Source organism: Gorilla gorilla, chromosome 16 (assembly GCF_029281585.2).
Source record: "Gorilla gorilla gorilla isolate KB3781 chromosome 16, NHGRI_mGorGor1-v2.1_pri, whole genome shotgun sequence".
Lineage (NCBI taxonomy): Eukaryota > Metazoa > Chordata > Mammalia > Primates > Hominidae > Gorilla > Gorilla gorilla.
In genome coordinates, this window is record NC_073240.2 from 93,611,222 (window position 1) to 93,755,400 (window position 144,179).

A 144,179-nucleotide genomic window follows, 5' to 3' on the forward strand; every position below is an offset into this window, starting at 1 on the left:
GGTCATAAAGATAGTCTTTCCAAACAAATGTTAACACTAATAAATGCTAAGTAGTTATAATGCCCTCTTAGAGTTTGGAAGAGTTTGAGACCATTTGGATTTTACGAATCTCTAAGAAACCGTCCAAGGAAACTTAAATTACTGTTGTCTTTTTTATCTCAATAAATTCTCTCCTAGCAAAGAAAAAAAGTTATCCCAAAATATGTAGTAGTCTCCACGCTGCTGCATTCAAGGTGAAGATAATTATTCTTACAGAGAGCTGAGCAGTGCGGGATGACTGGAAGACCTCACCAAGGACTTTATTTGTGGAGATTTGGAAAGTCTCTTTATCATGATCCTCATACTTGTCTACCCCTCCCCCATGTTAATGTATCCTCTGTGTTGCTTCCTGCACGAAATCACCAGCAGTGGTGTCTGAGCGATGGTGAGGTAGCCGGGGACATAGCCCGCTCTGCCTGCGTTTGCTGTTGAGACCGGGACACCATGTGGATGTGAAGCCACTGCGTATTTTCTTTGAATCGCCCCCTCACTCCAAAAGCTGGGGGTTTGCTGTGATTCTCAGCCATGAACAGAGACATCCAGGTTGGGTGATGATGAGGTCGTCACAAGGTGAACAGGATGTAAGAAAGGAGCCCTGAAGTGTCTCCAAGGTTTTTGGCCCAGCGGGGGAATGTGTTACAGCCTGTTTTCCTCCCCTGAAAATTGCGACATGAATATTAGGTAGATGCTTACAAAACATCAAAGAAAGGTTGAAAATTGTCTGCAAAACCAATTTTACTAAATATGTGTGCTCATATCGTTTACTGAGAAAGAATATTAAGCTCTGGCAAAAAAAGAATCTCAGTGCAGAGAAAATAGGCATAACAAATTTTAATAACTTTTTTCCTGATTACAGAGTAATTAATGATCATTGTAGAAAATTTATAAAACAGAGAAAAGTATGAAGAAAAATCAAGATCAATGCCAATTTTACTACCTTGAGATAAATGCTGTTTTATAAATAATTATATATATTTATTTATCCTTTCTATTTTTGCATTATCATAAATAATAAAGTTCTCTATGAAATGAGCACTTACTTTATGCTAACATTCTGCTAAGTGCTTTAGACACATTATCTTAGTTTATTCTTACTAAAACCTGTGAATTATTATTATCGTTCCCATTTAACATCAAGGAATTAAACAGACCAAGATCACACAAATAGCAAAAGATAAAGATGAGTTCTGAGCCCTGATAGGTGTGATCTCAGAATCAACTCTAAACCAGAACTACTCAAGTGTGGTCCAGGGACCAGTGCTGATCTATGAACTGTATATTACTGGTCAATGCTGAGATAAGTATAGGAATCCAGGACAAGCATTTAGATGCCTTTGTGGCAACTTCACATTGTGATGTGCATAATCACTGACTCTTATTGATGAAGGGTCTGGGGGCACACAACTTGCGTGGCTGGCGAGGGGCACCTAGTGTGAACTGAATACCAGTCAGACAGTAGGACACTCACTCTGAAATCAATTGGAGATTTCAGAAGAAACAAATTCGGTCCTTTGCCACAAATAGTTTCCAAAGCATTGTTCTAAACCATTATATTGCCTCCCTGGAGTGAAAACAAAGAAATCAATGTAGCCGAGTAAGATGCTAAGAAATAGGAAGATGCAGTGTTATGAAGCTCAGCTTCAGAAAGAGCTTTGTTGCCCACAAACTCTGTCATTAATGGTGAGTGATTTTTGGCGAGTCCTTGCTCCACCCAAGCATAAGACAGTGCCGGTGAGGACTTGCCTGCAGAGCTGAAGATGGGAGAGAAAAATCCTATGATGGGCTTTTCCATTCTTACTGTGGCAGATGCTACCGACTGTCCCCACCCCCCTCCATCTTTCCCTCCCTTCTTCCAAAACTGAGTCTCAGCTGAGCACACAGAAGCCCAGAATAAGGATTTGTTCCCCACATCCCTTGCAGCTAGTGGGGGGGGGCACAGGACAGGGTCCAGACAGAGGGGTGTAAATGGGAGCATCTCTGGAGGTGTCAGGAACTTTCCTCTTTCTTCCTATTATCTCTGCTTCTATTCTATTGCTTGGAACCTGGATTTGATGGGCCAAGAGGAAAGAGTCTCACCTTGGAGATGGTGGAAAGGAAGCTGGAAGGATCAGAATCCCTAAGGACTTCGCAGACTAACCACAGCAAAACCAGTGCTGGCTGCCTGCTGGATGACTGGCACATGAAGAAGAAATAAACTTCTGTTTCGAATAAGTCACTAGCATTTTGGGTTTATTGTCCCTTGTAGCCAAATCCAATCCAAACTAGTATACTGATGCAGCCAAATTGGTCTCTTGATCACCCTCCTGCTCCCAGCTTTCCCTAGTCTGCTCTGACACATCTGATCTGAGGACTGGGAAGAGAGGATGTATAACCACACAGATGGCATTTGAGGCAGGGGAGAAGTGGAAGAGGATTCCCAAAGGGACATTTTGCAAGAAACTGACTTGGCACCAAGAGTCTCCTTCCTCTGTCCAGTGTTTGGTGCCAAAATCCCAGCGGGTCGACATCCTGGCAAACGCTGCCATGTCTTTGGGGACTATGCCACTTCGAGTTTACTTTAGAAACAGTATTTCACCTGGCATGCTCACAAAGGTATTGTGACTGTGGCGACCTCCTGTTGCCACTGGTCCCTAGTTTTGTGCTGGAGGTGGCTCATGCTGGCTCTTCAATACAGTCATTATTAAAAATGGAAATATATCAACTTGAAGTTAAAATAAATTATATCAAAAACAAAGGCAATAAATACTCAGAACTCATCACTTCCTAATTTCATTTTCCACCCTTGACCATGATCTATGTTCTTGAAGTTATCTTGTTTCTTGTATGAATATGGTGGGAATACTGTGTCATGCTGGGCGGTTCACATCTTTTCCTAACTCTGCCTTCAGCAACGTGACGATGATGGTTTGAAATTGACCATGATGGGAACAGGTATTGACTGGGGTTCTTTCCTCCTAGATAATGTGGGGCCAGAGAGGAATAAAACTCCCTATCCCTTCGGAGTTTCCAATCTCACTGAAGTATCACAAACATGAAATAAAATATTATGTATGAAGGAGAACTAGAACTGAACTCAGCTAGGAGGCAGGAGAGCTAGAATCTGTTCTCAGCTCTGAAACAAGTGGTGGGACTGTGGGCAAGTCTCTTGGTCTCTCATCACAGCGTTTTTCATCTGGAAAATCCCACTGGACTCCAAGCTCCACCAGGGGAGCAGCTGCGTTTACCCCATTTGCTGCTACATCCCAGCCCTCCAGCATAATTCCAGACATGTAACAGGCAATGAAGCAATGTTTGTCAAGTGAATGAATGAGTGGGAAAGCACCATCTCCACCAACCCTTCCAGCTCAGAGAATGCGGAGGTCCATGATCCAAACTAAGGTTAAGAGAAGTGGCACAAGACTGAGAGCCAGGGATGGTCAACACCGGCCAGTTTCCTCAGATGCCTACAAGGAAGGGGCCATGCTGGACTCTGGGCAAAGGTGGGCAAGCCAAGAAGTTGGGCAAGCCAGGAAGTCTGACTGAGATCACAGTGATCATTCCTCAAAGCCCTGGTGAGAATCGTGAGTGGACATTCCTTTTAGTTCTTCTCTGTTGTCTGGTACCTGACTTCATGCTTTGGTTCAATACTGCCTTGAATGCCAGCTGAAGAGTTTGTTAAAATCCCAGCAAAACAAACAAACAAACAAACAAAAAAACATTGAACCATCCCCCTGCCCACTGCCACTTCCAGCTCGCTGTGGAGCTCATTCTCACACCCCTCCCAAGATCTCTTGCTGGTAGTCTCGGAAATATTTACAGCAATCGCCTGAGTACATTTCTTTTCTTTCCTTGGCTAAACTATAATTTTGCTATTTAAAAAAAGTTACAAAAGGAATGCAAATGTTCCCGTTAACTTTTCCATATTCTTACCACTCTAGGAGTCTGATTTTAAAGGCGAAAACGTTGCATTTGTGAGAATACTCAAATTTAATGTAAATTTCTCAAGATAAGGCAAGTTCTCTCATTTATTAGCAGTGCAGAAACACAATAGCCAATGAATCTATCCCGACTATGATACTCTACCTGTTGACATCACCCTCCCATCCTACCCAGTCCCAACACACATACAGTTCCCCCTTCAGAGATGATGAAAAAGCAAGACCATTACCACTTTGTAGTTATTTCACATTCTAAATTGCTCTTGGAGCGAGTTCAAAGGTGTTAGGTCAGAATTTTGAATGCGATTGTTATTATTTATTCTTAAGGTTTTTTAAAGTCTGAATTGATTGAAATAACTTGTTTTTTCCATGTGGAAAGATGAAAACAGAGATTTATTACTATAGTCTCACAAATGATGAAGGGTGTGCAGTGAGTGAAGATAGATTTGTTCCCAGAATCCTCACATGCCAGAACTAAGGGCACATAGTCAGAATTAAAGAAGATGCCTGTTTACAAATCTATTTAGAATTGCCCCACGTGCGGAAGAGGATATTGGCCATCCCACAGTTCCACATGTTGCTGGGTCAGGGTAGGAAATCAGCTTCTTTGAGCCTCAGTTTCCTCAAATGTAAAAGGGAGATAATGATATCTATATGAAAGGATTGCCAGGATTAAATCAGAGAAATAGCCCAGGTCAGCGCCTTGAACTTGTGTGCGCTCCCAAATGTTAGCTCCACTCCCCCTTGCTCCCTCCCCCGTGTGACTTGCCCCCATTTCCAGCCAGTCACTTGGACAAGTTATTATCAATACAGACCTTACTACTCCCAAGAAGTCGCTCAGGTGAAGATTCTGCATAGCTGGGGTGGAGAGGGGGAGTTTAGCCCTATGTGTAAATGGTAGATACAGTTTTAGAGTTTCCACGAATTCAGGCTTTGGGTGGTTCCCCATTCTCCAGGTTGCAGCTAGAAGGACAAACATGCCCTCAGCCAGTGTCAGACACAAGGAAGGGGTGTCCATGTGTGACCCTGTTGGGCTCCTTTGAGCTTCTGAAAAGCCTCTTGGCCCTCTGTCCCTCATTACTACAAACTGCCCAGGGCCTTACCAGTTGCCTGAATACCTTATATACTCAATTAATTTGAGTTAAAATGTTAATGGGTGGTAATGGCCTTTAATTTGCCACCACTTCCTCATTTTAACCCAAACATTCAATGACTTAGTCTACAGAAGTGATGGCTGTAGGACCTTCGGGCTTCTTGGAAAATCCAAGGCAGGAAAAGAGACTTGCTTAAACAGAGGGGTAAGCAGGAGGGGAGGGGTCAGGGTGGCCGAGTCAAGCACATGCCCATGTGGCAGTTCACATCACCAGTCTGACATTCTCCGCCAATCTCATCAGTCTTCCTCTTTCCAGATTCCAGGAACAAACTCATTTTGCAGAGGCAGCAATGGGTGGTGTATGTACACAATCACTTGTTAAAGGAGCTGGCCCAACAAGACCCAAACCTAAGTGATCACAGATAGCAGGTATTCTATAGTCAACGATCACAAGGGTCCCCCATCACCCTCCAAGAAAAATCCCACTTCAGTGACTCTCATTGCAAGGACAGCGTCTATGTGAGGAAGCTAGCTCTACTTCCGAGCAGGTATACTTGAGAGATATCGCTCTGTGGGTCTGATTACAGGGATCTCTCTATGTGGAATCGAACCATTCAACAAAAGCTTCCACTGTTTCCTGTCCACTCATATGACTCTGGTCTGGTGGGTGCAAAGAAGGAAGACTGAGCCTGGGATGAGAACATGGGCCACCTAACAGGAAACGGAAATAGATTCTGCTGTAATCGTGGGTCACCTAACAGGAAATGGAAATAGACTCTGTTGTAATTGTGCTTGCAGCAATGAGGTTGACCCGACCTGGTGAATTTAGTATCACGGCAACACTTCCATGATGTTCTGCATGGTAAGAGTGCAGTAGGTAGAGAAGTAGAGAAGCAGAGAACAGAGGAGAGAAAGGTCAGTTTCTTCTTGCTCTTTTGGGGGATCTTATTAATCAATTACAAGTGAGCCAGGAGACCTTAGGTCTACTGCAGCTCAAATCCCCTATCATAATTAGACACCTGAATGTCTGTCTTCCTTTTGAACAGTGAGCCACTAGAGGGCAGGAAACCCGAGGTGTCTCTCTCCACTTGGTGTCTCTAGCTCCTAGCACAGAGCCTGGTACAACGTAGGTTAAATATTGCTGCACGTTGGAGTGAGTGGAGGAGCGATTCAAATACAGAGCAGCATACCAGGCGCATCCTGTACTTTCCTCTCCCTATTCAGGTATCCCAACCATTCCCTTCAGAAAAACAAGGCAAAATGATGACAAAAACCACTCCACACCTCCTAAACCACCCTTCAAGCAAGACAAAGGGAAAGATTTTGGCATTTTGAAAACTTGAAATAAGGATGGTTAGACCCCGTGCCAGCCACACTGATGGGAAACTCTCCTTTGACGTCTCATCCCTGCCTCTAACAGACAGGGAGAGTGACGTCCAACATTGTTCTCAACATCAGAAAAACCTCACCCCAAGAAAAATACATGGTATTTTCGAAGTGCTTACTGTAAAAGGAGCAGGGTGCACTGACTTCGCCAAGGAATGGGAAGGAAATGAAGCGCTGAGGTGGGAATTAGTACACGCTTCCTCTGGGGAAAAGACATCTGCTCCTGGCACTCCTCAAAGGAGGTGATGCAGAGCTCTCCCTTGACGCTGTGCTGCTTCCCTAAACCATTCTCCAGGCTGGGTGATGGGACCTCTTCCTGCAGGGGAGAGCCTGCCCTGGCTCCCAGGGTCAACAAGGGCAGCAGCCCCCGGCTTGGAAGCCTCCCTCCTGCCCCTCCTTACACACGAAGGGGCAGAAGGGCTCTGGGCACAAGCAGTGCTTTGGTAGAAAATCAGAAGGCCCTCTTACATCCCCGGGGGCGCCATGAAGGGACTTGGCTGCTGCCAGCCCCTCGCCAAACTCCTCTGAGCGGTCCAGGGGATAAGGCCGACCCGCCCCTCCCATTCACTGGGGTGTGGTTTCCAGCACTTAGGACATTCCATGTAGCTTCTCCAACAGGACTCCTCCTCCCCACACTCAAACCCAAAGGACCCTTTCATAAACCAGATGATCATTTCCGGAAAGTTACATTTCTTAATTTCAGGAATTGTTCCAATTAGTGCAAAGAAAATAAAAGGTAATTATCTAATTCCAGTAAAACTTAATGGGGCCCTTCCCACCCCTGGCTAATGGTTGGTGTGAAATCTAATTTGACTTAAACTGTCTAAGGCTGTGAAAGTGTAAAATATTCGGAAGGGTGGGGGGCATTACCCCTTGTGGGAGCCATATTTTTCTAGAAGGCATTTTGATCAAGACAGGGCTCCCGCGGTTATTGATTTTAGGGTCATTGAGAGTCCAAGAACTGGGGAGATGAAGGCCACCCGGCGTCAGCACCGCGAGGGCGGAGGGAAGGCGGGCGCTGAGTCTCCCATTGGGGTTCTAGCCGAGGGTTCCAGCCAGGATTGCGTGATCTGGGGGCAGCTCGGAGAGCTCTCCCGACCCAGTATCGGGTCTATAAATGGAGATCAAGATAAGCACCTGGAGGGAGTGGTTTCTCGAGGGCTGAGAGCCTCGCCGACAAACTGTAGTCGGCATCTTCACCGAAGTTGGCCTGTCTTGGGTATTTCTTCTCTCCTCCCCTTCCCCCACCTCCCCTCCTAATTCAACAACTGCTGAAACATCTGCCTGGCTGAAACCGCCTTCTCGCCGCGCGCTGGGGGCTGTCCCCAGGTGTTGGTCTTTGTGTCGAGAAAACTTTGCGAGGAGGCGAGGGAGCTGGACAAAGAGCGGGCGAGGGAGGGCGTTTGCCAGCCTGAGGGGTGCGCCGGGCGGTGCGCGCACTTCCCTGGGCTCAGCTCCGTACCCGGTCGCTCGCGGTGGCCAGAGCCCAGCCTCTCTAGGCCAGGAGTGGCGTCCGGCTGCATCCCCGCGCCCTCGGGAGCTGAATAAAGCCAGGCGGGAGAAGCAAAGGCTAGCGCCTGGACGCTGGAGTTGGTGGGAGGAGGCGAGCAGAGGCGCGGAGCAAAGCTGTCAAACTGCGCGCGGAGCCGGGCGCGGGGCGGGGGAAGGGAGAGGAGGGAGGGAGGGGCAGGCGGGAGCCGGGAGGGAGCGAGCGGGCTCGCCGCGCCTGAGCAACCCCTGCCTGTCGCTGCCGCTGCCGCTGCCGCCGCCGGCCCGGACTCGTCCGGAGCGCAGGGTATCTGCCCAGCTGCGCGCGGCGCGCGGAGGCTCCGGCGTCCGCCGCTGCGCCCTCCAGCCCCTGCTCCTCGCGCCGGCCCGCGTGGGTCCCGGCGGGCGCGAACCCACCATGCAGCTGCAGTTCCGGAGCTGGATGCTGGCCGCGCTCACGCTGCTCGTGGTCTTCCTCATCTTCGCAGACATCTCAGAGATCGAAGAAGAAATCGGGTAAATAGCTGCTCCCGGGCCCGTGCCACGAGCCCTGGCGGGATCTCTCCCTCCTTCTGTACTCTCCACCCTCCGACCCCCTTTGTGTGCGCCGCGCCCCGCTGTAGCTCCGCTGGAGAGATGGGGACGGTTTGGCAGAAGGTGGCGGCGACAGGGGCCCGGGACGGTTTGGGGAGAGGAGGGTGGGGGCGCGGCTGCTGTGGGGTGTCCCCGGGCGGGGTTCACGGGAAGCCCCCAGCTGGCCCGCGTCGGGAAGCGGACTCGCCCACCCTGCCCCCCTGCCTGGCGTGTCCAAGCGCAGTGTCGCCGGGGTCGAGGGAGGGCGCCGGGGAGTGTCTCGGGCGGGCGGAGGGGCCGAGAGTGGAGGGAGGCAGGAGTTTCTTTGTCTCCAGCACGGCCGCTTTCTCGCCTTGGCAAAGTGGGCAGGGGGCGCGCAGGGATCTCTGAGCTGGGGGAGGGGTTCCCCGGGCCGGAGCGGAGGGCGGGGTTCTGCATGGGCTACTGGGAAGCGGAATGTCCCCTGCACACACAGACAGGCACACGCGCCTCCCGCCGGCCCGGGAGCCCGGCGTAGGAGCTGGCACCACTAGAGAAGGACTCGCATAGCTGGACTGAGACCCCCGCCCTCGCCTGGCTTTGGACGTTCAGCCAAGCCGCGGCGACCCCGGCGACCCTGGGTTCCTGTGCGCTCGCAGCGCGGAGACGGAGACATTTCGGGAAAGTCTACTGCCGCCCGGTGGGCTTCTGGGCCCTAAGGCGGGCGATCTGGCCCTTTTTTTCTCCCGACCTCGCCAGAGGTAGGGTGGGACCGCGAGCCCGGATCCTCCCGGCTCCGGACTTCCTGGAGTGCGCACTTGAGGCGCGGGACGCACCGGCTGTGTGTCCCAGGGGCTGAGACTCGCGCCCCGCCCCGCAGCCTTCGGCTCGCCGGGCCGGGCCCCTCTCCAGAACCTCCAAAGGGCGGTAGACGACACGTGGGGAGGCAGCCGGGGTTCTGAGGAGGCCCGAGGAGAGCTTCCTGGCCCTGGGCAAGGGGAAGGTGAGGTCTCAGAGAGGGCAGAAGGTCTCTTCCTCTGTGGGATTTGTGCTCTGCCAGGCGCTCTTCTCGAGTCCCGCGCCGCGTGCGCCCCTCCTTTGTCCCATTTGTTACTTCGTTTGTTATCTGTGCTAGTTGAGGGTCCGCCACACTGTCAGTCCCTCAAATGGGAGATGCCAGTCCTGGGCCCAGGCGGGATGCCGAGGCCCCAAGGACAAAAACTTGGGACAAGTGCCGCTTCCTGCTCTCATTTTCTCCCTGCCCCTGCCCATCTCCCCGGAATTCCTTCTGTGAACTCCGCTGGGCTTCCAGAACCCCTCTCCCTGCCTCTTTCTCCTCTCATTCTCGGTTTCCCCAAGAGCTCTGAAAACTTTCACAAATGCTGCGCAGTTAATACACAACGTGCCACCAACTCCCACGCAGAGATAAACATGCTACTTTTCATAGCTGCTCGCCTCAGAAACGTGGATCGGAAAGGAAATCGGGCAAGTCACGTCTTGGGGTAATGGAAGATGCGGTGAGGAGGGCCTTCCTCTAGGCTCTTCGGCTTCTTATTCCGGATGTGGGCACTGCCCGGCTCAGATCACTTGCTGACCTTTGCCCATGTAAGAGGGAAGGCCCGGCGCTGCCCATTGTTCTGTTATAAAAACATAAGTGCTGTGCTTATCCAGGCACCCCTAGGTCAGCCATTCACTGAATTCTTACCAAATACTTTCCACATGCTGGGAACTTTTAATTTTTAAAATGCAATCAGGAGATCACTTTGCACATAATGTTGCACTTTCTTGCCAAATGCACGGTGAAGCCTACGCTCCCCACATCAGGTTGTTCCCATATATGTACACACCCCTGGGACTTATCTCACTTGAGTGCTCCCTGCTTCTTTTTATCCTGTCTCTGCTGGGCCAATCCTAGGAAAAAAACGGTCAAACAAGTACGATGTGTCACCTCCTGTGGCATCTTCCTTCCCTCTCTTGTCTCTCGTCCCAGGCTGACCACTGGCTTGACCAGTCCTGACCAGGCCTGAGACACCCTCTCTCCCAGGCTGATGTAGCTGCCTTAGGTCAACACTGCATATGCCTTTCGACTGGGATGGCCACTCTTGCCCCACCCACGGTCAGCCCCACACATGTTTAATCCAGAGGAATGGAGGCATATTTTGGGATTCACCACGGCTGGAGGAGGAAACACATGGGCAGAGCATGGGAATCCCAACAGCACCTTCTGTCTGCTTACAAGTGAGGGGTTTTTTTGTTTGTTTGTTTGTTTGTTTGTTTTTTGTCTTTTCTTTTTTTCTTTTTCTTTTTTTTTTTTTTTTTTTTTTTTTGAGACAGAGTCTCATTCTGTCGCCCAGGCTGGAGTGCAGTGGCACAATCTCGGCTCACTGCAACCTCCGCCTCCCGGGTTCAAGCAATTCTCCTGTTTCAGCCTCCCGAGTAGCTGGGATTACAGGCACGAGCCACCACACCAGGCTAATTTTTGTATTTTTATTAGAGAGGGGGTTTCACCATGTTGGCCAGGCTGGTCTCAATCACCTCAGGGGATCTGCCCACCTCAGCCTCCCAAAGTGCTGGGATTACATGCGTGAGCCACCCCTCCCGGCACAAGTGAGGTTTTAGCACTAAATTCATTCTTGGAATTACCCCAACTTTGAGCAGCTGGGCTCAGTGCCCAATAAGAGCCTTGACACAGTGGCCAGTGAGGGGCGTCAAGAGGGCTCCGCCTTCCTCACCATATGCCTTCCTGGAGACCTCGAATCATACTCAGGCACAAGAGGCTTTTGCACCACCCTGCCCCTCCATCCCCAACTTACTCCGGACCTGTGCTAGGGAGGATTACAGATGATCTGCGCGTGTCGGCCCCTGGGAGAAAGCGATGGCTCTGTAAAAGGATGGCTGTTTCTGGAAAGTAATGAACAGTGGGACCCTGTGATCTGTTGGAAGGAAGGAAAGATAGAAGGAACCTCTTTTGGGGGTAACTTTTTCAAGGATTAAGGAATTTTAAAAAGTGAAAGAAGAAAGTGAATTACATGTGTATTATCTGGAGGGATAAAACTGAGATTTACTTTTCTGAAGCTTTTGATTCTCTTTTTTTATAAAATGAGGCTTTTAATGTGGTGGTCTCAGAGGTCCTGTCCTGCCTGAAAAATTATACATCATGAATTGAGGGGCAGGGCTTTCTTTGAGAGGAGTTTTCTGAGACACACATCTCTTTTCCTTAGTGATTATTTTCTAAAGTTCCATTTCTGACTCTCTTGCTCTCATTCAGCTGGAGCTGACTAAGAAAACAAAATGTAGAAAGATAAGTTCTCTGCAAAGCACTTAGAGAGTCCTGCCTGGTAGCCAAGGAGTGAATTCAAATTCTAAGTCAGAAATTGGGTGGGGCTTTGGTAAAATAGCCCCTGATCAATTCATGCACACTCCCAAGTTTTAGATCCAATTCGACCAAGTTGTAAGCTAAAATCTTCTGATTGTTTCTTGGCCTTTAATCTTGAGTGTAACTTCCACTAGGGGATTGTGAGGCGTAGCTGTCTTGCCCAACATGGTGTCCATGGAACTGGGCACACAAGGCATTCAATAAACATCTGTTGGATAAATATTTTCCTGAGTCTGGCACAATGATGGGCACACACAGCATCCTTGGGCAAAGTTGAAACTCAGAGCTGGCCGGGAATGGTGGCTCACGCCTGTAATCCCAACACTTTGGGAGGCCGAGGCAGGTAGATCACCAGAGGTCAGGAGTTCGAGACCATACTGGCCAACATGGTGAAACTCCATCTCTACTAAAAGTACAAAAATTAGCCAGGCATGGTGGCGGGTGCCTGTAATACCAGCTACTCAGGAGGCTGAGGCAGGAGAATGGCTTGAAACCTGGGAGGAAGAGGTTGCAGTGAGCCAAGATCACGCCACTGCACTCCAGCCTGGGCGACAGAGCGAGACTCCATCTCAAAAAAAGAAAAAAGAAAAAGAAAGAAAGAAAGAAAGAAACTCACTGAGCCTTGGGACAAGAAGAGAGCATAGGGCTCTCCCTGTAGAAACCTTTCCTTTTTATCAGTTAGGGTGAATTTGACACTGAGAAATAACATCACTAATCTGAGATCACAGCCTGGCTGGTTAAGGGCAGGGCAGGCTTGCACAGGTCTCCTCTTTTGTAACCCAATGTCCTAATCCTCATATTAGTTCCTCTACCCATAAAAGAATTACAGAAATCTTGTTAAAGAGAAGTTGAGTGACTAGTAAAGATAACAATAGCAATTATGACAACGGTGAAGATGATGATCATGGTTAGCATTTACTGCGTGCTTCCTAAGAGCCAAGAGCTACTCCAAGTGCTTTATAGATGTTAACACATTCCAGCCTCATGGCAATCCAGTGGTCACCTGCCAGTGGCACTGTTTGTAGAGCTCTGTGAGCCAGATGCTAGGCTAACTGCTTTGAAACACATTTGCTGGATCCTCACCAGAACCCTCTAAGGTAGGTACCACTTCTATCCCCATTTATTGATGAAGAAACCGAGGCCTGGAGAGGTTGTATACCCTGCTGATAAACTTGTGATAAAGCAGCTGTATGGAAGGCCAAAACCCATGCATGCTCTTGACCATCGTGCTAGACTGCCCTGTCCTCTGAGTTATTTTTTTTTACCCTGAGCTAATGTTAAGGAATATATCTGAAGACCAACTCATCCCCAGTGGTTCTTCTAAAAGCCCAGAGTTTTCCTGAGAGCCTGGCCTGGCCTTAGTAGTTTCTCCATCAGTCATTTAGAAAGAGAGAAGGTGAATGAGGAGGACCAGAGGAGGACTCTGAGCACATCTCCCCAAAATGTCCCTCTAGTCCAGCTAAGTTCAGTGCCATGCTGGAGGACAGAATGGCATTAACCCCAACCTGTTACACAAGGTCACCTGCCATAGGTATGAGCATTCCAGACTCTGAGGTGGAGCCTGGGGCTAAAGTGACAGGAGGAAGGAAAGCTCCTATTCCATTGCAAACCTGATTCTGATGTCAATCAAAAGGGCCTGCCTCGATACTACATGCTGTATATTTGGGCATCTAGGTGTCTGGAGCAGGGGAGATAGTAAAGATATTTAACAACTGCTCCCTCTCCAGCACCAACCTGTTAGAATGGACATCTGACCCGTCAGAACTGATGCCGACCAGTACACCACAGCCAGGGGTCCTAGTGCACCCCAGCCAAACACCAGGCCCTGTCTGGGAAAACACTAGACAAGGAGAGGCTAGCTCTGATCATCAGCCATGACGAGATCTGTGAGCAGGCAGCAACTACTGCCAACAGCCAACAGTGAGGTGAGGTGCATCGTTTAGTGGATGAGTGCACGTGGATGGGAAAGAAAATGACCTTGAGCAGTTGCAGTCCAGGCACTCTGTAAGAAGTACACGTTTGCTCAAGACGATGCATTTTTTTTAAAAAGCCCATTCTTCTCCCTAGTACTGGTGTACTTCACTGAAGTATAAGCATGATTGGAAGATAAAATAGGAGAGAAAGAAGATCTGGTTTTAACTCACTTGCTCCAAGTCCTCATTGCCAACTGTTCCAAACATCACATTTAAATTGTAAATAGATACCATCTTAGAAACCAATTCACCACTCAGGGCCTCTTTCCCCCTGTAAGGCAGGGTTGCTAGGTTTTAAACGTGTTTTAGGTTTTACAAATTGGAAATGTTGTAGATTGCAAATTATAAATACTTCTTCGACAGGGGATTCTAGAAAGGCTCCCATTGCTTTTAGCAGGGCATACAAAGCAACACATCATCTGGTCTTTGCCTCTGTCTGTAGCCGGCCTGGGCTCCAGCCATTTTTGTATTGCTTACAGGTTCCCCAAAATGTCCTAGGATTTCACACCTCTGTGCCTTTGCACATCCCGCTCCTGCTCTGTGGAATGCCCTCCTTGCATACACACCATCCTTCCTGCTGTTGCCCTGCTCCTCCCAGGCCCTTCCTTTCTCTCACTGCTCTGTCTTCTTCCAGGCTAAGATCTGGTATCTCCTAGACCCTGTCCCCTTCCGAGACATCTGCATTGGTTGCCCCTCCTGTGTGCACCCTAGCACCCCATCATGCAGCACCCCATGGACATGCATTTCACAATTATATTTTATTTATCATTTATCTCCAGCCCCTGGTGATACGTATATGGTTTAGTAAATGAAGCCTATTAAATATTTTTTGAATGAACAAACTCTGACCGAGGACATGCCAAAAATAAGCATTCAGCCTCTCTGCTCCCAAAAGTACATACTATTCTAACAACAATTAAACACCCTCCGCTTGATCTGGAAGCCCCCTGCTTTTCCTATGTATCTAGCATGGAGGGTGCATCCCAGTGAAGAGCACAGTCTGGCTATGACGTTATTCACCATTGCGGAATGTTTGGGGCCAATGGAAATAAAAGCTGCTTTCTAATTTGTAAAAGCAGAGGACCCAGTGGTGTTTGCCCCCTGCCAGTTTAGGTAAAAACCAAAGATCTAGAGCCCAGATGCCAAGCCTCTGCTGGCTGTTGGTTCTCCAGAGAGCCCTTTCCAGCCCTCCACTGCCCACGGTGCTGCTGAGGCTGCCCCCTCCTGCCTGGAAGGACAGCCGGCCCCGTCTACCTTAATCCCCTTCAGGGCTTCCATAGTGGCGTTGAGAGCAGACCAGGAACGCAGGGCCAGCTGTTTCCGTGCAAGGGCTGGTCCCCAGGTAGGATGCTGGAAACTGAGTGTTAGAGACGTTGACAGTAAGAAATGTGAGGTCAGGTCGGGATGTGTCATCTCAAAGATTTTCCTCATGAAGCACCTTCTAGTGGTGTTTTTATTTGAAAACACTGGACAAACCAGTGAATCCTCATGACGGGTCAAGACTTGGGGCAGCTGTGTGGATCCTAGATAAGGTCCGGAGCCTCATGTCTCTCAGCGGTCTCAAGCAGAGATGAGTTACAGACAGTTGGGAGGATGCAGTGGAAACGGCCGGGGGAGGGACAGGAACATGAAAGCCACCAGCTGGGTGAGTCAGGTGGCTGTCTCCTGCCAGGGCGTGGGGACAAGCTCATCTTCCGGAGAGGCACTGTGGGTTGAGACTCCGTCCCCTGTGGCCGGCTGGCTGACCGCCCCTGGGCTTGCTTACCATCTCTCCAGAGCCAAGGCTGGTCCTTAAGCATTGAGATTAGTCACTCTCCTGGGTGGCATCTGGGCTGGTTTTAAATTCTCCTTAGTCTCCTGCAATTTATCACCCAGCTAGGAAGCTGCCCGGTGTCCTCACGGGACCTGTGTGTCCCATGTTTTCTCAGCTTTGGCTGTCACTGACTTCGCGACGAGGGCAAGGAGGGAACGGCTCCAACTGGGGAGAGCAGCGGCCCCGACACGACATGTGTCTGTATTACACGTTGGCAGTCGAGGTTCCTCCTGACACTTTCAAGCACTTGGGATCCTGATTCACTCCCCTGGGAAATCCAGCGTCCCGCCTCGCTGTGTGGGTGTGCCTTTGACTTCCCAAACTGCTCTGCAAGCATGAAGCTCTCAGCTCTGTCCAAGGGTTTCCCAGTGCCTTTTTGTTATTATTGAAGGAATGCGGAGGGACTCAGCTTTGCTTCCTGGACCTTTTTTAAGGTTCAGGGAAACAACTCCTCCTCCTCCTCCTCCAGCTTCTTAGTTGATGGCCAAAGGATGAAAGGACCCCTAGGTCAGTGGTTCCCAAATAGTGAGCCACAGATGAGTGGTGATCTCAAAGGAGCCAGAAAAAAAAAAGTGCAATGTAGCCATGATTATTAATAGTTTCAAGTTGCCAGCTGCCATTGCCTGAAAAGAACTCTTCTATATTCTGAGATAATGTTCCTTTTTCCTTTGGGATACTAAGATGTCCTTCCTTTTATGAAAGGGAGTGATGGTAGCTATGAAATTCTCCCTTAGCTGAAGAGGGTGGTAACCTCATGAGTCCCCACCCCCAGTGTTTTGGAAATACTATGGGTCCTTGAAATCTGATTGTCTGGGATCTGGATCCACAGGGTATTCTGAAAAGCTCACTTCAAGAAGTAGCCTCACTCCTCACATATTTTCTTCCCCATGGAGGCTGATGCCAGCAGAGAATAACAACAAAGTCATTTTTTGTCTGTGTCTGCTGGGGTCCAGATGATTTTCTAAACACTTCAGCTGTATTCACACCTGTAATGCTCCCAACAGTCTGAGGAGGTCTATGTTATTATTATCTCCCTTTTACAGATTAGTGAACTGAGGCCCGGAGCAGTTAAATAACACAGCTAGTAAGGTGCAGAGCTGGGATTCAAACCCAGGCTCCCAGGAACAAGGATAATTCTCCAAAAAACGATGTCTTAAATGACATCCAGTGGGGAAGAGATGCGTGCTTGTATTTTCAAGGAATAAGCCTTGGAAACACAAAGGTCTGTGGGAGAGAGAACCCTGGGATGTAGCGATGCTGAAGGAACCTTAGGGGATAGCATGTTGGAGCCCAGGCCATAATGGGACATGGCAGCCAAAAGATCAATACAATTTAGGGTTGCCAGCTCCAAAACACCTTAATGCGGAATGACAGCCAGGGGCACACCGCTCCGCCTCTGCCTCCCCACTTTTCCTCTCCTCTCACACTAGCTTCCCCGCACGGAGTCTCATCAGAATGGCTCCGGAGCATGGCATTTGTTTGACCATCTCATTACCACAGAGAGAGAGAGAGAGAGACACACTGAGAGAGAAGAGAAAAACAACACAAATGATCAAGGCCTGGAGGAATTTTCTTCTAGGGGAAGACAGAAGAGTTGGTGCTGTCAGCTTCCCCAGGTCAATGGAGCCTGACAAGGAAGGGAAGGAGGGAGGGAGTGAGTGACGGAGGGAGGGAGCCCTTCGGAGGGGGCCAGGCTTAATGCAAGGAGATAGCACATCCCAAGGAGCCCCCTTTCCTACGGTAACCACATTCTGCTGAGAGCTCACATGTATCACCTCACTCAACCTTCCCAAGCTCCCTGTTAGTCCATTTGCAGATGAGGAAATGGAGACTCAGAGAGGTCTCGGGACTTGCTAAGGTCACACAGCTAGTAAACATGGAGCTGGGATTCCACTCAGGTTTGCCTGACTCCATGGTCCGTCTGGTCTTAGCCACTTTTTTATACTGAGGTTACCTGGCTGCTCGCCCCCATTCCTCATGCCTCCTGCCCTGGGCCTCCTACACTTTATCCCATTTTCTGTACCATGCAGAGAGTTTGCACAAAGATGCTGGAAACTTTTGAGACTATAGAATAGACTCATCATGTCAGATAGCTTCGCGAACACAATGGCATCTGTCACCATCGGGCACAACACTTCAGCGGAGGCTCTGGAAGAGGCAGACATACCTGGACTCTACCCGGGGAGGTGTGAGCACTTGTTATTGAGCTTCCCCAGTTCTAATTTTGAAAATCAGCTGCACGCGGAGGAGTGATACCCAGGGTTAATTCACGCCTTCTTGGTAAATGCCAGAGTAGCTTAAATAATGAAGGCGGGAGGCATAAGATGTCTGGAGAAAGTGAATTAGTAAATTGATAGGGCAGGTGACTTTAGTTTGCTATTTTCCTATAAGCGGTAAAGGCCCTCCTACTGCATCTCTTGAGGTTCCCACAATTTGGGATTTGACTTTAGGTGGACTCAGGATGATGCCCAAATTGTATGCTAAGCAAAACATTTAGTTCCCAGGAGAAGCAAAGAGAAGGGCAAGAGAGAAACTCCCCGTGGTGTTCTGTCTTGGCCCGGGCAGGGAGCCTCTTAGGCCAGCTGGACACAAAGGCAGCAACGTGCTGACAGACGGCATCCCAAAGAAAGACCCGTGATGGCCCAGCCTTGGTAGTAAAGCCAGTTAAGTCTCCACAGGCCCTTCCCCAACCTGCCAGAACTGCCCACCATAGCTCTAACCTCCAGCAGAATGCCAGAATAACTCACTTAGGTATTCATCATACATCTCTCCCTGCTGCCAACCTGGGGCCTTACTTTTATCTGTAAGGACTGACAAGTTCTTGCCAGAGCTGGATTCATGGCATATAATTCAGGACATTGGGCCAGACCTTTGGAGCAACTGAGAGCTACTCTTGGAAGATTAAGGCTCTAGTCTTCAGTGGAACACTTATTACCTGTGTGACTTCAGGCAAATGACCTCACCTTTCTGAGTCTCAGTTTCCTAATCTGTATAATGGGGTTAATGATACCCAACTTACAGTGTTCTGAGGATTAAATAAAACACAAATGGTGGGAATGTAAAACGGTACAGCTACTATGGAAAACAGTATGACGGTTCCTCAAAAAATTTAACGTAGAATTACCATGTGATCCAGCAATTCCACTTCTGGGTGTATATTCAAAAGAATTGAAAGCAGGGGCCAGGTGTGGTGGCTCACACCTGTAATCTCAACACTTTGGGAGGCCGAGGTGGGTGGATCACCTGAGGTCAGGAGTTTGAGACCAGCCTGGCCAACGTGGTGAAACCCTGTCTTTACTAAAAATACAAAAAAAAAAAAAAAAAAATTAGCTGGGTGTGGTGCTGCATGCCTGTAGTCCCAGCTACTCGGAGGCTGAGACAGGAGAATAGCTTGAACCCGGGAGGCGGAGGTTGCAGTGAGCCTAGATCATGCCACTGCACTCCAGCCTGGGTGACAGAGCAAGACTACATCTCAAAAAAAAAAAAAAAATTGGAAACAGGGACTCAAACAGATATTTGTACACCCATGTTCATAGTAACCTTATTCACGGTAGCTAAAAGGTGGAAGCAACCCAGGTATCCATCAATGAGTGAATGGATAAACAAAATATGGTAGATGCTGGGCGTGGTGGCTCACCCCTGTAATCCCAGCCCTTAGGGAGGCACAGGCAGGAGGATAGCTTGAGCCCAGGAGTTTGGACATGCCTGGGCAATATAGCAAGACCCTGTTCTTAAAAAAATTTTTAAAAAGGTATATCCATACAATGGAATATTATTCAATCTTAAAAAGGAAGGAAATTCTGACACAAGCTATAAGATGGGTGAACTTTGAGAACATTATGCTGAGTGGAATAAGCCAGTGGCCAAAGCACAAATACTGTATGGTTCTACGTACATGAGGCATCTGGAGTAGTCAAATTGATGGAGACAGAAAGTAGAATGGCGGTTGCCAGGGTCTGGGGAAGGGGAAGGGGAATTTGTTTAATGGGTATAAAGTTTCAGTTTTGCAAGATGAAAAGAGTTCAGCAGACGGATGGTAATGATAGCTGCAGAATAATATGAATGTCTTAATGCTACCGAACCGAACACTTAAAAATAGCTAAGATGGTAAATTGCATGTTATGTGTATTTTACCACAATTGAAACACACACGTGCGCAAGCAGCCAGAAGAGTGCCTGGCAGGTGCTCAGGACACACTGACTTATTTTAAGAGCACAGTTGTGATTTTCAACAAAGCAACATCAATGTGGGTATTATTTAATTTTAAAAATAATACAGGACCAAAAAGCAGATACAGGGGAAATGGAGGGAGAAAAGGGGGGAGGTGTGGCTATAGACACAGAATTAGAAAAATACAAATCATCACTTTGTTGTACGTTTGGATACACAAGCTGGAGGTGGCACAAATACCCAACATCTGGGATTTAGGATTGTGGAAAGTGCAAGCATACTATTGTGTGGCCACTCTGAATTCTTGTTGGCTGCCCTGACCATCTAAGTTTAGTGGAGGGGCCCATAAGGTTTTGCCAAAGCCTAAGTTGCAAGGAGGGCCCAGAGTGATGGGGGAGAGAGGCCAAGACAGTCCAGACCCCCTCCCTCCCAGACGCAGCTTCCAGAAGTCCCTTTCTTTATCACCTGCCTACGGGTGGCCTCTAAACAGTGTTTCTGGCTCAAGGGTGAACCTGAAAAGAGAAGAGTCCAAGATACTGATCCCAAGATTTGGCTCCTGCTGAGCTGGGAAGAGGTGGGGCACAGCTGTCTCTTTCCTTTTAGGCTGTCTATAATACCGCAGGAAGGAGCAAGTGAGGTGGATTCCAGGAGGCTTGAGATGCCAAAGCCAGTTCTCAGACTTGAGAGAGCATCACAATCACCTCGAGGATTTGTTAAAAACAGAACGCTGGACACCTCCTGGAGTTTCTGTTTCCACAGGCCTGGGGCAGGGCCTGAGAATTTGCATCTCTAACAGGTTCCAGGTGATGCTGACACTGCTGGCCCATTTCAGGACCACACTTTGAGAACCAGTGAGCTAGAGCCTTGTCACTCAGTGTGGTCCTCAGACCAGCAACTTGGACATCATCTGGATGTTTGGTAGAAATGTAATGTCTCAGGCCCTCCTCCAAACCCTAGACCTGCTGAATCTGAATCCGCTCAGTAACAAGCCCCCAGGTGAAGTGTATGCACACTTTGCTGGGGGAATGATTGGTTTCCCTGCCTTCTGCAGAGCGCCTTCCCTAAGCAGTGACCTTGGCCCATCACACCAGGGGTAGCCTGTCAGTGTAGCTCCACTGCCCATCACAGAGTCAGCCTAAAGGGACCTCCAAATGGATATCAGAAAAATGAATAATGATTCTTGGCCAGGCACAGTGGCTCATGCCTGTAATCCCAGCACTTTGGGAGGCAGAGGTGAGTAGATCACTTGAGCCCAGGAGTTCGAGACCAGTCTGGGCAACATGGCGAAACCCATCTCTACAAAAATACAAAAATTAGCTGGGCGTGGTGGTGTGTGCCTGTAATCTCAGCTAGTCAGGAGGCTGAAGCAGGAGGATCACTTGAACCTGGGAGGCGGAGGTTGCAGTGAGTCAAGATGTCACCATTACACTCCAGCCTGGGCATCAAGAATGAAACCCTGTCTCAAAAAAGAAAAGAAAAGAAAAAAAAAATACTACAAAGAAAAATGAATAATGATTCTTATTACAGCCACTGGTTGGATTCCTGAGTGTATGCCAGGAGCTTTTTATACATTGTTTCACACATTTATTATAAAACCCCTGCAAAACCCATTTTACGGACAAGTAAACTGAGACTCAGATAGAGTGACTGCTTAGGAAACAGAAAAAGAACTTAAACTGTATGGCAATCTAGCTGGCTATTTTCCAAGGTGCCAGGGGTTTAGCCTTTAGCCATTAGCATATTTCTCTTCCTTTGTCCTCCCAAATGAGGCCTGAGGCATAAGATGAGGAGAGCAGAGATCTTAACCAAGGGTTGAAGTGATTTATTACATAAGTCCAAGGAGGATACAGTGTGTCCAGAAACAGGCTTGACCCGGTGCTGGAGCACTTGAAGGAAATTTCTAGAGAAACTGGACAGCAAAGCGCTCATCAGCTGTGTCATTAAGCCCTCTAATGAGCTTGGCTAGGATGCGATCATTCACACAGCACAGGGCCCCACTTCACAGTTGGCGTAGGCAGTCACAGTTCCCTAGAGTTCTGGGGGTTCCTGAGTGGATCTGGTGGCCTGCCCAGCCTGCAGTCCAATTCCAAACTCCACTCTCAGTTATAAAAAGCAGGGGAACGGAGAGGGAAGGCCTCTAGGGGTGATGGAAGGCAAGTCTAGGGGAGCCTTTTAAAACCAATCTGCTCTTCCAGATAAAGAAAGTCTCCAAGCAGGCTGGAAGCCAAGAATTTAATTGTATTTATTTTTGCTATTACCTTCTATTTAGGGCAAGGGATATTGGTATTCTATCTGTGGTAGTGGTATAAAGATTCCTTTTGTGATAAATTCATTTAAGTTTTTAAGTGAGTCAATTTAAAGGAAAGTATTAAGTCAATAAAGTCTAGTTAGCAAAATGCATGAAGGTAGACCCGGAAAATGTTTGAAGTTTATGCAATGACATCCCAGCCTTTCTTCTCCCCCATAGTCATTATCTGCCCTGGATGGCAGCAAACTCATGACAACTCCTTGCAAAACTTCTCTCCAGAGTGACTGAGTTAATCCTTCAGAAAGTACCTACTTACAGAAACCATTTATAACTGTGTCTGGAAACGGCCCATCACACAACAAAAGAATCCTTGAATAAAACAACCTTATGAATGATTCAAACAGTGTCCAACAACCCTCCTCCAAGACAGGGTGGTCCCACCGAGAGGGGAGGATGCCTTAGGCCCAAGAAGACCTTTCACCCCTGCAACACCACTAGATTAGACCCTCATCTCACCATCCTCTGAAGCTCCCTGCCTCTCTCTGGCACATCTCCCCACACCATGTTTGTTGCATGGTTTCTTGCCTGCTTGTTAGCTTGTAGCTCCTTGAAGGCTAGGACCGTTTCAGATGTGTGCCCCGTTGTACTTCCAGCTCCTGCTACAGTGCCTGGTAGAAAGTAGGTGCTCTTTTGGAGAAAGAAGGGAAGGAAGGAGGGAAGGGATGAAGGGGAGGGACTAAGTTCCTTGAGGGAGGCTGAGATAGGCCCCAGTTACTGATATTCTAGGATCACTTACATATTTCTCTCTATGGCCAAAGGAGAAAAAAATGTGGTAGGGGCTATATTAGCTCCCTGTGCAATTGTCTGATTTGAAATCCACTGAGTTCCATTTTATTTATTTATTTATTTATTTATTTATTTATTGAGATGGAGTCTCACTCTGTCGCCCAGGCTGGAGTACAATGGCGTGATCTCAGCTCACTGCAACCTCCACCTCCTGGGTTCAAGCAATTCTCCTGCCTCAGCCTCCTGAATAGCTGGGATTACAGGTGTGCACCACCATGCCTGGCTAATTTTTGTATTTTGGGTAGAGGCGGGGTTTCACCATGTTGGTCAGGCTGGTCTTGAGTTCCTGACCTCATGATCCGCCCGCCTTGGCCTCCCAAAATGCTGGGATTACAGGCATGAGCTACCATGCCCAGCTGAGTTCCGTCTTATTTAGAGAAGACACCCACTTTCATTTTTGCCCCTCATTTCATGAAGAAAGACCAGCCCACAGTTTAAGTAAGTATTCCTAACAGGCGAATCCACAGTTCTATATGGGCTCTGAGGTCTCATGCACAGAAGCCAAAGGACTGGAGGGATGTGACCAGATTTGGGAATCAGGCAAGCTGGCTCCAGACAGGCTGAGATCAAGCTGATAACAAGGAGATTAATGAGGGCCTGCAACCTCCTCAGTCTTGTATTAGGGAGGAGGGTTTTCAAATCAATGCTGGTCTGGCTGGCTTAATGGTACCTAATCTTACCTTTTGAAGCTCACACATTTGGGAGTTGAGATCAATTGAGATAAAATAAAGTAAAATATGTTGACTTTGGGATTTTTAGTCTTCATCAGAGTCCCATTGTGTAGTGTTGTTTTTATTTTCTGTCTTGGAAATAGGCAGAGATTAGCTGCCGGAGAGGGTTGTTCTGTCTGGACTAGGTGGTCTATTTACTTTTGTTCTGCTTTTTTTCATTTTCCGCTCGATGATTCTTCATGAGGGAAGGGCCCATTTCTTTCCTGTTCATTTCTGTATAGCCAGTGCATGACACCTGGTACATGCTCAGTAACTATTTCTCAAATGCAGCATTGCAGCATCACCAGCACAGACTGTGTGCCACGAGCCACCCTGCTGGAAAAGCCAATCTGCTCCTGATTAGGTGCAAAAACAGCAGCCTTATAAGGCACTCACAGTGCCCCTGGAGAAAGGCGTCAGGACGGTTTCCTGGTACCTGGTTTCTGTGATGGTTACCATGAGCTTTGTGCAGTCATTGCAAAGCTGTGTGTGAGCAAAGTGCATCCGATCCATTTTACAGGTGCTTACAAGCCCTGTGCTGAGTGCTGGCGACTGAAAAGATGAGTACAGCATAGGGAAGGTGCTCATGGAGTTTGTGATCTGGTGGGGGAGCGAGTTGTGTAATGACGAGGAATGTGTCTGGAGGTGAAGTTTGGGGGTCTGGGCTTTGGTTGTGGATTTGCCACCACCAGGCCGTTGCCCTAAGGGCAGGCCCTAACATCTTTGGGCCTCAGTTTTCGCATTTATAAAAAGTGGACTCAATGGACCTACAGGTCTTCACTTGCTCTAGAGCAACAAAACTGGACAGCTGTCTCAAGGAGTTTTCCTGTGCAGTGGAGTTCAGCCTCACTGGAAATAGCAAGTCCATTTGCTGCTATGCCCCTAAATTCCTTGCCCTGAAATTTTAGAGCAGGGCAATAAATAGGTGTTGGTCTATTTTCACCTACCACCTGCTCTACATTAAAAAGAAAAGAAAGCTGCTATATGGCAAGAGGAAGACAAGCTAATATACTGGGTATCTGCTCTTTGCCAGGCACTGCATTTGACATTTTCACATCTCAGTGGAACGTCCTGATAAACTTGCAGGACGGGGAGCAATAGCATTGTCACTGCTGCACCCTTCAGTCCACTTAGAGGACCATTGCGTCACAGCAGGATTGGTGTTCCCGTCAAATGACATCCTGTATACCGAGTTTTAGAAAAGCACATGAGTGCACGTAACGGGGTGTAGAAAAGCTATTTTCAAGCATAGTTAAATGTGATTTTGGAAGCCTTCTTCACTTAACTATCAGGAAAATTCATTATCACCAACAAACATCTTATGAGAGTAGTATATCAGCCTAATTGCCATCCCTGACCTCCCATGGTGAGCTGACATGTAATAAAAACAAAAATAACAATAGCGTGCTCATAGTACTGCTGATTCCTACCGTAGGAGCTCCAAAGAGGGGGTTCCCTACCAAGGACTAGGGATGAGAGAAAGCAGGATTTGGGGACTTGAAGGAAGAGCCCAAGGACTTGAGCTGGAAAAAGAATGACATTGGTGACCTAGATGGAGAGAATGGCCAGGACCAAGAAAGTTTCCCATGTGCAAGGAGGAGCTGTTCTCACATTTGTGACGCGGCTGCCACAGACTCTGGCAGTGCCTAGAGGTGGAGGAAAGTAGGGGAGGACAGAGGGCTTGGAGCCAGGCTGTCAAGGGCTGAAGAACACAGACTTGATTCTTTGAGGGTTTCTTTGGTTTAACATGGGGTCCGGAGACCTCTAAAGAATCTGTGATGGGGTTCAGATCCACGAACCCCTTGAAATTGTAGGCATTTTTCTGAGCAGATGGTTCAAACATTTCAAAAGCTTAAGAGGAGCCGCTGTGGACAGTTGGGACCCTTGAAGTGCTTTGACCAAAGGTATGTGCAGACGATGCATCAGTTGCTTGGAGGGGGCAGGTGCCGGGAAGACCACCCATGGAAGTAGCATTGAGGGTCGGGTGGGGGTGTTGAAAAGGAAGAGGGAGTTAGGAAGCCATGGTTATGAAGAAGAAATGACAGCTCTGCAGCACTCTCGGGACAGTCAGTAACACCTGCATGAACAACTGAGCCCACTGTGGGTGCAGGACATCAGAGGGGAAGCTGTGTGTTATGGTCCTATAGTGAGTTTGGTTTTAAACATGATTATTTTAAGAGGCTGAGTTTATCTATGTGGAAATGAAGACATTTAAAAATTATTAAGCCACCACTTACTGGAGCAACGAGGGGATAAGAGGGCAGCAGAACCACCCCTCTTTCATTTTATAGGTACAGCCACTGAGGCCCTGAGATAGGAAGTGACTTGTCCACAGTCACCTCAATGGTGGGCAGCTGGGGACCAATTCGTAAGAGAATAACAGGAGAGAAGTTAGGCTGGAGGTTAGGCTAGATCTGAAGCCCTCTGGGGGAGATGGCAGTTGAAGTTCTTAGTGTAGATAAAATCTCTAAAGTAGAAAAGACCCCAGAATTAAGCTTGGGTCTTTGCTCTGATTTAGAGAATTGGAAACAGAAACCAAGGTAGCAAAGGCCATGCAGAAGGGCAGTGAGGGAAGTACGAGACAACCAAGAAGAAGAAGCAAGGCAAGACAGGCAGGTGCTCCTGGCGGGAGGGTCCTTACAGAGGAGGGCCTCAGGCCAGGTTGTCAGCAGATCCCCAGTGGCATTTGAGAGACACCTCCTTCCTTGGAATTGTGGGGTGAAGCGAGATTCCAAAGAGAGGTCTCTGATAAAGGGGCCAGTGAGGGCATACTGGCCTTGCCGGAGGTGTGAAAAGGAAGGAGAAGTGGGTGAGGGGTGGAGGCAGGCAGGAGAATAATATTTTAAAAATAAAAGAGTGCATCTGTAAAAATAACTAAAGAAATGAGAGGAGGGAAGGAAAGGGGGAGAGGTTCAATGATAGGGTCACAGTCAGGTGAAAATGAGACCAAATGGCAGAGGTGGGGAGGGGAAGAGGAGGGATGAAAGTTCAGAGGAGGGATGAAGGTTCAGAGGTGGGGAGGGGAAGAGGAGGGATGAAGGTTCAGAGGAGAGATGAAGGGGTGAGCAGGGCCTGGAAACATGGTAAATTTTAAAGGAGGGAAGATTGGGATCCTCTAACCCATTAGGCTCTTCTTGCCTTTCAAGTTGTGGCCCATGCAGACCTGTCTGCCTGATATTCTTCCCACAGCCCTTTGCAAGGCTGGTTCCCCATCTTCCTTCAGAGTTCTGACAGATGCCATCTCTTGAAACAGCCCTTCCTGTCCGCTCCCCAGTATCCATGCAGTCTGGTATCCACCACCATTTGCCCCTGTGTTTTTGTTTTTGTTTTGTTTGTTTGTTTGTTTGTTTTGAGACAGGGTCTTGCTCTGTCACCCAGGCTGGAGTGCAGTGGTGTGATCTTGGCTCACTGCAACCACTGCCTCCCAGGTTCAAGCAAGTCTCATGCCTCAGCCTCCCAAGCAGCTGGGATTACAGGCGCATGCCACCACACCCAGCTAATTTTTTGTATTTTTAGTAGGAATGGGCTTTCACCATGTTTGCCAGGCTGGTATCAAACTCTTGGCCTCAGGTGATTCGCCCACCTCGGCCTCCCAAAGTGCTGGGATTACAGGCGTGAGCCACTGCGCCCGGCCCTTGCCTCTGTTTTCTTCTCAGCATTGCCCAGTAATGGGTAGGTGTTTATAGCTCTGTTCCTTTGCTGGCTGGTGGGGGGTGTAGGGTGGGGAGGGGGGTGAGTGTGTGTTTGTTTCATGTCCCCAAATTTCTATTTTAAGCACCTTCTAACTGGAGACAATTTGTCTCCATTCCCACTGTGACCCTAGAGCCCTGCTCAGTGCCCGTTGCAGAGTAGGTGCTCCATAATGCTCGAAAAAGAAAGGCATGTTAATTGAAACAAAGAGAAGGGAAGGTAGAACTCAGCCATAACCTATCCTCCTCTCAAAAAACTTTTAATCAGAACAGTAATTACATTAAAATGAAAATAGCATCTGCCAGCTGTTGATATGTTTTCATTACCTTTTTTACTCTTCGCAGTTCACCCTTTTGAAGGAGTGAGGAAACTCAGTCTGAATATTCTGCGAGTTAAGGTGGAGCTAGGGACCATACTGAAGACTGTGTTCTCGTTTGCCACCTCATTTTATTTTTATAGTGTTGTATCAAAGAGGCATGTTTGTCAAGAAAACAGGGAAGCCATGTCCCATTTCCCTCCTCCTCCCAGCCAGGGGGTGGGTAGTTTCTGCGCATCCTCACTGCACACTTACTGAAGTACTGCCCTATTCCAGATGTGTCCCGGGAAGCCCTTTGTGTGCCAGGGTGCTTGACACGTGCATGTGATCTGCCTAGGACAAAAGGGTTAAATCTCCTGTCCACTTGTCAGGCCCCTGCGGTCATGTGGAGAAGTCAGCAGGGAAGATTTCTCTCTGCCTTTGGATTCTTCTAATCCCTAGAGAGCGGCAGACAATCCCTTTTCACTCCGGCCCTCTTTCTTGCAGTTTTCTATAAGAAATTGATGGCAGGAGTGTGGGGAGAGGGTGAGGCTCTGAGGCAGCCCCGGGTGTGATGCCCTCAATGACACCTTCAGCCATTGCCCTCAGGGCACTGTCTACAGCCACCAGCCCAGACCCTGGGGGCTAATAGGCTGTGACTTTCATGTCCCCTCCAGGCCCAGCCCAAAGTGGGAGTCTGTGCTGATACTCAGGGCGATGGGAAAAGCAAAGAGGAAAGGACCCATTGATTCTTCTTTGTACCTCTCTTCTGTGGGTGTTCAGAACACAAGCCAGCCTCCCCACCTTCTGCACAGCCTGAACGTCCTGATGGAATCTGCTGGAAATATTCAAAGCACAGGGCCAGAACTGCCAAGAAGGAAGGCATAGGAATAAAATCACAGGGGACAACCCCAGGTCCCTGCACACACTCCGCTTGCCCTGACCTGGCTTCGTACCTCTGCCTCTCGGATCTGGCTGGGTGAAGCTCTGGCGTCTGTCTGGAGTCAGGTGTAGTGACCCAGGTACATTGGCTGCCTGGCCCTGTCCTCTGGCTTCCCTTGTCAGTTTGTTCCTGTGACACTACATTCCAGTTTTGACTCATCTCAGGTTCTGACAAGCCCCTACCCCAACCTCACCTTTGCACCTACTCCCCAATTTGGAGACAATCTGTCAGACAGAGGTGTATTCAAATCCCGCCTAGAGCTCCCTCCTCACTGTCAATCTTGGCATGTGATGCTTAACATCTCTAAGTCAATTGGAGGAAGAAAAATGCCGAACTCATAGGGTTGGGACAGGGATGAAAGGAGTAAATCCACAGCAGGGACTGCCATGTGGCAAGGGCCCAGGCAGCATTAACTCTGGTAATGATTACTCTTCTCAACATCCATCCATCCGAGCAAGGTTCTTCTCATGCTTGCATCCAGTCACATGATTCTAGCATCAAGCTGGTCACATCCCTGGGGCCACCATCCTCTCTATGACCCGTCACCACCCCACCCGCACCCACCACAAGCTATCGTGGCATATTTCCCATGCCCTAAATCAACATGGCTGGAGTTAATTTCTTCCACCCTGAACACATATTTGGGCTTTCCCCTAACCGATCAGGAAGTGGCTCACAGGGAGGACCCAAGAGGCAGAACCTCTCTTCCGCCCCCTTTCCTCCCCAGAGCCCTGGGCTCCTAAAAGAGCATGGCTGGGAAAAGTGGGGACGGAGGTCATGGCTGATGCCTGAAGACACCTGGGGCTGTTACCCTTCCAGAGGCCAGGGCTGGCTTCCTCTTCCTATTCTATCTGTTGGTCCTCAGCAAGCCCAGGAAGCAGCCTCATCAAGTGTCTTAGGAAGCATAGAACTCCTGAATTTCCTTCTCCTAAGCTTTTGTTTCTGAACATTACAGGGAGAAAATGACCATGCCCCTGGGTGTTCCTCCTGCTGCTTCTGCTTGATTTTATCAATAAGGATCTGGTCAGCTGAGACTGAGAAGAGGCAAGAAACTAGCACCTCTGCCATTTCCTTAGGGCCTGCAGTCCTAATGTACCTGGCACGGGAGGGGCTTCTGAGTCAGGGAAGTTTGTGGACAAAGTGACATGAGCTGAATTTTGCTAATTGATAGGATGAGTCTAGGGATCTTAAACCCAAATGCCTTTAGGGTCCAGGCAAGTCACAGATATAAGTGATGACGCTCAGTGTAAGACAGTAGGGAGTAGTGTGGGCTGTAGAAAAATGTAGCATATGCACCCCCCACCCCGCCCCCACAACAAGAGGACACAGATACTTCCCAACTCCAGCAATGACTATGGTTCACTGTTACCAGATCTTCTGACTGTTTAAAAGGAGCCAGAAATGAGGATATTTTATAACGACTAGTCTCTTGAGTTTTAAACAGTAGCCTCTGATTTTAAAAAGGTCGAACATGCAAGCCCCTGAACACATGTTTAGGCTAGATATGACCCAGGGCTGGCAGTGTATAAACTCTGAAGTCAGCAAATGAAAAATAGAACAAGGGATTCCAGAGAGAGGGCACGATATTTAAAGACACAGGCTTGTGAACTGAGTCACGCATTCCAGAAACTGCCCCTTGGTAGGAGGTGGATGTGTGGAAAAGAAGATGAGGCTGAAGGGGCAGTTCAGAAAGGGTCTCTGTGCCATGCTAAGGAATCTGAACCTCCTTCTGAAAGCTGCAGGGGTCTAAGAGACTCTGAAGAGTTTAAAGGAGAGAGACGCATGTGGCACACTGCATTTCGGAAAGCTGTGTCTGTGTAGGGAGGGCTGGCAGATAAGCAGTCTCTGCACATGGGCAGATAAGACGGAGGCACAGGAGAGATTCATGGCAGAGGGATGAGGGCACTGGCACTCACCCTCAGGTGGGCGAGCTCAAATCTGGAGGCTGGGGGACACTTGAAGAGGGGGTGGGGGTGTGGTGAGGGAGAGTGGGGAGTGTGGACATCACCCTGGTTCTGAATGAACTAGGGGTGGCTGCCATTCCCTGAGAGGACACCGGGAGAGACAGGTGGAAGGGGTGGAGGTGGGTGGGAGGTGTGTGGAGGCGGCCAGGATGTGCTGTGACTGGAGCCGGGAGTGAGGTGTCCAGAGGCAGATCAGACACAGAGGGACAATGGAAGCAGGGTTCGGAAAACAGGCGCGTGCAAAGGGCACACTCACACCAACCCCAGCATCCTGAGGGGCTGGGAAAGAGAAGGTCAAAGAAAACCCGGAGAAAGTGTTGCCAGAGGATGAAGGAGGCGGGAGTCTATGGCCTAAGGGGTACTTCAGGGTCGTGCTCAGGTCACTGACAGAGCACAGAGAACGTGCCGTTGGACCCGCTCCAGGAGACATGGGGACATACTGCAAGGGTCTCCCTGCCAGGGTCCCGTCGGGGTTCAGTCCTGCACAGCCCCGTGGATTGTGGGCAGGCCTTGCCCACCTCCTGGCCATGTGATCTTCGGATGTGCCTCTTGTGCTGAAGAAGAGAAAATGCACATGTCCACTCCCCAGCAGGCCCTGCTCTGAACGGGCGCCCAACACTCCATCCATGAAAGCTGCAGGGGCAACAGCAGGTGCCTGTTCTACCACGCTAGCACACCCCACTTTCTCTCCTCCACTGATTCTTATTTCTCCCTAATGGACTGCACTCTTCAAAACCAACTTACCCAAGGACAGCTTTTCCAAGGGGACTTGTCAAACTCCACAGGCAGCAACTGGTTTGTTCCTTTCCAAAGGGCAGTAGCCATCACCTTCAACAATACTGCAACTAACATCCACCTCTGTCCAGTCCTTCTTATTTTAATCCTACAGCAGGAACCCCAACTGACAGAGGAGGACATCAAAACTGAGAGAGGTCTAGGGCTGCAAAACTAGAACCCATCAGGAACCAGAACTCCAGTCCCCTCTGCCGGTGGTCCCATCCATCCTCCTTCCATCTGACACCAAGGCTTCCTGAGTGGTAAACACCATGGCCGCTGGAGCAGAGGGAGTGGCCATTGCCTTAGAACCAGGCAGGTGGGGAAGCGGACACATCAAATACCCAGAAGAAAAGTGACTTCAAAGTCCTCCCCAAACTGAGTGCCCTCCAGAAATTCTCTCACGAAGAGGCTGCAGCTGACATTCACAGGGATGTTGTGTCTGAATGCGGGTACATCAGGAAGGGAACAAAAGAGAGGGAAGAAAGCCTGGTTGAAGGCAGGGGTCTTTCAAGTCCCCTCGAGGCAGGCTCAAGAGCAAAGCATGGCATGCTGGATGGGCGTTCTGCTTCTCTTTAAAGAGCATGGATTTATCCATACCATGTGACATGAATGAAATGAGGAGTTTTCAGGGCTGCCAACCTCTTGGTTAAGGTTCTGTGTAGTATATTTCTCCTACAATAAAAAAGGAAAAATGACATCCGAGGTTAACAATGTATCTGCGGTGCGAGGCCCAGTGACTGTCAATAATGGATGCTGAATAACTGAGCAATGGCGGATTGCATGAATTTTCATATAAAACTGCTCCTATGCATGGCTTTGAATGGCTGGGTCACATCTCATCCTTATAGTGTAATGTGAGTGGAGAGTCTAGCTTGAATATTTTCCCACTTAGCTAACTCGCCGTCTCACAACTATTTGCTGAGTAACCCTTGCTTCCTCTTAATTCTCTGGGACCTCCTCGACATATATTTAGGCAGGAGGTGAAGGGCAGGACGCAGGGGGCCACTTTCTGCAGGCATAGGAGGTTGGGCTTCATGCAGACCACAATCAAATCCTTGCTCTGCTGCTTTGCTTGCTGGGTGGCCCTGGGCAAATCACTTAACCTTTTTGAGCCTGGGTGTCCTATTTCCAAAACCAAGTCAGAAATAAGAAAGTTACTATGGGCCTGGCATGGTGGCTCACGCCTATAATCCCAGCGGTTTGGGAGGCTGAGCCCAGCAGATCACTTGAGCCCAGGAGATCAACATCAACCTGAGCAACATGGCAAAACCCAAACTCTACTAAAAATAACAAACAAAAAAAAAAATATGGGGCATGGTGGCACGCGCCTGTAGTCTCAGCTACTTGCGAGGCTGAGGTGGGAGAATCAGCTGAGCCCGGGAAGTCGAGGCTACGGTGAGCCATGATCACGCCACTGCACTCTAGTCTGGGCGACAGGAGTGAGACCCTACCTCAAAAAAAAAAAAAAAAGCCTTTGGTAGAGTGCCTGGCACATGGAGGGGCTCAAGGGAATGAAGTTCTTAATATTTTTAATTGATGTCTTGGAATCTGCATCCATGTCTAAGGAAGAGACAGGCAAGAGAATTTTTGTCCTGTCTGGGACAAGAATGGTCATTTGGGATGGTGGAGGCATCACTCTTACAGAGTGAACTTTGGTTGAGGGGGAGAGAAGCTGTTTAGTTTGAAAATATATATGTATATATTCAAACGGTGTTTAGTATTTGGAAATTTTACAAAACTTTCATTAGCTAAGAAAAACTGTAGAAAGTAATGCTGAACAAAATCTTGTTGGGTGTAAATACAGAGAAAAATCACAATTTTTAATTGTGGCACCTCTGCCAGGGGAACAGTAGGATCAAGGAGGAATTTTATGCCATTTTAAATGAAGTCGTAAAGTGTTGCGAGGGGATGACGTAAAATAAAGGATTTTCTGGGCCAGAAGGCTCTTAAGGATGCCCTGGGGACTCTAACCCATCCCTTCATTTGGGATCCTTTGTCATGTCTCTTAGCCGCAGCATGTTTCCTCCAGGGGGTGCCCAAGGGGACATTTGCCTCCCCACTCCCAGAGAGAAGGTCTCTCCGGGGCCACGTGTGAGCCAGGCAGAAGATGGGAACCAGACCCAGGGAGCCCCAGTTCACCTCTCCAGGAAGGAGGGAGTGGCCACCCTCATCCAACACAGATGCGGTTCCAGCCATCTGGGGGCTGAAGAATGTCATTGCAAGGTGGCCATATCAGAGCTCTCTTGGTACAGGGACAGGAACACAAACCAGGCAGGCTTAGAAGAAGCAGGGGGTGGAGTGAGGAAACAGAGACAACTAGTGTAGACGAACCTGAGAAAGTTTGCAAAGAGCTGGCGAGAGAGAAATCGCTGAAGGGAATATGGACTTCTCTGAATTCTCTTTTCTACAGGAGAGGGTCATCTTCGGTGATTTGGGCTCATCTCTCCATTGAGTGGTCCTCTCTAGAACACACTGGGTGTGCGGGAAATACACCCTCCCACAGCAACGCAGAGATGAGCAGGACCCGCATCCTGTGCCTGGCCATGGTCTGGGGAGGGTGTGCTGAATCCGAACGCATAGAGATAATGGTGGCTGAATATAGGGGGCACCCTTCTGCCGGTATGTCCAGGACGCCGAGGCAGGGTGAGAGGCCCAGGCTCATTGTATAGTAGGGAGCTCCAAAATTGGGATGGGGGAACCAGCAAAGCCTCTATAGCCATGAGCACCGTAGAGAAGTAGTCCTCTCTGCCCATAAATTTTCACTAGGTCCAGTTCAACCAACAGCGTACATATATGTATTGCCCTGGGTTTTAATTGCTTTGGTTTCTGGGATTTTGAGTGTTAAGGATTTCAGAATGCAGCATTATCTTAGAAGTCTGTTTTTTGTTGTTGCTTTGTTTGTTTGTTTGAGATAGAGTCTTGCTCTGTCGCCAGGCTGGAGTGCAGTGGCGTGATCTCAGCTCACTGCAACCTCCGCCTCCTGAGTTCAAGCGATTCTCCTGCCTCAGCCTCCGGAGTAGCTAGGATTACAGACGGGCACCACCACGCCCAGCTAATTTTTTGTATCTTTATTAGAGACGGGGTTTCACCATGTTGGCCAGGATGGTCTCGATCTATTGACTTCGTGATCTGCCTGCCTTGGCCTCCCAAAGTGCTGGGATTACAGGTATGAGCCACTGCACCCAGCCAGAAGTCTGTATTTTAAAGGCTGTCTCCTTTATAAGATGGGTGCAGATCAGAGGACGAGTCCTGCTTCAGTTGGTAGTCCCTGTTTATGAATCCTTTCTGGCTGGCGTTTCTGTTCACTTGAATGATAAGTTATATTGTCCCCCCACCCCCGGTTATAGGTGACCCACAGTTTCATTATGAGAAAGAGGAAGGATCAGGAACGATTGCAGTGAGAAATGCTTGGCATCCAGGTGACTTGTTTACTTGCATTTTGATGTGCAGATGCCTCTAAGTACCTTTATGTAAAGACTAGGGAAATTGGCTGGAACATAATGAAAGCCCAAAGTTATCAGGGATGTTTTCTGAAGTTGAGCAAAGGAGAGAGCCAAGAGTGAGCTGGTACCTTTTTGTACACCAATAAAAGCTGATTAACAAGCAAAAGTTTGCTGGAATCAAAGCAAAAAGATAAATCCAATCAAGCTAATATTTAAATTGAAGGCAGAAGGGATGGCAAGAAAAGAACTGAGCAGTCAATAAGGAGAGCTCAGGAGTCATCATAAAAAGAGAGACACCCAAAATTCTCCCCATTGGCCCCTGCAACACCCTCAGACGCCCAATACCAGAGATGGCAACTGTCATGGAAACAACACTATCAAGGCTGAAACCAGCATAGGTCTCCAGAGCTGCTGTGCCCAGCGGTGTCTCAGTATCTATGAGGTTCAAGAGCTTCAGTACAAGGCTAAGACTTGCTCTATAGGAAAAGTATCTCAAAGGCTGTTGAGCACCTCAGTAAAGCTATTCCGCCCGTCTTGGTGAGCAAGAAGCTGTGTGTATGAAATTCGGGGACAGTAACAAACTGGAAGAAGGCATGAATTTAAATCTAACTGGGAACACATCTAAATTGGGTGCAAAGACCTTACTAGAAGTGCTGCTTGCTGTCTGTGATGTTGAAGCTGCTGCAAGGAGCCACCTGTACTGTCACAATGGGTCCTGGCTGGCAATCCAAAAGTATCTAGCCAATGCCAGCTTTCAGCAAGGTCCATGGTAGTTTTCACACTGGTAATGGGCCAGCAGTGCAGGAGTTCATGGTTCTCCCTGCTGGAACCGTAACCTCAGGAAAGCCGTGCTTTACCAGAAGGATGTCATCAGGCAGAAATATGGCAAAGATTCCTCCTAGTGAGGACAAGGGGTGTTTTGCTTTTCACATCGTAGAGCAGGAATTAGCAAATATTGGCTCACAGGTGAAATCCAGCCAGCTCCTTGTTATTACATAGCTTGTCCTCCAGCCAAAAATAGAAAAATTCAAAAGAAGAAGAACATCAGTATCAAATGATTTACAATAAATCAAACACCGTTCTAACTCTTTGCATTCATTAGCTCATGTGATCTTTACAACGAACCCATGAAGTACATACTATTACTCTATAGATGGAAAACAGATGGAAGCTTCTAGATAGGTTAATTAATACTCAAAGATCATACAGATAATGATTTGTTCAGCTATAACTACAGACCCAGGGAGTGTTAGCTCCAAGCTTACTCTCTTAACGTGCTTCCTTGTATGAAAAGTTCCCCGGTGCTTTAAAGGTAGAAGGTAAGTTCCTAAAGAGAGATTCAGGTATCACATTCTGGTGTATTCACAAGAGGGAAGATAACAGTGTCTCAGAGAACCAAGGAAAGGCTTTGTAGAAGAACGAGGCTACCTTTCCGTCATGATGGCTGGAATACTAACTTTGAATCCTAATTAAGCAAAATCATGTGCCCTCCCCCGCAAAATTACATTATTCTCATTACCAGGCCTAATGAAGTTTTTTATGACAAAAACATGGTCTCAATTATGATTATAGCTTAAATTTTGTCAATAAATAATTGGTAGAAACTTATTTTCTCTCTTGTTACTTAAGTACCTGCATAGTACCACATATTTTTCCTCTTGTCCCATACAGCCTAAAATATTTACATTTGGCCTCTTTGGAAAAAGTTTGCTGACTCATATCCTAGAGAATACTGAACCCTGGAGCTGCTATGGAATGTGATTAGAAAGCCTGGCTGTATTATAAGTAGTGAATGGCATGGACAATAGCCTCTAGTTCTTACAGTTCAGGAAATATGACCTTGACGTTCAAGCCTCCAGATGTCCTCAGCAGTTATATCACTTCTAACCAGCTGGTAGGCAGGTACAAGTCCTTCATCAAGGACTACTCAGTGGTGTCTACTGAAGATGCCTTGGACCAGGATGACCGAGAAACTTGGCAGAAGCTCTCTGCTAGTGCAGGTTATATCCATGTGACAGGGAATCATCTCCCTGTGCCCAGCTGGAAAGGAACTACCAAGACTACAGACAAGGACTCGGGCAACTGCCTCCTACTCAAGGTGAATCAGACAGACCCCATGATGGAATCTCTTCAGGAGTGCAAAGTGGCCCAGGCCGAAGGATAGGGCGCTATTTCCCACTGTGTTGGGGTGACTGAAGATTCTTGCATTGCCAAACTCATGGTGAGGATCTGTACTAGGTCAACCAAGGCTGGGGCCCCTTGCCCATCTAAGCACTTGGCCAAGTACAGCCACCTCCTCAGGTGGAAAAGAAGATGGGTAGCACCTTTGGTTGTTCTGCAGACAACAAATTCAAAAAGCTCCTAGCCAAGTAAGTTCTGGGGCAGGCGAGTGCCTGAGCCAGTCAAGCACTTGTCAGCTGGTTTGACCTCTACTGCTATTCTAATCATCTGTGCTCAAGACTCTAGACACTACCACTTTGGAGGGGTCTTTCCTTGCTCATCTCTGTGATGTTCTGCCTCCTTAGAACCGCCGTATCAACTTCTGCATCAAATGCCACATCTTCTGATACGTGCTGTGTGTCAGATGAGACCTTGAAAACATATGCTAAGTGACAGAAGCCAGACACAAAAGAACAAATAGTGTGTGGTTCTACTTACACAAAATAGCTAAAATAGGCAAATTCGTAAAGATAGGAAGTAGATAGTAGTTACGGGGAAAAGATGTAAAGAGGGAGAGTTTTTGCCCAATGAGTGCAGAGTTTCTCTTTAGATGATGCAAAAGTTCTGGAGACAGATGATGCTTGCACATTATGAATGTATTTAACACCACTGAACTGTACACTTAAAAATGGTTAAGATGGGCCAGGTGCAGTGGCTCCTGTAATCCCAGGTACTCAGGAGGCTGAGACAGGAGAATCACTTAAACCTGGGAAGTGGAGGGTGCAGTGAGCTGAGATCACGCCCCTATACTCCAGCCTGGGCTATGGAGCAAGACTCCATCTTAAAAAAAAATGGTTAAGATGTTGTCTTAGTCCATTTTGTGTTGCTATGACAGAGTATCACAGGCTAGGCAACTTAGACAGAACAAATTTATTTCTCATAGTTCTGGAGGCTGAGAAGTCCAAGAGCAAGGCACCAGCAGGGCAGGGCCCAGTCTCTTTGCTTGCAAGATGGCACGTTGAGCGCTGCCTCCTCCAAAGGGGAGGACCACTGTGTCCTCACATGACAGAATGGCAGAAAAAAGTGAACCCACTCCCAAAAGTCCTCTTTATAGTGGCATTAACCCATTCATTTGGGCAGAGCCCTTAGACCTAAACACCTGCCATTAGGCCCCACCTCCTAACACTGTTGCATTGGAGGTTAATTTTCCTATTCGACCATAAATTTTGAAGGGAACGAAACATTCAAGCATAGCAGATGGTAAATTTCATGTTATACGTATTTTACCACGATTTTAAAAATTGGGATTCAGGGGAAGAATTCTTAAAAGCCTTCAACCACTGTTGACAGCCCTGGTTGTAGTCATGTGACCGACCCCAAGTCATCCTGTTCCTCACTTTTCTCCCACCCATGTGTCCTTGGAGTTTGTTCCTGGGCTGTCAACAGGCATAAACCTCAGTGGCTTTAATGTGCAAATTGAAAAAAAGCATTCATTAGTCTCCCAAAAATGTGAAGGAAGAACCATCTGCAAATTCATGAATTGTGCTTTAGTTTCATCTTCTATTCTCAAGACTAATCACCTGTTTAAGTTGGGTCTAGACTCTTAATTAAAATTGTCAGCTCCTGAAAGTTCATTCTGAGCCTGACTCTCCCATGAGAAACTGTAAACGTGGGAAATTCTAACACAGCTAGGAGATTCCAACATACTGGACCTTACCTTACCTATAAATAACTGGGCTTGGTGTATATATCAAAACATCATGATGTACCCCATAAATATACACAGTTACGAATTTTCAATTAAAAAATTATTAAAAATGAAATAAACAATTGGGCTTGGATGAAGAGGCTAAGCAAAAATGCAGTTTTCAGGTTTTGCTACTTGCTTTTCACTAGAATAGATCCAGCTGTGTGTGGTGTGATTTTGTTTTACATTTTTTTAACATACCATTTTTATTTACTATCATAGTTTACTGTGTACATTCTACTAGGAGAGAATATAATGTCCACAGTGTGAAAAAAAGTTTGACATTCTTTTTTTTTTTTTTTTTTTGAGACGGAGTCTTGCTCTGTCACCCAGGCTGGAGTGCAGTGGCGATCTCAGCTCACTGCAACCTCTGCCTCCTGGGTTCCAGTGATTCTCCTGCCTCAGCCTCTTGAGTAGCTGGGACTACAGGCGCACGCCATCACACCTGGCTATTTTTTGTATTTTTAGTACAGATGGGGTTTCACCATGTTGGCCAGGCTGGTCTCAAACTCCTGACCTCAGGTGATCCACCCGCCTCAGCCTCCCAAAGTAAAAATTGACATTCTAAAATGTAGACCTTTAAAGTCGTCAACCTCTACCCTTACAATGGTTGAGAATATTGTAGCAGGGTCAAATGGACAGTTGTTATTACTAGTATTATACCTTATTTTATAGAGTTCTTTATAGTGTGCAAAGAGTATCCCCATATGTTTTCTCATTTGGATGATCTAAGCATCTCTGTTTCTACAATTTCAGCACTCTGTGAATTATCTTTAGCAAATATTTCTTACCCGATCATCTTCTATCAATCAACCAGGCAGGTATCAGCAGTTCCCCATCGCAAGGAATATAAGCTTATTTTAATAACATTTGAGGCAAAACCTAATTAGAAAAAACAAATCCCTCATCAATTCCTGTGATTTATTCTAGAGCCAAACATCTGCAGCCCAGTTTCTTTGAATGATGGTCTTCCCTGTCGTATGAACAACTGAGAGGTGAAGCAGTGTCTTGTACAAGTGTAAATAATGTGCGGGAACACGGCACATAAACTGCAGGGATGACTTTAGAAGAAAACCCCCACTTAACTCTTGAAGCCTGATTTGCTTCACTGAGTCCCAATGGGGCAAAGCACTGTGCAAGGCTAAGAAAGTGAACAAGACAGGCTTCTATTCTGTTTTACTGTAGGTTCTGTTATTATTTAGGTATGTCAAGGCCAACAGATGAAGCAATGACTGCCACGAAGGAGATAGTTTGTTATACTCACATCACGGGGCTCTACACAAGGAGATACTGGGGTTGGTCTGGAGGCAGGAGGAGGGGGAAACTGGTAAGAGCCTTTATTGTGGTTTGCACAGGAAAGAATGGGCACGGTGGGGCCAGAGTGGGTCTAGGATTGGCTAGTTTGAGTAACTTCAGCAGGCTCTGCAGGGTGGAAGCTATCGCTAGTTGCATGGTACCTAGCCAAGGGTAGTTAGGGTAGGGGAATACCTGGCCCTACAACAGGACAGGGGAATACTGGCCCCCAATAAATGAGACAGTAGGGGTGTGGATTCAAGATTGCAATTTGACAGGAGCATTCCCAGGAAAAGTCGTTTGCTGTCTCTAGAAATCAGCTAACCCTGAGAGGGGCAGTTTCTCCAGGGTCAGAAAAGCCCCAGATGTCAAAGCATTGGAATACAGAAAATAAAAGACATGGTTAACACGCCCCCTCGAGGACTTACAGTTTATTGTGGCCCACAGGAGGAAGCCGAACCTGGCACACAAATCCCCAGGCCTTGGTCTCTTTGATTGTATGAGGAGGAGTTCGGATTGTGTAAATGACAAGATTTTGTAAAGCCTCCCATCTGTGATTCCATGAAGTAATTAAATATGAGAAGAAGGTGGCAAATGCTATAATAGAATTGAGTGCTTTGGGAAAAAAGGAAATGGCAGCTGAGAATTGAAAATTGGGATGGTTTGCAAGGGAGGCACCGATGCTGGGTTAGGGGGTTTGCATGGAAAGATGATGTGGATGGGCGGGCTGGTGGAACCGGGGGTGAGGCATGGGGGACTCCTCTTCTGAGAGGCACTAGGCAGAAAACAAGAGTTCACCAGCAAAGAAATATCTCCACCAAAATATCGAGTGCCGAGGTTGAGAACCCCTGAGTTTGAGTAAGAACTGGCATGGAAAAGTGCATGGATTTGTATGATCCCAAATCAGCAAGATTTGATGTTCTCCAGGACCTGGCTGGAAGCAGGAAAAGAGAAAGGCTGGAGCCAGCTATTTCAAGGCATTTGGTCTCCTCCAAGGCTGGCTCTCAGGGACTGGGGGTGGGGCTGTGAGGAGGGGAGGTATTGGGCAAAGTGTACAAAGTTTCAGACAGAAGAAATAAGTTCTAGAGGTCTGTACAGCATAACTACAGTTAATAATACTGTATTGTGTACTTGAAATTGCTAAGAAAGTAGATCTTATATGTTCTTAACACAAAAAAATGGTAAGTGTGGGCCGGGCGTGATGGCTCACGCTTGTAATCCCAGCACTTTGGGAAGCCAAGGCAAGCAGATCATCTGAGGTCAGGGGGTCAGGAGCTGATCAACCTGGCCAACATGGTGAAACCCCATCTCTACTAAAAATACAAAAATTAGCCGGGCGTGATGGCAGGCGCCTGTAACTCCAACTACTCGGGATGCTGAGGCAGGAGAATTGCTTGAACCCAGGAGGCGGAGGTTGTAGTGAGCCGAGATCAGGCCACTGCACTGTCCAGCCTGGGTGACAGAGCAAGACTCCATCTCAAAGAGAAAAAGTAAGTGTATGAGGTGATGGATATGTTAGTTAGCTTCATTTAATTATTTCACAATGTATACAGATATCAAAACATCATGTTACGCATAGTATATATACACAATTTGTTTGTCTATTATGTCTTAATAAAGCTGGTGGGAGGTTGGGCACTTGGCAAAAAAAAAAAAAAAAAAGAAAAGATTAATGCATCCCTACTGTCTCCTAAGCTATACTCCATGAGCATGGGGACTATATATATCTAGCTTGGCCAAAGCCTGAAATATAATATTACTCAAAATATTTTTGTTGACTGAACAAGAAAAAAATAACTTAGATATATTGCTATCCTCATCCAGAGCCACCTTAGATTTCATGAAATAAACTGGGTTTGGGTTTGTTGAGGTTTGCTTTTAGTACAAGCCAAATTTTGGATTTTTATAAAGTTAAATCTGTCGACTTTTTTTTTTTGTAATTTCTTCTTTTTCTTCTAAATTTAAAAAGTCCCTCCCATACACTCCTCAGCCCTCATCAAAGATTTGATGAATATCCTCTTCCCTGTTCTTACCAGTTTCTTGTGGGTTTCTTTCTTTAAATATTCAACTGTTTTGGCCAGGCTGGCTGGGTGCAGTAGCTCCTCCCTGTAATCCCAGCACTTTGGGAGGCCGAGGTGGGCAGATCACCTGAAGCTGAGAGTTTGAGATTAGCCTGGTCAACATGGCAAAACCCTGTCTCTACTAAAAATACAAAAATTACCTGGGCGTAATGGCAGGTGCCTGTAATCCCAGCTATTTGGAGGCTGAGGCACGAGAATCACTTGAACCCAGGAGGCGGAGTTTGCAGTGATGCACAATCATGCCACTGCACTCCAGCCTGGGCAACGAAGGGAGACTCGGTCTCAAAAAACAAACAAACAAAAAATTAACTGTTTCATTCTGTCTTTCTCATACGGTGATGCAGGTACTCCTGGTACTCGTCGTGATAATGTAAGATTATTTTAGGAATTCTATTGATAAATATTCTTGTGTTAATGGTAGTGTAGGGTTTTTTTAAATAACTTTGTAATCAAGACATGAAACCTGATTTCACAGAGGATATTGCTTAGGGTAAGGGTAAGTTTTTAAAGATGGGTCTGTTTTAAAATTTAAGTGGATAATAGTGTGTGCAGTTGATAAATATGAAAAACTGGTGATAGGGATCTGAAAATTACTAAAGTTTGGGAAACATTTGTTAAATCCATGATGTTTTTTCTGTGTAGAGTAAGGTAACACTCAACTGTTTTTCTCCCAACTCACCACCAGATCATCAACCAACTATTCCAAACTATTTATAGAATTACTCTGCTTGACTTAATGTCTGGCCTAGCAGGTCTCCCCTCTCCCCAAGGAGGGCTGATTTTGAGGGTTAGGGTCCAGCTGGTGGCATGTGAGCAGACAGTGACCCACGGGCCATAGCACATCTAGCAATGCCCTTGGGACCCAACCCAGGTGAATGTGGGTTACAGGACAGGAGCTGACCCGACATTCCCGGACCCCAACATGGAAGTACAAGAACACTGTTATCCCAAGGAGATATTTCCAAGGGGAAATGGGGAGGGACAAAAATAAATATTAGGCATCAAATTAAAATGAGAAGACCCAATGTTACTCTTTGTAATTGAGAACTAGATTTGTAGTGATGAAATCTGGAACCTTAAGGGAGAACTAAAGTGAGACACTGGGTAGGTCATAATACCCTTTCTGTTGTCTAATTATCTGCCTATGAAATGGGTAAATATAGCCTGTTGCCAAATAATGTTGAAAAGACAATTTATCTGGAAAAGACATGTACATATAAGCATGCACACACTACAATGTGATATATACAAGTATGCGAATCCTAAGGAAATCAGATACAAAATCCAGACTTAAAACCAGTGTGTGGATAGGCAATAACTCCCCCGACAGTGTTCTCATTTAATGACAAGGTTCCTTTCAATACACAGCTTCCCCAGTGATTTTAATTATTTATTTGGAGTCTGCCAACACCTTGACTGAAAGGCTAAATGGAACTTTAAAAACTGAGAAAAGCACCCAGTACCTCCCCACACCGCATACCCCATCATTTTTTAATTAATAAAAATAATGAATCTCACATACAACTTTTCTAAAACATGCAGGGCAAAAAGTTGGGGGTACTCGAGGCACATGTATTTATCCATCCACCAACCTAATGTGTCAGTGAAGCGGGATGAAACCGTGTGGCCAGACAGAATGGGATTTGGCAGAACCGAATAGAGCGTAGGGCTGGAAAGGGCCTTAGAGTGCTTTTACTTCAAAAGCCTATCCTACAGAGGAAGAAACAAGGGATCTCATGACTCACATACACCCTTCTCACTTCCCAGTAGAGTGACACCACTTAATACTATTTCTTTTGCCACCAAAGAGCAAACTGTGATCACATTTGAATGGAGGCACTGTTGAGTTAACCTTGCTGCCTCTGTTGAATTTCTGGTGTCTCAAAGTTGGAGAGAATGCAATGGACAACAGCTCACTACATGTGAGTGAAAGCAAGAGAAGACAGCCAGCAGGTGCTGAGTCATGCTAGAGCAGATGCTGAGTCATGTTGAATTATGCTATCCTGTGGGATTCACCAGGGGAGACTAATCCCCAGGGAGTTTATTTGCTGTCTTAAATGAGGGTCTCAAGTGAGAACCTGGGTACTTGCTAATTGGAACAATATTCAAGTGGGGAGAGGGGCAGGGGAGGATCCAGGAGGTCCACACCCTATAAAATGTTTGGGCTGTGTCTGGGGCCAGGACTTTGCCCATTCTGCAGAGTCCAGAATGAGGTCTCTTCCACCCTCTGTAGTTTTCCAGGTGGGCTATGGGATCTCCTGGCAATTGAAGAGGGCTTTGCAAAGATGAGCTGGGTTTATAAATAATGCATTTCCTTTGTCTTGCAGGAATTCGGGAGGCAGAGGTACAATCAGATCAGCTGTGAACAGCTTACATAGCAAATCTAATAGGTTTGTAAATTAGATTTTTTGTTCATTTGTTTTTGCTGTAAGGCAGCTATTAATCTGCTTCTCTTCTTTGCTGGATGGTGCCCTTCTTACTTAGCAAATAGATCTGTTTCGTTTCACTTTGGCTTTGCATTTCCCTAATCACTTTTGTGGGGAGCTGTCAATGGAAGATCACATGAAATGGCCCAAGGTCTAGAGGCTGCAGAGATGGAAAATGCAGATGGGTAAGAGTCACTTTCTGGAAAACAGCCCACCCACTTTGTAATGCCTGGGACACCAATGAGCTTACTCAAACTTGCATGTTTGCTGAGCAATGGAGACCCTGAAGGGAACCAGCATTTTCACTCAATTTCATTGTGGTAAATGGCTCGTCCAGGAGGTTAAGATGGAAAATAAAGCATTCAGGAACTTTGCTGAGGCCTCTTAAAATATTTAGGGAGTCAACACAGTAATGTTAACCCTGATTATTGAATGTACGCTCCAAATTCTGAAAGAGTGTTTCTACTTCACGTAATGGTGCAGAACAGTCATTGCCAGGGGACAGCTTGATACAGGACAGTGCGCAAACCCAGGCTTGCCCCTGGCTGTGGCTGCACCATGCTTCTGAGTCCCCATTCTCCATCAATGACAAGTGCCCCATAGCTATGGCCTGTAGTCTTATAAGCTTGAGCTTAAGGAGCAGTGGAAGGAAGTGCCAAGTTATATGATGTAAACAAAGGCTACTACTCAAAATCAGGGCCTTGTTTTTCTTTCTAAATATCCTATTTTGGTCATTGTGGGAATAAGAGGTCCATATGATGCAGAGGATCGTCTATTATTTGCCCTTCCATATTTTTTTAGATCTCTTTTCTGTATGAGACCTGTGAAGTACATCTGTCCCTGACCCTGCATGACTGACTCGAGAAACTGTTCCCTCTGTCCCTGGCATCATTGCTTCTAGCTCCCTAATGACCTCTTAGCCACCTTGGAGCTATGAATGAAGCCCGTGTTATGCCAGGTGAAATGTGAATATGGCAGAAAGAAAGAAGGCCATGTGCTCCTAAGTCTTTCTCTGTTCTATTATGAAATGATGCCCCGTTCCGGAGAAAGAAGATCCTGCCCCTGAAGCCCAAGTCCTCGTGGTAGCTTGAGGGGCCACAGTCTCATATGAATCAAGTATGAGAAGTGGAAAACAACAGTCCTGGGAGCCAGACAGCCCTGGCCTCAGCCCCAGTGTTTGTTAGCCAGGACCTTAGGCAAGTGATTTTACCCCTCTGAGCCTTGGCTTCCCCCATTTAATTAGAATAATACTGCAGTGTCTTCTTTGAGGAGTGTTTAAGGATTAGAACCACCAAATGTAAGAATCTATCTAGCCCAACACCTGATATGTTAAAGGTACTTATTTGATGCTTGTTACTACCACTGTGGATGTATCTGTGGCATGAAAAGAAGGTCACTGGGAGTGAAGTTCAGGAGTCGGGAGGTGAAGCAACTTAAGCCTGAAATGTACCTCTAGTGTCATTTTGGAAATGGGGGAGGGGACTGGAAACAGGAGGACACATTCATTGAAGAGGAATATCTCAACTCACCAATCCAACGTGTTTGTGCAGCACACAGCGTGTAAAACCTGTGAACCAAGGTGGACCCTGGAGTTTTCTAATCCATCCCCTTTATTTTACAGATAAGAAGGCAGAGTCTGGAAATCTGAAGTGACTTTTCCAAGTTCCCCAGGTAGACTGCAACTGAGCCAGGGTTAAAATCCCTTAAGACCATGATGGGCTATGCAGGATGCCATCCAAATTCACCCTGGAAAGTGGAGAGAGAAATGGAAATTTGCCATTACCCACACCAGCGTTGATCTCTCTCCCTTTCCAACCTTTGCCATCTTGTGTCCAGGAGAAGTCTGGAAACGTTTCCTGGAGGTTTCCGAGCAGGTCCCCTCTCCAGGCATCCACGGTAGAATTCCTCTGCAGCTCCTTCTTTCCTGAGCCTAGTGCCATCCAGCGTGCCCCAGTCTCTGAGAAGCATCACCCTAGACTGAACCCACCTTAAGCCATGAGACACCAGAGCCCAGTCACTGATTTCTGATGAGTACATCAGCTAGCCTCTTAGTGCGATAACTCCTCATCACCAACATTAAAGCATTTCTGTTGTGCGTGCCTACTGAGGGAGGCTTCAACAAAGCTGGGGTGAAGCCGCTAATTCTGTGTCCCTGAGGTCAGTGCCCCTGCCTGTGTTCTGCATAGAAGTTGGTAGTATCAAAAGGATGCAGCAATGCCAGCTCCTGCTAGAGCCTCATGAGGTGGCAGCCAGCGGGGCATACCAGAAACATCCATGCTCCTTTGAAAATTCCAGAACCTCACGAGATGGATATCTGTCTCTTCTACACCTTGTTTCTATAAATGGGCAATCTGTGGCTCAGAGAAGTAAAGCAATCGACCCACAGTCACACAGCTTATGAAATCTTTCCACTGTACCCTCTGCATCTTGCATGAAAACAGTAAAAATTCCAAAGGGTTAGGTCTTGTGTACCCTCTCGGAAGCTCCCTTAAGCCTGCATGCTAGGAAGAGTTCCTCTGCCTTACTCAAAACTCGTCAATTCTCTATCCTCTGCGAAGTTACAGATATTTGAATTCAAGAGAAGTGATATCAGCCAGAAGGAGTCAGAAATATTGAGGAATGGAGGTGGGTGCATGAAGGGAATGTGTGAGACAACATGCACCCCTAAACGAAATCCTTCTCTACCTGAAAAAGTCAAACTAGGGCCAAGCATAGTGGCTCATGCCTGTAATCTCAGCACTTTGGGAGACCAAGGCAGGCAAATCTCCTGAGGTCAGGAGTTCAAGACCAGCCTGGACAACGGGCGAAACCCCATCTCTACTAAAATACAAAAATTAGCCGGGTGTGGTGGCATTCGCCTGTAATCCCAGCTACTCAGGAGGGAGGCAGGAGAATTGTTTGAGCCTGGGTGGTGGAGGTTGCAGTGAGCTGAGATCACGCCACTGCACCCCAGCCTGGGTGACAGAGCCCGCCTCTGTCTCCAAAAAAAAAAAAGAAAAAAGTCAAAGTGGAGCGTCAGGTTTAGAACTCACTAACAGGATTTCATCTTTTTTAACTTGGCTGTTTCAAGATAAATGGAGAGGACACAGATGTTTGGTTTGAACTCTTTAAAGCTTCAGAATGTGTCATCACAAATCCACTTATTCTAACTGGGAGAATCTGCTGTCAGCACAGACAAAAAGAACTTTGGATGTGACCCACATATATCTGTGTGCATCCAGCAGCAAGGCGGCTAACTCTTACACTGCCTTTAAAGATGGAATTGTAACCTAGTTTATAGAAACCTACTAGCATAGATTTCAAGCCTCTGAATTCAAGCCAGTCCTATAATACCTGGTGTTCCTGAGTCAGATGGAAAGGGGGTGTTTACCCAGAATCGTGATCCACCCAGGGAATATAAAGCCAGCCAGTTCTTTCATTCACTCGAGGCTCCCCCAGGATCGATTTCAACCTAAATTCAACAATACTTATTTATTGAGCACCCGCTATGTTAGACCATTAGGGAATATAAAATGAATGTGGGAGATCCCTTGCGTACAGCCTCCTATGAGGGACAGACACAGCACAGATGACTGTGTAACAAGGTCCATGTTTCAAGGAGCATATCTCGGAATTACCCTCAAGAGAGTGATGGGGCTGCCAGGGAGGAGGGTGAAGCCACAGGCTACAATTACATTGTCCTGGTATGAGTTCTTGTTTTCTCTTTTAAGTTTGTAAGCCCATCATTTGATACTTTGTTGCTCATATTACCTGCTCCTTGTAGAGTTTCTTATCAATAGCTTGAATAAGAAATATTACTCTTCTGACAGTGACTGCCAGGTTTTAGCAGGAAAAAAAAATCACTAGGGGCAGGGGAAGAAAAATAAGTTTATCACCCTACTTCCTGTCTCCAAGAATGTATGTAGGTTATACCTGAGGGACAGAGTTTGTGGATTACTGGAAGATAAATAGACTTCCTTCTCTTCTCAGGTAATAACTGCAATTTTGCTCTTCTGGAGAAGTTTACATTCAAGCCCGTGCAAAAACAAAACTATTAGACTTGTCGTTGGCTTGCTAACACATCATGTCTACCCTCTTTCTTTTTTTTTCCCTTCCAGAGCTGAAGTTGTAATAAACGGCTCCTCATCACCAGCTGTTGTTGACAGAAGTAATGAAAGCATCAAGCACAACATCCAGCCAGCCTCGTCCAAATGGAGACATAACCAGACGCTCTCTCTGAGGATCAGGTACTGGTAATTACCTACAGGACAAGAGGTAGACTTGGTCTTGAGCATACACGGGCAAATTGCCGCTCTTCGTCATCTAAAGAAGTCAGGATAGAAATAAAATGTTTACCTCCCGCTGAGGCAGGTTTCATCTGTAAGTGATCAATCGGAAATAAAAACCCGAGACAAGCCTAGCAGCCCAGCCTGTGTATGTGGCGACTGGGGCCAGGCAGTGGCAGGAACACCTGCTGAGGTTCTGGGCTTAGAAGCAGCAAACCTTGAGTCTCGGGTCAGCAGCAGAGGGAATCTGGGCAGTGGAGGCCACAGGTGGCTGCTTCTTCCCAGGGATAAAGAGTCCTTACTTGTTGGGGTCTGCCTGGGATTCACATCCCCTTTCAGTGACAGTCCTCCAGTTTGTTCTTGGAGAGCTGCTCCCTCCCTCAGCCCTTGCGGCTTGCATAGGCTGCTCCTCCCTAACAACAAGAAAATGAAAACCTAGAGCCATAGGGGCATCCGGAGAACCCAGGAACTGACATGACACCCGACCAGAAAGCAGAGGTCTGTTTAGCCAGAGAGCAGCTCTCGTCCTGATCTGTGCAGAGTGATGTTTTCAGAGCACTGCAGGCATCATCGGGTAGTGGCAATGGGGAACCGTAGAGAAGGAATTACAACTTCGGCATTTTGGACACTTAGCTTAGATATAGCCATGATTGACCCAGCAAATATTTGTAAGTATAATCCAACTATTCAGTTCCAGGCATCGTGCTGGGGCCCCGGGAGTGCTAGCATGAATCAGACATGCTAGCTGGGGACATGAATATAAGCAAAGACAAGACAGCGTGGTATGACATACACTTTAGGTGGTGCTGCATCTTACACATAGATGGAAATAAACAGGCCATACTGAGCAAAGAGTCATTCATTTTGTAAGAGGACTAAGAAGACTGGCCAGGAAAGGCTGGCCAGGAGCAGTGGGTTTTGAAGGATAATTAGGAGTTCACCAAGCTGCTTCCCACATGCACAGAGTCTGTGATCTGGTGCTTGTGGACAGTGCTGCAGGAGCAGGAAGCAGGAGGCAAGGAATAGGGGGGTAAGGTTGGGACGATAGGCAGGACCAGACGGGGAATGATTGATGACCGTCCCAGGCCATACCATGGGGAGAGAGGAGAGCAGCCATCAGCAATGTCACCACGCAGAGCAGGGAGTTGCCCCCTCCACAAGGCTCACTGTCAAAATGGAAATGCCTCTGCACCCTAGTTCTTGAAGCTTAGTTTTGGGACCTGTGCAGGGCTGGGGAATTGAAAGGCATGAGCTCTGGGGACCTAGCAGCTGAGAAACCATCTGAAGTAGCTGACTCCCTGCCACCCTGCACTCCTTATTTACCGCCTCTTCAGAGGCCTACTGGTGGCCCTCCATCCCCCTCACGAAGCCCTAACAACCACCCCCTTTGATCAGGGACACCGTGGAGTCAGCAACCCCAACTGCATTAGTTCCCTAGGGCTGCTGTAACAAATTACCAACAACGTGGCGGCGGCCTAAAACAACAGAAATTTATTCTTGCACCGCTCTGGATGCCACAATTCTGAGCACCCCCTTGCAGGCTCCAAGGGAGAACCCATCCTCTCACTGCTTCCAGCCTCTGGTGGCCGCAGAACTCCAACCCCTGCCTCCATCTTCACGTGGCCCTCTCCTCTGTGCTTCTGTCTTCTTCTCTTCTGTCTCCTATAAGGACACCTGTCATTGTATTTAGGGCCCACCCGGGTAATCCAGGATCTAATCTCCAGATCCTTAAGTTAATTACATCCGCAAAGATGCTCTTTTGAAATGTGGTCACATTCACAGGTTCCAGGGGTTAGGAGGTGGACATATATTTTAGAGGGGGTCACCATTCTCCCCACTACACCACCGTGAATGAAATCCTCCTGCCAGTATGAGCTACCCATGGTCCCCAATGTCCCTTTCTCCAACCATTGGATAGAGAAATAGCTCCCCCACCCCTTGTGAAGACGAGACTGTGTCCTTCTTAAAGACCCTGCAAACACAGTCCCTTCAGCAGCAACAATGTACCTTTACCCAGAGGGAAAAAGAATTTCCTCCAGCTTCAATTAATCACCAAGATTATTCATAATAAAAGATTCTGCAAGTGATTTGGAATGATGTTTAATAATTGATGGTAATTTCTCATAATTAGTTAGAAATTAATTCACTCACAGAGGTGTTTATTTATGGGCTTTCTAGGGGCTCTCTTTGTTTTTAAATGCTTTGGGGTAAGTAATTGCAAAGGTTTCAGCAATTTCCCAACTATATTAGTTTGTCAAGTCATATAATCCTTGGTAAAGCACAGTAAATAAAAACAGTGCCTCTGTTTTCCATCAACAGATACGAATTATTCTACAAGGGTGGTTTCCCCTACATGATAGCAAAAGAGGCAGGTCATCAATAAGTAAAGACAATGGATGAGAAGCGTCGAGCTTACCAAGTGTTCTAGCTGCCCCCTGGCTGCCCCGGAGGCTCTTGAACCTGGACACACGTTAAAGTCACCCGGGGAGCTTTTGAGAGCAATGCTGAGACCTGGGCCACTCTCAGAATCAAGATTTCTCACATGTCAGCCTGGAAATTTGAAATACTTAAAGGTTCCCCAAGTGACTGAATGTGCAGCCTACTGGAACGTACCATAGGTTGTGAACATCTCAAATCCAGCAGGCTTTCAGGCCTCAGTGTTACTATCTGCGAGATGGGACAGCCATCCTGCAGCGTCTAACATTTGCAAAGTGCATGAAAATTCTGCACCTCCAGGACTCTGAAAACAAAGAACAGCATCTTTGTATCTGTTCTAGATAGGAATTTGCAGCAGAATATGAAATTAATTTCAGCTTATCTAGGTACTCAATTTCTTTCTCTTTATGACTGGAATCATTTCTTAAAATCTCGGGTGATTTATACAGTTCTTTAAGTAAAACTCCCAGCTAGGATTTTCAGGTTCCTTGGCAGAAGGCTGTGTGTTTCAGGTAAAGCTTTTCTGGCAACGCTAAGAGGACACCCATCCCTTTCCTGACCCCACTTCATCCTTTCTTTGTGCTTTGCTAGATGATTCGATTCGAGAACTTTCTCTAAATCAAAGCTACCCCAGAGCCTAGAGAGCTGTGCTTCGTTCTGAAACAACGCAAAAGAGCCCTTCTCCGTGGAACTGGGAGGGGTCCATGTTTACAATCCCCCCATAAACACTAGAGAGCAACTAGAGGGGGCAGCAAGGGGACGTGCTCCAGCTTGCAGGATGGCAGGCCATCCTCTCAGTGTCTCAAAGGCAGAAAGTGTCCATACACGTCACAGTATCCGTCCCCCCAGAAAGCCCCTTTGCAATGTGCCCAGAGAAACCTTCCGTGGAAGAAAATGGGCCGGTAAGGAGTGAGAGGCGCCTGTCATCTGGCTTTCTGCTCCTAGACAACTTTATTATCCTTTTTTCAAAATCTAGGAAGTGTGGGAGTAGCAGAGAGACTTAGATTTTATACCTAGCCATTCATTTTCATCCCTGTCAGAGGATGGCCCTAAATCCCCCTAAGAGAGTGAGGGTAATGTAAGCTCACCAAATGTCTAGGTGTGCCCCAGACTGTGGGGCTTTCAGGGACATGGGGCTTTCAGTGCCCGAGCCAGACAGTCCTGGGGAAACTGGGGTGGTGGGCCACCCTTCCTTCTGGGCCCCGCTGTGAGGAGCTCACTCCAGCCCTAATGGAGTGATTCCACAGGGCAGTTTTCACCTAGCAAAGGAAGAGGGTGTAACCCTGGCAACCCCCATATTGGCCACCACCATAGTTGCTTCTGGGCCACTTCTGGCCATCCCTGCCTGGAACCTGTTCTCGAGGGCATCTGAACTCTCATCATACTCTGCGTGTTTGCTGGGCTGCAGCCACCGTGCAGGGAGACCCTGGATAGGAAAAGCTGGGCTGGCAAAGGGCAGCTGGCACCCTGGAGAATTTCCTCATGCATGTTTGGTTTTCACAGGAAGCAAATTTTAAAGTTCTTGGATGCTGAAAAGGACATTTCTGTCCTAAAGGGAACCCTGAAGCCTGGAGATATTATTCATTACATCTTCGATCGAGACAGCACCATGAATGTGTCCCAGAACCTCTACGAGCTCCTCCCCAGGACTTCGCCACTGAAGAACAAGCACTTTGGGACTTGTGCCATCGTGGGCAACTCGGGGGTCTTGCTGAACAGCGGCTGTGGGCAGGAGATTGATGCCCACAGCTTCGTCATCAGGTAACACGCCCCAGCAGGCACTCTGGGGCCAGAGCGGCGGGCAGGCTGTGTTTCAGTGGAGCATTGCCAGCTGTCCCAAGAGATTGAAACAAGAGGCCCTGGTGGAGTTAGCCCCTGCTCTCAACCATGAATGCTCATCAGAATCACTTGGGGAGCTTTGCCTCCAATGTCCAGAATGTACCTCAAAGCAATTAAATCAATGGAGGAGAGGGGAAGAGAGGCGTGGCAGGGGTGCAGGCAACCCAGGGAGCCCAGGTCATTCTGATTTACAGCCAAGGTTGAGAATCACTGATCCACAGCAAAGATGGGCAGATGCTGGCCTGCAGCCTAAAGTTTGGTTGGAACACAGCCATGCCACCCATTTTCATATCATTGATGGCTGTTGTCTCACTACAAGGAGAGTGGAGTCACTGGGCACGGTTAAGTCATTGGGTGAAATTGCAGCGTCACAACAGAGAGATCATATCACCTGCAAAGCCAAAAATGTCATTATCTGGTGCTTTATAGAAAAAGTTTGCTGATCCCCTGAGGTAGAGCCTGGTACAAAAGGCTGGTAAGAAAATCTCCTGGGCTGGCCAGTTGTTGCTTCAAGTTTGCAAAACTCTTGTAAGTATCTTGGGAGGGGGTGCCCTACTAGTGACTTTATTACCCTGTTCTCAAAATCTGGGAAGTGCGGGAGTAACAGAGAAACTTGAATTTTGTACCTGACTAAAATTTTCTCTAAAATATCAGCTCTCATTTTCCAGTTGCCTGGGACATTTGCACACAAGGTTGCCCATGGCCCTGCCACCTGACCCCCAACCCACTACAGTCATGGAAACAAGGCTTTGCTGTCTCCCAGTCAAAATTAGGGCATGCGGAGCCTCGAGTTTCATTCCAGCCGGCTCCCCAGCCCTGGCGGAACTGCAAACGTTCTCATATTTCTGTGGGGACCAACTCGAGGCAAAGACAGCCTTGTCCTGGGGCTTTGGGAAGCCGCCCTATTGTAGAGTTCCCTAAACCTTGGGACATGGGAAGAAACCGTGTCTTTACTCTTGCATCCTCTGGGATTGAAACGCTACCACAGCCTGGCAGCCAGAGTTTTGTCATCCTCTGCCAGGTCTGTCTGGGCCTGGCATATCCAACAGCTCAGTCCCTGTTTTTCAAAGCCCTTTAGCCTAAAGACTGGTGGAGGGAGGGTGAGGGGAGGGGAGAGGAAGAAGGAAGAGTGGCAGGTCTGTCTGATTGGAAGCCGGAGAAGGAGTGACGGGTGGGTGTTAAAGGTGAGTGTGTGGGGGCCAAGGCCTCCTCCCAAGGGGTCAGATCCTCTCCAGGAGTGCCCAGCAGTATCCGCGGGGGGGGGGGGGGGGGGTGGCTTTCTGACCTAATGCCACACATGTAAGCCATGCCTCTTCCATTGTCACAAGTCATGAGTCCCCACAGTGAGCTTTACACACCCCATGAAGTCCTGACCCAGGAATTTTTAGAGGCAGATTTTGGCCACAGTTTCCTTTTGGGACCCTTTCACATAGTCAGCAGCGCACAGTCCAAAGCTGTGCCTTGGCTCTGCTACCCATTTGTCACATGACTTGGAGTGTATCTCTCTGCCTTTCTGGGCCTCAGTTTTATCATCTGTAAAACGGGCTGGGTGGACTGGCTGGCCTTGAGGTTCTTTCATTATGAATACGGTCTGTGCTCTAGCCCAGTGCTTCTCAGACCTTACCATGGACAGGAGTCAGCTGGGCCTATTGACATGCAGAGTTTTGGGGTCTAGGGTGCGGCCGGCAACTCAGCATTTCTAACAAGCACCCCAGGGGACGCCACTGCTGGTGTGTGACTGCACGTGGAGAGGTGCAGCCAGGGTGTGCTCTGCCTCACTCCTGGGAGTCATGTCCACAACCATCCACACATACTTGGAAAATATGGATCAAAAATGCCAAGGAGCAAGTTACTTCAAAAAGTGCAGTTGTTCTTTGTCCCTTAGGCCTATGTCCATGGCTCTGAAACTCCCACGTGTCTCTGGGGTGGACCTGAGGGGTGTTTTAGGACAAGATTATGCAGCCCCACTGGGTACAGACTTAAGTTTGACATCAGGGATACAATACCCAGCAGTGGCACTAGCTCCTCCACCCCACTGGGACTATTCCTCTGGGTTCTTCCCATCTAGGAGTTTATTCCGTGCCCTGCACTTGGAAATATCCTACAGGCCAAAGCCCCACACTAACAGTAAAGAGAGCATGATGTTGCAAGCATTAAATGAGACGGCATATGTGAATACGCCTGGGATGGTTTCTCCCACACAACAGGGACGCTAAGTGTTAATTCCCCATGGACTCTGTCTCTACTCCACCCACCTCACCCCCGGGTGGTGAGCTCCTCCAGAGCAGAGTGGCTGTGTCCATCTCTGGGCCTCCCGTACAAGGCTGTGCCAGGCCAGAGGAGGGCCTCCATGTGGCTTTACTAGAATGGCAGACTCTGTGAAGCTCCTGATGGAGGTTTCTGTCTCTGCCAATCCAAGTCTTCAATCCATTCACCCTAGCTCCTCTGTGGGAGAAACACAAAGACACACAAGACCTCACCCCCTCTCAGAAAATTCTGTGTGGGGAACACAAGCTTGTAAGTCCTGGTGGGACACATGGCACGCAAAATGCAACGATCTTGCAAAACCTAGTGCCTCCTAGGGAGTCCAAGGCAGGCTTCCGGCAGAAGCGGCATTAGAGTGTGGCTTGCCTTTGACCAGTAAAAGTGGTGAGGAGGAGGAAACAGCATGAAGAGGGGTGTGGGAGCAAGAAGGCAGATGCATGGATCCGGCAGGGCACTGCTCGAGCAAGCATCAGCTGCACAAAGTGCTGCTGGGAATGTCTGAGGGGCTGGGCCCAGGAGAGCCCCATGATCCTGCAGTGCCAGGCTGAGGACACTGTGTCTATCTGGGATTGTGTGTGCAGAGTATAAGTTCCCAGATGTTTGGGGAACAGAACTTCATTGTGCATGCACACACACACACACACACACACACACACACACACGCACTTCTTCCATAGAGAGAATCTGATGAACAAATGCCCTTTCATGGATAAACCACATCATCATCACTGTTATCCCTTACCATTTTTTGGCCACTTAGAATGTACCAGGTGCTATTCTATGTACTTCATGTTTATTAACTTATTTAATTATCACAACTATTCTGTATGGAGTGCTCTGTTTTTATCTGGCTTTGCAGTGAGGAAATTGAGGCAGAGAGAGGCAAATGCCACACAGCTAGTGAGGGCTGGAGCCAGGCAGTGGACCAGGCAGTTGGCCTCCAGAGCCTGCCCAAGCTGCCTCTCTCACCCTGCAGAGTACTCTTCAATGTGTACCTGTGGGTGTGGTGGTTTCTGGAAGGGAGTGACTCCTCTCCTGCCCGGAGCCAAGCCCATTCAGAAGTCACTTTGGGAGGCCTGGCCTACTGTTGGACAAAAGAAAGCCTAGATAAGATTGAACCCGTTCCTAACGCCTCCTTCTCAACTAAATGAAGCAATTCACATCTGGTGGGGAAGGAAGACATCTAGACAGTCCACTTAGGGCAGAGCTCCCCCAACCCAGCATCCTCACTGAGGGACAGTCATTGGAAAAGCTTGGACTTCACAGCCCATCCCTGCCTGCCTCTTCTTGTGTCTCTGCAGGTAAGGTATGGAGCCCTTACTGTGAGCCGAGTCCTATACTGAATGAGGGCTGGGGCCTGCCTGCAAGGAGCTCACAGCCCCTGTTCCCATTACCCACAGCATCTTCCAGGAGGTGGCATCCCAGACTGGCCAACATTGCAGTTGGGAGTATATTTCATGCTTCACCCCTCGTGAGCTGCCAGGGTCAGGTGCCACATCCCCTTCATTCTCCTTGCCTCTTTCACAGCCCCTCCTGCCCCATGGTTGATCCCAATCCATCTGAACTGCATGGAGTCCACTTGGCCCTGCTCTCAGGACCCAGAGCTTGGCCTAGAATTGGCCCCAGACCCTCAGGAAGGCCTTGGAAGCCTGGCTCAGCCGGGTTTCAAGGCAATAAAAGTAACTGAGACCTGAGCAGCCCCACACTGGCTGATGTGCTGCAGTGACACCTCAGTCTCTGAGGCCTGTGGCAAGGGCTCCTGAAGGTGAATTGACCCAGGGCAATCCTATCCGCTTACAATGTTTAGCCACAGTCAAAGATAGCAAGGCCTAGGGGCAGGGATGGGAAGAGGCGATATTTTAGGGGGTTCAGTCTGAAATCACAAACAGGCTCTTTGAGTCAAATATACCTGATCTTGACTCCTGGTGGTTGCCTTTCTAGCTCTGGGCCTTTGAGCAAGTTGATTCTCACACACTGGGCCTCCATTTCCTCCTGTGTAACAGGAGGGTGATCAAAACTGGGTCACAATAAAATGAGCTGACCTATGTTAAAGGACCAGTCAGTGCCTGGCACACACCAGGGGCTCAAAAAATATTAGTTTTCTTTCTGATTAACCCACTTTTTCTCCCCAGTTGTTGAAAAAGGAAAGGCCTTGCTTAAAGGGAGGATAAATGGTACGTTCCTGGATTTCTTCGTTTGATGATGACCTGTGATCCCTTGTCTTCATGTCTCCAGCCTCTATTTTTACACTCTTAACTGGATTTCTCAGACTTATTTTCACTGGTCAAAGGGCTTTTCCACCATTAAATCGTCTGTGCCAGACAGCAGCCAGACCTCCCCTGCAGTGCCCTCTGCTGCCATCCCAGTCCCAGGCACAGGCAGGAAACCCAGGTGTGCACACCCAGGCCGGGTCTCCCACAAGGAAGTCATCAGGTTAAATAGCAGAGGCTGCTCACCCAGGCAGCCTGATTGTCAGCATGAGTTTGCAGTGGCCTCTTAGTTTGCCCTCCAGTACCCAACTCCATCCCCTCCAATCCATACTGCAACTTCATCTCATTGCTTTCTAATTGTGGCCAAAAATTCTAAACCGTCCCTGTCACGCTCCTGCTCCAGAACCCTCAGTGGCTCCCTATTGCCCTCAGAACCAAGTCCCTGGCACACAAGTCCTTTGATATCTCACTCTGCTTGCCTCCCCAAGCCCATCTCCTCCACACAATATGCTCCAGTCAGACCAAATCACTTGCCTTTCCCTAAACACCCATGCTGTTTCCCACCTCTCTGCCCTTGGATGCCTTTCTTGTGCCTACAGTGCTCTAGCATGGTATTCCTAACCTGCTTGGCTATAACACTACCTGAAGAGGAAGAGCTTGTGAAAAATAGGTATCGATGCTTAGGCTCACCTGCTGAATCAGAATCTCCAGCCAAGGAACCGGGGAATCTATATTTTTAACGAGCGCCTGGGGTGATTCTTCTGACTTGGCAAACTGGAGAAGCACTCTTTTCATGTACCTTGTCCACTAACAGACTTCTGCTTAGTGGTCACCACCTCAGGGAAGTCCACCTGACACTCCTCCTTCCCATAAGAGCGATGACAACAGTTAGCATTTATCAAGCTCTTATTATATCCAGTAGTGTTCTAAGTACTGGGCATGTGGCAATTCTTTTAATCCTTGGGAGGGATGCTGTTGTGATCTCTATCATTGCTAAAGTAATGGAAGGTCTCAGGAAGCACAGAGAGGTTGAGCAAGTTTCCCAGAGTCACACAGGTAGAAAGTGTCCAAGCCAGTTTAGAGCCTGGGAGTCTGCCTTCAGATCCCTCACTCTGTCACCTAATGGGCCAGGTCACTCTTGGCAACAGCATCATCAACTTGTGGGCTGAGGACTGGCTTACTTGCTTCTTTCCTCCTCTCCTAGATCCTGAACTCCAGAAGACAGGCATTTACATCCACAGGGTCTAGCAAAGTTCTAGGTACATGATATGAGCTCAGTAAACGTTTGTGGCAGAAAAAGGAGGAGAAAGGATGATGGGAGGGGCCTGTGAGTATGGAGAGATGCCCTGGGTCTTTGTTTGGGGATGAGAAAGAAGCAAGGAGAGGCAAAGGATGGGATCAAGTTAAACAGAAGAAGGGGTCTCAGCTTTCCCAAAAGGATCATGTTGCCTTTTTCTCCGGCAGGTGCAACCTGGCCCCAGTACAGGAGTATGCCCGGGATGTGGGGCTCAAGACAGACCTGGTAACCATGAACCCCTCGGTCATCCAGCGGGCCTTTGAGGACTTGGTCAACGCCACGTGGCGGGAGAAGCTGCTGCAACGGCTGCACAGCCTCAATGGCAGCATCCTGTGGATCCCTGCCTTCATGGCCCGGGGCGGCAAGGAGCGTGTTGAGTGGGTCAACGAGCTTATCCTGAAGCACCACGTCAACGTGCGCACTGCATACCCCTCGCTGCGCCTGCTGCACGCCGTTCGCGGGTGAGCGGCCTCCCTACAGGCCAGTAGGACCGTCACTAAGTGTGGGAGATTCTTGGTAGGCAGTATCCCTTTCCCAGGTGCATTTCCATCCCAGCTCCACCACTCATTTGCTGGATGGCCTCAGCAAGTCACCTGGCCTTTCGGAGCCTCCATTCCTTGAGAGATGAGGGGGTTTGGCAAGTGGGTTTCATCTGGCATGCCAATTTTGACCAAAGGGTAGTGCCTGCCTAGAGAGCTGAGTTGAGAATGATCTTGGGGGTGGGGCTGTCTTGAGGCTCAGTGGGAACAGATGCCATGAACATGGGAGGAGAGATGGCAGCTGGCAAGTCACATACCATCCCAGGTGTGTGATTTTCAAGAAAATCAGGATCAGATGCACTTGACTTCAAGTAATTCACCTTAATCTCTTTAAACTTTAGTTGCCTCTTCAGGGAAATATGAGTGGGAATGGTAACATTGGAGGATGTGAAGACTAAATGAGATAATGTATGTGAAATGCCTAGTAAAATTTCGGTAGAAACATTTAATGTTATCATCAATCATCGCTATCTTTATGTCTCAGTGCAATATTCTCTAACTCTACAGAGCACATCTTACTGATTGGGCTGAGATCTTCAAAGGAGTGTCTCTTAGGATATGTTTTTGTCCACAAGGTCTTCTCTCTAAGATGGAGGGGAACTTTACCTAGGCAGTATGAAAGAGATAGGGAGAGTTAAAGCAATGGAATCCACTCTCTTTAAGAAGAGTTTTGATGTAACTAATTAGGTAAGGATTTTCCTGGTTAGGCCTGGATCTCTAATTCCAGGAAAGAGATTCCAAGAATTAAGGAAAACAAATAGGAAATGTTGAGGAGGGTCTGAACTATTCCTATCAAGAAGTCCATGTCAACCTGGATGGCATTCTTAAACAGCCCCAGCCAAACAAGTAGTAGTTCCCAATCTCCTCCTTGTTTCCTCCCATTCATGTGACCTGGCCTAGATCTCCCTGGCACTTGGATCAGTAAATTGGCTAGGAATTTACTAGTGCCCATGATAGCAGCCACAAGAAAAATAGTTTAATATTCATCATTCATTCACTCTCTTCCAGTTATCTATTGCAGTAAAAATCATCTCATAACTTAGTGGCTTAAAAAAACAACAACATCCATTTTATATTGTTTACAATTTCTGTTGGCTAAGAATCTGAGAAGGGCTCACCTGGATGGTTCTTAGGTCAGGTGCAGTCACACTGGCTAGAAGTAAAACAGTGAGGGGCTGAAGCAGCTGGGGTTGACCATGCGTCTCTCTCTCTTTATGTTATATTAGGGTTTCTCCAAATGAGCTCTCTGCATGGGCTAGATTGGGCTTCCTCACAGCATAGTAGCCTTAGAGTGGTCACACGTGTACATGGTGGCCCAGGCTCTAGCACAAGTGGCCCAGAGACCAAGGCAGAAGCTGCATCACATTTTTAGACCACATAGTGTCACTTCTATTATCATCTACTAGCCACCTAGTCATTAAATTAGCTTAGAATCAAGGGGAGTAGACATAGATCCTGCCTCTCAATGGGAAAGTGCCAATCTGTGTACATGTTTTAAAACTCACACACATTCATTCCGCATATATTTATTGAGTGCTTACTATGTGCTAGGCTCTGTTCTAGACACTAAGATACAGTAGTGAATAAAATAAAGATCTCAGATCTCATTAACAATTCAGTTTTCTTATAGGGAAAGATAAATTACAGGTAAACAAATAAATAAGATACTTTTAAATGGTGCTATCAGGAAACTCTTCTCTAGAAAGAAGTTGGTTTGAGCTAAGTCTCAAGGGACAAAACAGCACCAGCCACATGTGCAGATCTGGGGTAGGAACCTTCCAGGTAGAGGGAACCTTAAGTGCAAAGGCCTTGAGGTAGGAGGGTGTGTTCAAGGTTCAACCAGGAGACAAATGTGGTTGAAACAGAGTGAGCAAGGAGAAAGGGGAAGGAGATGATGTTGGTGAGAGAGGCAGGGGCTAGAATGCACATGTGTTTGTGGGCCATGGTAAAGAGTTTGGGTTTGATTCTAAGTTTGAGGGGCAGTGAAGGAGGTGAGGGAGAAGACCTGAGTTGTGTCTTTAAAAGATCCCTCCAGCGAGAATGAAAGCTGGAATATTTGTTGGGAAGCTGCTGCAATAGCTCTGGCAGGAAATAATGATGGCTTAGACTAGGATTATGGCATGGGATATCTAAGAGTTGGTCAGATTTGCTATAAAATTTTGAGGTAAAGGCAGCAGGATTTGCCGGTGGATTCTATTTAAGGACCATAATGGGGGAGAGAAAGAGAAAAATCCAGGATGACTCTTAGAATTAGGGTTTGAGCAAACAAGCCCAAGCAAACAAGCACAATGTGGCAGTGCCATGGTCTGTGATAGCAGAGCTTAGAGAAGCCCATGCATGTTTGGGGGCATTGTGGAAGGGAATTCTTTCTTGAGCATATGAAGTGTGAGATGCCTGTTACAAATGTATATCCTACCACACTCCTGACCTCCCAGCTTGGGGTCAGGCCCTATACCCAATTGCCCATCCAACCGCATGGCAGATCACCAGGGACGTGAGGGAGCCCAGTGTACAGACTCCCTACTGACTGAGGGGCATCAGGATGCTCTTCACTGGGGACTTAGCATAACTCAGTGTGACCCTGGGAAGCCCTCTGAGCCACCCACAAGGGATTCTTGTCCTCATGGTGACTGTGGTCATCCACACCTGTGACCAACACTGGTCTCATTAAGATGCGTATCAACAGGGAAAACCCATTGCCCCCAAGAAAGCCCTAGAGAGACATTCGATAAGGAGCAGCCACATGTGTGTCTGATGGAGCCAGAATGATCCCCATATGGACACGGGGCTCAATGGGGCTACATACTTTATCCTAGAGGCTGGTCTGTCAGGACCATGTTTTCACTTCATCCCTGTCAGAGTAGGTCTGCAGTGGCAACCCTCATCTCGTGGACTGTTTAAATATTAAATATCGTTCCTTCCTAGAAGGAGGAAACTCTTGAGATGGTTCTGGAGTCCTTGGGGATAAGAGGAGAAACACTGCCCTTTGTTAAGGAGAGAAAATGTCCCTTGAATGGGGAATGGGCAACCACCTGGAAGAAACTGATGCAGCCAGATCTATTTCCAGCTATAATTGACTCACTTTCATCTGTCAAAACAGCATTAAGCACCAGTAATGAGCCCTTTAAACAAACAGGCTGTTCATCCTGAGACTGCAACATCTTCAGTTGCAGGACCACCCCGGGAGGAAATACTGCAGGAGATTAGCCTCTTCTTTTAGCAGGGGGAGAAGGGGAAAAGGAGGCTTGGAATGGAATTCTGCCAATGATCCTCTCCCTCTGTGGGGCCATTGGACTCTGCAGGGTGCTGGGTCTAATAGGACACCAATGAAAAGGTAGGGAGCATGTTCTTAGCCCTTGCCTTGGTGGGACCTTACCTGGTGTTCACTGCAAGTGGAGGAATGGGCTGGGGAGGGATGCAGTACAAAGTCACACAAGAAAAGACCAAGGGATTGTAGAGAGGAAGGCTGAGGAGGAATCCGGCCAAGAGGCACTGTGGCCTAGCATCAAAACCGTGGGCTTTGGCAGTAGCGACACCTCCAAAGGGTCCAGACCCCAGCTCCGTGACTGGCTTGGTTGTATCACCTGCCTTCCCCCAGAGCCCCGCAGAGGACACATGTAATTAATCAATCGTGCCTACTGTGATTGTGGCAGCTGCCACCTGCCACTTGGAGAGCTACAATGTGGGAAAGACATAAGACTTGTCCTATGGACTCAAGAGTTCCAGAGGCTGGAGCCACAAGGAGGAAAGTGCGATAGGCTGAATTTAAGACAGGACTCTGTAGTAGTCAGAGCAGTGGACTAAGTTAAACCAGTCACTCATGAGTTCTTCACCTTGAAATCCCAATAATGGACTGCAGTTTGCAAAATAATCTTGTTTCCTTATGTTAAGATGTGTTACCCAATAAACCCCCTGTTTATAGGGTATGTGGGGGGGTGTGAATAAACTTTTATTGTGATAAAATATACATAACATAAAATTTACCATTTTAATGATTATTTTTCTTTTTCAACTTTTATTTTAGATTCAGGGGGTACCTCTGCAAGTTTGTTACCTGGGTATATTGCATGATGCTGAGGTTTGTGATACAAATGATCCCACCACCCAGGCACTAAGCTTAGTACCCAACAGTTTTTCAACCCTTTCCCCATTCCCTTCTTCTCCAGTGTCTACTGTTGCCATCTTTATGTCCATGAATACCCAATGTTTAGCTCCCACTTATAAGTGAGAACATGTGGCATTTGGTTTTCTATTCCTGTGTTAATTCACTTAGGATTACGGCCTCTAGTTATTAGATCATCAGGGACAGTTACTTGTGAATGGGTATTGTTAATACACCATGCGTCCATGATGTATTCCATGGTGTATATGTACCACATTTTCTTTATCCAGTCCACCACTGCTGGGCACCTAATTTGATTCCATGTCCTTGCTATTGTGAATAGTGCTGCTATGAACATGCCAGTGCATGTGTCTTTTGGTAGAATGATTTGTTTTCTTTTGGACACTTATCCAGTAATGGGATTGCCGGGTGGAATAGTAGTTCTACTTTCCTTGCAAAATCTCCAAACAGCTTTTCACAGTGGCTGAACTAATTTACAATCCCAACAATATATAAGCATGCTCTTTTCTCCACATCCTCACCAACATCTGTTGTTTTTTGACTTTTTAATAATAGCCATTCTGACTGGTATAAGATGGTATCTCATTGTGGTTTTGATTTGCATTTCTCTGATGATTCATGATGAGCAGCATTTTTTCATGTATTTGTTGGCCACTTATTTGTCTTCTTTTGAGAAGTGGCTGTTCATGTCTTTTGCCGATTTTTTAATGGGGTTGTCTTTTGCTTGTTGAGTTGTTTAAGTTCCCTATAGATTCTGGATATTAGACCTTTGTCGGATGCATAGTTTGTGAATATTTTCTCCCGTTCTGTAGGTTGTCTGCATTTTAAGCATTGTTAATTGTACATTTCACTTAGAAGAAATTCACTCTTAGAAGAAAACTTAGGAGAAGGTTTTCATCACCTTGTGTTTGGCAATGGTCTTTTAAGTATGACACCAAAAGCACAGGCAGTGAAAGAAAAAATAGATCAATTGGACTACCTAGAAATGTAAAACATTTGTGCATCAAAGGACAGTCTATCAAGGCAACTCATATAATTAGAGAAAAGATTTACAAATACTATACCTGATAAGGGATTAACATCCAGGATATGTGAAGAACTCTTACAGCTCAACAACAAAAAACCCAAATAACTCAATTCAAAAATGGGCAAAAGACTTGGAATAGACATTTCTCCAAAGAAAATATACAAATGGCCAATAAGTACATGGCAAGATGCTCCCCTGATCATGAGGGAAATACAAATTAAATACATGAATGTATTAGTCTGTTTTCACACTGCTATAAAGAAATACCTGAGATTGGGTAATTTATAAAGAAAAGAGGTTTAATTGGCTGACAGTTCTGCAGGCTCGCCAGGAATCATAGCGGCTTCAGCTTCTGAGGAGACCTTAGGAAGCTTCCAGTTCTGACAGAAGGCAAAGGGAGAGTGAGGCGTCTCACATGGCAGGAGCAAGAGAGAGAGGGAGGTGCTGCACACTTTTCAACAACCGGATCTTATGAGAACTCACTCATTATCATGAGGACAGTATCCACTGCATGGTGCTAACCCATTCACAAGAAACTGTCCCTGATGATCTAATCACCTCCCACCAGGTCCCACCTCCAACATTAGGGGTTACAAAATTCAACATGAGATTTGGTGGGGACACAGATCCAAACCATATCAATGAGATATCACTTCATACCCTCTAGCATGGCTATTAGTAAACACACATACACACACACAGAAAATAACAAGTGTTGGTGAGGATGTGGAGAAATAGGAACCCTTCTGCTTTGCTGGTGGGAATTTCAAATAAGAATTCACTTTTAGGGCAGTGACCAGGGATCAGTATCGTCATTTCACATCTGGACATAAGTCAGCTACCTTGACACAGCATTTCATGGGCAACTTGGACTTGATGGACAGTTTAGGGAATTGAAGGGGACAAACGTTAACTTGTTACCTTCATTTTGTTACCTTCATTTTACAAAAGAGGAACTTAATGCTCAGACAAGTTAGGTCATTTGTATGAGGCCACCCAGCATCTAAGTGGCACAACCAGGAACCGAACTGCATTCTCTCGCTCTAATGTGGTGCACCAGGTGCAGCAGAAATTTGCACTCATTTAGGGACAGGGATGGCAATGAGCTGAATGGGCCAGGAGCTGCCACACTGGAGAAGAGGTGTTAGAAGACCACGGCAGGTGGCAACGCATCAAGGCTACACGTGCACACACTGCAGTTGTTCAGAGCCTGGGGCAGCACCTTATCAGGGAGAACAAGCTGAAAGGTCAGAGCTCCTCAGCATCCCATCAAACACCAGCCAGCACCTGGGCATGACACAGTTGTGCTGAAACCCCAGTTGAGGCTCTCCATGCCACTTGCCCTTGAGTGTGCCTTTGGTTTCGCTCTTCTCAATTTGTTTGGCTGCCCCTTCACAACAAAGGCATTTTTCAGAAGGAAAGCAGACATCCTTGGGTGGTGACTCAGAAAGGCTCAGAAATACAGTCACACATTCTGCATGCCGCTCTCGATGGCTTGCCACAGGACATGCAGGAAAACAGCTGAGGGGCACATACTACCATAGTGAACGCTTACATGCCGCACGCCATACCAAGTAGCATTATCTCATGTCATGAGAGGACTACTGCCATTATCCCCATTTTAAAGATAGGAAAACTGAGCCTCAAGGAGTAACTTGCACAAGATCTCACGGCTGATTAGGGACAGATCCAGGTCTCCTCCCTGCTCCTGATCACCATCAATTTGCCCCTATTACACATAACTAGGAAATAGTGATGGCACCCTAGAGAATCATGTCAGGAAGGCCAAGGCCAGGATGGGTTTGAGTTTATGAAAATATTAAGAAAAACAGAAAAGTCTTTTTATGTTTCAAGTAAGAACCAAAGGGCTAGGAGCAGATGGCATAGGGGCTACAAAGGGCAAATGTGTAATGAACTCCTCAACCCCTATATCTGTCTTTTCAGCAAAGATGAGTCTTTTACTTGGATAGGGGAATGGGGCCTTTGGGTTCTTTACTGACAGTCCCACTTTACTGCTCTAAAGCAGTGGTTCTTTACATTCATGGTCCCCAGACCAGCAGCATCAGCATCACTGGGAACTTGTTAGAGACACACATTCTCAGGCCCACCCCAGACCTGGTGAATCAGAAACTCTAGGAGTGGGGCCCACCAATCTGTGTCTCAGGAGTGCTCCAAGTAATTTGGTTGCACAGCATACGTTTGAGAACCACTGCTATCCACAGAGTCAAAACCAATGAACCTCCCAGGGGCAAACTTGCAGTCAGACCACTGAGCAGCTGGCCATGATCTTCTCCAAATCATGCAGAATTAGAGAAGGGAATCAGGGACAGGCAATCTCTGTCCCAATTTTCTAAACAGGAGGAAAGGATGGACAATGGTGAGCTTAATGTCAACACCAAGCTAGAGTTTGAAATAGGTTACCAATCCCATGGCTGATGAATGCTTAAAGATGGAGAAGTAGAACTGGAAGATACCTGGGCACACTGTTCTGATGTTCCTTTGTGAGGCAGGCAGCAGACAGGTAGACCAGGGATTAGTATAGTCATTTCACGTCTGGACATAAGTCAGCTACCTTGACAAAGCAACTTGACGGACAGTTTAGGGAATCGAAGGGGACAAATGTTAACTCCTCAGAACAACCTGATAAGATAGATATTATTTTCCTCTCCTTTCTACTCATAAGGAAACTAAGGCTCAGAAATGCAAAGTAAATTGCCCAGTTGGAATTTACAGAACATCAACATATGAGTCTGGGGGAAAGGGGAAATTCAACCTGTAACAGCTGGGTTAGATGGCCTCCCTTCCCACGCTGAGATTCTCTCATTCAACACATCTGAGTCTCTGCCCGCACGGTGTACTTATGAAATTTCTGCCTATCTGAGGCAGTGAGCAGAGAAAGGGGAGCCTGTTTCTGAAACCCAAGCAGAAGGCCTGCCCTTCTGTAAATTGCAGATGAGGAGAGGAAGGAAGCTGGGATTCAAATCCACGTATATAGGCATCAGTGATCTCTACTATCTCCACTGTGACCTCCTTGTATCCTTGACAGATAGTTTAACCACTATCTGCTGACCATTGACACCCAAAGGATGCTAATTAGATTAATGTGGACCACAGAGAGACCTCTGTGGACCACAGAGAGACCTCTCTGAACCAGCCATGGGGCTTGGTCTCTGTCCCCATTTTTACCAATAACTTAAATGACAGCATCAGTGGTCTGCTTAGCACATTCACTGGTGATGTGACTTTTGGGGGATTCTCCATATTTGGGGTCTCAGAATTAGAACCAACTCAACCAAAGAGGAAAAAGTTTGACATGGACAAATGCAAGATTCTGTACTTAGGTTCAAATCATGTATACAAGTGCAGAGAGATGAACAGCACCAACCATCAGTGGGTGTGTGGTTGCTCAAAAGGATAACATGGTCTTGGGTCACAGCAATGAATGGATAGCATCTCTGAGAGTCAGGGAGGTTGGTGATGGCCTTGCTTTTCTCTGCCTGGCCAGATCCCACTTAGAGAATCACATTTTTCTTTAGGTGCCAGGCCAGAGAGGGGCCACAGTGGCAGAGAAATTTGGAAGCTGAGAGGTTTTGAGAGAGAAGGTTCCAAGGAACAAGAGAGTTTTATTTACTCAGCAAATACTCTTTAGGCACCAGTAGGCTCCAGGCCTGTGCTGGGGGAATAAAAAAGTCAATAGAACAAGGCTCCTGCCCTCCATTGGCTCATAGATTTGCTCTGTGAGGCTCCAGGTGTAGAACTAGGGTTGGGGGAGGAAGCCAGATTCCTTCCGGACACTGGGAAGAATATTCCAACAAATAAGATCATCTGAAATGGGTTTGGCTGCCTCTTAGGAGGTGGTGAATTCAGCATCTTTGGAGATATTCAGGCAGCAGCGAACCCCCCATTACTGGGATGGTGGAGAGGAAATCCCTGTCATACAGAGTTGGCAGATTCGCTCGCTAATCAGGGCTACCATAACAACGTCTCACAGACTGGGTGGCTTAACCGACAGAATGTATTATCTTGCAGTTCTGGGGGCTGGAAGTTCAAAACTCAGGGGTCAGCGTGGTTGGTCCCATCTGAGGGCTGTGAGGGAAGGATCTGCACCAGGCCTCTCACCTTGGCTTGCAGATCGCCATCTTCTTGTTCCCATGGCCTTCTACCTGTATGCCTGTTTCCAAATCCCCCCTCTTTGCAAGGACATCAGTCATATTGGATTAAGGCCCACCCTAGTGACCTAATTTTAACTTGATTACTTCTGTGAATACCCTCCCTCCAAATACAGTCACATTCCAAGGTACTGGGGGTTAAAACATCAACATATGAGTTTGGGGGAAATGAGAAATTCAACCCATAACAGCTGGGTTAGATGGCCTCCCTTCCCACTCTGAGATTCTCTCATTCAACACATCTGCGTCTCTGCCCCCACAGTGGACTTACAAAATTTCTGCCCATCTGAGGCAGTGAGTAGGGAGAGGGGAGCATGTTTCTGAAACCCAAGCAGAAGGCCTGCCCTTCCGCTCTCACCAGCAGCTGGCAGGGCCCAGCCTCTGGTGCCAACAAGGCGAGCATCAGCTGCCCCAACCTGAGCAGCTCACCCAGGGGCCCCTGGCTCTGCTGGCCTGTGGGGTGGCACGGAGCCCTGGCTGGCTGTTGGCTAGGAAGGTGAGCAATGGAGTGGAAGGACACCGAGGCAATTGAGTATGGCCTCAGGCAGCTGGTGGTGAATGGCTCTAATTTAATTACAACATCAAAGGAGGCTGTGACCCACAGAGACGGTGGCCCCTCAGGCAGGAAAGCAGCCCTGGGTGCAGACAAGGCCTGTGAATTGGTGCTTAATTAGGCACCAGGAGCCTAATTAAGGCTTTAGGATGCCACTGATTCAGCTTGCCTCTGGCCAGGGCCAGAGGGGCCAGGTCAGCAAAGCCAGCCCTGCTGCAGAGACTTGAGGGCCCAAGGTGAGAGAAGAGTAAGCAGGTGCAAAAAGATAGGGAGAGACCAGCACAGGTTGCTGGTGGCTCCTCCCAGACAGGACCATGGCAATCCAGAGAGTGTGTCCCTAGGGCTGGTCCCTTCCCTGTGCTGGTCCCAGTCTCCTCCGGTTGACAGAGGGTGAGGTGAACTAGGTTCACCTTTTTGGAAGCGTGCTCCATGAAAGAGAAAAGGAGGGGCGTCTGTGATATTAAGGCATAGGTGGCTCCCGGCATCTGTGTGTAATGGATTCTCTCTCTCTCCAATTTTTTTTTTAAATAGCAATGCATATAGTGAAAAGACATCCAAATTGGATTAAAGGATTTAAAGTAAAAAGCAAACTCCGCTCCGCACCCCCTGTCCTCCTCCACAGAAGCAACCTGTTAAACCTGCTTTCTGTGTGTGGATCCTTCCAAAAATAACCCCTTTTTACACATACAGAACGTGTTTTAAGTACTGCATCTTGTTAAATTCTGGAAAGTATTCCTTATTGACACACACCACCTCATTCTCCTTCACAGCTGCCTGGCAGTCCACTGTGTGTCTGGACCATAATTTATGTAAGCAGAAGCCATTGGCGGGCATTGAGGGTGTTTCCAATTTTTTGCCAGTATAATCAATGCTACATCGATCACCCTTGTGCTGATATCTGCAAACATATGCACATCTATAGGTTTGCTTTTCAGCAGTCTTTGCCAATTTGCATTGTTAATTTTTATAGTTACTGCCAATTACCCTCCCTAGAGGTAGGTATCGATTCACATCCTCACCTACAATTATTGAAAATACCTGTTTTCTCTTAACCTCACCAATGGGTGTATTATCAACATTAGTTATATTTACCAATCCAATGAAAAGTGGTATCTGATTGTTGTTTGAAATTGGATTCCTTTGATTATGAATAAGATTGAATATAATTTTGTTTCTTTGGAGTGGCATCAATTGAAACTCCAGAATCCAGCCAGAAGGCTTAAGCCCCCAAGAAAGGGTCTTGCTGGACCTCCTGCTGGGCCACAGGGGACAGAGATGATACCTGGGCATGAGCAGTAGTCTCACCACTCCCAGCGGGGCCCGCCATGTAGCAGGAAAAACCCCCAGTGCCATACCTTTCTCCTTTCTTTTGGTAACTTGCTGTCTAGGATGGTGTGAGCCTGCCTTTCCCATGTGCAGTCCTGGCAGCTGCCTAAAAGGGCTTGCAGTGAAGCTGGGGTCATTTATCTCTCCTGATAATGTCCCCAGAATGAACCTCTAGCCTCTGCTTGCTGCTTTTCATTCACTGCTCTATTAAAGATTTGTGAGGTGCCCACTTTATATATGTGCCGTGCTAGGATCTGAAGTTATACAGAAGCAGGAAGTCAGTACATTTGCTTATAGAATTTAAAACTGTAGGGAAGGAAAAGACAAGTAAACAAGTAATTCCAGTGTAGCGTGATAGGTGCTGTGATAGGGGAAGAACAACATACCGGACACAAAACCATCCAGGGAGGTCCAGGAGGCTTCCTGCAGGAAGTGGCTTCAAAGCCAAGACCATAAGAAGGGATTGCTAGCCAGGACCACATAGAACGTGTCGTGGAAGAAACCAAGATGTTCCTCGTGGCAGTGTGGCTGTGCACACTGGGTACTGGGAGAGATGTGCAGGCCCAGATCCCAAGGGCCTCACAAGCCCGATGGAGGCTATCAGGTTTTATCCTGTGGACTGCAGGAGTCACTGGAGAGTTTTCAGTGGCATGTCCATATTTGAGGCTAGCCTGGCTTACTTGAGCAAGAGTGTTGGCTTAGGCAGGCAGGGAGGCCTGGGGATCTGGAATTAGACTCAGCATCCCCATGGCTTGATCAGCCTTTCCCAACAGCCCCAAATTCTAAGACGAAGTCCTCAGCTCTCCAATACTGCAGAGATGGCGTCTCGTTCTGAGATATCCTGCAGCACACCAGAGGCCTCAACAGTGTTCCCAAGGAAAGGACAGCCGTGGGCTGTAGGGCCCCTGGATCACGGCTGAGGCTGCCAATGCAGAGGACAGGAGAGCAGGAGCCCGAAAGTTCTGTTCCCAGCTTTGCTGCTGATCGTTCAGAAAGCATCACTGAGTCTCCCTTGATGACCACCTGTGAGGCATTCCTGCTCCTGAGGGACATCATCAGCTTTATCCCAGAGTGCTTTTAGCTTCTTGGAGGAAGCCCTTTTGGTCCCCTTTTCCAACAGTGACAGCCACTATTCTTTCCACATAGCCAGCCCAGGAACCCAGGGAAAAAGACAAATGTGCTTTGGAGATGATTTTGGCAATCCTCATTGATTGCTGTCCGTGCTCATAAAATACGGTGCTTAATTGTCATGGCATTTGGGGTAGCCAATTTGAAAAATAATTACTGCCTTCTTTGAGATTACTTTGGCTTCTAATTAAAATCTCAAGACTGGGATATTAAAGGTGCATTGTCAATACAACGTCCCGGATGCACCCAGCTAACCTCATTTGGGAAGACAAAATTAATTAGTTTGTGTTTTAACACCCAGCTGTTATCCTAAGGAAAGGAATAGTCTACAAGTCGGCCATGCACACAGCCTCTAAATTGGCCAGAGCAACGGAGGAGAGATAAAGGAAATCGAGAGTGATTTGTTCCTGTATAACTCAGTCAGCTTCTATTACAAGCTGCTCGTTAAGTGGCGCTCCCGTGTCCCTGTCAGACATCGCTCAGGAGTTCTTGTTTACCCGTGGAGGCAGAATCGGAAATAAGTGGGTCCCTCTGTGCCACTGAGCTCTGGATTCATTCCAGAGCCTCATTTGCTGTTAACACCTTTTCCAGTTAGCAATTCTGGGTGAAAAGCCTGGCCCCAGATCTGAGAGGTTGGGCGTTTCTATTCCTGTCCCAGCTGGCCGCAGTTACAAAGCTGCGTGCACTGCTGGCTTCCTCCTTTCTTCTTACCTACATCTTCCCATTTTTCAATTCCATTTGAGTCAAATGTTTGCTGAGTGCAACAGAAGTCAGGATAATCAATCCTAGGCTATGCTACAGTAACACACCCTGAGACTCCAGCACTTTAGCACAACAGAAGTTTATTTCTCACTCTCGCAAACTGTGATGTGAGCTGGCAGGGGCTCTCTTCCAATCAGTGATTTGGGGATCTAGGATTCTTCCATCTTAGGCTGACATCTTCTGACCAGGAGACTTTGAAGTTCTCCAAGGCAGGGGAAGAAAAAGTGGGAGAGCCTGCTCTTGAACACCAACCAAGAAAGGACACATTGTTTTTGTCGCAGGCTATTGGGCCAGAACTAGTCACTTGACCCCAGCCCAGTTACCAGAGATGCCAGGAGATGTTTGTTGAGTGCTGCTGTCTCTGCAACAGTGCTTTGGACCCAGTATGCACTGAGCAAGATGCCTTTGAATCCTACTACAAAGGGGTGTAAGGTGTGGTCCCTGCGCTTGGGGAGACCACAGTACAGTTTCATGTTCCCCTTCTGGAAAGCATCCCTTCCGTCTCTAAAATGACCATTCACTTCTTCCACAGTCATAGTTCTTGAGGCCCTCAGCACAGAGGCAGCAGGACCAACGACCTTCCCAGGAGCCCACAGATCAGCGGGAAAGGCAGGTGTGCACAATGCATAAGACTGTAGCCAGGGAAGGACACTGGTGCACGGGTGACCACAGCTGCCCAGAGACAGGGCAAAAGTGCAAAGGAGTGTTGATCTGAGCCTTGATAGGAGGAGGTGCCATGAAATAGCATAGTAATGAATTTTCAGCCTGGGCTGCTAAGCACAATAAGAGAAGTAGAAACAAAGCTGATGGTAATCATCTGGAGGTGGTTAACAGTCTGACTGGGGAGATGACAGTAGAACAAAGGCAATATTTCCAGGAAGATAGGATGCACGTGCTTAGTTTCTGGAGGTGGGAAAGAGAGTTCACCACAGGGATCAGTGGGGAAAGGCATCTAGGTGAGCACCCAGCACGTGTGGAGGCCCAGCACATGCCTGAGTAACCTCAGAAGCACCTATGGGCCACTTGGACGTTTCATCGCTGATTCAATTCCTCTCTCCCCCTTTCTGGTCATAACATTGATGGCCTGAAAAGAAATTCATTTCTGAAAGCCTTCCCCTACTAAGACCTTGCTATCAGAAAATAAACCATTGTTTATCTGGCCTGTGTTAGGGCTTGAGTTCACTTAGGAAGTAAACATCGGGGGGATGTTTCATGCGGGGACACCGTGGTGGCTCGACGATCCCTGGGTAACGTCAGCCCACAGCTGCAGCCAGCTCATTCCCAGCCTGGGGAGTTGCCATGGGGTGAAAAATGCTCAAGAACCAGGAGCCTCAGACGCCTGTGTTTTATCCAAACTCTGTCTAACCAGCTGTTTGAGAAGCTTATCTCTTCTCAAGCAAGTCACACTGGACTCCCGCATTTTCCTTTCTAAAATGACAGAAGAGGACAAGTTCAGTCTAGGAGGCCCCTGCGTTCACCACACAGACATGGCCTGTGGGATCACCCAGTAAGGCCTCACATGGTGTTGTTTTGTTTTGTTTCTGAGATGGAGTCTCGCTCTTGTCACCCAGACTGGAGGGCAATGGCGCAGTCTTATTTCACTGCAACCTCCGCCTCCCAGGTCAAGCGATTCTCCTGCCTCAGCATCCTGAGTAGCTGGGATTACAGGTGCATGCCACCACGTCCAACTAATTTTTGTATTTTTAGTAGAGACGGGGTTTCACCATGTTGGCCAGGCCAACTCCTGACCTCAGGTGATCCGCCCGCCTCAGCCTCTCAAAGTAAAATTTTCATTAGTTGCCAACATTTAGAAATTTGGAGAATTTGCATAAAAATCCTGATTTCTAATACTCACAAAAAAAAATCTGAAGATCTGGGACCACCATACTCAACAACAGTAAGACTGGCTACCCGTCACGATGCCCCAGTCCTCACCATTCCCTATTGCCTTCACAACACTGAGGCTGGGTGTTCATTTTTCTTAACACATGTCCCAAATCCCAGCTTGCTCAGTCACATGCCCTGCAAGGCTGCTGAGCTAACTGAGCTCCCCAGTCCCAATCACCTTTAAAACTCTATGACTATATTCCTGACACTTCTTCTTTTTCTCTAAATATATCTCATTCTTGGGTCCTTTTGGCAGAACCACCCACCAGTCATCACAGGAGTTCTTAGGCGTAGCTGCACATTTGAATTACTGGAGGAGGCTGTGAGAATCCCAGTGTCTAGGCCACACATGGTAGTGAGATCCAGGCAGCTTTTAAAGTTCCAGATGATTCCAGTATGTGGCGTAGGTTGAGAACTTCTGCATTAGAACTGAAAATGCAATGGGCTAGTTTAGGAGGGGGTGAGCTCCCTGTTATGGGATGTAGTTAAGCCAAGGTGCACGAATACTTTGCAGGGATGTGTGAGAGGATCTCAGTATCAGCTGCTGCTCTTCTGAGATTCTTCTCCTCTTTACAGTCCCCCTGCCTTTGCCCCTCAAAGCCTCCCAAGCTTAGCTCCGTTGAGCGTAGATGCTGCCGAGGTGGTCTAGGCAAGGGCTCCTTATCCAACAAACCCCAAGCTCAGCATCAAACATCCCTGAGCCAGCACCGTCCCTCCTGCCTCCTACATATTAGCTGATGACTAAGCAAATGGCCGTGTGGGGTAGTCCCAGGACAATCACATTAGACCAACCACATTCCTAGCCACCCACCTATCTGTTGGGTCTGCTTCATGAAGGTGAAAGAACAAGGACTTGGGGTCAGAAGGCCTGAAAGGAGGACCTGGCTCTTCCCCTTGCCATCTGAGTGTGTTGCTCAATCCTCCTGCCCTGTGTGGAGCCTGGGTCTGAAGTGTGGGCCTGAGTCGAGGACACCCTGTAAAGTAGTAGGTGAGGGTAAGATGCTGAGAGAGGGCCAGATCTCAGCTGGGTGATACAGAGGGAAGGGAGGAGCTGTGCAGTGTGGCTAGGAAGGTTTGGAGAGAGAGAAAGGGGCATGAAATGGGCCTTTCAAACGAGACATTTAGCCCAGAGCTCAGAGCAAAGTGGAGACATGGGCCAGTTATCTAATAACCCTGATCACAACGCAGCCTCCTAAAAATTCCAAGGCATCTTGGGAGTTCTTGAGAGTGGCACCAGTTCTGTACGTGGCCAGTGGGACACCCCACCCATAGTCTGCCCCTCACGTTCCCAGAACTTCTTGGAGACTGGTACCACCCCGCCCCAGCCCTCTACCCCTGCCATAGAAAATTGGCTGTGTTCCCCTGGAATCACAAATATAAGAGGAAAAAGCCCCAAAAATACATATCTCTTCTGGGAAGCATCCTTTCCCATTCTGAAATAACCATCTACTTCTTCAGCCGTCATGAGCCGTAGCACAGAGACAGCAGGAGAGATAACCTTCCAGGACCCCAGAGCTCAGTGTGTAAGGCAGGCATGGACACTGCAGCCCCTGGCGCACAGGTCTCCATGGGTGCCCAGAGGGACATACTTAGCACAGCTCAGAGATGGGCAAAAGCTCAAAGGAATCTCGATCTGAGCCTTGGTAGCAGGAGGCACAAGGAAATAGTGCAGTGCCATGGTAGCTGTGGGCCAGACCTTCTGGGGAGGGTGCAAGTGTTGATGGGAGCTGAAGCTGGAGGGTGGCACGGGCCAGGTCTTGCAGAGTTTCTGAACTATGGAACTTGGATTGTATGTGGAGCAGGAAGAGATTTCGGAGAAATGCCTGGGGGGCTACTAGGTGGAGGACAGATCATGGTGATGGGCTGCCACTGCAGAGACTTCTGAGAGAGAGCACAGGGAAGAAATGACGAAGATCTCAGTGTCCACAAACACTTGCTCCTGTTATTTTTCAATTGCAATGTGTTTGCAGTTACCAGCCAGAGCCATTGCCCTGTTCTGTGTCTGCCTTTGTCCCTCCCTTGGGTTTCCCGTTGAAAAATTCAGCTGCAAGGAAGTTTCTTGGCCCAGACAGGATGAAATCAGAGAAAGTGCGAGGAAAGGGATCTTCGAAGGACAAGCTTATGAAACAACCGCGGTTGTCTAGGGGCCACCCAGGAGGCTCCTGTCGTGCCCGGGAGAATCGTGTTCACTCTGATTCTGGCCACCTAGGACCACAGCCTTCATCAGCAATGTCGAAGGGGAGATTCAAGTCACCCCAGCCCCATAGTTGGGATGGGGGGTGTGAGAATGAGGATTCTCAAAATGCATTTTATTTCATCAATTGTTACATGATTAGGTGACTCACTGAACTTACATAGGTTATTGATAATCTATAACCTCATCTGATTCACAGGCTAACACCTCCTACAAACACACAAACAAAAAGGATTTAAGGTCGACACTGTGGGATGTTTTATGGGTTTCCTTTTATGAGCTGCAAAAGGAACAATTTTGCAAAAATAAAGAAGTATTTGGGCTTCTAGAAAACCTGTCCCTCCCGCCCCAACCTTTCAGCTAAAAGCACTAAATCATATTAAACAGTTTCATCTTTCAGCAATATGTAAATGTTTTCTCTGACATATCTTTACTTCTGGCCTGAATTTAATGGGTGTGTTTGATTATACAGTCGCATGCATCTCTGTGGAGATGTCAACAGAAACCATGCTGGCCTTTGCTTTAGTTAGGGAGGGAAAACCATGGAGTTTGCTTGAGGACAGAAAGATGTGAATTGTATCTGGTCTAGAGACACAATGTAAGAAATTTGTGGTAAGGAAAATGTCTTCCCACCAAGCCATAAGCATTGCCTTTTAAGGGATTCAGCCTAGGGTAAGTGGAAGCTTTTACTAGAAATAAAGACATTAGACCACACATCGGCATGCGTTCTGAGTCCCAGAGGGAGAATAACTGTGATGGAAAGTAAGATGATGACAAATAGAATGGATGTTTTCCCACTTTGGGAGAAAGTTCTAGATTTTCTTGGAATGTTGAGACCTGGAGGATATCTTGGAGATCACCTAGACTGTGCCTCATCATTGCATAAATGTGAAACATTAGGTTCAGCAGAGAGATGTGACTTGCTCAAAGGCACACAGATAGTTGGTGACCAAACTGTCACTAAAACTCAGGTCTTGAGTTACTTCCTCCCTCTGAGCATGTTTCTTAGTCTGTGGAATGCGCATAGTCTCTTCCTCACTGCATTCTTGGCTAAGGTGCACCCTGCACCCTTCTCTCTTCACTTCTCTTTGTTTCCTCTCATAACCCTTTAACAGAGGACTTGAGGCAGGAAGCGGGGACTCTGTTTCAGAGGTGGATACACCAAGATGTAGTGAGCAGTCTTTAGAAGAAAGAGAGTGGGCAGAACCCAGCCTTGCATGGCAAACCAGTGTCCAGGGCCCCCAGGGTAGTCACCCATGGTCAGAGATGGGTATCAGAGAGGGGGTCCTGCAGCAGGGACAGCAAGGAAATCTGAAGACGCTCAGGAGGCAAGGATGGAATCAGGAATGCAGATCCACAAGGGGACGCCCTGTGGGACTCTTGGAAAGGCAGCAGGCGCCACACAAGAGCCAGTGTTTTCTCATAGGTCAGCAAACTGCTGCTCAAGGGCCAAGTCTGGCCACAGCCATGTGTGTTGTCCGCGGCCCTTTCATGCTACAGCTACACAATGGTCAAGTAGTATTGGGATTGTTGTGGCCCAAAAGCCAAAAATATTGATCATCTAGCCCCTTACAGAAAAAGGTTGCCAACTCCTGCTTGAGCTGTCCACGGGCCTGAGTTCAAGTCAAGTGCTGCCTCTTTCTACCCAGGTAACCTTGGGCAAGCCACTTTTCACCTCAGAGCCCCATTTCTGCATCTGTACCCACAACAGGTTTGTTTTGAGAATTTCATAAACTCGTGTCTGTGACCGCATCCAGGCTAAGGAGCAGTTCAGTTGCTTCATGGGCTTGTCAGTCCTCTGCGGAGGGAACCAGGGATGTGTAGCTTGATCGGTCCCTGGAGTGGCAGAAGGCAGGCTGCCGGGCAGGATAAAACTTTTGTCTTCCTAGAAAGGATGACTCACAGACCCATGTTTCTTTTTTTTTTTTTTTTTCCTACTTGTTCTTTTTTCCAGATACTGGCTGACCAACAAAGTCCACATCAAAAGACCCACCACCGGCCTCTTGATGTATACCCTGGCCACACGTTTCTGCAACCAAATCTACCTCTATGGCTTCTGGCCCTTTCCGCTGGATCAGAACCAGAACCCAGTCAAGTACCACTATTATGACAGCCTCAAGTATGGCTACACCTCCCAGGCCAGCCCGCATACCATGCCCTTGGAGTTTAAGGCCCTCAAGAGCCTACATGAGCAGGGGGCTTTGAAACTGACTGTCGGCCAGTGCGATGGGGCCACGTAGGGTGGGCACCCCATGGGACTCAGTGGCTCACATTTCCTGCCAGCTACACCACAGGCAGATGGGAGTCGGGGTGGCACAAACAATAGAACAAGCAGGCTAGTGGTTTTCTTTGTTAAAGTGTAAAACAGTGACCAGAATATATATATCTATACCTGCATATATATATGGACCTGAGTATTTATAACTGTGTGGTGTTCATCTAGCATTAGGCAGATAGGCCACAGGAAGAAGGTGTGGAGAACCCACCTGAACCAGATTGAGACTCAATCCATCTTTGGGGGTGGAAGGACTTGACATGAAAAGAAGCCAGTCCCATGACTTTGGATGACAAACTGCCTCCTGGCTTGGAGGGATCTTTGGGCTCATGGATGAACGGAGAGCCACCTGTTGTCAGCTGCCCCAAGCCTCTGGGATATGTGGATTCGGGGAGAGCTGAGGCCCAGAGGGGACACTTGACCCAGTCTAAAGTGGGTGCCATTCATGGAGGAGAGGGAGGTTGGAGAGTTCAACCGGGTAAAGGAGCACAAGGAAACCAAGCAGCAGAGGCCCCATCAGCACAGAGGGCCTCGTTCCACGAACGTAGAGTTTGACTGCCTAAGGGACAGCACGATTGACTCACACGTTTCAGACAGGCCTCCACGGCTATGGAGAGAAGGCTGGAGGAGACACAATGGATGGTTCATGTTCTGGCTTAGCAAGAGCCACCAAGAACTTTGGGTGAAGCAAGCAGATGACAATGAAGAGGAGTAATGTTCCGAATCATGTTTTTGAAAAATCAAGACCTCCTGTTAAGGGCCCACTTGACCCTAGAATAAGGCAGGAGAGTGTCTAAAATCTAGCTGCTTTGGGTGTTTTTTAAAGCAATGTGAGTCCACTGAGGAGGAAGAGACCCTGGGATTTCACCCTCTGGGTTAGTCTCTGTCTCACCCTGTTAGAATGTCACGAGGGACTGTACTGTCTCCTCTGTCACCAGGGAAGCCACAATGAGAGCTTGAAAGGGTGCTGTCAAGATAAATGTCATCCTTCTTAAAATACATATGATTGCCTTTTTGGGTGCCTCACAGAGCCCCAGAGTGTGAGACCTAAAAGAATGTTCAGCATCTAGCTCCATGTCCCTGCAACCACTCTCTGTTTGCCTTCTGCATTCTGCACTCTGCGGGGCCTTTGCAGCCAGACTGCTGTGTCAATGTTACTTTCTTGTCACTTTCCTACCCTGATGGTCACGCTAGCCCACACCAAGCTCCGACATTGAGGTTTTCAACTCTGCAGGGAGAGGTTCCAATGTCCACCCCACCCCCAGGCACCCGCCTCTTCCCACAGAAGCAATTTTAGAATTTTGCAAAATTCTTTTCCCCTTATTGAGATTAATATTTAAGATTTAAAAAAAAAATACCCAAAGCCAAATGCAGTTCCAAATAGTGGACATAATCTCCCAGGGAAATCTGGGCTCGATGCCTACAACTTAGGGGCTGGAATCACAGGTCTCACATAGAGAAATAGCCAACTTGAATTTGTTAGTCGTATTACTTCACCTGATGAATAACAGTGTTTTAAAACATATTTGAAAGGTAAGTAAAAAACTACCATCTTGAAGGTGAAGGGAGTTAAGAAAAGTAATCAAGACCTGCTCCTAAGCATATGAGACCAGATGTAATTAATCAATGGCAATGCAGAACAGGACCTTGGCTCTAAATTAATGGTTGACCGGAAGGGATTGGAGGTGGCAGAACCATTAACCCTACACAAGAACACTCCAGCCCAAAACCGTGAGGAAGGTGATATATCTCTGCATTTTCCCTTGTTGTTGCTTGAAGTCTGTGATTGGGGATTTGCGTTATAAAATGAATATTTTAAAAAGCAACAGCCCTAATAGCCTCTGTGGGAACTGAGTGGTTTTGGACTCCTCACAGGCGGTGGAAATAATTAATACCATATTTTATACATCTCCAGAGCCTTTCATCTTGAGGATCTCAAAGACCGTAGAAGACATTTAATTTCTAAAGCTTGAAGTGCCCCGAGGAGCAGGTAGAATTTCCAGCAGGGCCTCGGTGGATTAACCAAGGCCTTGGATTCCAGAATGTTTCATGGTAAGCACTGTGGAGAACCTACACGTCAGGTTCTGGAGTTGGCCCTGAGCTCTATCCACCAAGCCAGCACCCCACCATCCCTTTGCAGGGGGAGTCAAAGGGCCAGAACTCCTTGGGGGACCAGAACATGGTTTTCCTTCTGCCTATCTTAGTCATGGCTCCTAAAATTGAAGCTGATGTGAGCTAGAGTGCAAGGAGTCCTTCCACCCTGCCTTCAGGTTCTCTCTGGAGAAAGGTTAGAGACCCCAGGACAATCAACATGTGCACCATTCCCCTCCTCGGCTTGAGTCCTGCACTGCCAAAATGGCCTGGCCATGTGATGGCGGAGCTCCAGGGGCCTTGGCTTTCCCTGGCTCATTGTCCTTCTCCATCTGGGCATGCACAGTCGGGGGCCAATTGTCCTTCCCTGCCCATTCAGAGTTCAATTTGAGCCTCCACTGCAGTTCCTGGTGTGGGCCAGCTGGTGTTGGGTGGCCCCAGGGAGTCACACAGCCTGTACCCGGCCCCCAGATCCTCTGCTGTAACTGCAGGGTCACAGGCATCCCGGGAGAATGGGCCTCCAGCCTCAGCCAGCCCTCACTGCTGATAGGCACCCCTCTGTCACCTCCTGCCACCTGTCAGATACCCAGCCTGCCCGCCATCAGCCACCCGAGTGGTTCCGACCTCCATTCACCTCAAGCCCCAACAGGCCCGTGTCATTCCACTTCATGGAAGAGACGGAGCCTTCTGAAATGAGATCTACCCTGAAAATCTCTTCTCCTTCCCCTTTCTGAGAAACGTCATCCCCACCAGTTACGTTTCCTGTACACCCTCACCCTCTCTCATCCACCTCTGTTGCCTCTGCACATCAGCACACACTGACTGCACCTGGGCTGGCTCCTGCCACCTCTTCCCTACCTCCTCCACCAGCTGCAAGAAGGGCCTCCAGCACCCACGACTGCCCTTCCTCTTGATGCCCTTCGGCTTCCCCCCAGCCTGGCAGCAGCGTCCCAGCGCCTCCACATTGCCCCTCTCACCTCCCAGCTCTCCACGCCACTAGGCTCTGCAGCGACCCCTCCTAGATGCTCCCTGGCCCCTCGGCACCCAGAATGCCACATTCTTGTGTTTTTTTCCTCCTCCTTTCCCAATCCCTCTCAACCATGTATTTATTTATATATGTATGTATTTATTTATTTATTATTTATTGAAACCCCTACTTTGATTGACAAAGGAATCAAGTAGATCTGACCAGTATTCCCCTCTCTTCTCCTTGTCCCACCACATGGACATGCCTTACACTGGCGTCCTCTCCTGAGTCCCTCCCCACTCTCCATCAGCAACCTCACACCTGCCTTCAGACCCGGCTGCAACTTCCTAAGCTGCCCCTGCCCCAACTCCTCTCTGCAACTCAGCCCTCTCCTGAGCTCTAGGCTGGGATTACACCCGCTGGAGGGACACTCACCCCATCTGCTCCCACGGCAGCACCATCAACTCAACAAGTCAGAAGCCAAGTGGTCATCTGTGTCCCCTTCCCCCACAATCCCTCCTTTTTCTACTAAAAGACCCGTGATCCCATCAGCCACCCAGTCTGAGATGCTGACGTTATCTTCGACTATTCTTCCATGTCCTGCCTTGCTAATTCTTCCCGCTAGCACTAACCTCACCTCTTTGTCGCTTGGACTATTTCAGCAACAGTCTCATCTCCCAGATTACCTCTGTGCACACTGACACATGGTCCCGTCCATCCTGAACATGCACAGTGATTTTCCTCTCCCGTTGCACACAAACCTTTAAAAGTTCCCCGGCCCGTGAACAAATGTACAATTCTCTATTCTGACATTACAGACCACCGGATAAGGCCCCACTCTTCGTTTACACCCTCCCCTGGTCAGCCTAGGAGAGTTGATTTTCCTGGAAAGGGTGCCTGCGTTTTACTGTCTCTGTGCCTTTGGTCTTGCTATCCCCATCCCCTGGAATGCTCCCTTTTCTTCCCTTCAAAGCCCATGCAGAAACCACGTCCTTCATGAAGCCCTCCCTGATGTACCAACCACTGGGATCTCTCCCTCTGCTGAACCACCGTAGCACTTTATTTGTACCTTTCTCATGGCACTTACCATATTCTGCCTTGTATTATAGTTATTTGTGCACTTGTCCTTTGACTGTTCTTAGACTGTAAGCTCGCCAAGGGCAGGGACTGTGTTTTATTCATCTGTATCCATCACAGCACTAGGCGTGGTGCATAGCACACAGCAGTTGCTCAATAAATGTTTGTTGGATTAAATCCTTAATACCTGTAGAGGGCTTTATACTTAAGGAAGTCATTTTGCATCTATAATATCACAAGAACCTCTGAAAAATCATGTGGGTTGGACCAAAGCAGAAATCATTATCCCCGTTGTATAGGTCATAAAACTGAGGCCAAAAACCTGCATGAAGCCTCACGGCTTCCTGGTAGAATGTTCATCCAGGTCTTCTCATCCTCACTTCAGGGCTTTTTCTGTTCATCTTTGTGGTTGGGTCACTGTAAACTGAAAACTAGCCCTATGCAGAGGCCTAGACACAGAGACCCAGCAAACCTCAGCATGAACCCCATCAACACAGGCAAAATCTCACTCCTTTCTGGGAAGGACGAAAGCCATTTGGGTTTTACGAGGCCTGGGAGGTGGAGTTATAGGACCCCATCAATCATTCCCACTGCTGTTGTTGAGGGTAGGAAACCATCCTTCCAGATGGCAGGGAGACTAACAACTCCAGGGGGCTGCTTTTTGATAAATCTCTTCATGCCTAATTAAGGCTCCCTCTCCAGAATGAATGGAAGAGGATGTTTACTGATGCCAGTCAGATGGGACTCCAGACATGTGTACTGCCTCATGAATGTCCTTAATGGTATCCCCAATGACACTGACAGCCTGCCCCAGCCTCTGTCTCTCACCAACACTGCCGAATGTCATCTCTTCTCATCTTTATCTCTATTCTTTGCTTCCTGTCTTCAGGGCTCTTCCCTTGGCATTCACCAGGAGCAGAGTCAGCCCAGAGAGCTGAGTGGCATCCCTTCTTCTTGGGTCCCTGAGCCCTGACCTGGAGCAATGCTGTGAGACAGCAGCAAAGGAGGGGAGTGTGGAGTGGGGAGCACTGTATGCCACTCCTCATGGAAGCAGAAAACAAACAGGCTTTTGTTCTGGTGGCAGGTCATCCACAACAATGGGATGTTTCCATGGTTACCATCTAGAAGCAATGTCTTAGTTGTTTGGGGCTTTATGATGGGGGTAATGTAATTTCTGTTCTTAGCAATCCAGGTGACAGGGCAGTTTGCATATATAGTCCACTGAGCCATCCAGCCCCAGATCATAGTTTCTCTAGAATCATCCTAGTTGTCTGCAGCCAAAGCCCAATAGAACCACCCAACAAAGAGCACTAAAGGTCTCTTGTGGCCTTTCTCAGTCTTCCTCACCATTTCCTCAGCCACCTTTCCCTAGAACCTGGGGGATGGGAAATGGGACTACTATGGGCTTCCAAGAACCATGCCAACAAAGACCTCAAGTTCTCCAGTCATGACAACATTTTTAAATATTTAAAAGCATTCTCCAAAATTGACCCAGAACCAGCTATGAGCGGCCATCCCTTAAGGAATTAACAGAAAATGAGGACCCAATGGCCAAAAAGTGGGAGGACTGCCATGCAACCCACATGGACCCTAGAGTGATGGGTCCAGGCAGTCATGGGGGGAGTGCAGCCCTCCATTCAGCATACTGAGGCAAGTCACATGGGGTTGGTGCAGGAAAACGCCCTTTCAATATGTTTCCAAGTGTCTTTATTTTCTAAAATGAGACTGTAATGGTGGAGCTGCTGGACAAAGTCAATGAAGGGATGACTGGCCCGTCAGAATCATGAATGCTTAAGAGAAGTTGTGTGTTCCAGGGAAGACCACTCTGAGGCAAGCTGTTTTACGGCATTCTCATTCCAGTGGCCTAGGTGGGCAAGAATATAACTCACTGTAATAACAACAGTGGGACAGGTTGCTTGGCTGTATCTTGTGTTCACAAATGCCCCATCTCTGGTCAGGAGCTCTGGAAGGAGTACCAGATGATCTGAAAGCCTGCCACTCAAGAACCTGGAGGGCATGAATGAGACTTGGCTCTGGTATTTTTCCATCTGTAAAATGGAGAAGACACCTACCAACCTCCTTTATGGAGTTATTGCAAAAATGCAAATACAGAACAAGGTAGATAGAGAAATTGGGTAGAGGGAGTGGGGATGCTCAGTGGTATAAAGCAAGTGAAACGTATGCAGCTGTGAGTTTTCAGGATTCTGCTTGACCAACATCAGATCACATCATTGCCCTCCTTAAACTGTCAGTGGCTTTCCTTCATCCTTGCAAGAAAATTCCAAGCATCTTACCATGGCTTACAAGACCTTGAGCCCTCCTCCCTCTGGCTCCCTGTTATTCTAGTGTCAGGGCCTTTGCACTTGTTGCGCCCTCTGCCTGGAAATCTGCTTCCCAGCTCCTTGCCTTCCCTCTCTGTCTCATCTTTCATGCTTCAAATTGAATGTCACCTCCTGGGGAGCCCGCTCCTTGTCTCCCTCAGCTAATTACTTTCTATTACACGACACATTATCCTGCTAGGTGGTCTTCATAAACTAAATTATCTCATTTATTTTGTAGTTCTCAACCCCAAGGACCCTCCTAAAAGATCCCAGTGCTCAGGCCACACTCCACACAAGTTTAATCAACATCTCTGGAAGCTGATCATGGACATCTTCCTGGCTCACAGTCAGAGCTGAGAAAAAATGACATATCTGCTCACTAGTTTATGGTCTGCCTCCCCTTCTAGGATGTTCCAGGGGGACTTGTTTTCCACAGGGGTCACCTATGCCCTGGAAGGTGGAAGTGGCCCTCCTCCAAAGTAATTATTGATGACTCTGCCTGGGGTGCTGGCAACAGGCTTGCAATGTGACCATATCCCTGGTGCTCTCAGCAGGTACAGGCCAGCTTTGAATTTCCCAAGGATGACACTTTACCCCCTGCAGCTCGAGATAAATGTCCAGCATTTTTACCCATTAGCTGAGCTAGTGGGTGGAATTTTTCCAGTCCCCATTTGACCCACTCAGAGAATTTCATGAGCCTTGCCTTACCCAGGAGGCTCTTTCCTGGCTTGTGCAGGCTTTAGAACTCCACACCCTAGCCCCACCCCAAAGACCTTTATGAGCTCAGCTGGACATTGGAACCACCGGAGGAGCTTTAAAACCTCCTGAAACCTAGGTCTGGCCTTCAGGGAATCTGATTCCTTGGTCTGGGGTATGGCCTGGGCATCTCCTGAAGCTCACCAGGTCACACAGAGGTGTAGCCCCAGCTGGGAACCACTGACCCAGGCTCAGTTCCTGAATTTCTGTGACCTCTTCCATGGCAGCCCCTCTCAGGCCCCTGGTGTGAGGTCTTTCTTTTGCTTCTGGCTTCTGAGAGTTTCCTTTCCTGATTCCAGGCTGGGCTCTGTTTTGTCTGGTGGGTGTTTTTTGCCACTGCCGTTGTGTTAGTGGCATCCAGGTCTCTGGATTACTGCATGCTTGCAGTGGGAGGAAAGGCCTGTCTACCATGTTCTCTGCCTCCCCTTCATGCTCTGTGAGGAGAGGGGCCTTGTCTGGCATGTTCACCGAGGCATTCCTGACCACTAGAACTGTGCTTGGCACAGAGTAGGCACTTAATAAACTCCTGCTGCATGAACAAAAGAACAAGTGTGGATGCTTCAAAGGAAGACTTGCACCTGGCTGACCCCCAGAGTGGGGAAGGGGTCCCACCTAATAGGAAGAACACCAAGACTTCCCCAAGAGGAGAAGGAATGGCTCCCCCTTTCTCGGCGAGGCCATGTGTCTGGACCCTGTGTGAGATGCTTTCTATACTAGCCCTTGTTGGGGTGTTGCACCCATTTTACAGATCAAACAACCAAGTTTATGAGAAATTAAAGACTCATTTAAGATGCCAAAGCTCACGAGTGGATAGTTTGATGCTGAAGCCAACACTGTTAACACCATCTCAGCTCAAAAGCCCTGAAGGCCACTTAATTCTACCAACATTCAACCATCTTGTCATAAGGTGAGCCTGCACTCAGGAGTGACAGGAAGACGGAACTCACCTTCCTATAGCCCAGACTCCTCACAGGCTACTGCTCCACCCTGGCTCTTCCCACTGGCAAAGCAGATACAGACCCAGAGCACACCTGTATAGCAATGTCAATTGTTCAAATGCTTCCTTGCCAGGTGGTCAAGAGCCACAGCTCTGAGCCCTCCCTGTGCCCCGTGCTCCAGCACTGTGGCCAAGGTCCATTCTGATTGGTCAGGGGCCCTCTGTGTTGGTAAATACTTTGCATATCACCCCTGCTCCCAGGTTCTCCAGGCAAGAAACTAGGGGCCAGGTGGCCGATTTGGGCGTTTGGACCACTGGGCAGGACACCAGAGCCTCACTGCACTGGTGTTTCTGTGGCAGCTACTTTGGGTGACTGGCTTTCCTCTCTTGTTTTCCACAGACACATGCTCGACCCAAAGCAGATATTCTGTGTAGCTGATGTGTGTACAGATTGCAAATTCAATTGCGGAAGCATAGAGAGGCACCAGAAGAGGCATCTTATGAGAGTCAGCCAGAACTGGTAATGAGCAAACCATCACCTTGAATAGCCTCTGAGAGGTACACAGTGAAGGGCCAGAGGATGACTGAAACAGAAAGAGGGTTTGAGGACCAGAAAAGAGCAGGAAATGTTCACTGAGCACTAACTAGATGCTTTACATGGGCTAGATCATTTAATTCTCATAGCTACCCATTTGAGGTTGACATTATTATTATTCTCACTCTGCAGAGGAGGAAACTGAACCAAGAGGTTGGTAAACTTCCCCAAGGCCAAAAAACTAGGAAATGTTTGAGCAGGAATTTAAACTCAAGCCCTCAGGTTCCAGAGTGGTGCAGGAAGCCTCTAAGCTTGACCTTGATCTGCTGCCACTGAAGCTGATGAAGGTCATAAAATGGGGATAAATAACATCAGCTTCAGAGGGGGTGATGGAGGAAGGAGCAGTTTAGTCAAAGTGCTCAGTGCAGTGGCTGACACACGGCAGACACTCAGCTAATGGAAGGTAGCTAGCTACTCGACTCAGGGTGTTGCAGAAAGACAAAGCCATGCCAACATTAAATGAGGTGCTGACATTAATTTAGGGGTGTGGTCTGTTCTATCACTATGATCCTAACTGCAGCTTTCAGGTACAGGGAGACAGAGAAATGTACCTATTTTGCTCAGGCCTAGAAACTGAGGCCTGAGATCAAGCCAAACCCACAGCATTAGATTTCGTAGGTGAGTGATCCAGCCAGTTCCCACAGTTGCTGTCCCCACACCTGGCTCAGCCGCCAGCGCCTCTCCGACCCCAGCTGTCACCCGGGTCCACCCAGTGGAAATGCTCCTAGTGCAGAACCAGCGACAGGCTCAGGCTACATAGCCCTGGGCCCATGGCTGCTGCGGCTGCCTTTCGAATTTGCCAGGGAAGCTGAGCATCCTTCTTTGCACATACCGGGCCACTTGGCTCAGTGTCTAAGGATGAGATGGGAGGCAGCCAGGCTGCTGGGAAAATGTGGAATCACTCTCTGGCAGAGGCCAGCCTGGAAGCGAGAAGTGAAATCAACAAAGCAGAGGACAGAGCAAACGAATGAAGAGCAGGAGTGCAAAATGGGCTGCAAAAGTGCAGGGCATTGTCCTTGAATGCTACAAGACGCTACCAGCTCACCTAATCAGCTCCCTTGCTCCAACAGCTTGCCTTGAAATTAAGTGTTTGCATCAGGCTGGGTTACTGCAGGGAAGGGGTATCAGGCCCTCCTTTGCAGCATCAGGGAAAATAGGGGACCTCAGATGGCCCAGGCCCTACCCCTGCCTCCTCAGCTTCCTGACTGAGCAGAGTGGATCCAGCCACTCAATGATCAGTAAAGTGGAAATTAAAAGCTTGCCGGGCTGGGTTGATCTTGTGATTAAACTAGATATACAGCCTTAAGTTCTTCATCCACTCAGAGCATTAGATGCTTGGCAACTCATTGCTTCTCCTCTGGGGCTGCTTTCTCAGGCCAAGGGGGCAAGGACTAGTTGGTGGTAAGTTCTACTTAGTTTGTACCTAGCTCAGCCTAACTTCTTCACTGTTGAAGCAAGCAGGCATGGCCTGGCATGCAGTAGTTGCCCAATAATGAATGAATCCCTGTTGAATGAATGAATGAATCCCTGTTGAATGAATGGATGAATGCTTTCCAGTTTACTGAAATCTTTCATCTTTGGCTACTCAACAAGTAGGCTCCCCAGGCCTCAATTTCTAGGCCTGAACAAAATAGGTACATTTCTCTGTCTCCCTCTACCTGAGCGCCACAGTTAGGAGCACAGGGATAGAACAGACAGCACCCTCAATCTAATGTCAGCACCTCATTGAATCTTGGAATGGCTTTGTGTTCCTGCAGCACTCTAAATGAGTCAAGTAACCAGCCATCATACCTTCCACTTGTTGAGTGTCTGCTGTGTGCCAGCTATGGCATCAAGCACTTTGATTAGGCCGCTCAGTCCTCCACCACCCCCTGTGAGGCTGGTGTTATTTATCTCTATTTTATGGACAAGGCCCATGGCTTGTCACATAGCTAGTAAGTGGCAGAACAGGGATCAAACTCAGGTTGAAACTTGCTTCTAGGAATCTCTGCCTCCCTAATCTGTATAGCAATTGAAGCCTATTCATTCGTTCATTCATTCATCTCTATCTTAGTCAGTTTAGGCTACTGTAACAAATATAACATTGACTTGGTGGCTTAAACAACAAACGTTTATTTCTCACAGTTCTGGAGGCTGGAAAGTCCAACATCAAAGTACCAGCAGGTTCAGTTCTTGGTGAGAGCTTGTTTCTTGGCTTGCAGATGGCTGTCTTCTTGCTATATTCTCCCATGGCAGAAAGCAGAGACAGAGGCAAGCTCTGGTGTCTCGTGTCTCTTCTTATAAGGTCACCAATCTCATTCAAGAACGCCCCACCCTCATGACATAATTATCTCCGTACCTCCTAATACCTCCTAATACTATCACCTGGGCGCTAGGATTTCAACCTATGAATTTCGAGGGGATTTCTTCACCCATTCATTTAAGAAACATCAGGGAGTGTCCACTAGATGTCCTGGCATATGAACACCCTGTGTTTGCTCCTATGGGGACTCGCCATGCAGTAGTAGGAGGGGGAGAGAGAGCAGACACATAGGAGAGCACTGTAAGAGCTGTTGTAGAACAATGAGCATACTGCTGTGTAGAGAGAGGGAGCACAGAGAGAAAGGAGCCCGGAACTCTACTTGCAGGAGTTTACACCAGAGAGGGCACTTCAGGGGAAGCTTCACAGAGGAGAGGGTAGCCTTTGAATACTTGCTGCTGGTTCCCCAACTCACCCATTTCAATGCCTTCCTCCTTAACTTATCCATTCTCTCCAGGACCATCTTTACTGCCAAATGGAAGCAGAACTTTGAAATAAGCCTTAGGAACGTAGTTCATGTGCCCATGAAGGGAGCTCTCCTTTCCTCTACAGACACATGGACTGCAGGGGAAGAGTGAAGGCTGGGACACTCTGACCCTCATACCCCCACATCCAAAGCTTGGCACCCTTCTAGCTCCAGGGCTGTGAGGTTTAGTACACATGCATAGTACACAACCTACACTGATGCGCCACCCAATAGATCTCAACAAGAATAGGTCAAGAAGAGGTCACCATGTGTGTGCCAAAGAGTATGTGCTTCCATTCATTCATCCAGCTTCACAGACACCACTGAGAGCCAGCAATGAACTATGCCTGCTGTGGACATTGTAGGACACACAGTCCCTGCCTCAGGAAGCTCAAGTCTAAGGGGGGAACAATTATGCATAGCCAATGGCAGAATGAAATAAAGAGGAAATGCCAATCCAACCAACTGGGGGGGGGGGTGTTCAGAGGATTCACAGAGAAGGTGATAGATAAGCTGGACCTTGAAGAATGAGTGGGATTTTGATAGTGGGTTGTTGACTTTCTGGTCTACCCTTCTGGGAAAGCTCCACCCTCTTCAGTGGCAGCAAGGAACAGAAGAAGCATTCAAGACGCTAGCTATCACACTGCTGCCAACCCTGGCCAATTTACAAAAGCCATCAGGGGAATAAGCCCTGCCACCATTGCCCAGCCTCCCTACTAGGTCGTGATGATGCCCCAGGTGAGGCCACCTCGATTCACGAGGCCCTTGATTTGTGGATAATGGTCTCAGCGATGCCAGAGGAGGGAGAGGCAGGTGCCCACACAGTCAACGTTGAGACCTGCAGCCTCACCTTGTTTTTGTCCAACCCAAGTCCACCCCTTCATGCCTTCATTCTCGTTCCTCTGCACCCTCCCCCAAGGTATAGTGAGACCTCAATGCTCCACTTCTAATCATAGTTTTCATGGTTTGTTTATGGATTCTCTGATTGTAATACCAGTCACCAGGCCAGCCATTGAGGGAATGCTATAGTTTCCTAGGCTTACTGTCAATTGCATAAGCAATTGAGATGCAGATCAGTTTTCTCCTGGTGTTTCTGGGGGAGGATGGATGTTTCCAACCACCCTCCTGTGGGAGTCAAACTGGAAAGAAATGGGGAGCTGAGGATGAAAGTGGTGGCTGCTCCACAGATCACTGAGCTGGGCAAGTGAGGCCCAGTACTGTCTCTAACCACAGCCACCAGCATGGGGTGGGGGCTGCCTGGCATGTTCTCAGCTGCACCCTCTGTTCAACTTTCAACGTCCACCTGTGCTTTGGGTCTCCTCACACGCGGCCTTGCTAAGTGGCTCTCCCCTCTTCATCACGTCACTTTCTCCTAGTCCTTATAGAATGAGACCCACTCTCTTGATTTACTTAACACTTTTAATTCTACCAACATAACAGAACTATGCCCACACACATATAAAAATAACACTATTCCTTTACAAGCCGCTTAAATCATTTCTAAACAAATACATGTTCATTACTTATCCTAATATACATGCTTCCTCCAAAATAATAGCTTTTCTCATCAAATCTACCCAACAGTAGATTTGGGTAAAACTAAATTTGCCTACAGAAAAAGTAGGCATTAGAGGGAGCTGGATGCCCTTAAGTCATGACTGGCAGCCTGGCATGGGAATCCAAGGTCACTAATAAAAGACACACAAAAGTCAGAGCCCAACCCAGCAACCGCAAGCTCCTCTGACTATGTCCAAGATGGCCCTCTCATCTTCCCGGGCGCGAAGTCTGCTCCCTCTCATTTCCTCAGCCATGGGCTTCACTGTGCCCAGGCTTCAGATATAGCAGCTTCATTTGCCTGTCCATCTTGGGCTCACCCTGCCATAACCTCCCCTAGCTCATGTCTGCTTGTGATTCTTCTCTCTGACCCCACACACCGAGTAGACCCCAGAGTGGCTGACCCCTGGCTCTTCCTGGGGAGCCTCCAAAGAAATCATTCCTGGGGCAGTCCAGTTGGGTAAAGACAGGAATTTCCTGGGCCCCAACCCCTAGGCACTCCATTCCAGCTGGTGTTAGTGCCGAAGGAAGTGCATTCAAGACTCCAAGTAAAATAAAAGCTCAGATATGAGGAACCATCTTGATAGTATGTAACACTGAAATTGCTTCTCTCAACCCCAATCTGAGTAGCCATCAACTGATAATGGAAGAGACACATCCCTGTTACTTGATGAAGTCTCTCTTCATATTTGCTCCCTTATCTTGATTGATTTTGTGTAGAAAATAAGATAAAGACTCAGAGTTTAAAATAAGGCTTTGTCCTTTACCTAAAACCTGCATGGAAGAAGAAGGCAAAGGGAACATTCGCAAGCAGGAGCTGATTGACAATCACATTGCTGGATGTATCAAAATTATGGGCTTTCTATTATGCCAGGGTACAGCCTAAGACCCTCTCTGAGAAGTGCCTTGTGGTCTGGACAGGAGGAGGGGCTTCATGCTTCTCTGCAGATAAGGGGAAGACAAATTGTATAATTTAGCAAACTCCAAAAAGGCTAGTTGAATGGGATTTGGATAACATTCATTTAAAAGGGGTCAGGATGTTTGTCCAGCAAAACATTAAAAAGCTATCATTTTGTTGAGATTATAGATTTCTTCCTCTCCCCGCAGGTCATATGGGTGCACATCTATTATGGAGTAAATCTCTTTATTTCAATCATCTCTTCTCCAGCTACAGTCTCATGTGCATCAGCACTAGGAAGATGATTTTTCCATTTGGGTTACATTTTTCTTTGTTAAATTTATTCTTCTTGAGATCATTCCACTGTTAAGAATCCCTTGTCCAGCAGCAGGGAAAGATAAATATTTCTTTAATTATCTTATTTATAAATAAGATTATAAATAAGATAAAGATAATATAGATAATATCTACAGATATTTTGAAATCTCACTTCTTACTGAAATGCCTATGATTTCCCATCCTCTCTTCCTCGAGTTCTACTGGCTAAACCTGAGCCAAGTCTTCCCAATTCTTAGAGCAACCTCAGTTGTTCCAATTAGAGTCCCCGGAGTCTATCTTTCATATATTCAAATGTTTCTCTTTCTTACTAAGAAAATATAAGACTACTCATTCTCACCTTCTTTTTGCATTTTTTTGCATTTTATTCTGCAGATATGTTCGTAAAATTCGGTCAGGAAAACAGAAACTTCTCCAAGCATTTCAAATAAAGAAGGATTTAATGCAGATAATTTGAGGCTTACCACACTGTTGGATGAACTAAGAGAATGAAAGTCAGAAAAAACTACCACTAATTTCAGGAAATTAGAACATACAGGAACCTCAGGAAGCTGCCATCAGAACCTGTGTCTCTCACCACCCCAAAGAGGGTAAACTGTAGCAGGAAGTCCCGTAAGCCACTGGCGAAACCTCCGGCAGGTCTACTGTTTCCTGACACCCAGGTGATTCTGTCGTGTTGCAGGAATAAGAATGACCTCTGTTGTTGTTCTGCTTTTCAAATCATGCATGGGTGCCTCCCATTGGTGGAGTCCCAATCAGAGTCCTGCTGGTATGGGATACCAGGAAATGCAACAGTTCCCAGAATTCCAACCACACAAATATGGCAAAGAGCTTTGAAGGGAGTGGCAATGAATGTTAGTTTCCTAAATCCAGTACATTGGAGGTCCACAATTCTCTAAGCACTATGTTAACAGCCATATATATATATATAATTTGCTTTTTTTTAAAAATTATACTTTAAGTTCTGGGATACATGTGCAGAACGTGCAGGTTTGTTGCATAGGTAGACACGTGCCATGGTGGTTTGCTGCACGCATCAACCCATCATCTACATTAGGTATTTCTCCTAATGCTATCTCTCCCCTAGCCCCCCACCCCCTTACAGGCCCTGGTGTGTGATGTTCCCCTCTCTGTGTCCATGTGTTCTCATTGTTCAACTCCCACTTATGAGTGAGAACATGTGTGCTTGGTTTTCTGTTCATGTGTTAGTTTGCTGAGAATGTTGGTTTCCAGCTTCATCCATGTCCCTGAAAAGGACGTAGACTCATCCTTTTTTATGGCTGCATAGTATTCCATGGTGTATATGTGTCACATTTTCTTTATCCAGTCTATCATTGATGGGCATTTGGGTTGGCTCCAAGTCTTTCCTATTGTGAACAGTGAGCAGCTTTATATATATCACCCACATTTTTCACATGAGGCAATAGAGCTCAGACTTCTTAGGTAATTTATCCAGGGACACACAACCAACCAGGGATCACGAGTCAGATTTCTGAGCCCATGCTCTTTCCACAACACTGCCCTGCTTCATACAATAATCTAGGAAATTTCTACAACCTATCATGTCCTTCTGCAGTGCACTGCCAAGGACAAGTTTCTCCCAATCCAGGGGCCTCACTTTAGGTGTTCTTATTTCTCAGCATTTCCATGCAGCTATGTCTCCCACTCTCTAGATGTTGTTTCCCAGATCGTCCTGATGCTGGCACTGCATGTCTCCCCCACCAACTTCAACTGAGCCCTAGTTGTCTGGTGCTGTCTGTGAGCATGACATTTTTTGCCTACTCTCAACTTGACATTGTTAATCTTCAAGCTAGAGCACAGAGGAGGAGTCCTGGCAAGCCTCTGCTCTAACTTCCCAGGTGCCTCTTCAGAAGTTCTGCAGATCGCCTTTGAAAGTCGGCTAGTCGCCAGTCCAGTCTTTCAGGAAATACTATGGGGTTTCCCAGGATTATGATCAACTGCACAGGCCACTGAGGTGCAGATCAGCTTTCTCCTTGTCTTTCTCGGGGACAATAGAAGTCTCTCGCCATTGCCTCATGGAGTAAAACTAGACAGAGAAGAGAGGCTGAGAAGAAAAGCAGTAGTAGCTTCATAGATAACCAAGCCAGGTAAACATGACCCAGTATTTTTTTATTCTGGCCTGGAAAGAGAAGGACTTTTCTTTGACACGAAGAGCAGAGTCTAAGCACCTCATGATGTCTTCAGCCAGAATTCCACCAAAGTTCTTACAATCTCCAGGAGACTTGGTTTTCCATTCCAAACAAAGGAATAATTCTTACTCACCCTGTCCATGGGAATTAAGGATGTGTGATGAAGTCCTAAGTCAGAGCTCACTCCCAACTACAGGAAGAGATGAATGACAGGAAGAAATGCAGCACTCTAAACAGTAAGGTGCTCCACAATTTGCCTCTCTGTTAAAAAGAAATGTGAGGGTTTGGAGGGGGTACGAACAGGAGTATCCACCCAGGGTCTGCCACCACTATTTGGAGGTCATGGAAGAGGACAACAGAGAAGGCCATTCTACAAAGTGATGACTTTTCAAAAGTGTTTAGTAAGTTGGCATGACAGTCATTAAGACTCGTGAAAGATGAAGCCAGGTGATCACTTCTTGGCCTTTTGGCTAAGATCAAGTGTGAAAGATGAAGCCAGGTGAAATCAAACATAATGACACATAACGACATAGTAGTGTTTTATCAGTGCTTATGACCTCACACCCAACAGCATAGATGCCAACAGAGCTCATCTCTGGGTTCACTCCTCCATGGGACTCTCTAGCCATGCTTCTGGCTGTACCGGGTCTTGACTTTGAACTCAGCCTATTTTAAAATAGCATGCACAATGTGAGGGTCTAGAAGCTGGGGCACAAAGAGGTGCCCTGCTTGCTTTTGACTCAGGCACTGCCCTTACCAGTTCTGAGAGAGAATTTTGAGAACAACGTGATTTCTATTCTGGAATTGCTATGAGGTTTCCCAGGGAAACACTCAGTCATAGGCTAGACTCAAAAATGGATGTTCTAAAGGCAGGAAACATTTAGACAGCAAGGAGAACTGTTCTGGATTTATAATTCTGGCCCTTGATTCCTATGCATGACACTAGGCATTGCCACCAGGGCTTAACTCAAAAGGCCTTGGCTCTATACCAGAGGATTAAATAATGTCAAATGTTCTCCTGTGTATATAGGGGGTAGGTCCAAGATGCCTAACATATATCCAGAGTAGACTTAACATCAGTGTACGTTAACTGAGTCTCAATAATCTTCTCAACATTATACCAGGGTTCAGAAGCCAAATCCCAAGCGCAAAGCATTGTGTTTGTCCTCCCTTTGGAAAGTAAAACAATAACACACTTCTACTGGGGACACAATGAAGCCCGTGAGAGCCTATCCCGGGCTACAATCTCCACATACTGTCCCTGTGTCCCAGTACACTCCCCTGACCTCTCCATTTATTCTGCCGTATTCTCCATGCAAAATATTAGCTACATTGCAATGTGTTTCTGGAATGGGGTCTCTTATGACTCTTTATAAGGAGGACAAACTTGGCTTTCATCGAGCTTTAAATAAATCACAGCATCTAAATTGGAAAGGAAGAAGTCAAATTATCCTTGTTCATAGATGACATAGCATCATATTTAGAAAAATTTAAAGACTCCACCAAAAAACTGTTAGAGTGGATAAACAAGTTCAGTAAAGTGATTTTTCAAGTTACAAAATCAGCATACAAAAATAAGTAGCATTTCTATACCCTAACAGTGAACAACCTGAAAAATAAATCAAGAAAGCAATCCCATTTACAATAGCTACAAAAATAGTATAATAAAATACTTAGGAATAAATTTAACAAAAGAGGTAAAAGATCTCTATAATGAAAAGTATAAAACATGATAAAAAAAAAAAGGTGGAAGAGGGCACCACAAGAATTGAAAGATATTCCATGCTCATGGATTGCAAGAATATTGTTAAAAAGTTCATACTTCTAAAGTGATCTACACATTCAGTACAGTCTCTACTAAGATACCAATGACATTCGTCACAGAAATAGAAAAAACAATCCTAATATTCATATGGAACCACAAAAGACCTGAATAGCCAAAGCATCCTGAGCAAAAAGAACAAAGCTGGAAACACTACTTGACTTTAAAATTTACTACAAACTACAGTAACCAAAACAGCATGGTACTAACACAAAAACAAGCGTATAGACCAATGGAGTAAAACACAGAATTCAGAAATAAATCCACACATTTACAGCCAATCCATTTCTTACAAAGGTGCCAAGACTATACACTAGGGAAAAGACAGTCTCTTCAATAAATGGGGCTGAGAAAACTGGATATCCACATGCAAAAGAATGAAACTAGATCCCTATTTCTCACCATATACAAAAATCAAATCAAAATGGATTAAAAACTTAAATATAAGACCTGAAAGTATGAAGCTACCAGAAGAAAAGATTGGGGAAACACTTCAGGACATTGCCCAGGACAAAATATTTTTGTGTGGATAAGACCTTGAAAGCACAGGCAACCAAAACAAATGGGATTATATCAAGCTAAGAAGTTTCTGACCTGGTGCGGTGGCTCACATCTGAAATTTCAGCACTTTGGAAGTCTGAGGCGAGAGGATCATCTGAGCCCAGGATTTCAAGACCAGCCCAGGCAACATAGTGAGACTCCCATCTCTACCAAAAAATAGAAAAAATTAGCTGGGTATGGTGGCATGTGCCTGTAGTCCTAGTTACTTGGGAGGCTGAGGTGAGAGAAGAGCTTGAGCCGGGGAAGTCGAGGCTGCTGCAGTGAGCCATGATCGTGCCACTGCACTCCAGCCTGGGCAACAGAGCAAAGCTCTGTCTCAAAAAATAAAAATAAAATTAAAAAGTAAATAAATTTTTAAAAAGCTTCTGCACAGCAAAGGAAACAATAAACAGGGTGAAGAGATAGCCTGCAGAATGGGAGAAAATATTTGCAAACTATCCATCCAACAAGAATATATAATTTATATATACCAGAATATATGAGGAATGCACACAACTCAACAGTTAAAAATAATAATAATTCTATTAAAACATGTGGTATATGTACACAGTGGAATGTTAGCCGAATACAGATTTTTCAAAATAAGACATCCATGTGGCTGACGAGCATATGAAAAAATGTTTAGCCAGGCATGGTGGTGAACACCTATATTCCTAGCCACTGGGAGGCTGAGGCAGGAAGATCACTTGAGCCCAGGAGTTCAAGGTTACAAGTGAGCTGTAACTGCACCACTACACTCCAGCCTGGGCAACAGAGTGAGACCCTCTCTCAAAAAGAAAAAGAAGAAAGAAAAATGCTCAATATCACTAAATAATGGAAATGCAAATCAAAACCATAATGAGATATTGTCTCACCCCAATTAACACAGCTATTATCAAAAAGACAAAAAAACAACAAAAGCTGGTGAGGATGCAGAGAAAGGGGAATGCTAGTACACTGTTGGTGGGAATGTAAATTAGTACATCCATTATGGAAAACGGTATGGAGGTTCCTCAAAAAACCAAAAATAGACCTACCATATGATCCAGCAATCCCACTGCTGGGTACATATCAAAAAGAAAGGAAATTAGTATGTCATAGAGATAGCTGCACACCCATGTTTATTGCAGCACTATTCACAATAGCTAAGATATGGCATCAACCTAAGTGTCTATCAACATATGAATGGATAAAGAAAATGTGGTATGTATACACAATGAAATGTCATTCAGCTATAAAAAAGAATGAAATCTTGTCATTTGCAGCAACATGGATGGAACTGAAGGTCATGTGTTAAAGTAAAATAAGCCAGGCACAGAAAGATAAATATCGCTTGTTCTTACTCATATGTGGGAACTAAAAAAGTGGAGGTAGAGTGTAAAATGATGGTTACCTGAGGCTGGGAAGGGTGGAGAGGAGGGAGGAATGAAGAGAGGTTGATTAAAGGGTATGAAAATGCAGTTAGATAGAAGAAACCAGTTCTAGTGTTCAATAGCACAGTAGGGTGACTACAGTTAATAATAATTTATTATATATTTCAAAACAGCTAGGAGAGAAGATTTGGAATGTTCCCAACACAAAGAAATAACAAATGTTTGAGGTGATAGACATCCTAATTACTTGATTTGATCATTACGCATTACATGTATGTAGCAAAATATCACATGTACCCTATAAATATGTACAATTATGTCTTGATTCAAAAAAATACTCATACACACACACACACACACACACATATGAAACAAGGCAGGTTCTACCACTGTTCTTGGATTGGCTAAATCGTAGTAACTATACAGATATTAAACATCTAAAAAAATAAATTTTTTTTAAATTAAAGAAACTCTTAAACATTAAGCAACATGATGCCTTTTCTGAGTTGAAAAAGTCCATGATAAGGCCACGGTAGACTATTCCTTCACATTCTAAGGCTTATGGTACCAGAGTAACAGTACAACAGTTTTAGGTGTTGAGGGGATATTTGATGGATAAATTTTTGTTCTGGATGGTGAGAAAGAAAACTACCTTTCTACTTTCAACACTCCTCTTCGATGAAGCTTCCTCCAACTGACCATGATCTGTCATCTATAAAAATGCTTCAAAGCTAAGAAATATGCTTATCACCCTCCCTAATGAGGAGGAATAGAGGGTGAATAAAAAAACGCTTTTTATTTTTGCTTCATGAATAGCAGTGGTACAGAACTGTTCCAAGTTCCAAGTAAAAACAATTTAAAATGATAAGATATATGTAGGATTCCAGTCATAGTCATCCAACAAAAAAGCCCATTTCCTAAGAATTGTGGGAATAGGACTGTATAAAGATGGGGATGGAAAGCATCCATTTAACTCTACTTCCTCCAGAACCCCCATTAAAATGATAAAAAGGAATACAAATCCACTGGCACATAAAGAATTGGAGAGAAAACAAGAAGAGACATTTGGAAGAAAAAAAGCAGATGGATAAGTGGGAACTGACTTGGCTACGTTTAAGCTGGCTTCAGGAAAGGTGGCACCAGGTGCCCATGAATGTGAGGATGAAGATGAGACTGAAAACAGAAAAACTGATTAAAAGACTTTAAAGGAGCAATTAGGCCTTCAGGTTGCCTCTCCCCTCTGGGAAACTGGAAGGTGGCTTCTCAAACACCCAACACTGGAAAGGCTAGAGCCAAAAAACTGTGAACACCAGGGACAGGTATAGAACAAGGGCACCAACTAAAAACAGGGGCTGAATGACTATGTCCATACTGAATGCTGATAGAGCCCCCACCACCAACCCAGATTCTATCCTTCTTTCCCATCTCAGCTTCCAGAATATTGGTTTCCAGGACTCACCTTCTTGGTAGGCAATTAGAAAAGATTTTTTTTAAGGCTTCTGAGCAGTTCAAGAGGAAAAACCATTAAGATACTGATACCAGAAGCCAGCCAGATCACTGTATACTGAAGCTCATGGAAAAAAAAGAAAGAAAGAAAGAAAAAAAAAAGCTTGTGCCAAAGGCAGCAGTGGTTAATAAGCATTCCATTTGCAACTCCACATTTTCCAACTCACTTCCAGTTAGGTGGAGTTAGGTGGAGCCTAACTGTGACTTGATATGACCAATTGACTATAGGCAGAAGTGGCATGGACTGAAACATATAAGAACCAGTATACAATTGTCTGGCTGTCCCTGCTGAGGTACCCAAAGAGACTGCATGGTCCGGATGAAGCAACTATAAAATGATGGAATCTCCATGAACCTGGTCCCCTGAGTGTGGAGTAGAGTTCTATAGAAAACATCACTAGATATGCTGTGTGAGAAACTAAACTTTCTTTTTCTAAACCACTGAGAACTGGTTGTTGTTTATTTCAAAACATAAGTCTAGTCTCTCCTAGCTAACACAAAACCACACACACAGAATTTTTAATCACCATTTTGGTGCATAATGTTAAATGAGTACTCAAGGATCACCAGAGTTCTGAGAAAAGTCTCTAATATAAAAAATAGAGGCTAGAGCATGAAGTGTTGTTGAATTTTGTCAAAGGCCTTTTCTGCATCTATTGAGATAATCATATGGTTTTTGTCATTGGTTCTGTTTATATGCTGGATTACGTTTATTGATTTGCGTATGTTAAACCAGCCTTGCATCCCAGGGATGAAGCCCACTTGATCGTGGTGGATAAGCTTCTTGATGTGCTGCTGGATTCGGTTTGCCAGTATTTTATTGAGGATTTTTGCATCGATGTCCATCAGGGATATTGGTCTAAAATTAAAAACTCTCAATAAATTAGGTATTGATGGGACGTATCTCAAAATAATAAGAGCTATCTATGACAAACCCACAGTCAATATCATACTGAATGGGTAAAAACTGGAAGCATCCCCTTTGAAAACTGGCACAAGACAGGGATGCCCTCTCTCACCACTCCTATTCAACACAGTGTTGGAAGTTCTGGCCAGGGCAATCAGGCAGGAGAAGGAAATAAAGGGTATTCAATTAAGAAAAGAGGAAGTCAAATTGTCCCTGTTTGCAGATGACATGATTGTATATCTAGAAAACCCCATCGTCTCAGCCCAAAATCTCCTTAAGCAGATAAGCAACTTCAGCAAAGTCTCAGGATACAAAATCAATGTGCAAAAATTGCAAGCATTCTTATACACCAATAACAGACAGAGAGCCAAATCATGAATGAACTCCCATTCACAATTGCTTCAAAGATAATAAAATACCTAGGATTCCAGCTTAGGAGGGACATGAAGGACCTCTTCAAGGAGAACTACAAACCACTGCTCAGTGAAATAAAAGAGGATACAAACAAATGGAAGAACATTCCATGCTCATGGGTAGCAAGAATCAATATCGTGAAAATGGCCATACTGCCCAAGGTAATTTATAGATTCAATGCCATCCCCATCAAGCTACCAATGACTTTCTTCACAGAATTGGAAAAAACTAATTTAAAGTTCAGATGGAACCAAAAAAGAGCCCGCATCGCCAAGGCAATCCTAAGCCAAAAGAACAAAGCTGGAGGCATCACACTACCTGACTTCAAACTATACTACAAGGCTACAGTAACCAAAACAGCATGGTACTGGTACCAAAACAGAGATATAGACCAATGGAACAGAACAGAGCCCTCAGAAATAATGCCGCATATCTACAACCATCTGATCTTTGACAAACCTGACAAAAACAAGAAATGGGGAAATGATTCCCTATTTAATAAATGGTGCTGGGAAAACTGGCTAGCCATATGTTGAAAGCTGAAACTGGATCCCTTCCTTACACCTTATACAAAAATTAATTCAAGATGCATTAAAGACTTAAATGTTAGACCTAAAACCATAAAAACCCTAGAAGAAAACCTAGGCAACACTATTCAGGACATAGGCATGGGCAAGGGACTTCATATCTAAAACACCAGAAGCAATGGCAACAAAAGCCAAAATTGACAAATGGGATCTAATTAAACTAAAGAGCTTCTGCACAGCAAAAGAAACTACCATCAGAGTGAACAGGCAAACTACAGAATGGGAGAAAATTTTTGCAATCTACTCGTCTGACAAAGGGCTAATATCCAGAATCTACAATGAACTCAAACAAATCTACAAGAAAAAAACAAACAGCCCCATCAAAAAGTGGGCGAAGGATATGAACAGACACTTCTCAAAAGAAGACATTTATGCAGCCAAAAGACACATGAAAAAATGCTCATCATCACTGGCCGTCAGAGAAATGCAAATCAAAACCACAATGAGATAACATCTCACACCAGTTAGAATGCCGGTCATTAAAAAGTCAGGAAACAACAGGTGCTGGAGAGGATGTGGAGAAACAGGAACACTTTTACACTGTTGGTGGGACTGTAAACTAGTTCAACCCTTGTGGAAGTCAGTGTGGCGATTCCTCAGGGATCTTGAACTAGAAATACCATTTGACCCAGCAATCCCATTACTGGGTATGTACCCAAAGGATTATAAATCATGTTGCTATAAAGACACATGAACACGTATGTTTATTGTGGCACTATTCACAATAGCAAAGACTTGGAACCAAGCCAAATGTCCAACAATGATAGACTGGATTAAGAAAATGTGGCACATATATACCATGGAATACAATGCAGCCATAAAAAATGATGAGTTCATGTCCTTTGTAGGGACATGGATGAAGCTGGAAACCATCATTCTCAGCAAACTATCACCAAGGACAAAAAAAACAAACACCGCATGTTCTCACTCATAGGTGGGACTTGAACAATGAGAACACATGGACACAGGAAGGGGAACATCACACTCTGGGGACTGTTGTGGGGTGGGGGGAGGGGGGAGGGATAGCATTAGGAGATATACCTAATGTTAAATGATGAGTTGATAGGTGCAGCACACCAACATGGCACATGTATACATATGTAACTAACCTGCACGTTGTGCACACGTACCCTAAAACTTAAAGTATAATAAAAAAAAAATAGAGGCTAGAACAAGTTGAAGATGGCAGCTTGGAAGAACAAAGATTAATCAAGAGAAGATGAAGCATTGAGATTAATCATTTCAATGAAGTAAAATAAAGTATTTCACTCAAAAGATATGACCAAAAATGCTATAAAAAAGAAAACTGCATTCACAGAACAAAAAAGAGCTCTTATAATTAAAAATATAAGAGCAAAAAATAAAATTCCATAGAAGCACTTGAAAAAAATTGAAGGATTCTCTCAGAAAACAGGGCAAAAAGACTAACATCAATATAGGAGGTCTATCATCCAAATAATTGTAGTTCCAAAGTAAGTGGAGAAAACTTAAAGGAGAAAAATAAGTATCAAATAAATAACTAAAAAAAATTATTAACAACAGAAATAAATTTTTAATTTTTAAAAAATAACTCACAAAATGTCCAGCAAAATGGATGAAAATAGACTGATATACCTTTTATCTGGGAATATACCTTTTATCTGGAGAAGTTTTCTGAAGACAACCAAAAATGCTAGATAAAATATTTAAAATACCTTACAAACATAAAAACACTAATGGAAGTATAATGAATGTCCCATCTAAAACCTAAATGAAAGCAGAAATCTAGGGAGGTAAATTGAGCACTGAGGTCTGTTTTGATGAAAGGCATTGCCAAACTGAGTGAAATTAAGTTTTCCTTTTGTGAGATAACAAACATCACACTACCAGGATAAGAGAGGACTAGGAAGAAATCCATTCCATAAAGCTTCCATTTATACCCAGGGGTCTGCAAGGACAGGTGCTCTGGCACTCAACAAAGCAGCGGATAAAAATCTAGAAGTCCTCTTGGAACAATCATGACCAAAAGCTGGCATTTATGTAAATTTTCAGCCCAGATGTTCATCACACAGATAGTCCAAAATAAACTTCCAGCCCTAAATGTAGTTGAAAGTGATCCTGGGCTAATAAGGCCCCTTGCAAAAGCCAAAGTGAACATTCTCCAGAGGAAGACACTTTCATCCTAGCCCAAAAAAGACTTCTCACAAATAAGTTTTCCAGAAAATGAGCAGCACACAGTCAAAAATAACCAAGCAGTGCTCACTTTGTCAGCATATGTATTGAAATGAAACAATACAGAAAAAAACAGCATGTTCCTTGTATTAATAAGTTAACATACAGTTACTCTGTCAGCCATCAGTTCTCCTCCTAGGTATTTAATCAAGAGAAATGAAAATATATGTTCTCACAATGACTTGTACATGAACATTCTCAGCAGCGTTATTCCTAATGGCCCCAAACTGGAAACGATCCACATCATTATCAACAGAAGGATGAATAATCAAATTGCAAAATAGTAATAGAATAAAATATTACTCAGCAATAAAAAGGAACAAACTATTAATAGATGAATGAATTTAGATTGTTTTCCATCCTTCAAATCTTTGCTGCTTTCATGCCTGATTGTGAGAGAGTGGAAAAGGAAAGGAAGACTCCATTTTTCTCTCTCCTAGTTCCACCTTCTCCTCCTATGCCTCTAGCCATGGCAGATGCCTCCTCTAACTGGCCTCTTAACAATTCCAGTTGTTGGCTTCTGGGAACTCTGAAGACCCTTCAGAGATGCTCTTTGCTAGGGTCTCATTATCTTTCCAGTTGAACTTCTTGGGCAAAGTCCCTTTTAAGGCATCTCCAGGCCAAGTCTCCCCCTCACGACCATTCAACTCAGAGGAAATTCACAACATGGCCTCCCAGCAGCCCCAGTTCTCCCAGCCCTGGTGCCTCAGCCTGAAAAACTGTCTGTAGATCTGAGATGTGTCAGACTCCAGGCCAGACTGTGCCCTCAATTCCATGGATGCCTCTCTAGCTTTCCAGGTGGACCTTCCAATGGCTTCTCTCACTTGTTTTACCTCCCGTCCCCTACAGTGCATAGATTAGGGCTATGTTTTAATAGCAAATCATACCACATACTGGCAACTCTCTCTCCAAATATCCTCTCTTTCCAGTAGCCAATTTTGATGGTTTTACACTGAGATGGGTGACAGTCTAAGGGTCAGGACACTGGTTTTAGGTCATCCCCATTGGCAAGTCCTGAATAGATGCTTAGCAAGCTTTGAAATGTGAGGGTACGTGCCTGCAGTGTTTTAGATTTTGGCCTTGGTCATCTTGCATAAAAGAGAAGCAGAGAGTCTCGTTTTAACATGCTGTTACAGTGACAGTTTATAAAGGTCAGGCAATCTCAGAAGCCAAATTTCTTACAGCACAATCTCTAGGTCCCAGAAAATAGATATTTGGTAACTTAAGAGCCATGATAATAGCTGATTAAAACTTAAGAGAACTGCAAGAAATGTGAGCCACATCTTGCAATCCGAAACTAGATGAAATTCCATTATCTGCCCCTTGCCTCTGGTTTACAACCACATTAAAATCAGAATTCCAGATTAGCAGCATTTGTGTTTTCATGACATTGAATAGTCTGTTGCTAGAACTCTTCCCTAGCCAGGAAGTAAAACTTCACAGCAATGGACAGATGTTTATAGGAGTTTTTTTTACAGAGGCTCTCCTAGTGTGATAGAGTGATGGGGAAGCTGAAATGCCCTTCTTCAGTCATTAAGAGGTTTCCAAATAGTGCCCAGGCTTCTTAAGGTCAATTGCTGAAGTAACTGAATCATAGTTTGAAAAATGGTGTTGCCAGAAGGGACCCTGGACACATTCTATTCTGTTCTGAATTGGATAAGTGGAGAGCACATTCGTTCTCAGACTACATATTCATGGCAAGCATTAATTCATTTCACCACCCTGCCTCTGAGCCTAGCCTCGGCAGTACCCACCAATGCAAGATGGCATGAGGGATAAAATCTATTTGCCATTACCAGTTCTACCTAGTTTCTTTATTTTATTGGTAATGAACATCATTAGATCATGTTCCTATCATATCATAGCAGTGTGCTCAAGGTCACGCTGCTGGTCAACAACAAAGACCAGACTCCCAGTTCAGTGCTCTTTCAACCACCCCACCCCGAATTAATGGGAGAAGGAGCCCTTGCCTCTTACTTACCTTTGGCCCATCCCTCCCATCAAGTCCTTTCAAAAACTGAAGCCTTATTCTAGTTGTATATGTGACCAGATGCCATTTTTACCAGAGTATCTCCTGAGCCACAATGCTCCTGCTCTTCCGTCCTGAGATCTTCCCCAAAAATATCAAATCAGCTTCAAATGCCTTTGCATGGACTACTTAACCCACAATTTCTAGAGCCTCCAGAGCCATAGCAAAAAGTCAAATATTATGCTTTCAAGTTAAAAGGCCAAACATATTCCTGGAAAAGTGAAAATGGAATACTTACAAATACCATATCATAGAGCACTAAACTTTTGGAGCTGATTACATTTAAGGTCTTGAGTCTAAAAGGAACCAGAGTTAACAAAAACCATCCGTTCAGATGCTCGGCATCTTTCTGAATCTTTTTCTGACTAATTTGCCTACCTCTGTCCAGAATGGAAAGTGCTTGTGGGTTGGAGGTGACCGGGAATGCAGATGTAAAGAAATAGCGCATTCTATTCCTGGATTGCATATTACTATTCCATATGGGGGGGCGAGCCAAAACATATGGTGTTCCATCTGCAGGATGAGGCTGGCTGGGTCCCATGAATGGCTTTTAATGCAAGTAGATTCAGCCTGATTTGGTCTGCCTCCAAAGGAGAAGAAAAGCCAGTGATTCAAATATTGTGTAAAACCATTGAAATTAATGGCACAAAACAAGACTCATTTGTATTCTGCCTAATTTAAAAGATGTCTGCTTGGTGCAAAGTAATGAATTAGTTACGGGGGTGTTTGGACTGAGTATTTGACAGTCTCCTTGAAGGAACAAAATGCCTTTTTTCCATCTTTCAAGCCACCCTCTGTTAAGTTATTTTGAGCCATTCCCCCCAGGAAATCCACTAAGCATTTCGACTTCTTTAACAAGCCAGACTTCAAGGGGTTCACAACACCAGAAACAGCTGATCCTGCTTTGACACCCCAAGTCTAGGACGAGAGGGAGAATTCAAGGAGATGCTCTTTTTAAAACTGCCTCATGTCGTTATCTTGTGAGTGGAAGACCAGTTCATGCCCTTCCAGTTAATCTCCAAGGGACACTTGACATCAGCAGGCCCAGTGGGCAGGAGACCTGGCCCTTCCCAAATGAAGAAAGAACTAGAGAATTTGGAGTTAATCCTGGAATGATTGTACTGTGCCTCCATGCCACATGTTGCACTGGAATATCACAAAGGGCACATGTGCAACCCCAGCTACTGCTCAGTCACTGAACTACACCCTACCCACTCCCAAGTTCCTGGTGATGGTGATGGTGATAGAGATGTTGCAAAGCGGTAAGCGCCTGCTCTGTGCCAAGCATCACACTACAAGTGACGCACCAGGTGGCCGAGTTCATTCTTACAGTCCCTTCATGAGATTGGCACTGTCCTCCCTATTTCACAGATGAAGAAGCTGGAGTTCAAAGAGTAAGCTGTCAAGGTCATGAAGACAGAAAGTGGCAGCCTGGGATGTAAACGCCAGTGTTCCTGCCCCACAGCCCACGCGGAGATTAAAGAGGAAAAGTTGGCGTGGCTGTCCCTCTGAACACCCATCTGAGCTGTGGCATCTCTGGATAAGATGGCCTCGCCTGCTGTTTGAAGTACTAGTGAGCCCAAAGTGGGGCTGCCAGGAAAAGCAACTACTCCCCAGGCATGACCCTTATTCAAAGAAGAGGGCAAGGCCCTGCATGGACCTTGACGTCATCATTCCCACCTGGATAGGACCAAGCTTCAAATAATGATCTTCACACTGGTTTTCTTAACATTTTATTACATAACTCCGATCAAGACAGCAGTGATTAAGTCCAAAATGTACCAAAATCCCATACTGCCCATTTTTCCATATGGAGTGAAGGCTTTGTGCTTCTTACGATCCATTCTTGGTTGTCTTAGTTACATGGTTTTCAAGACTATTTTGGCAACCTATTTTATTTTTCCCCAAATGAAATTAGCAAACAGAATTCCTTCATTTGAAGAAAGCATGGGGTGGGGAGGTGGCGGTGGGGGAGACTCATGGCTCTTCTTCTCCCCATAAGGAGAAACCCTGAAAAGTCTAAGAAATTTAAGGAATCCAACCACCATCGTTGGAAATCCGCTGTTTTAGAGCCATTTTTCACCTTCCATCTGTAAATGTCCTGCCAGACTCAGAGTCATGGATGCGTATTTCTTGCTTGGAAGCAGAACTGTGGAAAGCTACCAGGCTTATTGGTAACAAGAGCCATTTTTATAATTGCACACATTAAGCAAACTATACCAACCTAGATAATCACATATGCTGGAGGTCAAGGGGACCCAAGCCTGAATCACTTCCAAGAGAAAGAATTAGTGGAGCCCTTCAGACAGAAGTGGCCTTTCTTTTGTAGCAGGCCACAAGGCATGTGCACAGGGACTGTGCCTTGTTTGCTGCTTGATTGGAAGGAGGTCATGGAAGTTGTCACATCCGCTTGTTTTGCGCCTGCTGCCGCTTTCAAGATGGGGATGAAACATGTCAGGAAATTAAAAGAAGATGCTACTTAGTTTTCTATTATCTATTCTAAGTAAAACAATAACATATGGATTTCTTGAAAGGTAAATCAGGGGCATTTTTGAAGGTTCTTTCTGTTTGTTTGTTTTCCTTTGGTTTCTTCTCTGTCTTCATTTCGACACCCAGTGTGAGGCTTAGCACAATGTCTTTCTGGTTTCCTGATCTCAGAGCACACACATCAGAGCTCTTCACTGAGGAGCTATTTGTCAGTGGCTGGCCCAGCAGGTGCCACTGTGGGCAAGTTCCAGGATGCATAAGTAAAGAGCTATGTGAAGTCGACGATACCCTGCTGGGCTGAGTGTGGTCCCAGGGAGAGGGGCCTGCTTGCCCAGGCTGGGAGCCAGCTCTTGCTTCTAAAAGAAAATTGGCAACAGAGCCCATGTCCTGGAAAACTTACTCTATGCTCAGACATTGATCCCTGCCTCCTCACTCCCTTCCTTGGGAAAAGAGGCCAAACAATGTCCTCCTGCCACATGATTCCTCCCCACCCCCACTCTGCCCTTGCCCCCTATAAGCCTGTTTTCATCGCCCCCAACCCCAATATACACACTTCCAGATTCGGGACTGGCCCCTCCCCTCTTTCCCACATCCATTCTGCAAACAAGCCCAGCATTCTCCTGCCTGAAGAAAGGGCCTTTAAATCTTTTAACATGTGTGGCTGACATGAATCATAGTCCCCAGTTCTGTGTGTGGGTAATAAGACTTGCCTCCTCTTTCCATATCTCAAGTTTATTTCTATTTGGGGCCATCTCCACAGGGCTAGAAAAAGGTCTTCCTCGGTCAATGCAGGATTCTCTCGCCTCCCAGTGACTGCACCTAAACTCTGAGACTTACGTGGTGCCGGTGCAGGGGCACCATCTGGTCCTTGATGTCAGCTGTCAACCTAGACATTTACCAACAACCCCTTCGTTCCATTCCTTTATGCCCTGCAGGCTGCTCTCCCCTGCTTCTGTGCCGTGATGGAAGGTTCTTACTCTGCTCTCCTGGGGTTTGGGGTGGGGCTGGCTGTTGTCTCACCCAGCTTCCAGGTTCCACTCTTGATGCTTGCCTGGGATTCTTGCCCTTTCCTGAAACACAGTCACCAGTGGTGACTCAGGCAGAGGCTCAGGCAGGCTTCCCCGCTCATTGGTTTTGTTTTGTTGGATATGATTTTTTGCTGCTGTGGGATGCAGGATAATCATGGTGGTGTATGGGAGGCAAAGACAGGAATTATCAAGGGACAAAAACAGTTAACGCCTTTTAAAAACATGACACCAGTCTCCCAGTGACCACCTTGCAGCAGCCCAAGGTGGTGTGATCTGTTGTCCACCCTCTTTGGAAGGTGAGCCGAGCTTGAGAGGGCTGGAGACAGGGAAGCCCATGGTCATGGTGGGGACAGCACAGGATCCTTCCTTAGAAAGCAGCAGGTGACCTGGAGGAAGAGCAGGTACTTTTGGAAAGAATACCCTCCCCATGCAGGCAGGGCTGGCCTTCCCCAGAGCTCCCGGCCATTTCTGTGCTGAGCTCCTAAGGAGCTTGCCATCCTTACAGCTGCAAGCTCTTTTTACCATGTCCTCAGGAGGGGAGCCCCGAGAATTCTAAGGTCCTTCCAGTGACTCAGAGAGTTGAGTTTGCTGCTACTGATGATATAAAGACTTCCAAAATATTTTTTCAGTCATCACCTCTCAGGTATGAGCTTTTCAAAACCACAGAGGAGCACCATCTCCCCAGGACTCTGCCCACTAGGAGAGAGAGTGGTAAAGAAGTGGGAGTCATCGAGAGGTGAGGTTTGGAGTCAGGAGATCTGGGTTAAAATTCTAGCCATGATTCAACCTGGCAGTGCGATCTGGGCCTCACAGAAGCTCCCGTTGATCTATTTGTAAACTCACAGGTGCCCATAAGACCTGGATGGAAACATTCGTGTGGAATCCCCAGTGTAGTGCCTAGCACACAGTGAGAGAGAGTGACGTGGACAATTCAGCCTGTTCCATCACCACAGGTACCAGCTTCACCTCAGCCCAGTTCCTCAGCCCTTTCCAGGCAGGCAAGCCTAGGGAAGGGAGAGGCATGGGCTTCCACTGCCCCTGTCCCCGGGGAAGCCCTGTCTTTCTGGCCTGACCCAGCAGCGCTGATTTTATCCCAGGTTTGTGGAGTGAAGGGAAGGGGATGGGAAGTGTAGTGACCACCTGGGGCTGACTCTGGAACCCTCTCTTTCTCCCTACTCCACTTAGCCTATCAGTGGGCTTCTCAGCACGTGTGCTGGGTCACCCAGATGAGCATCAGAGACTGATGCCATTCCTGTGCCAGCCACTTCTCACTGAGCAATCTTACCACCCTTTGCCAAGTCACTGTCCACTAATGTCTCAGAGTGTCACCTTGGTCCCAGGCTATGGATAAGGAGAGCTACAATACAGGCATCTCTGGCACCGAACCCAGTATTTCTGATGCTCCAATACGTGAAGCCAAAGACCAGGGAATTTCTTTCCAGAGGCTCTGGGGGAGATGCTGTGGTTTTCCTTGGGGGCAGGCTCCCTCCCTTGCGGTGGGTAGAGGCCACTCTGGTGGTTCTCTTACAGGGCAAGGACTAAGCCCCCATGCAGGTGTCCTGAGGCAGGCATGCTGAGCCTGATGGGCAACTAGATGTGCATGCTGTATTGGGACGTGGACCTCGGGGTATAATCAAGGCAAAGGCGGTCACTCCCACAGGGTCAGGGACATCTCTCCAAAAAGGATTTTGAGGCTAGCTGATTTTTGCTGGCTCCAACCTGGCCCAGATAAGCCCACAGGGGCTCGGGGGCTCTAGAATAGGGGTGAGGTGTGTGGGAGTGGGGGTGAGGGCATGAGAACACAAAACTGACTCAGTTGTGGAGGGCGAGACCTCATAACTTGGACTCAGGCAAAAGACTGCTATGAGGATGATGGCAGGTGAGAAGCGCTGTGGGCCCACAGCAGAGATGGGCTTTGATGGAAAGGAAACCCCAGTGCCAGTTTTAAGGTCTCGTTTTCTTTTGTGTAATTTCTTCAAACCTTGGTGAGGTTTTGTAAACAGATCAATGTTTGTGCTGGTCCTTTAGAAAACTGGGGGAAGGAAACAACATTACAGCTAGGTAGGAGGAGTAGGTCCGAGGGCTCTGTACCACTGCAGGATGATGAGAGCTAACAATAATATACTACATAGGTTCAAATAGCTAGAAGGAGGATAGCGGATGTTCCCAACACAGACAAATGGTAAATGTTTGAGATGATGGATAAGCTGATCACCCTGATCTGATCACTCACTGTACATTATATGTACTGAAATATCATTATTTCAATACGTGGGGTACAATAACGACACCCCATGAATATGTACAGTTATTATTTTCCAATTAAAAAATAACATGAAATGAAACTTTTTAAACTAGAAATGAAAAAAGGGAAGAACCAGTGTTTAGCTCTGGGGTCAGAGCAGACTGCTGGATGAGATGGACTCCCCCTCAACTGAAGGCCCCTTTGGTGCTTGTGGGTATCTTCCAGATATGTGTGGAAGCTGGACACTGACTTGTCAAAAAAGTGTCTGATGCAAGTGGTCATTCATTCCCTCCTAGAGGAAAAAATAAGAATGCATATCACTCCATTGATCCACCACGTACCTTTGAGCACCCACTATGTACCAGGCCCTGTGAAAGGGGATCCAAATACAGGGTGAGAAAAACAGGCCTGGATGGTGCCTGGATGAAGCTTCTCATCAAGTGGAACAATAACCTAATCATTCTACAAGCACCGTATTATGGGTCTGGGGAGTCAGCAGAAGAGAAGAACAGAGGGCTAGGAGATACTATAACAAGTGATCTAACTGACAACTTTTATTATTTTATTAGAATATTATATTTTATTATATTTTTAACAGCAGATTATTGTATTAGTTGAACATCAAATGTTATTGGCATTCCATCAAGACAGCAGCTGACATCTCGTAAATGTGAAGTCCCAGACACTGTTTGGTTTTGCACAATGCTGAGGCATGCTTGCAGAACAGACTTCTGGCTATTCCTCTCAAATACAGCATGGGACCAAGAGTGGCCCAGAACAGAGGGCTGGGCAGAAGCAGTTAAGAATTACAGGCAGAATTGTGTCCCACCAAAACTCTAACCTAACCCTAACTCCTACCCCACAATATATCAGAATAGAACTGTATTTGGAGACTGAGCCTTAAAAGAGATGGTTAAGGTAAAAATGAAGTCATTAGAGTGGCCCCTAATCCAATCTGACTGGTGACATGGTAAGAAAGGAGGTCAGGAGGCCGGGTGCAGTGGGTCATGCCTGTAATCCCAGCACTTTGGGAGGCTGAGGCAGGCAGATCACAAGGTCAGGAGTTCGAGACCAGCCTGGCCAATATGGTGAAACCCTGTCTCTGCTAAAAAATACAAAAATTAGCCAGGTGTGGTGGCGGGCACCTGTAGTCCCAGCTACTCGGGAGGCTGAAGCAGGAGAATCACTTGAACCCGGGAGGCGGAGGTTGCAGTGAGCTGAAATTGTGCCACTGTACTCCAGCCTGGGCAACAGAGCGAGACTCCGTCTCAAAAAAAAGAAAGGAGATGAGGACATGGGCATGCCCGGGAAAGCCCATGTGGGACACAGGGAGAAGATGGCCTCCTACAAGCCAGGGAGAGAGGGGCCCCAGAAGGAACCAACCCTGCTGATACCGTGATCCCAGACTTGCAGTCTCCAGAACTGAGACACAATAAATTCCCACTGTTGCGGCTCTCAGACTGCAATGTTATTAAGGCAGCCCTAGCAGACAAATACAGTGGGGACCACCTTCCAGAAGGAGGTAAGGCCCCCACCCAGCAAAGCTCCCTCCTCCTCTGCCTCCTCTGCACCCTCCACTTCTCTGTGCACTGGCCAGAGGGTCAGGCCTCCCCTCCACCCGGAGCAGATGTGGGGCTCTGCCTCTAGAGGCCAAGGCCACTGACGTGCCCAAGGACTGACCGCAGCCCCTACCCTTTCCAAGAGTGGCTTTATCCTCCCTGATACCTGATCATCCCTTTCACCAGGCTGACCGTCACCAAAGGACTGAAAGCCGGGTCCACCCTCCCACAAACTCTGCGGGTGCCCATATTGCCTGCCTTCTCCTCTCTTCTTTTAATCACGGAGTGAATACAAAATAACCTTCTGAAAGCCACCAGCAGCAATTGTACATTCCAGCTGCTCTCCCAGAGCAAGGAGCACTGAGCTTGTAGTTTAAAGGAGATTATCTCTCAATTTAATGAGAGTCATGGTGAAAACAGCGTCCCCAGGAAAAGAGAGAAAATGCCACAATAAAAAGAAGAAAAGCATATCCATCCATCCAATCGGCCTCTCTAACACGACCTCATTATGCACCCACTTCTGACATTTGCCAGTGGTGTTAGATTTGAGCTATAAAAACGTCTTTTGAAAGGCAGATTGACATTTGCCATAACCATACCCCTCCCACCCCCTAAAATTTAAGCACTCACCATGACAACTGAGATTAGGAAAAGGAGAAGAGGGGCAATGACTCAACTCATGGTAGAGGACAGGCTGGTAATTGGGGAGGGGGAGAGGGTGACAGAACATTATGGCTCCATGCGAATGACCTCGTCTTCTGTGTCTCGGTGTGATTTCCTTTTTAGGGAACATTTAATAAGATACAGAAACCAGATTTGCTTGAGCTGAATGCTGGATCGCCATGGCAACCTTCCTTTGGAGGTTATCCAAGTCAGGTAGTGACAGCAAAGCTGAGTTAAAGGTCACCCCTGCTGAGAAAGATGGGCATTGATAAAGGATTTTAACAAGACCCAGAGGAGCTGGTATTTGGAAGCTACCTACAGAGGATCGACAAGGCCCTAGGAATGGGTGGCAAACAACATCGGGAAGAGGGGTCCATCCTGCAGGGGCTTCCATCAGAGCCCCGACCTCACCCTTCAGATCGGGAGCTCCAGCCTTCACCAGAAGCTGAGATTGGAGCTGTTCGTAATTGTTCAATGGAAGGGTGAACAACCATTTTAACCAGGCATCCAGATGGGAAAGAAATACACTTATGCCACTCTACACCCAAGACACGCATTCCTGAAAAGTTCTGAACAAGCCAAATGCTTGAAAATGGAACAGCCTTGACCTTCTTTATCACTCCAGAAATGCTTTATTTAATCTTTTTTCTATTGGAGCATCACTTTAAAACCTCAAAGTTGAGAAGGCTTTTCTTTGCGTGATGCTGAAGCCAGAAGCCTTCAAGGAAACAACATAAATATAAATATCTCTGTGGCCAGTCTCTACAAAAATACATAAAAATGAATTTTAAGCATAATAAAATGTGAAAAATTGCCCAACTTTCCTCGCAAATGAGTAAAAGCCAATTTAAATGATAAGAAATGAATAAATGCACATTAAAGCAATAATAGTTTTGCTTATCAGTTGAGCAAAGATCTAGAAGTGTAGTAACACCCAGGGTTGATGAGGTATGGGTTGTGGGAAAACAGGAATTCTCATACATTCTTGGTAGGAGTGTAAAGCAGTGCCACTCCACTGGGGGACAATTTGCAAATAGCTATCAAAATAGAAAATGGACCTTCAAATACTTATACACTGCTGGTGAGAGTGTAAATTAGTTAAAACCACTGTGAAAAGCAGTTTGGAGACTCTCAGAGAACTTAAAACAGAACAACCCTTTGACCCAGCAATCCCATTACCGGGCATATACTCAAAAATATATAAACATGTCTTTTTACCATAATGAAACATGCATGAATATGTTCATTGCAGCACTTTTCACAATAGCAAAGACATGGAATCAACCTAGATGTCCACCCACAGTGGACTGGATAAAGAAAATGTGGTACATATACACCATGGAATACTATACATCCATAAAAAAGAATGAGATCCTGTCCTGTGCAGCAACGCAGATGGTGCTGGAGGCCATCATGCTAAGCGAATTAACACGGGAACAGAAAACCAAATACATGTTCTTACTTACAAGTGGGAACTAAATGTTGAGTATGCATAGACACAAAGAGGGGAAAAACAGACCCCAGTGCTTACTTGAGGGTGGAGGGTGTGAAGAGGGTGAGAATTTTAAAACTACCTATTGGGTACCATGCTCACTACCTGGGTGACAAAATCATTTGTACTCCAAACCTCAGTATCACACAATATATCTATGTACTATAAAAAACCTGCACATCTACCCTCAATTCTAAAATAAAAGTTGAAAGAAAAATAAATTAGGATTAAAATGTCATCTGGCCTTTAACTTAGGGATCATTTATCCTACATAGCGGACATTGTTGGTACCTCTCAACAAAGTGTGCATTTCTCCCCTCCTCCCTGCAGAACCTCAGCTGTGTTTAGCTGTCCATCTCTCCCTTTAGCAGCCGGTGTGATTCAAGAGATATAAATTCACTCAGCTCCAGCAGTGGGTTCTGAGCCAGAGAGTCTCAAACTTGAGCAGGCATCAGAACCACCAGAAGTTTCTCATTCTTAGTGTTTCTGATTCAGCAGGTCTGGGGTGGGGACCTGAGAATTTTCATTTCAAAATGGGGCTGTTGCTGCTGGTCTACAGACTCCATTTTGAGAACCCCTGGTTTAAGCCAAATGCAGAAATCCCCTCCTTTTGTCCAATGACGGCTTCAGAGATAAGATCCCGACACCATCTGAGACATGGTGAGATGTTTGATGGGAGTTTTTTGGAAGAAAACTTTCTTCTCTTAAAAGAGAGCCACAGGACAAGCTAGACTTGCTCTCCTTCATTCTACTTCCCCCAAACATAAGCAAGGGGGAATGGAGCCCTGACTGTTACTGCCAGGCAGCCACAAGAAGAATCAGCCTTAAGATGTCACCAATGCTCCAAAAGACGAAGCAGAAAGATGGAAAGATCTGAGTCCTTTGTCTGAGGCCCCTGACCGCTAGAGTTCCTTTTAAATGAGACGACACATTTGGTTATCGGTTAAACCCCTCTGTGTTGCCTTCTGTTACCTACAGACAAATGCATCCTGACACAAGCATAATAAACACTGTTTTTAAATATTTAAAGCTAAAACAATTTTTTCCTAGATAGCACAATGCCATACACTTAAGACTGATAACAGATTGGGGGAAATATTTTCAGCATGAATCTCATGAGTCTCATCCGTCTCATGTGCCGAGTTGAATAGCCCAATCCAGTGGGCCTTCTTGCTTCTTTAAATCTGGTGCCACACAGAGGTAGATACTAAAGAAATACAGTTCTGAATCAAAGTTCGGAAAAAACAACTGTATTTAATAAACAGTTTCTAAGGGGCAAAGGGATGGGTCAGAGTCTGCAAATGGAAGATTACATTATCCAGAAAACAAAAATTCCTTAGGGAAAAAAAAAAAAGGTTTAATCCGTCTATCTTCCCCCCCCCCATCCCACAGAGTGGAGCAGCTGCTCTCAACCTTCTGTCTTTACATCTGTCCTCCAAAACATGGTCAAGTGGTCAAGTTCTTCTCTTATGATTCCTGCTCTCTGAGTAAGTTGCTGTTACATAAGCCTCCCATTTCTCTAGGTTGCTACCAATACTGCCTCTTCCAGCTCTCTCTGGAGGGGCATAGTTGAGATGGGGGTGGGGGTGGTGGTGAGAGGAAAGCAGCGAAATTTCATATTGATGAAATATGCATTAACTTAGAGATGAAAAAGCGAAGACAGAGTTTAAGTAACTCAGTCCAAAATCACATCTGGAAAACCCAAGCTTTCCACCACTACACTAATCTGCCACCAACAAAGGATTGAGGTCCCTAACGTAAAAATAGCTCGCACAAATCAAAGGAGAAGGAAAAACCACCCTAATGGAAAAATTTGCAAAGAACATGCAAAAGGAAATTAAAGAAGAAAAACAAATTTAAAGAGATGTTCAACCTCACTAGTAATAAAACGAATGGAAATTAAAACAATATTTCAGCTAGCAGATGAGCAAAGATTTTTTTAAAAAACATTAATTATAAGCAGTGTTGGCTGGGTATGGAGGAAGAGGAACTCCCACACTGCACTGATCAGAGAATAACTGAAGAAAAATTAGATAATACCTCTCCAAATTTAAAATTAGCTTACATTTGACCCTGCAATTCTCCTTCTAGTAATTCATCCTAACGAGTTTATCAGAGAAGCAGGAAAAAAATATGTACAAGAATGTTTACAAAGCAGCATGTTTTAACAGTAAAACGTGGAAACAACTTAATGATCACCCATAGGGAATTAAACAATATATGAGGGAGAGAGAGAGGAAGGAATACTATGGACTTCCCAATACAGAACCTCACAACCGACTACCTTGCCTACCCAGCCACAGGCAACATCGAACAAACACAGGCTCCCTCAACAGTGCCACGGCCTGTTCTTGAAAAACTCACAGCAGGGAACCCCAAAGCAGACTGCAGATCCCAGGGAGGAGGAGCTGCAGAGCTTCACAGGCCCACCTTCTTCTCCAAACCCCTCTAGTTCAGAGGATTAAGTGAGGCATTAGAGAAAAGCTGGAGTGTAACTTTAATGGAGGTCCCACCCCTTGGAAACATGAAGAGAGGAGAGAGAAGGTTCCCCCAACTCCAACCCTTCCATAGATATATATTCACAGAAGAAATTTTGGAGTGATGGATATCTGTGCTGGCCAGTTTATCTACCTAGCCTGAGTATATATAGGTTGGGACACTTTGTAGATATTTACCGAGTGAGAAAGCCACCAGAACCCTCACACTCACTTACCACTGGGGAGTGCAGGATGACTGTCAGCAGGTCCAAAGTGAGACGACAGTTGGAAGGGGCAAGGTGAGCCCAGGGAAGGCCAACATTGCAGAAAGGAAGGCCTAATCCAGGGACCAGAAGGAAAATGTGACCAAAGGCTCAAGATCTGCAACAATAACCTAGATGGAGCCTAGCGAGTGCAGGTAGGGGAAGAACTAAACCCCACCTTCGGCAGAAGTAAGTAGCAGATGCCAGTAGGATGCCCATGGAGCAGGCAGGACAAAGACTTTCCACAGGAAAGTCAACAAGAATCCAGGGGCAAAAGCGCCCCTCCATTAACCAGGCACTTTGCCATGAAATCACATAGCTTCTTCACTATACCCAAACGCCATCTTTCAAAATTGAAGAGAGTAGAGAAAACATTTGAGAGAAGAAAAACTGGCCCAGTAGATGTTTGAACATTGAATTTGAATGGATATTTATAGATGAGAGTTAGAACTAACTTATAAGAACTCTTACAAGATTACTAGAGACTGTGCAAGAGATTTTTTTTGGATGATATCCAGTGTTGGTTAGGGTATGAGGGAAAAAGAACTCTCACACTCTGCTAGTGAGAGAGTACCTGAATAAAAATTAGGTAATACCTCTCCAAATTTTAAATCAGCATGCATTTCCTCCTGTGATTTTGCTTCCAGTAATTTATCCTAATGAATTCATCAGGCAGCAAGAAGAAAGAAACCAAGAATGCTTACAGAGCATCGTTATAGTGAAAGAGCCCCCAATCTCTGTCAGTACCGGCAAGAACTGACACTCCGGATGTTTGTTCACGTCAGAGTTGGAGTGTGTTCATTTCTGCCATATTTCTAACAGTACACTAATAGTATAATAGGTATACTATATATCATAATATAGTATTAACACTAATTATAATATAATATAGTTTTTATATTATAATACATTAAATATAATAATGAGAAACTTATACATTATACTATATTATATATTATGCATATATTGTTATATGTTGTATATTGATATATTACAATACTAATATGAATATGTTAAATATAATATATAATATATTAATACATTCTGTATTAATATAATATTGTCATATAATATATTCATAAAATATTTATAATATAATTATGTTGACATTAATAATCTATAATATACATTATATGTAGTATATATATTCTATATATGATACATTATATGTAGTAAACATATGCAATATATTATATAGTATATATTCTATATTATTAGTGTACTATTAGAAATATGGCAGAAATTAACATATACATTTATATATGTATTTATTATGTGTATATATAGTTTTGTTTTTTAAAGGAGGTGAATTAAATGCTTTGCTAGTTGACCTCTACAGGCATACTGCCAAAAAGCACAAGGAACATTTCTAGAATGAGAAAACGATGTCTGAATCTTAATGCAGAAAGAGATGTGTAAAGCCTTAGAGTCAACTCACACCATGTCTTCAGGTAAACCTGTAAGGATTTTGTTCCTGTTCCTTTGCCCTTGCTTTTTACATTTATTATCTTAATGACATGTTTATTTAAGATAGTGTTTTGTAGTAGACAGTGTTAGTTGCCTGCCCAATCCGATTTCCTTCCCATATTTCCTAATAGCAAAGCTAAATTGAGGGCCCCTTTGAAATGAGAAGTGTGACAGGAGACCCCCAACAAAAAGCTGGGACACTAAACGCTACACCCACCACATAAAAGTCATCTAGAGCCAGGCACGGTGGCTCACACCTGTAATCCCAACACTTTGGGAGGCCGAGGTGGGTGGATCACGAGGTCAGGAGATCGAGACCACCCTAGCTAACACGGTGAAACCCCATCTCTACTAAAAATATTTTTAAAAAATTAGCCGGGCATGGTGGTGGGCGCCTGTAGTCCCAGCTACTCGGGAGGCTGAGGCAGGAGAATTACTTGAACCCAGGAGGCGGAGCTTGCAGTGAGCCCAGATTGCGCCACTGCACTCCAGCCTGGGCAACAGAGCAAGACTCCGTCTCAAAAAAAAAAAAAAATGATCTAGAAATAATCCTACTTCTCCAAGAATTTCAAAGAAAATTGTCTGTGTCAAACCTTTGTGGTGAGTAGAGGAGAAAAAAATCTCCCTCGAGAGTCTGTAATCTCGAGTCATACTCATGCAGGCATAGACTGAATTCAAACTACCTGGTTGATTTTTAAAAACCTCCAGGTGACAGTTTCAAATACTCTTGGGTTGATAGTTCCCCCAGACACCTGACAACAAACAATGGCTTCCCTATCTGAAGGAAGTCATCTTCCACACAGCCCTCAAAACATTTCTTCAGATAAAGTTGCATGAAATACGAGCTCACAATCAACAGGAAGTCATGAACCAAAGCCAGACGAAAAATAGACAGCAGAATGAAATCTGCGAACATGGGAGCTACTGAGTTATCAGACACAGAATATAAAGTAGGTTTGATATGTTCTTTTGAAAGTAAAGGAGGCTTAAATGTATATTACTAAGTGAAAGAAGCCAAAGTAAAAAGGCTACATACGGTATGATTCCAACTGTATGATATTCTGGAGAAGGCAAAAATATAGAGAGAGTAACATGATTAGTTGTTGCCAGGGGTTAGAGGAGGGAGGGATGAATAGGCAGACCACAGAGGATCTTTAGGGCAGTGAAACTATTCTATGTGGTATTGTAACAGTAGAAACATGTTATTATATGTTTTTCAAAACCCATACAATGTACAACACTGAAAGTGAACTCTTGTAAACTATGGGCTTTGGCTGATAATGATGTGCCAATGTAGGTTTGTTGATTGTAACAACTGTACTACTCTGGTGTAGGATGTTGATGATGGAGAGGCTGTGCATGTGTGAGGGCAAGGGGAATATGGGAACTCTGTACAATTTTGCTGTGAACCTAAAACTTCTCTAAAAACTAAAGTCTATTAAAAATAAATGAATAAAGTCTAAAGGGAAAAAAAGTAAAGGAGAGATAAGTAAGAAGCAAGTGTATCTAAAAATAATTAAGCAGATTAAAAAAAGCATAAATAGAACTTCTAGAAATGGAAAATATAATAATTGAATTGAAAATACATGTCACAAACACTACACACCCATTACAATGGCTAGACTTTAAACAATTGACAATATCAAGTGCTGAAAAGGATATGGAGCAACTGGAACTCTCACGCACTGCTAGTGGGAATGCAAAATGGTATGGCAACTTTGGAGAAAGCTCTGGCAGTGTTGTATGAAGTTAAACATACATTTGCTTGCAATCCGGAAGTCCTACTCCTGGATATTTATTGAAAAGAAATAAAACACATGTCAACATAAAAACCTTTAAAAAATAAAGGGTCCTTTCCTAACAGACAGTAAGACAGTACACAAAGCCATATTAACATATTAATAGAAACATTTTTGTAGTGGAGAAAGAATATATAAACAGACCAATGGAAGAAGATAGAGAGTAAAACCTACAGGTTTGAGCCAAACCTATGTATACATGCATGTGCACGTGTGTGTATCAAAATTGAATATGTGACAAAGGTGATACCATGAATCAATTGAGAAAGAATAGGTCATTAGAACTGAATTTAAACCTATAACTGCAATCAAAGTTGGACTTCTAATGAATTAAAGGCCTAAATATGAAAGGTAATATAAATATAAAATTAATTTCACAAAATTCAGAACATTTTTGTGATCATATTAGAGGCAAGGAAGGATTTTTTAAACATTTTCAAAAATATAAATTATAAGGCAAAAAGCATTAAATTAATTACATCAAAAGGAAAGATGTCTGTTTAATGTAGGACAATAGAAGATTAGAAGATCTTTGCAATGACTAAAATCAACAAGGAAATAATATCTAGACTATACAATTACTGCAAATCATGAAGAAAAACAGAAACCCAAAAGTGAGCAAAAATATTTTAAAACATTTTACAAGAGAAAAAACTATTAAGTATATGAAGAGATGCTCAAACTCATTAGGAATCAAAATCAAATTAAAATAACAGTGAGGTATCCCTTTACACCTATTAGATTGGCAAAAAAATAGGAATGCCGCTAGGGTCAAGTGTTGGAGAAGTGGAGACACAGAAACCCCATATATTGCTGGTGAGAACTGTTCAGAAGTACCTTTGGGATTACTTCATCAAATTAGGAATATGTATTCCTCATGAGCCTACAATTCCATTCCCAGGGATAGATCCCAAGTATGCTCTTATGAAGGTCTGTAAGGAATATACACGGAGATGTTTATTGTAGTTCTACTTGTGTGTCAAAGAGGTTTTCTGAGTGATCATTACTGACAGAGTAATATAATTTATAACAGTACATAATTTTAACAACAAATATCAATATAGAGTATCTAAGAATAAATGTAATAAAAATTGTGTGACACCTATATTGAAAGTTATTAAAGAATAAATAGAGAGCCATACCGTATTAATGGATTGAGAGGATTAATGTCATATAATGGTCAGTTATCCCCAAACTAACCTTCAGAATAAATAAAATTCTAAATAAATTTCAAAGTTTTTATTTTAATAGACCTTGCTAAGCTGATTCCAGTATGTATATTTGGAAGAACAAAGGGCCAAAAATAACTAAGACATTAGAATGAATTTGAATAATTTATCTCAGCAGGTGCCAATGAAGTCAGTATGGTATTAGCACAAAATGAGCAAATGGACCAGTGAAATAGAATAGCCATCAATAAACTTTCTTACATACAAGAAATTGGTGTATTACAGACCTAACATTTCAGTAGCAAAGGAGGACTAATGAATAAGTGGTGCTAGAGTAATTGGTTATTTATACAGAAACAAACAACATTGGCCCATTATATAATGCAGAAAAATTAATTCCAGAGAGATTAAACACAAGTGTGAAGAACAAAATTTTAATTTAAGAACAAAATACAGAGAAAGAAATTTAAGACTTTGAGGATAAGGATTTATTTCTTATACAAGACCCAGAAAGCATAAACCACGTAGAAAAAGATGAATACTACTACTATATTAAAACTATTCAAAAGGCATCAAAATGAAAGTGAAAAGTAAAGACAGAAATATCATATATATGTAATCAGTAAGAAAAAGACAATCTAAGAAAAAGATAAGGAAAACCGATAAGCTCCTTATAAAAGAGGAAACCTGAATGCAATAAACATATGAAAAGATATTTGATCTCTTTAGGAAAAAGGGAAATTCAAAGTAAAATTACAGTGAGAAAGTCATGAAAGTCACCAGATTGGCATAAATTAGAAAGCCCACTATTTGTCAAGAGTGAGGAGGAACTAACTGAACACTTACACTGCACTGATCAGGGTGTGAATTGGTCAATCACTTTGGAAAACAACATGGCAGCAATTCCACTCCTAGGTATACACCTCTGTGCTGTTTCCTCCCAACTGGGTGTACTGCAATACACTTCTGACACTAACCACCCAGTCTGTGAAAACCCCACAGGCCAAGGGCAAAGTTCTCCACTGGACTATCCTCCATTCAGATGCCACATACACTTCTGATCAAGTGATTATAAATTGGGGAGTTCCCAGTGGCCCCCCTCGGGTTCAATAATTTGTGATAATAACTTACAGAACTCACTAAAAGCATTATACTTACAATTATAGTTTTATTTATAATAAAATAAATATGCATAGGGTGGGTCTCGGACCCTGACCCAAACTCAGAGATCTTATGCCCTCTCCTTGTGAGTCAGGGCACATCACCCTTCCAGCACACCAACCAGGAAACTCCACTGACCTTTGTCCTGAGTTTTTATTAAGGTTTCATTACACAGGCAAGTTTGATTGAATCATTGGCAAGGTGACTGAACTTGGTCTCTAGCCCCCTACCTCTCCCAAGAGCTCAGGCAGCTGAAAGTCCCAACCCTCTAATGCTTAATCTTTTTGACGACAAGCTCCATCCTGAAGCTCTGTAGGAATCCACTGTGAGTCACCCCATTATCATAACAAAGACACTCCTATCACTCAGGAATTTCCAAGGGTTTTTGAAGCTCTGTGCTGGTAACCGGGAACAAAGACCAGACAAATTCTTTACTATATAATAGCCCTAGAGAAACTCTGCATATGTACCTCAGGAGACATGTATAAGAGCACTACTTGTAATAAACAAAAAAGGAAACAGCCTACATGTTCTTGGGTGTATTGCAATAAATTCCTACAGTGTGATATTGTATATACAGTGGTGATAGTGGTGGTGGAGTTACTGATTGGAAAAGGAAGAGTAAGAGCCACGTACCCCTCCCGCCTTCCGTAGTGGTGGATCAGAAGACTCTCCCTTGAGATTAGAGGTGACTCCAAATGTAGGGAACTTGTGTGTTCACCTTGATTTAAGATTTTTTAATGCAGAAGTCTCACCTAAGTGCCTCCCTCACCAGTAAGTATGAGAGGGTTGACTACTCTGCCCTATCACATCAATAACCATTAGTTCCCTGAGGTCCAAGGGCCATAAAAAGCGACTCAGTTTCTCTTGATCACCCCAACAGGTCAACGATTATCTAAGGCACAAGAGTAAGCTAGCAGTGACACACATAACACTGGTGGAGGCCAAAAGTGGCCAATGAGGCACCTCTGAGAGGCATCGACAATAGGAACTCAACATGCAGCCAAAATGGCAAAGCAAATCTGCATGTGTCACCTAGCAGAGACCACTGCACAGGCACAGACACCATTCCCAGGTCCATTTAAATCAAGAAGGTTGGCACCTCCGCTCCTGAGACCAGCACCAGGACACGCAGTACTGAGCCAGCAGAGAAACTCCTTAAACAGACATGCAGCTCACCTGCACCCAGATGCAACCTGATGGAGAGAGTGTCAAGGTGAGAGATAACTAACTGACATTTCCTCCAAAAAGATAAAAGTTAATGTCAGACCTCTGAGCCCAAGCTAAGCCATTATATCGCCTGTGACCTGCACGTACACATCCAGATGGCCAGTTCCTGCCTTAACTGATGACATTCCACCACAAAAGTGAAAATGGCCTGTTCCTGCCTTAACTGATGACATTCCACCACAAAAGAAGTGAAAATGGCCTGTTCCTGCCTTAACTGATGACATTATCTTGTGAAATTCCTTCTCCTGGCTCATCCTGGCTCAAAAGCTCCCCTACTGAGCACCTTGTGACCCCCACTCCTGTCCGCCAGAGAACCCCCCTTTGACTATAATTTTCCTTCACCTACCCAAAACTTATAAAACAGCCCCACCCCTATCTCCCTTTGCTGACTCCCTTTTCAGACTCAGCGCACCTGCACCCAGGTGAAATAAACAGCCTTGTTGCTCACACAAAGCCTGTTTGGTAGTCTCTTCACACCGACACACATGAAATTTGGTGCTGACTCAGATTGGGGGACATCCCTTGGGAGATCAATCCCCTGTCCTCCTGCTCTTTGCTCCATGAAAAAGATCCACCTATGACCTCGGGTCCTCAGACCCACCAGCCCAAGGAACATCTCACCAATTTTAAATCGGGTGAGCGGCCTCTTCTTACTCTCTTCTCCAACCTCTCTCACTATCCCTCAACCACTTTCTCCTTTCAATCTTGGCACCACCCTTCAATCTCTCCCTTCTCTTAATTTCAACTCCTTTCATTTTCTGGTAGAGACAAAGGAGACACGTTTTATCCATGGACCCAAAACTCCGGCGCTGGTCACGGACTTGGGAAGGCAGCCTTCCCTTGGTGTTTAATCATTGCAGGGACGCCTCTCTGATTATTCACCCACGTTTCAGAGGTGTCTGACCACGCAGGGATGCCTGCCTTGGTCCTTCACCCTTAGCAGCAAGTACCGCTTTTCTGGGGGGCAAGAACCCCCCAACTCATTCTCTCCCTGTCTCTAACCCTTCTCCACTTTTCTGAGGGCAAGAACCCCCCAACCCCTTCTCCTTCACCCTTAGTGGCAAGTACTGCTTTTCTAGGGGGCAAGAACACCCCAACCCCTTCTCTCCATGTCTCTACCCCTTCTCTGCTTTTCTGGGGGCAAGAACCCCCGATCCCTTATTTCTGTACCCCAACCTCTTATCTCTGTGCCCCAATCCCTTGTTTCCATGCCCCAACCTCTTATCTCTGCACCCCATCCCTTATTTCCACACCCCAACCTCTTATCTCTGTACCCCAATCCCTTATTTCTGCACCCCGGCCTCTTATCTCTGTACTCCATCCCTTATTTCTGTGCTCCGACCTCTTATCTCTGTGCCCCAATCCCTTATTTCCATGCCCCGATCCTTTTCCCGCTTTTCTGGAAAGTAAGAACCCCCAAACCCCTTCCCTCTGTGTCTCTACTCTCTCTTTTCTCTGGGCTTGTCTCCTTCGCTATGGGCAACCTTCCACCCTCCATTCCCCCTTCTTCTCCCTTAGCCTGTGTTCTTAAAAACCTAAAACCTCTTCAACTCACACCTGACCTAAAACCTAAATGCCTTATTTTATTCTGCAATGCCACTTGACCCCAATACAAACCCGACAGTTGTTCCAAATAGCCAGAAAATGGCACTTTCAATTTTTCCATCCTACAAGATCTAAATAATTCTTGTCATAAAATGGGCAAATGGTCTGAGGTGCCTGACGTCCAGGCATTCTTTTACACATCGGTCCCCCCCAGTCTCTGTTCCCAATGCAACTCGTCCCAAATCTTCCTTCCCTCCCAACTGTCCCCTCAGTCCCAACCAACCCCAAGTGTTCCTGAGTCTTTCTAATCTTCCTTTTCTACAGACCCATCTGACCTCCCCCCTCCTTGCCAGGCCGAGCTAGGTCCCAATTCTTCCTCAGCCTCTGCTCCTCCACCCTATAATCCTTTTATCACCTCCCCTCCTCACACCCAGTCCTGCTTACAGTTTTGTTCCGTGACTGGCCCTCCCCCACCTGCCCAGCAATTTCCTCTTAAAAAGGTGGCTGGAGCTAAAGGCATAGTCAAGGTTAATGCTCCTTTTTCCTTATCCCAAATCAGATAGCGTTTAGGCTCTTTTTCATCAAATATAAAAACCCAGCCCAGTTCATGGCTCATTTGGCAGCAACCCTGAGACGCTTTACAGCCCTAGACCCTAAAAAGTCAAAAGGCCATCTTATTCTCAATATATATTTTATTACCCAATCCGCTCCCAACAGTAAATAAAACTCCAAAAATTAAATTCCGGCCCTCAAGCCCCACAACAGGACTTAATTAACCTCACCTTCAAGGTGTACAATAATAGAGTAGAGGCAGCCAAGTAGCAACATATTTCTGAGTTGCAATTCCTTGCCTCCACTGTGAGACAAACCCCGGCCACATCTCTGGCATACAAGAACTTCCAAACGCCTAAACCACAGTGGCCAGGTGTTCCTTCAGGCCCACCTCCCCCAGGAGCTTGCTACAAGTGCCAGAAATCTGGCCACCAGGTCAAGGAATGCCCACAACCTTGGATTCCTCCTAAGCTGTGTCCCACCTGTGCAGGACCCCACTGAAAATCGGACTGTTCAACTCACCTGGCAACCACTCCCAGAGCCGCTGGAACTCTGGCCCAAGGCTGTCTGACTGACTCCTTCCCAGATCTTCTCGGCTTTGCAGCTGAAGACTGACACTGCCAGATCTCCTCGGAAGCCTGCAGGACCATCACAGATGCTCTGGGTAACTCTCACAGTGCAAGGTAAGTCCGTCCCCTTCTTAATCAATATGGAGGCTACTCACTCCACATTACCTTCTTTTCAAGGGCCTGTTTCCCTTGCCTCCATAACTGTTGTGGGTATTGATGGCCAGGCTTCTAAACCTCTTAAAACTCCCCAACTCTGGTGCCAACTTAGACAATAGTCTTTTAAGCACTCCTTTTTAGTTATCCCCACCTGCCCAGCTCCCTTATTAGGCTGAGAGACTTTAATTAAATTATCTGCTTCCCTGACTATTCCTGGACTACAGCCACATCTCACTTCCACCCTTCTTCCCAATCCAAAGCCTCCTTTGTGTCCTCCTTTTGTATCCCCCTGCCTTAACCCACAAGTATAGGATACCTCTACTCCCTCCTTGGTGACCGAACATACACCCCTTACCATCTCATTAAAACCTAATCACCCTTACCCCGCTCAATGCCAATATCCCATCCCACAGCATGCTTTGAAAGAATTAAACCCTGTTATCACTCACCTGTTACAGCATGGCCTTTTAAAGCCTATAAACTCTCCTTACAATTCCCCCATTTTACCTGTCCTAGAACCAAACAAGCCTTACAGGTTAGTTCAGGATCTGCGCCTTATCAACCAAATTGTTTTGCCTATCCACCCGGTGGTGTCAAACCCATATACTCTCCTATCCTCAATACCTCCCTCCAGAATCCATTATTCTGTTCTAGATCTCAAACATGCTTTCTTTACTATTCCTTTGCACCCTTCATCCCAGCGTCTCTTCACTTTCACTTGGACTGACCCTGACACCCATCAGGCTCAGCAAATTACCTGGACTGCACTGCCACCAAGCTTCACAGACAGCCCCCACTACTTCAGTCAAGCCCAAATTTCTTTCTCATCTGTTACCTATCTCAGTGTAATTCTCATAAAAACACACGTGCTCTCCCTGCTGATCATGTCCAGCTGATCTCTCAAACCCCAACACCATCTACAAAACAACTCCTTTCCTTCCTAGGCATGGTTAGATACTTTTGACTTTAGATAACTGGTTTTGCCATCCTAACAAAACCGTTATATAAACTCACAAAAAGAAAGCTAGCTGACCCCATACATCGTAAATCCTTTCCCCAATCGTCTTTCTGTTCCTTGAAGACAGCTTTAGAGACCGCCCCCAACCTAGCTCTCCCTGACTCATCCCGACCCTTTTCATTACCCACAGCCGAAGTGCAGGGCTGTGCAGTCAGAATTCTTACACAAGGACCAGGATCGCGTCCTGTAGCCTTTTTGTCCAAACAACTTGACCTTACTGTTTTAGGCTAGCCATCACATCTCCGTGCAGTGGCTGCTGCCGCCCTAATACTTTAGAGGCCCTTAAAATCACAAACTATGCTCAACTCACTCTCTACAGTTCTCATAACTTCCAAAATCTATTTTCTTCCTCACACCTGACACATATACTTTCTGATCCCCCAGCTCCTTCAGCTGTACTCACTCTTTGTTAAGTCTCCCACAATTACCATTATTCCTGGCCGGGACTTCAATCCGGCCTCCCACATTATTCCTGATACCACACCTGACCCCTATGACTGTATCTCTCTGATCCACCTGACATTCATCCCATTTCCCCATATTTCCTTCTTTCCTGTTCCTCACGCTGATCACACTTGGTTTATTGATGGCAGTTCCACCAGGCCTAATGGCCACACACCAGCAAAGGCAGGCTATGCTATAGTACAAGCCACTAGCCCACCTCTTAGAACCTCTCATTTCCTTTCCATTGTGGAAATCTATCCTCAAGGAAATAACTTCCCAGTGTTCCATCTGCTATTCTACTACTTCTCAGGGATTATTCAGGCCCCCTCCCTTCCCTACACATCAAGCTCAGAGATTTGCCCCCACCCAGAACTGGCAAATTGGCTTTATTCAACATGCCCCGAGTCAGAAAACAAAAATACCTCTTAGTCTAAGTAGATATTTTCACTAGATAAGTAAAGGCCTTTCCTACAGGGTCTGAGAAGGCCACCACAGTCATTTCTTCCCTTCTGTCAGACATAATTCCTCTGTTTAGACTTCCCACCTCTATACAGTCTGATAACGGACCAGCCTTTATTAGTCAAATCAGCCAAGCAGTTTTTCAGGCTCTTGGTATTCAGTGAAACCTTTATATCCCTTACAGTCCTCAGTGTTCAGGAAAAGTAGAACGGACTAAAGGTCTTTTAAAAACACACCTCACCAAGCTCAGCCACCAACTTAAAAAGGAATGGACAATACTTTTACCACTTTCCCTTCTCAGAATTCAGGCCTGTCCTCAGAATGCTACAGGGTACAGCCCATTTGAGCTCCTGTATGGACGCTTCTTTTTTTATTAAGCCCCAATCTCATTCCAGACACCAGACCAACTTGGACTGTGCCCCCAAAAAACTTGTCATCCCTACTATCTTCTGTCTGGTCATACTGCTATTCACCATTCTCAACTACTCATACATGCCCTGCTCTTGTTTACACTGCCGGTTTACACTGTTTCTCCAAGCCATCACAGCTGATATCTCCTGGTGCTATCCCCAAACTGCCACTCTTAACTCTTGAAGTAAATAAATAATCTTTGCTGGCAGGACTATGCTGAATCTCCTTAGGCACTCTCTAATTAGATGTCCTGGGTCCTCCCAATTCTCAGACCTTTAATACCTGTTTTTCTCCTTCTCTTATTCTGTTTAGTTTTTCAATTCATACAAAACTGTATCCAGGCCATCACCAATGATTCTAAATGACAAATATTTCTTCTAACAGTCCCACAATATCACTCCTTACCACAAAATCTTCCTTCAGCTTAATCTCTCCCACTCTAGGTTCCCACACCGCCCCTAATCCCAGTCGAAGTGGCCCTGAGAAACATCGCACATTATCTCTCCATACCATCCCCCAAAATTTTTGCCATCCCAACACTTTACCACTATTTTATTTTTCTTATTAATATAAGAAGACAGGAATGTCAGGCCTCTGAGCCCAAGCTAAGCCATCATGTCCCCTGTGACCTGCACGTACACATCCAGATAGCCAGTTCCTGCCTTAACTGATGACATTCCACCACAAAAGAAGTGAAAATGGCCTGTTCCTGCCTTAACTGATGACATTATCTTGTGAAATTCCTTCTCCTGGCTCATCCTGGCTCAAAAGCTCCCCCACTGAGCACCTTGTGACCCCTACTCCTGCCCACCAGAGAACAACCCCCCTTTGACTGTAATTTTCCTTTACCTACCCAAATCTTATAAAACGGCCCCACCCCTATCTCCCTTCACTGACTTTTCGGACTCAGCCCGCCTGCACCCGGGTGAAATAAACAGCCTTGTTGCTCACACAAAGCCTGTTTGGTGGTCTCTTCACACGGACGCGCATGAAAGTTAAGGCCAGAAATGAAATAAGTGCCCTGTGATTGCAAGATTACAGGTTTTCCTCATAGAAAAGGAGTCTAGTTTAGTTAAGTTTAGATGTAGAGGTTTAAGAAATCCATTTTCATAAACTGAAAAACTGAGTTTTATAAACTGTTCTACTTCTGAAACATTATATCCAATGGGTGCATAGAGAGATAGATAGATACATACATACATATATAGATACATAGATACATGATAGATGATACATAGATAGATAACATACACACAAACACACACACACATTTGTTAACATTTTTAAACAAAATATGAGAACACACTAAGCATACTATTCTACAAATTGCTTCTTTCAATTCATCAAGCATCATGAGCTCTTTGACCAGTTATTTACCTAGTATTTCATCATCTGAATTACATATATCATTGATTTGAAGATAATTGCCCTGCCTGCTGAGTCTCCTCTTCCAAGCAAACATCTCCAACTCCTTCTATGGCACACACCTAGACTCCTGTTGGCTTTACTCTGGAAAGTTCCAGCTTGTCACTGTCCCTCTTAAAGTGTATTGGCAGGGGATATATCAGCTTTAGCCATGGGAAGTGAGCACAGGCAGTTGAGAGGGTGATTTTCCATGGTGTAGCACTCAGCGAAAGGCCCTGGCAAGATGTGGCCCTCAACTCAACCTTCTGAAGTGCCACTTGAAAGTCTCATGGCACTGACAATAATTCAAAGGCACTGTCTTTTGACCATGCATTCTGACCAACCCCACCCAAGACTGGCCTTCTAATCCAGACTTAACTCTTTCTCAACCAAAATAAAACTTCTGGCTCTAGATGCTCATCTGTATTCTGACTCCCAGAATTCTTCCAGTGCAGCTTGTAACAAGGTTCCACCTCAGGCAGTAGCGTCCCTTCTCAAGAAAAAGGAAAAGAAGCCCATTGGTAAGGATGGGACTTATGTAATGTTTGTAGTGCCAAGAAAAGGGGTGTTTTCAATCCCAGCTTGACTCCTTTCCATTCCCACCCTGGCTTCATGGGACATCAGAAAAAGGCCTCGAATGCACATTTGTGTCCAAGCCAGCCTGTAAGTCCAAGCTCCGTTCATACAAAGAACCTCTCTCCCTAAAGTGACCTCCCCTTGGCCATCCCTCTGACCTCAGAGTGCACAGCCTGACCTCTCAGGCCCTGAAAACAGGTTGGGTCCATTTGGGCAGATAATTCCTGAATCCTGACAGCCAGGTTGTGGTCTAGAAGAGAGGGTGGAGGTGCTAGGTGGGCAGGGGCTCAGCTGGAGGAGGGGGATCTGCAGCACCAAGCCCAGGTCAGAGACCTGGCTCTCCTGCTGTAAGAGAGTCCTGCACAGCATGGCCTATGGCAGCTGGGCACCTGCAATGAGAATGGCTCCCGGGAGCAGTGACTCTTCGGTGGAAGGATGGGCAGAAACTTGCTCATTTTAGGCAGGAGAGAATATTATGAGCAAAGGAATGATGGTAAAAGAGAAGTGAGGGAATGTTAAGTGCTGCCAGTAATTCTGTACAAAGCACAAGGATGAATGTAACTGGTGGGGATGAGGGAAGGGGAGAGAGAGCAATGGGCAGGAGCGTGAAGGGCAAAGGCCATACCAGGCCAGAGGCTGGGCTTGGATTCTTGGAAAGCAATGGGGAACCATACATAATTTATGCCGGGGGAAGAGTGTGATTGGATTTGTATTCTAAAGAGGCAGCACTCTGCCATCAGGGGAAATGATGGAATAGAAAACCAATGAGAACAAAGGATAATGGCTGGGAAGATCTAGCCTGTGGAAAGTAGATGCTATAGGGGACAGGAGGAGAAATCAGGGGTCTCAGAGCAGGCAAGAGGCAGCCTGGGGAGGACATGCCACAGAGATTATTTCAGACCTCAGTTGCATAGGAGGAAACTGCAAAGTTACTTAACCTCCCTGAGCCTCAGTTTCCCTGCTCTTTAAAATAGCATAGAAACTTACTGAGAGAATTTAAATGAGTGCTAATATGAATATAAATTGCCCAGACAGGCCTGAATCATAGGAAATGCTCAGAAAAGGAAAGCTCCCCATAGATTTTTTGGGGAGTTTGCACAGAGAGCAAATAGAATGCAGCAAAGAAAGCCTGGAAAGAAAAGTACCAGTTATTTCATAATCTTGCGAAGATCCTTTGAGCAGAAAGGGAACAAAAGAAGGAAATAGAAAAACAGGTTGGAGTGTTTTTGTTTGTTTGTTTGTTTTTGTTTTGTTTTTTTTTTGGACAAGCCTTGGGGGGCACTGGGGGGGCTTCTTTGACAAGTACCCTAAAACCTGATGGCAACAAAATGGGAGCAGTTGTAATTCATTAAGAGCACACTGTTGCGAGGCTTGGGAGAACCACCCAACCTCCAGTGGCCAGCCCACCCACCCCCATCAAGAGGCACACTTTCAGGACACTGAAGTACACCACATTCTTGGAGTTTCTCCAGACTAGCTTCTGATGAAGCTGTTCCCACAGGAATGACCACAGTGAGTCTCAGATCCCTGCGAACAAAGGAGCCAGTAACTCCCCATGACCACAACAAGTAAAACAAAGACAGCTTCAAAGATGGCACCGAGAACTGGGAACAGCAATACAGGCAGGAGTTGGAGAGGATTTCTATTGAAATCCAATGACTGAGCTAAACTATTGATCCATTTTTCTTCTAAGCCTCTACTCACAGAATGCATTCTTATAAAAATAACATTTATAAATATAGGCCAGGTGCGGTGTCTCACGCCTGTAATCCCAGCACATTGGGAGACCAAGGTGGGCAGATCACCTGAGGTCAGGAGTTCGAGACCAGCCTGGCCAACATGGTGAAACCCCATCTCTACTAAAAACTCAATGATTAGCCAGATATGGTGGCGCATGCCTGTAATCCCAGCTACTCAGGAGGCTGAGGTAGGAGAATCGCTTGAGCCTGGGAGGCGGAGGTTGCAGTGAGCTGAGATTGCACCACTGCACTCCAGCCTGGGCGACAGAGCCAGACTCCATCTGAAAATAAATAAATAAAATTTTTAAAAATAACATTTATAGATACAGATGCTAGATAGTAAAATCTCATTAAATGAAAACCATTTGACCATGAATCTGTGGCCATTTAATTTGGACTAATTTAAAATTTACTTTTAACCTATGGGAACAGGGCTTCTCCACGAATTTAACCCTGTAATTAGGATGCCAAGAGAGTTGGAAAACCATCTCACACAGGTGCTTCTTCCTTGCCATTTACATCACACTTTTTCTTTTTCACTCGTGGGGTGATATTCAAAGCAAAGTTAACTTAAAGGTAGAACCCTCCACTGTCACTCAATCTAGAAATAAAGTCCCTTTCTCTGTTGAGTTTAATGTCTCTTTATTTGCCATGGCAAGAATGGCAAACACATAGCACACACCCTACCCTCCATCTCACCCAAGCCCTCTGCAGGCATGACTAGCTGATCAGAGTAAGTATCCTTCTTAATCCAGTACTTCAAAAGAAGGAAGAGATTCCAAGCATTCCTTCCTCTCAGATAATAAATTTGATGTCCTCCTTCCAAGGAGAAAACATCTATTCTGTGCCCAAGGGCCTAAGAACTGAGGTTACTTACCCAGTGGAAATAGCTTATCCATTTCAGGAAGAACTGACAAAACAGGTGGTAAGATAAGGCTTCCTGTTCCCTCACTCATTTACCAAGAAGGTGGTTAATATTAGCAGAAAAATGGTTTGGCAGACTGAACACTGAATGAAGGTCTCCTTGGACACTTGGCATGTCCCTAGGCTAGAGCAGTGATATGGCTTAGCTCTGTGTCCCCACCCAAATCTCATCTGAAATTGCAATCCCCATATGTCAAGGGAGGGACCTGGTGGGAGGTGATTGGATCACGGGGGGCAGTTTCCCCCATGCTGTTATCGTGATAGTGAGTAAGTTCTCACAAGATCTGATGGTTTGAAAGTGTGGCACTTCCCCTCCACCCCTCTTTCTCTCTCCTGCCATCATGTAAGACCTGTCTTGCTTCCCCTTCACCTTTTACCATGATGATTGTAAGTTTCCTGAGGCCTCCCCAGCCATGCAGAACTGTGAGTCAAAACTCTTTTCTTTATAAATAACCCAGGCTCAGGTAGTTCTTTATAACAGTGTGAACATGGACTAATATAATCAGTGATCTAAGAAGGGGTAGAGGAGAGCAGAGTAATACAAAATGACAAAGGGAAGTCGGGGAGAAGGATTCCCAGACTGTAACCGTAATAGGTCTGTTGCCTGATATGCATGGCAAGTAAATACCATGGCAATACCATGGCCAGACACCAGGTTGCAGCAGAGAAAGAGGTTTAACCGCAGGGCCTCCGAATGAGGAGCTGTGAGTAAACCTCCAATCCATCTCCCCGTGGAGTTTGGGGTTAGGATTTTTAAGTGTTTTGGAGTGGCCGGAAGTGTGGAGATAGGTCCACAAACTGTGATTGGTTGAAGAGTATAGGATGAAGTCACGGGACAGGGAGATGAAGAAGCTCTATTCTCATGCTGATTCCACTCCTCTATGGGGTCTTCAAACTAGTTGGTGTCAGCTATCTCACTGGAATTCTGGATCTCAAAACACATCTTAAGCAATTCGTAAGCAAAAGCCTTATGAATGTAAGATCAGAAATCCTATCTATCTAAAACAAAAATCTTATGATTCTAATCTAAGAAATCCTGTCTATAGGAACAACAGGGAAGCAAATGGTCAGTATCTAGTTACAAGCAAGTGGGTCAAATTGCAGCCTGATTCGAGCTTAATTATAAATATATTTCTGTCCGGAATTCTTGTTAACCCTATGAGGATAGCTTCAGGATGGTTATTCAATGAGAGCCAGCCTAGTGTAGGGGTTAAGCACATATCTCTGAATTCAAATCCTGCCTCTGTTACACTATGTGCCCTTGGGTACATTATGTACCCTCTCTTCACCTTGGTTTCCTCATCTGTAAAATGGAAATAATAATATCTGTGTCATAGTATTGTTGTGAAAAGTAAATGTGATCATCTATGAAGAGTTTCTAGCATATACTACATACTCAACGAATGTTACTTTTTTTTTTTTTTTTGAGATGGAGTCTCGCTCTGTCGCCCAGGCTAGAGTTCAGTGGCGTGATCTCGGCTCACTGCAAGCTCCGCCTCCCGAGTTCATGCCATTCTCCTGCCTCAGCCTCCTGAGTAGCTGGGACTACAGGCGCCTGCCACCACGCCCAGCTAATTATTTATTTATTTATTTATTTATTTTGTATTTTTTAGTAGAGATGGGGTTTCACCGTGTTAGCCAGGATAGTCTCGATCTCCTGACCTCATGATCTGCCCGCCTCGGCCTCCCAAAGTGCTGGGATTACAGGTGTGAGCCACTGCGCCTGGCCAAATGTTACATTATTGTTGTTATAATTCCTGTTATCAGACAGGATGCTGTTGGAGTAGGTAGCACAAAATTCAGATAAAGGCATTGATGATCTTGCATTGAGTCCAGAGGTAGGATGTTCCAGGCACGGCTGGTTAAATCACAGCTGTTTTTCATCATTCTGTTCTGAATCTCCAGGTCAGCAATTGTTTCCCCACCAGTAGAGCTGACTTCACAACTCTAGATGTCCTGTAGCCTCTAGCAAAGAAAGGGGAGGAGGCATTTCTAGCAAAGAAAGGGGAGGAGGCATTTCTAGCAAAGGAGACAGGAGGTGGCTGTTGGGGATGGAGTCAGTAGTGCATGATAACTCAGACTGGATTTATGGAGAAAAGAAAGACATATTGTGTGCACACAGACACACATACAGACTCCACTCGTGTATGTTTGGCTAACAGGCCATATCTAGATGCATTCCAGACATCATGGAACATAGTAGAAAGGATACACCAGGGGACCACCCACCTTGTACTGGGGCATTTCAAATGGTCTTATCTCTACCTAGGCCTCTCCATTGGATATCAAAGCCTTTGGCTGGGTTTAAACAGGTTAATAGTAATTAGTGCTTTGAGGAAGCCGTAGGCTTTGATTCGTCAAATGCTGTGGCCTGTTCACTGTAAGCAGAATGTAATCTGTGAGCTACATCATGTGAAAATAAAGCTGCCTAAAACCAAATACATTCAAATTGTGATGGTAGTAATGCAAGCAGGCAGGCTTTTCTTGCATGGCTTGTGAAGTGGTTCTGAAGCAGAGGAGTTCCAGAAATCTTTTAAGCAACAGTGGTTTGAAGAAGATGACATCCATTTGGAGAGATGTATTGATATATGAAATCCCCAAGTTTAGGAATAAGACCTAGGTGTAACTCCTAGCTCCCACCTTTGTGTAACCTAGGACATGTTTTTTTCACTTCCCTGAAACTCAGTTTCGTGGTCTTTAAAATGAACACGATAATACCTACTTTGGAGATTTAACAGGAGAGTAAGTTAGGTGAAAAGTTAAACTGCCTGGCCTAGTAGCTGGCACTGGGAAAGTGTTCATGTGGTAGATTCAACAGTGACCCCTGAAAGATATGTCCACTGAGAACCTGTGAATATGACCTTATTTGGAAAAAGGGTCTTTGCAGATGTAATTAAGTTGAGGATCTTGAGATGAGATTATCCTGGGTTGTCCTGATGGACCCTAACTTCAATGACAAGTGTTCTTTTAAGAGAAAGGCAAGGAAAGATGCATAAAGAAATGTTGACCTGTTTTTTCTCTAGTACTGTGGATAATTTGTTATTCTTTGAGCTCATCTGTGTTTTCCAATTTTCTACAATAAACTTGGTTTACTTGTGGAAAAACACACACAAAAGAGGAGGCCATGTGACCCCAGAGGCAGTGAACGTTATATCCCTACTGTCTCCAGCAATAAGCACAGCACACGTTAGGCATTCATTTATTCCTTTTGTTTTGTTTTTTTCTTTGTTTTGGTTTTTTAGTTGATTGGCAAAGCCAGTAACTGGTTCCAAGAACGAGTTAATATGATACTGCATGAGTCAGGACAGGCTTCCAAGCCACCTCCGTGTTTCAGTGACTTAAAACAACAAAGGACTATTTCTCACTAATGCTACCTGCCCAAGCAGGGTTGAGGATGAGGAGAGTTGGCTCCACGTCATCCTCACTCTGAGACCCAAAGGACAGGGGCTATACCTTCCCATTATTTTGGCTTCTTCCATAAGGCTGTTGGGTATGCAGAAAAGTGGGGGCTAAGGGATCCAGCATCAGCATTTAATGCTATGCCTATCAAGTTACTTCTGCTACATACAATGACCAGAACCACTGACATGGGAAATTCCAAGGCTCGATGAACCAGAATTAGAGGAGAGCTAGATATTGGGGAATATTAGAAATTCTACCGCAGATATGGGTGCAATGGTCTATTTGTGTCCACATTACAAACATCACAGAGAATCCAGTATGAATTGAAGAAGAATGAAATGATCACAGGCCTGGGAGCCTTCTATCTGGTTGTTACAACCTAAATGTTGGTCCTGACCCACCCAACTCCACAATGTGGCTGCTATGGATTATAAGAAAGCACTATACATTATTGTCATTTTGTTTTTCTTTTTCTAGACAACCACTACCCCCAACCACCAAGATTCATGGGAATTCAGGCCCCAAGAGCCCATTAACCTCAGAGGCTCCACAGGGTCCAGTCTAAAGAGCCCAGATCAATGAGATCACGCAAACAGTTTCTCAGAAGTCTATAACAAAAAGCAGACAGCTGGCAGCCAGCGTGAGACACCAAGATTTGTCTTTGTGGGCGGCTGGCAGGGGCCTGGGGGAGATGTCATTTTTTAACAGGCCTCAGAATAAAATGGATTTTTTACCTGCTGAAGGAGCTACCGGTTAGCAAACATCGCTCTTCCAGGAAAACAAATACACAGTTGGGATACTCATTTTTCTTCCATTATTAAATATTGTTGGCTTGGTTTCAAAAGATTTCAAATACGGCGGCTCTTTAAAATTCCCTGCCTGCCTCCTTTTCTTCCTCCCCTTCTTGTCTCCCTGCCCTTTGATGGAGTTTCAGCGCCCGCATGCATGGCAACAACCGCTATTTCATCTTAAATTTCTATAGCAGAAAATGTAGGTCACTGATCTTAGAAGTGGCCTAGTTTCCTGGCTCTAAATAGAAATCTTTCCCCAGGTTGAGGCTTTTTTCTAGGTTTATGTCTAATAAAAGTATAACCTACTTAGCCAGGCCAAACAAACTGAGTTCTGACCTCCCGTCCACCCAGCTGCTGAATGGTTTTGCAGCTTTAGGATCGTCCAAGGCCACAGCTATCCTCAAAAAGCAGCTTGAGGGCCAGAACATGCCTCTGAGGTCACAGGTGACAGAGCCTAAGAAGGAGAATGTGGCAGCTCTCACTCCGCCTGGCAAAGCAAAGGTCCCAGGGGAACTAAGATGTGTTAGTTGCTCACCCATGCTGAGCACTTCTGTACATCTTCACATTTCATTTTGTCCGGGTTAGTTCTAGGTCGTTCTCCTTCCCCCTGCTTTTCCTTCCTCCCTTCCTTCCCCCTTCTTTCTTCCCTTTCCTTCCTTCCTTCCTTCCCTTTCTTATTTCCTTCCTTCCTTTTCTTTCTTCCTCCCTCCCTTTCCTCCTGCCCTTCCTTCGTTTTTCCCTCCATCCCTCCTTCGTTCCTTCTGCCCCTTCCTTCCTTTCTTCTTTCTTTCCTTCTTTTCTTTCTTTCTTCCTTCTTTTCTTTCTTCCTTTCTTTCTTCATTCTTTCCTCCCTTCCTCCCATCCTTCCTCCCTTCCTTCCTTCCTTTCTCTTTCTCTTTCTTTCTTCTTTCTTCTATTTTTAATGCACAAGTAAACCAAGTTTATTGTAGAAAATTGGAAAACACAGATGAGCTCAAAGAATAACAAATTATCCACACTACTAGAGAAAAAACAGGTCAACATTTCTTTATGCATCTTTCCAGGCATTTGGCTATATGTATATACTGACAATGACTTATGTTTAACAAAGTTTGGATCATAATAGTCTGTGGTCTAGTTTGCTCCCTTAACCTATACTGTCACGCTTTTTTCTGGTCAATTTACGTATATGCGTGTGCATATGTAACCTTGAGAATTTTTTTTAAGAATTTTTAATTTAATTTTTTTCTTCAACTTTTATTTTAAATTCCTGGGTACGTGTGTACGATATGCAAGTTTGTTACATAGGTAAACATGTGCTATGGTGGTTTGCTGCACAGATCAACCCATCATCTAGGTATTAAGCCCAGCATGCATTAGCTATTCTTCCTGATGCTCTAACTACTGCCAACCCCACCCCCAACAGGCCACAGTGTGTGTTGTCCCCCCCGCCATGTATTCATGTGTTCTCATCGTTCAGCTCCACTTACAAGTGAGAACATGTGGTATTTGGTTTTCTGTTCCTGTGTTAGTTTGCTGAGGATGACAGCTTCCAGCTCCATCCTTGTCCCTGAAAAGGACATGATCTTGTTCCTTTTTATGGCTGCATAGTATTCCATGGTATATATGTGCCACATTTTCTTTATCCAGTCTATCGCTGATGGGCATTTGGTTTGATTCTGTATCTTTGCTACTATGAATACCACTGCAAAGATATGCATGCATTTATCTTTGTAATAGAATGATTTATATTCCTTTGGATATGTAGCCAGTAATGGGATTGCTGGGTCAAATGGTACTTCTGCTTCTAGATGTTTGAGGAATTGCCACACTGTCTTCCACAATGGTTGGACTGATTTACATTACCTTGGGATGTTTTTCTAAAATAACAAAATTATATAAAATAAATTGTAACCTGAAAGAGATAGCTCATCATTTTTTAAAGATTGTTTCATTTAGGGCTTTATAAAACAGCCAGGCAGGCAGCTAGTGGAACTTAGCCTGGGTGAGTGCCAGGTACATGGTGGTTTTTATAGTAAACATGAGGTCAGCCTCCTCAGCAGGGAGCACTGCAGGAGAAACTGGCTCTCCTGCTGTTTCCAGTACCAGCTGGAGGTGGTGTGAGGGCATCTGGTGAACTTGTGTCCTTGCCTCTCCCCACTCTTCCACCCACCTGAAGTCCCTCTGTGACTCTGCAGCCTTGCTGGATGGACGATCACTTTTCTGCAGCCCCCTTAACATGGAAACCAAAGCCCATGCATGGGTCACATGCTCCAAAAGTTCCAGCCCACTAGTGCCTGGTCTCTGTGTGCACACCCAGCCACTGCTGCTCCCTTCTCTGCACTTCAGACGGAGGCCTGTTTCTTATCCAGCAACTCCAGACCAAACCAGAAGACTCCATTGCTTCCTACTCCTTCACCTCTGAAGTTCTAACCCCTAGCAAGTTTTTCCTTCCTCGGGTAGGCGCCCTTAGTCACAGGGAGCCGTGACAAGTTTGCTTATAAGTTACTCCTTTGTCATAATCATTCTTTATATTAAACTTTCTCTCTTTGATCTGCTGTGTAGTTTCTGTCTCCTGATTGGACCTGGACTGCCACAGTCAGGCTCCTGACTCAGCTCTCTAACATTAGAGTTGCATGTGGCAAGCCACACGGCCCAAATTGGGCCCATTTATACCACATGGTGGTGGACCTAGACTTCATCTGCCCCAGCAAAATCTTACCTCCCACTCACAGTGCTCTGAAGGACGCCCTGGAGGCCCCTCCTGGGCCAGCTCCTGGGTCACTGTGCAGCCCAGGGCCCCTCCTCCTGCACTTGCTCTCCAACTGCAGTCTCAGCCTACCACAAAAACAGGTTCCTTGGCCCCTGACCTTTACATCTTGCTCAAAAGTGCTCACACTGGCTGGGCACAGTGGCTCACACCTATAATCCCAGCACTTTAGGAGGCCAAGGTAGGCAGACCACTTGAGGTCAGGAGTTTGAGACCAGCCTGGCCAACATAGCAAAACCCCATCTCTATTAAAAATACAAAAAATGAGGCTGCGGCAGGAAAATCACTTGAACCTGGGAGGTGGAGGTTGCAGTGAGCCAAGATCGTGCCACTGCACTCCAGCCTGGGCAACAGAGCAAGACCCCTTTAAAAAAAAAAAAGGACTCACACCATCATCTCACCTCCTTCCATGACTTCTTGAACTTTAGTGGCTCAGCCCTAGTCATCACTCCCAAAACAGCCTCCTGGATATCTCTGAATTTGACCCAAACTACAGCTGTGCAAGGAAAAGCAGGAGCTCTTCTCCTCCATTTAACATATGAGGAAACTGAGGTTCCAAGTTTCAATGCTGATTCACACAGAGAACAAATGGCATTTCCCAGAAGTGAATCTTCTGATGTCTAGCCCAGGGTACTGCTAACACATCACTGAATTTCTCTTTCTTATTGGGTGAGAAAAGCTTGTTTCTACACAGCTATAGGTGATCTAAAGTCACCTGGAGGGTTTGAACCTCAGTCTAAACAGGGCCTCCACATTTGGCTGCACAGGTTAAGCCCTGTTCAGCTGAGAGCTTCTGTAGGAGCTGAAATTCAGCCTGTGCCCTGCATGGTAAGCCACACACTGAACATAGGGCTGAATCAGCCCAGGGAAATGCGTCATCTTGGCACTTGACCCCCCATAAGAGGCATTTTTATGAAGTTTCCACAACCACATGGAACTATACTAGCAGCTGAGGTAGCCCAGATTTAACACCATTTGAGGGTATCCCTAGCTTTGGCTTTGGGCAGTGTAGACTCAACATTCTATGGGACTCCTGGGCAAGGTACCTGATGAGTGGGTGGCAAAACAGAGGGAAAAGAAGAGAAGTCCTTGCTATCAACCTAAGTCATTTGTTCCTACAAACATCCCTGATTCATGCTACATTCTGTCTGTCTCTCAGACATCTGCCCTTCTAAGTGCTCATGGATACACCCCTCTTGCTGGTATCTAATGCTGTTGGCCCTGCAACTTTCTGTACTCCTTTCAAGCCAAGTTTGGGAGCACTGGAATCCCTCTGGTCCTCCCTGTGCCAGTGGAGCATGGACATCTCCATAAAGCTGCATATCTTCATGGGCTCTGTGCAACCATTCCCCCTCCAACCTCTCTGGCTGTCATAGTTTGGACCTGTGTCCTCACCCAAATCTCATGTTGAATTTTAATCCCCAATGTTGGAGGTGGGACGTGATGGGAGGTGATTAGATCACAGGGATGGTTTCTTATGAATGGGTGATATGGTTTGGCTGTGTTCCCAACCAAATCTCATCTTGAATTTCCATGTGTTGTGGGAGGGACCAGTGGGAGGTAATTGAATCATGGGGGTGGATCTTTCCCACGCTGTTCTCGTGACAGTGAATAAGTCTCACGAGATCTGATGGTTTTAAAAAGAGGAGTTCCCCTACACAAACTCTCTCTCTCTCTTTGCATGCTGCCATCCATGTAAGAAGTGACTTGCTCCTCCTTGCCTTCTGTCATGATTGTGAGACCTCCCCAGCCACATGGAACTGTAAGTCCATTAAACCTCTCTTTCTTTTGTAAATTGCCCAGTATGTCTTTATCAGCAGAGTGAAAATGAACTAACA

The 144,179-nt window shown here is 46.0% G+C and overlaps 2 protein-coding genes and 1 non-coding gene across 3 annotated transcripts; all 3 read left to right on the forward strand.

Moving 5' to 3' along the window:
• Window positions 1-8,119: 8,119 nt before the first annotated feature.
• Window positions 8,120-83,045, forward strand: ST8SIA2 (ST8 alpha-N-acetyl-neuraminide alpha-2,8-sialyltransferase 2). Its single transcript, XM_019010293.4, has 6 exons — window positions 8,120-8,439; window positions 44,333-44,395; window positions 48,529-48,657; window positions 52,636-52,893; window positions 58,911-59,204; window positions 78,406-83,045. The coding sequence occupies exons 1-6, from the start codon at window positions 8,342-8,344 to the stop codon at window positions 78,689-78,691; spliced, it is 1,128 nt and encodes a 375-aa protein (XP_018865838.3). The 5' UTR covers window positions 8,120-8,341; the 3' UTR covers window positions 78,692-83,045.
• On the forward strand, window positions 31,824-31,961 carry LOC115930977 (small nucleolar RNA U109). Its single transcript, XR_004067555.3, has one exon. It is a non-coding gene; the product is annotated as a small nucleolar RNA U109 (small nucleolar RNA).
• A 2,953-nt stretch (window positions 83,046-85,998) lies between the features above and the next one.
• On the forward strand, window positions 85,999-115,427 carry LOC101138450 (uncharacterized protein C15orf32). The gene is made up of 3 exons (XM_004056794.5): window positions 85,999-86,845; window positions 87,276-87,395; window positions 114,668-115,427. Exons 1-3 carry the CDS (start codon window positions 86,472-86,474, stop codon window positions 114,708-114,710), a joined length of 537 nt encoding a protein of 178 aa, XP_004056842.5. The 5' UTR covers window positions 85,999-86,471; the 3' UTR covers window positions 114,711-115,427.
• Window positions 115,428-144,179: the final 28,752 nt, after the last annotated feature.

Excerpts from the sequence above, each read along its gene's own strand:
- ST8SIA2 (XM_019010293.4), top strand. The coding sequence starts at position 8,342 with ATGCAGCTGCAGTTCCGGAGCTGGATGCTGGCCGCGCTCACGCTGCTC. Across the intron at positions 8,440-44,332 it reads GAGATCGAAGAAGAAATCGG|GAATTCGGGAGGCAGAGGTA; the intron begins GTAAATAGCTGC and ends TTTGTCTTGCAG. Across the intron at positions 44,396-48,528 it reads TTACATAGCAAATCTAATAG|AGCTGAAGTTGTAATAAACG; the intron begins GTTTGTAAATTA and ends TTTCCCTTCCAG.
- LOC101138450 (XM_004056794.5), top strand. The coding sequence starts at position 86,472 with ATGAACAAAAGAACAAGTGTGGATGCTTCAAAGGAAGACTTGCACCTG. Across the intron at positions 86,846-87,275 it reads TTCAACCATCTTGTCATAAG|ACACATGCTCGACCCAAAGC; the intron begins GTGAGCCTGCAC and ends TGTTTTCCACAG. Across the intron at positions 87,396-114,667 it reads ATGAGAGTCAGCCAGAACTG|GGAACATTTAATAAGATACA; the intron begins GTAATGAGCAAA and ends TTTCCTTTTTAG.